Source organism: Haliotis rubra, unplaced genomic scaffold (assembly GCF_003918875.1).
Source record: "Haliotis rubra isolate DU_JTF1 unplaced genomic scaffold, ASM391887v1 Scf232, whole genome shotgun sequence".
NCBI lineage: Eukaryota > Metazoa > Mollusca > Gastropoda > Lepetellida > Haliotidae > Haliotis > Haliotis rubra.
In genome coordinates, this window is record NW_025766359.1 from 665,261 (window position 1) to 809,439 (window position 144,179).

Genomic DNA, 144,179 nt, shown 5'->3' on the forward strand with positions numbered 1-144,179 from the left:
CCCATTTTACCTCGATAATTAATCATGTCATGTAAAAATCTGTTTGTATTCTCAAAACAGTGTCGGCCCATAAGTTTTCACATGCAATACAGCAATTAATACTCCCTTGTTGTTACCTGTGTTAGGTGGTATAAACCTACACACATATTATTTGTCATCATTCACTTGATGGTCAGTTAATGAATTTATAACAGGTATAATTATTGGTAACACACTTAGATTACCCGACAAAGGTTCCCATTTGGCATTTCTTGTGTCTGGAGTAAATATTCAACATTATAAACATCGATCAAAGGATTAACCGATAACATGCTGATTGATTAATTACTTTTATCTTACACAGCGGAATTGTCAAAAAGGTAGTGTTTATGTATGTAGATTTACTAATCTATACTGAATACACTCTGTCGTGTCGGTGTCTGCGTAAAACAACGTCCTTCTTTCAAAGGATTAACCGGCAATACATTGATTGATTGCCAATTATTGGCTAACTAAATTACTGTTTTTAAAGAAAGGCGGACATTATGCAATTAGTTGCCAGGTGTGCTATCTTGGGTGACCAATGAGACTATACACCAATACCTGAAAAGATTTATCACTTTTTCGTATATTAACTGTTAAAAGACACATCATTTGGAACAGTTTTGTGGATATTGATGGATACATTCCTCGAACAAGGTAATGGCCTGATATTGTTCCTATAACTTTAATCTGTTTTAATTTTAATATTTGCATTTTGTTTTTATTCATTTGTCGTAGCATTCAACAGAATCATTGTTTTCGCCGTGAAGTGTAATGAGACAGACAACATGCACTAGGGTGTGTGTGCGAATTATGATTCACATTGGCAAACTATAAAATGTCTAGATATTACAGTTCTGTTATAAATTCACTATAAGTATCAGCAGATCGTCTGCTTTTTATTTAGTTTCAAAATGCATACAAGTGTGATAATAAACTAATTAGGATTATAAGACCAAATATAAAGACGCACATTGACTAGTATCTACATACTGGTGAGTGGACATTAACCATGGGAATGTAGCAAGAAATTTATCGCGCAGTATTGTGACTTCGACCCCCACCTCGCTTCCGTGGAAGAAATCGTTATGTTATAAGTTGTGTCATGCAAAATCCGTTTGGTTATGATTCCAATACATATTTAACTACGAGTAGAAAGTAGTTTTCTAACTTGATGAAAACAAACTATAATCTCATTAATTCTAACAGATTTTTTTATTTTTAAAAATGGCGGCGCCCTGTCGGGAACATCCGCCAGTCTGAGGATAAATGGTATTTAGGTTTGTTTTCACCGAGTTACAAAATCAAAACTACTTTCTACTGGTAGTAAAATATGTATTTTATTGATGGCCAATAGGATTTTGCATGACATAGCGTATAACATAACAATTTCTCTCGTGGCAGCGAGGTGGGTGTGAATATAATACTACTTACAATATTATTGTTACTTCGACCACAAACTCACTTCCGAGGAAGAAATCGTTATGTTACAAGTTGTGTCATAGAAAATCTTTATGGTCATCAATCATATGCATATTTTACTAGAATTAGTAAGTAGTTTTGATTCTTTAACTTCCGTGAAGCGATCTGAACACAAGTAAGATATCGTTTCAGGCTTCCACAACGCTCGCTTCGCACTCACAAACATAACCCATTTAGCACGAACTGCGGGGTCCTGTGGAAATCTGTGCATGGGGACACCATCGCCCGACCCCTAGGAGCAATTCACGAGAAAGCAACGATTCGGCATGTCGTCGTTGATGTCGAGAAATCATCAAAATGATGAGCGTGCTACACATTTTCTATACAACTAACTGAAAATCGTTCCTCATATGACGTCACTGCAGTGCTCTGGCGACAGAGTTACGTAACCTGTCTGTGGTTTCGTTGGCGGGCGAGAGGGAGACAGGCGACTTTTTTGGCCACTTTTAATCGCTCGGTATTAATTAACCACAAGTTTTTAAAGAATAAATTTGGTGTTCCGCATAAGACTAACCACAAATCTTTCATATGTAATGGTTGAAAGAGTAACAAAAAAACAAAGTTTAGTGGTTCTTTAAATTACAATCACAGGACTGCCTTCATGTCTGTCAAGGGAGAGTTAATGCCCTTTATATTACCGTCAGCAGAATCTTCAGAATCACATCGTATCTGTCTTCAATCACCACCAAGATATCCATACTTTTCAACAGGACAACGCACGGGCACACACAACAAGACTTTCCATGCAGTATCTGGCCCAGCAACACATCCAGGGTTTTCATTGGCCAGCACAGTCGCCAGATGTATCCCCCATGGAGCACTTGTGGGACGAAATTGGTCAAAGTCTTTCGCGGCGACAACAGATGCGAAACATTCGGGGACTTGAGGCTGCACTACTGCAGAAGTGGAATGCCATCCTCAAGAACACTATTCGAACGCTTATTGACTCAATGAGGAGACGGTGAACTGCATGTGTCAATGCAAATGGCGGTCACACGGGATATTGACTTTTCGATTTGACCCCACGTGTGTTTGATCCTTTCTGACTGTGGAACATTTCAATGAATGAGCGTCTTTTCTGTGTTGTTGTTTTTGTCAGTCGTCCATCTGTTATTATCCACTCAAAAAATATCAATTCCTTACACGTGCTTTTAATAATCTGAACTTTTATAAGTGGTGCGTTTTCAATGATGTTCAGTATATATAATCGATATAAAATCTCTAACTGTCCTCTGTATCATGTCTTTTCGCAAATATCTGTAGAGGTTTTGATGAGTATACATATAAAGTGGGGGTGGGTGGGTTTCTAACGAGTATATCTAACACACTTACATGCATGTAGAGTCAGGCTCACCTAAAATATGATACAAATGCAGCTGTTTTTATGTTATATTTTTCTTCATATTATCAGTCAGCCTCAAGCAAATTGGTTTTGCTATGTTCCAGCCTCACGATCACATTTAGTGTGACTTTGTATCTTGGCTTACTCCTCAAAAACGTAAAATATGCAATAAAATCCATCACAAACTTCAGGAAACCAAATATGCAAGAAACATTTTTGTATGTTTAAGATTGGTAGAAGTCCGCTAGAATCAAACTTAGATATTAAACTGCACCAAAAAAATGCAATTTAAAACTACAATCGCTTGTTCAAGTGACTCCCCCTTCTGTTTACTGAAAGAAAAAACTCGAGAAAGAAAGATGGATTTTATTCAAACTTGGTACCAAGGTTTATTGACGAGATTTACCGACACCAGTTGAATTTAGTGACCTTGAGGTAATTTTAAAGGTCACAGCGAAGGTGTAACAGTTTTGCACATGCCAAGCTTGGTAGCCGCGAACTCAGGAAAGAATCAATAGATTCTGATCCAATTTTTTATAAAGGTGTATTGGCGGGATTCCCCCTACACCAATTGAAACAAAATATGCAAGAAACATTTGTATGTTGGTAAAAGTCCGCTTGAATCAAACCTAGATATTAAACTGCACAAAAAAGCAATTTGAAACTACAATCGCTTGATCAAGTGACTCCCCCTTCGCATTCACTGAAAGCGCTTGTTTTGGAGACGCTACCCACCTTCTTTCAATTGACGTCATCATAAGAACATAACATATCCTAATGTTTTCACTTATTCATACATGATGTCAAGGGTTCAAACTAAATACTGAATTGTCGCACAAGTCTCAGCTCTCAATATATTGTATATCAGGACGCAATGTTTTTTGAAAAATTAAAATGAAGGTGTCCTTAAAAAACAGTCCCCGTCTAAATATGAGTCAAGCAATCCAAATCTTTGAATGTTGATGGTGACGGGAAGTCATCCAACACTATGCTGAACATATTTTATAATTTATTATGATATTATCTGAGGGCATACCGTTATCCAAGAGGTAGCGCAATAGTGCAGTGGTAAGGCGTCTGCCTATCACGCTGAAGGCCCGGGTTCGAGGAGGCACCTTGGTTCGGGTCCTGAGACGGGCACATTTGCGTAGTATCCTTGGACAAGACACTTAGATCCACATTGTCTCAGTTCACCCAGCTGTAAAATGGGTACCCGTGAAGATGTTCTAGCAATGTGAGTGTTTAGTTCATTGCGCCTAACAGGCAGCATGGCTGTATGATCCCCAGAGAGTTGAAAAAGTATCGGGAAGTACGATAGTGTTCTATGATCGGGGATAGTAATGTACGTAGCGCCGTGAGCAGGCAATGTGCCTGGATATGAGCACCATATAAGCGGACTATTACTATTACTAGATACCAAATGACAGATCGTTTTCTATTTACTGTAAATTTGTAAGAAACATTATACCCCAATATGTTGTGATGACTTATGTCTCGTTAACCACATTACCCACATGAAATTTTGGATATGACTTTGCTAATGATTCCTTCAAAATAAAATGGAAGCTTTTGAAACATTGGACATGGCGAATATAGTTAGACTGACTACTTTTTCAACGCCCCTCGTAACATACTTAAAAGAAAAGAGAACGTCTCAGGAAAAATGCATTTCGATCTCTGAATACTTCTGAGCTATTTAAATACAAAAAGCAAAGGAATAAAGTAAATATCTGAAAAGAATAGCCAAGCAAAACTTTATATCTAATTTTGACAACTATTTATCACCTCAGTCTACTCAGTCAGGTGGTTACTTCTTCATCGGGACCCATTCCCCTCTTGTCACTGATGATTCTGGGATACCTTCAGTTTTTACAGATTTGGATAACGCTCAAACATTAAATGAATATTTTGTATCTGTTTCAAATGTTAATGATGGCGGCAAGACTTTGCCACCTGTTAGCCATCGCTGTGTTAACATTATAACAAATGTCATTGTAACCGACAAGGAGGTATTTGAGATGATTAAGACCTTACCAGCAAACAAATCTAGTGTACCTGAGGACATTAACATGGGAGTGTTTGTACATCTATTGCTGAACCTCTTTGTATGTTGTATGATATATCACTGAGTGGCTGTATTTCCTACAATGTGGAAAGCGGGTAATGTCACTCCTATTTTGAAAGAAGGAGATGCATCCCTCCCAACTAATTACAGACCTATAAGTTCTATCTTTGGGAAAATTCTTGAAAGAATAATGGTAAAGCATGTATACAAACATTTCCATGAACATAACATTTTAAGTAAATTCCAGTCAGGTTTAACTGCTAGTCATTCTACTACATCTCAACATTTGTCATAATATACGCTCAGTCCTAGATAACCACCACCTTTACTGAATGCCAGCTTTTTACAGGGCTTGGCATAAAGGTTTATTGAACAAATTACAAAAGTATGCTGTTCGTGGAAACTAACTATCTATCTGATAGACGACAGTGTGTCTCTTTCAATGGAACATTATGAAAAGAACTAAATGTTACTGCAGGGGTTCCTCAAGAGTTTGTCCTTGGTTAATTTGTGTTCCTTGTATATATCAATGATTTACTTGGAAATTTACAAAATATCACAATAATGTTGGCCAATGACACATCAATCGGTGTTGCGGGAATATGTGCAACATCCATAGAAGCAACTCTCAACTATCATTTATTTAGCCCAATTGAATAAATGGGCAGAAAGGTGGTGAGTTCAGTTTAACCCTAATAAGACTAAATTTATGCTTTTCAACCATGGACATAGGCCAAGTTCCTGACTTGATCTTCAGTAATGAACATTTGGAGTGTGTACATCAACATAAACATCTTAATTAGTGTTAACTTATCGGACAATGCAAAGTGGTCCCATCATGTAACTGCTGTACAAGAAAAGGCCACTAAAATAGTTTCCTCATTACGGGCGCTTATGTATGTCCTACCTAGAAATATTCTATCAAGCATATGTGAAATGTATGCTAGACCTATCTTAGAATATGCTTCTGATGTCTGGGATAATAAATTATTATCCCGCAGATATTTGTGATAAACTTTAAATGGTTCAGCTTGAAGCAGCAAACATTGTAACGGGTCTGCCAATATTCGCTTCAAGAGCTAATTTGTACAGTAAAACTGGTTGGTTACCGTTATAAATTAGACTTAAGCATAATAAACTTTGAACACTTTACAAAACTGTTAACATGCAAACGTCTGATTATCTTATAGACTTATTTCCACCATCTACTGAAACTATTTCTCAATACAATTTGCGCAACAAGTCTAATTTGGCTATTCCAAAGATTCAAACCACAGTTCTTCTTTTATATATGATTGTGCTTTTTATGAAATAATCATTCCTCCACAATAAAATGTACCAATTCATTTCCATTATTTAAATTTAAATTATCTGAAAAAATGACGTTCAGACGTTCATGTAGACCTTAAATGCTGATCTTTTTCGTGTCAATTTATCTGAAAGTAAAGCTTGCCATTGTGGTGCTCTTGTGGACGATGCCAATCATTTCTTTCTAAAATGTCCAAAGTATATGCCAGCTGCCAGTTTGATTTGATACAAGGCTTTGAAATCCTAAAAGTTAGCTTAGATATAAACACCATTCTGTACAGTAGCCTTATTCTCCCCCAAAACATAAAGGAAAATATTTTTAGTCAAGTCCATAAATTCATTGTACGTTGTAAGCGTTTCAATTAATGTGTAATATGTCTTGCCTCTGTTCATCGTCTATTAAATGTATTTTTCCATGTCGGAAGCGGGCTTTAATAAGTTGAATAACATGAGCCCAATCCCTTTCAATACTGAATGGAATACATGCATGTTTAAACAAATAAATTTAAACATAACAAAGGAATGTAATTGAAAACAAAGGGGAGGGGTGGGGATGGGATGGGATGGTTGGTGTGTTTTAACGGTTATATCTAGCATGCTTTAAGACATAGAGGGGGTGTTGGTTCTAACGGTTATATCTAGCAGACCTTAAGACATAGATGGGGTGGTGGTTCTAACGGTTATATCTAGATCTAGCATAGTTTAAGGCATAGAGGGGGTGGGGTGGTTCTAACGGTTATATCTCAAATGCATGTAGAGGGGGAAGGTCTAACGGGTATATCTAACATACAACAATAAAAACTTTCATGTATTTATGACCCACATTTTCGAACCTTTTATCAGCCTCTAAAAAGGAGCTGGCAATAGATTTTTAATGACCTTCGTCCTTCACGCCTGAAAACCCTTTAATATGGTAGAATGATCCTTTGTCATTTATCAAAATAATAGTGAGGTTGTGCATTTTTGTTATAGATTTCTAAAATCTATGGACACTATGGTAACTTTTATCAGACATTATTTGACGACATTTCTCATTGTCGGGATATAGCCGACTTTATAGAAGATAAATTTCAGTGCCCTTGTCATATCATGTTTACAAAACAACTGTCTAAATCTTGGTATTTTCGGAATATCATTTTCGTCATTTAGCTAAGATTTGTCTATTCTTTCTTGGGGTATCGCACTAACAATCTTTATGTCGGCAAAACCCTCAGATTTTTGTTGTGACCTTGCAAATTATCTCAAGGTTATTCAATTTAACTGGTGTCGGTGCATCTCGCCAATATACCTTGGTAGCAAATTTGAACAAAATCCATCATTTCTTCCTTGAGTTATCTCCCTAACAAGCTTATATGATGTATGAAACGCAACGTAAAACAAACACACGCGTATTTACGAGTGATTAGGACTGTTATTACAATTTACGTCAATTTTTATTACAATTTGCGTTTTTATTACAATTTACGTCGTAACACCGCGGCTTTTTATGTTTCGTCACATACATGTTTGGAAAGGGGATAAGAAAAGATTGTCAGTTTAGTGTCTCTAAATAGTAGCCACAGCAAGCACAGAGCAAGTTAGCTGTTCCCTGTCAGTGGATTCTTTCCGAATGAAATTATTGTGTCCGGAAACACTCAATGCTCAATATCAGCCTACCACACGGATCGCAGTTACAGTTAGCGTTTTACTGTGATATAAATGTACACATATGCTATATTTTCTATGCAACTCTAATTCTCTTACTTTTTCAACAATTACATTTAAATTACCAATGATGTAAACAAGCGTTTGCAAATCATGTAATATAAGTGTTATTCTCCTTAATCTTTATAGTCACAGTTTATAAGTGTAATTTTTGTCATATATGCAACGACAATGTTGAAAGTGCAATCATTCGTATGTTTTCAGCATTATGTATTTTAAACCTTGTATAGCCCTGGCCTACCTTTCAAGAGTTTGCTATTTATATCATGTTTATCGATGCGAGGTTATGGAATATCAGACTTTAGAGACATACGATTTGGGTAATGATTGTGTCGCTTTTCTTGTTGCTCATGAGGCTGTGTCGTAATCAACAGGACCGCCACAATAGTCCCGGTTAGAAGTGCTGCCCTGATTTTTTTCTAAATCTAAGCATTCAACAAAACCGACAACATCATTTCCATAATCGTAATAGATATTTGCCTCACTGCGCGCTTTCAAAATCTCGGGAATGAATGACAAACAGTGATGACCCGGATGTCTGGTAAAGTCGAGGTCACCCACCCCCACCGGTGGGACACGCAACAAACTTAGTCCTTGGCCAAAAACGAGAACAGTGAGTATCTTGTATAGTCTAATAACAATAAATGTAGTTCAGTCATCAGAGGAAACAGCAAAGAGCGACAACGGAGATTCTGTGCAACCTTAACGCACTTGAGCCGCTGTGCTGACAAACTGCATGGCTATTAATCCCCTAGTGTAATGGAGGGTGACAAAAACTGGTGTTCAACATGGCCAAGATATGCAGTGTGGATTATAAGGGCGGGTGTATCATCACAGGACCAAAATATGGACTGTACACCAATGAAATATACGCAAACACTGTAGGAAATACATACTATGACCGGATTTACGTATGTTTCCAGATATTTCCTAACTTCGGGCATATATTTCATACAAGCTGTACCTTTGAAACATACGCTCATCGCATATTGTCGTATGCACAAGCACCTCGTTCATGTATGCTATGGACGGATTTTCAGGTATTTCCTAGCATGAATTCAAAAACATAAGCCAGCAAATGCGTGATTATAGAGTGTTCCCAATTCATTTCTTTTAATTAATGTGGGTGATGAAATTTACAAGGGTTCTACATATGGAAATTTCCTTAGGTGGGGAAACATATGTAAATTTTCAAAGTTTCAAATGTTTACACACCCTAGATATGTACGTATTATGCCGGATAGCAAGGCCATGTATTTGAACAGATTTTGCATTTTCAGGTTACCGGTGCTCAAACAAGATGATCACATGTTTCCATTACGTAAAATACCTGGTTCGTGAAGATCCGGGTTAGAATTGATCTTCAGTAACCCAGGCTTGTCGTAAGAGGAGACTAACGGGATTGGGTGGTCAGGCTCGCTGACTTGGTTGACACATGTCATCGTATCCCAATTGCATAGATCAATGCTCCTGCTGTTGATCAATGGATTGTCTCGATTATTTACAGACCGCCGCTGGAATATTGCTAAGTGTGGCGTAAAACTAAACTCAATCACTGAATATTGCTGAGTGTGGCGTAAAACTAAACTCACTCACTCATTCATTTTTCAGATACTTTAACACGCATGAAATCAACGTTCATGTGACCTCATTAATCATATCACCTATGAGTCTGGCAAAAAAAGCAGTATTATGCAAGCTAACACGTCTTATTAAGTTTCATTCACACTTGCCTCTTACAAATTGAGTAAATATAAGGTAGGTTAACAGGGTACTAGTGTAGATGATTTTTGTGTTACATAGCATATATAGACTAACGGTGTTTTTCCTTTCTCAGATAAAATATATCTGATAAACAATATTCTATAGATAAGAACTATTAAACCAAATATGTCAACAATATCTACTCGATTTTCAACTTCATTATGGATACTGACACTTCTTTTTACCATACATCATATCAAACCTGCAGCTGCTTAGTTATCTTACCTAATGAACTAATTGCAGTCACTAGCATTTTCTATTTTCTACCCGAGACATTGAATCAAAATAGGTGTACCGTATATTCCTTCGGGTAACAGAAACTTAAGAAAACATCTAAATGGAATATTGTCTGGATTCTGAATTAAAGAGAGGTTATACCAAGCGTGTGCATGTTTACACTTTCACAACAGTTTGTACACCGGGAATCATTAATACATTCAATTGAACACGTCACAATTTAATTCTGGACTCACAAAAGTCCAGAAACTCTCCGCACTGTGGGCACTTTCTGACAAGTGATTTGGCCAAATTAAACATGCAGTTGTTATGGATATATGCCAAGGATGAAAAAATTTCAACCCATTTTAACTTAATTCGACTAACTTAGAACGATATTAAAAAATCTCGCCCATGGGCGAAAAATATGTTGGCCCATGTGCGAGAATGTTTAATTTCGCTCAGAATTCATGTTTAGGAGGTTATAAATGAATGAGTGTGTGTTTATAAACATCATGACACACATTTCAACCCATTTTAACTTAATTCGACTAACTTAAAACGATATTAAAAAATCTCGCCCATGGGCGAAAAATATGTTGGCCCATTGGCGAGAATATTTACTTTTACTCAAAATACATGTTTTTCCAAGTTTTGAAGGTTGTAAATGAATGAGCGTATGTTTATAAGCATCATGACTTAAATTTCACTTCATTTTGACTTAATTCGGCTAATTTAGAGCGATATTAAAAAATCTGCATTATTTACGGTAACATGGATTACCTAATAGCGCATTGCCGGGAGACCCACATTCACAAGATCACTCAACCATACCCATTGCCGGTTGAGCCAAACCATTTTCAACTCTTGTTTTCTTAAAAGTGGCTTTCCCGGGCTATCAACACACCCCAATCCGACCATCTGTCATTAATTACCTGTCATGAGCTATTAGTTGTATTGAAAGCTCTCGCCTATTGTTTCATTACTTAATTGTTTCACGGATAGGTATGTAGTCACTCCAAATTCACCATATGTGCGTGACTGTCCTCTCCGACGTCCGCGCCCATCTCTCAACCTAGCAATCGCGATCCACTTTCTGCTCACTATCAATCCATCTATAACTTCACCTCTCTCTCCAACCACTGTCTTCTCAGAGGTCCGCGCGCCTCTCTATTCCTTCATTATTTCACACCAAGTCTACCTCCGAACAACTACTGTCTCCTCCGAGGTCCGCGCGCCTCCAGCCACCACCGATCCCCGCCACCACTCAAGCACCAACCATAACAAACTCCACGGTCAAGGCCGCCCATAGCCCCTCAGTCAAGGCCACTCAACCAAGCTTACTTCTGCCTCTCAAGTACTACACTCTCTCAGCCTGCCTTGCCCCCCTCAATGCTCCCATACCACCCCCTCACCCCACCCACCCTAGAAGGACTTACATGGTCCCTTCATACGTTGGCGATTGTGCACAATTTACCCATCATTTAAAAACACAAGTATCCTACTATTATATTATCTAAATTTACTTCAAATGTTTTTGATTGTTTAACTAGCTTTTGAGCCTGACGATATCACACCGATTAATTAACTCATGGGATTATCAGTTAATGCTTTTACTCAAATGGCTTCCTTCTAGCAGCTAATATAAGACACGCTGGTCGTAAGACTGTGACTCAATCTCTTCACGCATTGGCTAGAACATTCGGTTAAATAAAATATGCTAGGAAAACTGACTGATGTAGTGCCGTTGCAGATGAAAGTGTTATGATGACAGAGCACTTTCCGAGTCATGTATTTTACTTGAATGATTACATTAATCTTATAAGTTAGGTTCAAATGTGGTAGTGCTGTTGATGATAATATTGTTATGAGTTGTTAAATAAACTCATTATCAATACTGACCTTTTTTGAGTTATGACTTTTCTTCCTATGACCTTTTTTCCTGCCCAAATCTATGGCTTTTTTTACATGCCTTTTTTTCCTATGACTTTTTTTCCTACAACCGAACAAATTTCCATGTATGCCGGGTGGACGATCGTACACTGCTTGGGTGGTGTTGTACAAATCATCAGGCAGAATATATCATTAATATCCCGCCCCATTGAAAAAAACATGCATCCACCGTGAAGCACTGGTTCAAATCGACTAGTCAGTACCATGTTAGTGAAATATATGACTGAGTTTCAGCTTGTTTTGATGCTATATTTACATGAAGAGAGATTTAAGATAATTTTGCCTAAGGTTATGTATTTATATGGTTTTATAAAAGTCTTGCTATGATGTATATTTTGACCTTCTAGATAACAGTGTCTCCTAAGCCTGTTAAGGCTGGATGTATGTAAAACATTATGTGTTTATTTTATATGTATTTTATATCTTGTTTACATACATGGGACACTTTAATAAACTATGTCTATCTGTCTGTCTGTCTTTAAACATTCGTTAAGATAAATTCTGTGTACTATTGTGATGCGGGGTATAGGGGGATTTTTGCGTCCCGTTTTATCCACCTAGCCGAAGGCGTCAGTGACAGTTTGTTACCGCTTATGATAGGAATTAATTTGAAGTTTTTGTGTATCCAGTTCTTGTGTAATATTTTTGTATTCTGTTATATTATATATGTACTGGTGAGGTATTAATAAAAGCAATGTTTTGCATGCCCAAACCAGATTCTCTGAGAATATATATATGTTTAAACCATATGTTCCAAATTGAAATACAATATGAACATGCACACAATAGCACAATTGAAAGGCACATCTTGCCAAACAAGGTTTTCAAGAGCATATACGCATAAATGTGCACGTCTTGAGAAAGGTCAAAGTTCCTATTCCTATCGCAGTAAACAGGGTTGTTCAATCACACATATAAACACACCAATTTTGCATGACAAATAAGTTAATGCACAAAAGAGAATTTAACACCATTTCGACACCTTATAAAACAAGGTTTATACCCGGACTGTCGACAACAACAAATAATCCGTCCAAATTACTTGTCGACAGTCCGTGGAAAGGGAGATGATGTTCTCCATGAGTGACTTCACGCCCAGTGTTCTCGAAATGAACAAACCAATTGAAACAGAGATATATATAAAGAAGACAATATGTATGTATCATATGTCACACAATATAACATATTTGTATATATATTTCAGAAATCTCACACAATATATATTTGTGTGTGTGTGTATTATAGAAATAAGTGATTTCTGCATGTGTATAAGCAATAAATATACTCATGCCAATAATGGTTGTCACCCCCCTCCCCAACCCAACCCCACACACACCTCACACTCCACCCCACACCCCCTCTCCAATTAAAAAAAATTAAGGGGGTGACAACCATTATTGGCATGAGTATATATGAAAGATGAGTCCAGATATTTCTTCTTGCCAAAACTCCTTAATAACTGCACTAAAGTAATCTGTAATGTTCAGCCAAGATGAAGCAACTCTGACACATGGTCTGTGTAGTTCAAGTCAGTAAGTCTGTTGGCAAGAAGGACCGAATCCTAGCGTCGATGATTCGGTAGCGACGTCTACGGACGGGACCTCTGCTGTCCTCAGATCTGCTGAAGTTTAACTTCAGTAGCTGGCTGTTCTTTTTGCAGCATTTGCACAACCTCAAACACATTCGGATGTGTCTTTATGGCATACTTGTTGATTTTATTGCGCCTATCTTCCAAATTATTGTTAGTTCTATGTCCATCATTTTCAAAATAATTCCAGTTTGGCAGAGTCCATGGACCTTCTACCCAGGTGGTAGTAACGGAATCCAAATGTATCCAAATAAATGGTTTTAACAGCATTCCAATAACCCTTCTACTCCCAATATCACAAAATAATATGTAAGCTCTCTGTTTCTTTCCGGTATTTTTTTGCATGTTAAACTCCAAAATGGTAATCCTTCCAATCACATAACGTATTTTAAAAATAATAGTTTGTTTGCAACCTTAATTCTCTTACAAATTGTTAAAAAGACATTCTCTATAATTAACGTAATTCATTTACTCATGAACGAACATGGTCACTTGCAAACATTCTCTTTCACTAATTAACACCGTCACGGTATGTTGACCACGCGATGTCGACACTCCGGGTTTTTTGTTCTGTCGACGATTAGCAACATCCTATTTTTTATTTGTCGACAGATCGGGCTGACACCTAAAACAATCAATTCGAGATTTCCTTAGAATGTGCGATATTTGGCTGCGCGATATGCGCAGTCAGTCTTTTTAAACAAAACACCCTCACGAGCACCTGTACATCTCACAACTAGCCCAGTGTGATCAATGGATTGAATATATGGAAAGCAAAATACACTTGAAAGTCATGGCTGTTTAACTCCAATACACAAGACCAACGGATGGGACACAACGACTTTTTCGGCGCAAATTGTCGCAGGCGCTTTGCGGAAATTACGTAACTGAACACGGAGATACACTAAACGTCATCGTTCCGTTCCGTGACCTCGTCTTTGCGAGCTACACTGAAATACTCAACAGAATGATGAAATTGGAAATGAGGAAGAAACCAGCTAAATCAACATGTGGATGACAACACAATAACTTGAAAATCTCTCACGAACTCGTATGGCAATGCAATATCTGTTGAGACCATGATAATTTCAACAACGGAGAAAGTTATATGGATATACAACTTCTTTATTATAATGTAAGCGGCGTTTCGGAGGTGTACCCCCAGCAGGCAGCAGTGGGTTACCTGGGATAAGAGGACACACATGAATGAGCGTGCAGGGGGATGGCCTAAAAGGCGGGCCGGGCCGGGCCAAGGCGGGCCAAATCTATTATTGGCTAATAAACCCATTAACAAAAACCATGCCTACAATTAATCAATGCAACATACACTCATGATAATAATGATCAATCGGAAGCCACAAACGCGTACCATAATAACTTTATTACGAGTAAATCGGCTAAAACCCAGGAAGACGAGAAGCCTGTGAACTGGCTGACCGAGGTTACGTATAAAAGTGGAATCGTTAAACGAAACGGGATTTAATACGTATAAATACTTCAGCCAATTCTGATACACATTTCCGTCGGCTCGAAAATGATTTTACATCTATATCCAATCACATACCACCCCATAAATTCACTATTCATCGTATTTAAAGCATGCCCACATTTAAATGATACGATTTCTTCCCCACACTCTCAACATTATCTCGGCATCAATTTTCCGCCCGGCTTAAGCAGCTTAAACGTAACACGCGTATCTTGAAATGTGTTTAATTCCATAGACCGGTATGATATCTACCTAAATAGCGCTTTGTAATGTTATAAAATGCCACATGTAAAGAAAACTGCTCCGTTAAAGTGAAGCCCTTGTCTCACATTTTTCAACATAGCCTCAATCAAAAGTGTTTGGTCTCTGTTCAGCCCGACTTGGCCCGTGATGTCAAAAACAACTTAAACCTCACACATGTATCCTGATTTGTGTTTATATCCATAGATTAGTATTATATCTACTTACATATCACTTCACAGAGTCTAAAAGCGTAGTATTTGAAGCAAGCACCTTGATCAAAGTGAAACCCTATTTTCTATACATTCTCAACAAAGACACAGTATCAAAAGCTTTCGGTCCGGCTTGGCCCGGGCGCTCAAACGCACCTTATACCTCACAGATGTATCTTGAAATGTGTTTAAATCCATAGATTGGTATTATATCTACCTAAATATCACTTTGTAATGTTATCAAATGCTACATGTAAAGATAACTGGTTCGTTAAAGTTAGCCCTTTTCTCTCTCCATTCTCAACATAGCCTCAATCAAAAGTGTTTAGTCTCTGTTCAGCCCGACTTGGCCCGTGATGTCAAAAACACCTTAAACCTCACACATGTATCTTGTAATGTGTTTATATCCATAGATGAGTATTATATCTTCCTACATATCACTTCACAGAGTCTCAAAGCGTAGTATTTGAAATAAAAACGTTGCTGAAAGTGAAGCTCTCTTTTCTACATATTCTAAACAAACAGTATCACAAGCGTTCGGTACGCCTTGGCCCGGGCTCTCAAAAACAACTTAAACCCCACACATGTATTCTGATTTGTGTTTAAATCCATAGGTTAATATTATATCTACCTACATTTCACTTCACAGAGTCTCAAAGCGTAGTATTTGAAGCAAACACGTTGCTCAAAGTGAAGCCCTATTTCTATACATTCTCAACAAAGACACAGTATCAAAAGCTTTCGGTCCGGCTTGGCCCGGGCGCTCAAATGCACCTTATACCTCACAGATGTATCTTGAAATGTGTTTAAATCCATAGATTGGTATTATATCTCCCTAAATATCAATGTGTGATGTTACAAAATGTCACATGTAAAGATAACTGCTCCGTTAAAGTGAAGCCCTTTTCTCTCTCCATTCACAATATAGTCTCAATCAAAAGTGTTTAGTCTCTGTTAAGCCCGACTTGGCCCGTGATGTCAAAAACACCTTAAACCTCACACATGTATCTTGAAATGTGTTTAAATCCATAGATTAGTATTATATCTACCTACATTTCACTTCACAGAGTCTCAAAGCGTAGTATTTGAAGCAAACACCTTGCCCAAAGTGAAGCCCTATTTTCTATACATTCTCAACAAAGACACAGTATCACAAGCGTTCGGTCCGACTTGGCCCGGGCGCTCAAACGCACCTTATACCTCACAGATGTATCTTGAATGTGTTTAAATCTATAGATTAGTATTATATCTACCTAAATATCAATGTGTGATGTTACAAAATGCCACGTGTAAAGATAACTGGTTCATTAAATTGAAGCCCTTTCCTCTCTCCATTCACAATATAGCCTCAATCAAAAGTGTTTAGTCTCTGTTCAGCCCGACTTGGCCCGTGATGTCAAAAACAACTTAAACCTCACACATGTATCTTGAAATGTGTATATATCCATAGATGAGTGTTATATCTACCTAAATATCACTTCACAGAGTCTCAAAGCGTAGTATTTGAAATAAAAACGTTGCTGAAACTGAAGCTCTCTTTTCTACATATTCTCAACAAATAGTATCACAAGCGTTCGGTACGCCTTGGCCCGCGCTCTCAAAAACAACTTAAACCCCACGCATGTATTTTGATTTGTGTTTAAATCCATAGATTAATATTATATCTCCCAAAATATCAATGTGTGATGTTACAAAATGTCACATGTAAAGATAACTGCTCCGTTAAAGTGAAGCCCTTTTCTCTTTCCATTCACAATATAGTCTCAATCAAAAGTGTTTAGTCTCTGTTCAGCCCGACTTGGCCCGTAATGTCAAAAACACCTTAAACCTCACACATGTATCTTGAAATGTGTTTAAATCCATAGACTAGTATTATATCTACCTATATTTCACTTCACAGAGTCTCAAAGCGTAGTATTTGAAGCAAACGCCTTGCTCAAAGTGAAGCCCTATTTTTGTATACATTCTCAACAAAGACACAATATCACAAGCTTTATATCTACCTAAAAACGTCTTTATAGAGTCTCAAATCGTTGTATTTGAAGCAAACACGTTGCTTAAAGTGAAGTCCTATTTTCTATACATACTCAACAAAGACACAGTATCAAAAGCATTCGGTCCAGCTTGGCCCGGGCGCTCAAACGCACCTTATACCTCACAGATGTATCTTGAAATGTGTTAAAATCCATAGATTGGTATTATATCTACCTAAATATCACCTTGTAATGTTATCAAATGCAACATGTAAAGATCAGATGATTTGAAAATAGGCTGCTACTGCCCAGCTCGGCCAGTTAGGCGAGACACTGTGGATTTAATGAAAACATACTTCTCCCACTTCTCTCTCTAATACTTTTATTGTCTGTATGCGTGTTCAGGAAAACAGGATTATCAGAAGAAGAAGAAGAAGAAGAAGAAGAAGAAAACATTTATATTTGTGTGTCACATGTTATATATAAAACATACATAAACTTTAAAACATTCAATAAAATATAACATCCGGCCATATGGCCTATGAGACACAAGGCACTATATTATATCTAAATCAGTATAGTAGTAAATAAAATATCACAGCTTTGTAAGCCACATTGGAGTGTGGTATATATATTTAATTACATGAGTACAAACTGCGTTTACAAATGGTTACCAAGAAGAAAGAGTGTTATAATTTGTGTTTAACATGTTGTACCATAAGACCCTTAATATAACATCTGGCCTGTGAGACACAAGCCACTACATTCTACCTAAAACAGAATAGAATCTCACAATTCTCTAAGCAACAGTGGAGTGTGGTCTATTTAATTACATGACTACAAAGTGCGTTTACGTCTATTAAACATTTTAGTAACTAATGCAGCTAAGGGTTTTATTAATTTAACATTACCTAGCATATATTTGACCTGGTCGGAAGGTGGCAAGAGAGAAAAAAAAGGGTTAATATTTAGTACATTTTCACACAAATCATATCGTAAATCCGAATATAGTGGGCAGCTGACCAAAAAGTGAACTTCGTCCTCAATCGTATTGCCATCACAGCATTTACAAATTCTATCCTCTAAAGGTGTTTTAGGGCGTGTAAATCTACCGACCTCTATTTCAAGGGGTAAGGTGCCACATCGTAACTTGCTAAGTGTACTGCGATGAGATCTAGGCAGAAGTTCAGTGACATATGGTTCAGCTGTTAATAGTTTCTTAAACTTTCTGTAAGTACGGAGTTCTTTCCCGTTAGGTTTCCCTCGGTCGTTCCAAAGTTCTTTATTCCAGTCCTGACAATCTAATGATCGTATCCACAGTGAGGCGTAATAAATTCCATTTTAGACATATTATATAGGTCAACCACGGGGAGATCCAATTTGTTAAGAATATTTACAACAATTTTATTCCAGGATTTTGGAAAAGTATTAGACCATCTGCATACAGCACTAGGTATTCTCGGCTGCTCAGTAGAACACAGCTTACTCCAGAACCGCACAATTTCAATTTTTTGTTTAGAAAATGGAGTTGTCCAACCCATCTCTCCCCGGACCGCTAGATTTGGAGTCTTACTGCCAACGCCCAGGAAGAATCTACAGGCCTTGTTTTGTACTGCATTTATACAATTGAATTGTTTTGTGCCCCATATGGCTGACCCATAGGATAAGATCGGCTGGACAAGGTTATTGTATAAAGTATTAAAGACATTATAAGCCAAACCACCACAAGATCTGAATTTACACATGATAACACCAAGTACTCGACTAGCAGATTTAGCGATTTCTTTAGCTGTAAAGTTCATATCAATGTTTTCCTGCAACCAAACGCCCAGATATTTATACGCACTGGTATAGTCAATAGTAACATCACCAATTTTGAATACAATTTGTGATCTATTGAAACAACAGGGTCGGTAATGAACGACATTAGTTTTCTTCTTATTAATAGTTAAACGCCAACGTTTACACCAGTTATCAACGCAATCGTCTCCTGCTATCAAAGCAATATCATCAGCGTACAGTAGTGTACTCAACATAACTCCGTCAATGTTTACACCACAATTGAGAGCGTTGATTTCTTCTGCTAGGTCATTGATGTAAATAGAAAACAAAGTCGGTGACATTACACAACCCTGCCTAACACCGGAATTTACATTAAATAAATCAGTGAAACAGTTGTTTATACGTACACGGGCGTTAGAGTTATTGTACATAGATTGAACAGCATAAAGGAATTTCCCTTTGATTCCAAGTTTTAACAGTTTAAACCATAGACAATTTCGATCTACCTTATCAAACGCTTTCATTGCATCGATGAAGCACACAAAAGTAGGTTTCCCAGTTAGCTTTCTGTTATTGATTACTGAATATAGACTGTAAATATGTTCTTGAGTACTACGCTTGGATCGGAAGCCATTTTGTTCCTCAACCAATATATCATGTAATTCTAACCACTTTGTAAGTCTAGTATTAAGGATATCTGAGTATATTTTACATGGGACTGAAAGCAGTGAAATACCGCGATAACCCAATGGATCACGTTGGTCACCCTCGGGCTTCTTGATAGGATTTATTAAACTAGTACGCCAAATATCCGGGCACTTATTGTTTTCAAAACAAAATGTAAACAGTCTAAATAAAAGATCAATACATGTTTAACTTTTTAGAGCTTCAGCAGGTATACAGTCTGACAGTGTCATTGCCGTGGATGTGTTTTCATACTTTCGTATGTTCAAATTATATAACCATAACATCTCATACGGCAAGTCAATTTAGCTGATACCCTCTGATATTTATTAAATTACTGATATGTTCAAATCATGTCATGAATAGTTTCAGACGGCTATCTATATCTGTACTAGTATGAATTGATGTTTATACTGTGGAAACTGTATGGAGAACATCCTGTATTCTGAACCACTAAAAAACCCACCTCTTTCAAGCATTTCATGTCATATAATTGGGTGTAATATCTTCTGATATTTATTAAGTTAATTATATGTAAAGCCTGCCATCTGTATCGGTACTAGTATTCATTAATGTTTATACCTGAAACATGTACGGAGAACATCCCATACGCATCATATAACACGAGTGGAAGCATAAATAATTTTATATATATCTATTATATATTATATATACATCTGTGATAAACGTAATGAAGAAACGGTGGAGTAATCAATAACACTTAAGGGCCCTGAACGGTAATTAAGGGCAACAATGGAGTATGTTAATTGAATCACAACACCTAGCTGATTGCAATTAGACAAGAGGCAATGTTCTCCATGGTGAACCTGAGCTGGGCAACACAGCAAGCTAACATCTCATACGGCAAGTCAATTTAGCTGATACCCTCTGATATTTATTAAACTTGGAAACTGGAGATATGTTCAAAATCATGGCAGGACCTTCAAATAGAGGGTAGTAGATTAAGAATACAGCTGAATACAGGTGTAATTAACAGGTGTATTAATTTCATTAGCCCGCACAGAGCCAGATTGAACACTGGGCTTCACTTAAAGCAACGTGTTAGATTCAAATACATGTACAAAGCTTTGAGCCTCAATAAAGAGGTATTTAGGTAGATATAATACCAATCTATGGATTTAAACACATTTCAAGATACATCTGTGAGGTTTAAGGTGCGTTTGAGAGCGCGGGCCAAGCCGGACCGAAAGCTTGTGATACTGTGTCTTTGTTGAGAATGTATAGAAAATAGGACTTCACTTTAAGCAAGGTGTTTGCTTCAAATACAACGATTTGAGACTCTATAAAGACGTTTTTAGGTAGATATAATACAAATCTATAGATATAAACACGTTTCAAGATACATGTGTGAGGTTTAGATTGTTTGACAGCACGGGCCAAGTCGGGCTGAACAGAGACTAAACACTTTTGATTGAGGCTATATTGTGAATGGAGAGAGAGAAAAGGGCTTCACTTTAACGAACCAGTTATCTTTATATGTGGCATTTATAAAATCACGAGGTGATATTTAGGTAGATATAATACTAATCTATGGAATTAAGCACAAATCAGGACATATGTGTTGGGTTTAAGTTGTTTTTGAGAGCCCGGGCCAAGCCGGACCGAAAGCATGACTGTGATACTGTGTGGTTGTTGAGAATGTATAGAAAATAGGGCTTCACTTTCAGCAACGTTTTTGCTTCAAATTCTACGCTTTGAGACTCTGTGAAGTGATATTTAGGTAGATATATAATACTAATCTATGGATATGAACACATTTCAAGATACATGTGTGAGGTTTAAGGTGTTTATGACAGCACGGGACAAGTCGGGCTGAAGAGAGACTAAACACTTTTGATTGAGACTATACACAGCAAAAATAACAGGGTTTCCAGATTTCCGGAAACCTACATGAAACTGGGTAATGCCAGAATCATGTAGATTTCCGCTCACGGAAACTATGATTGTTTGTTTCTGGCAGTTTCCTGTTGCTGAAACTAACACGGTTAGTTTCAGCGACTGAAAACTGTCGGAAACAAACAAGGTTAGTTTCCAGAAATGGAAACTGACAGTAATGTATCATTGTTAGTTTCCATTGCATAAAGCAACTGGAAACCATCATTGATGGTTTCTATTATTGAGAACTTGAATGAAACGATCGTAGAAAAATATATTTGACTCCATATGCATATATCCAGAAACCTACATTAACCTACGTTAAACTGCCTATGTATTATATAGGTTTTAGTTTCGTGATGTCAGTGTTTCTTTACATCAGAATTCAAATAAAAGATATTGTCACATAAAATAAAATTAATTTCAGGAAAACGGAAACCTAATTGAAAGAATATGGAACCTGAAGATTATTTACGTTTTGTTTGGTAAACTTACGGAACACTTAAATTTATAAGAGATTTGATGGTACATTTAAAAGCTATTTAAGCAGTGTAAATCAAATATAGTTTGCAACAACCACAAAAGTAGCGGATGATTTGGCCTATTTTCAATGTACAAATGTACCATGGTTTCCCTTTTGGCTTTTGTGTGAACCATATGTTATCGATTCGTTTGATCAGTTTGTCATAGATACCTGTGGTGAGACAGACTTTGATCACGTCTTTTACCATAGCTATTTCACAGCAAGTCATATGTCTGCAAATTTGGTAGTTGCGAATGAGATTACATTCAGTCATTGAGGACAGCAGTGTTTATCCACAGTTATCTAGAATATATATGATAAACATTAGCCAAGTATATTGTGAATGGAGAGAGAAAAGGGCTTCACTAGTTATCTTTACATGTAGCATTTTGTAACATCACACATTGATATTTAGGTAGATATAATACTAATCTATGGAATTAAACACAAATCAGGACATATGTGTGGGGTTTAATTTGTTTTTGAGAGCCCGGGCCAAACCGGACCGAAAGCATGACTGTGATACTGTGTGGTTGTTGAGAATGTATAGAAAAATATGGCTTCACTTTCAGCAACGTGTTTGCTTCAAATACAACGCTTTGAGACTCTATAAAGACGTACTTAGGTAGATATAACTCTATTCTAGAGATATAGACAGAAATCAGGATACATGTGTGAGGTTTAAGGTGTTTTTGACAGCACGGGCCAAGTCGGGCTGAACAGAGACTAAACACTTTTGATTGAGGCTATATTGTGAATGGAGAGAGGAAAGGGCTTCACTTTAACGAACCAGTTATCTTTACATGTGGCATTTTGTAACATCACACATTGATATTTAGGTAGATATAATACTAATCTATAGATTTAAACACATTCAAGATACATCTGTGAGGTATAAGGTGCGTTTGAGCGGACCGAACGCTTGTGATACTGTGTCTTTGTTGAGAATGTATAGAAAATAGGGCTTCACTTTGAGCAAGGTATTTGCTTCAAATACTACGCTTCTAGACTCTGTGAAGTGATATGTAGGTTGATATAATACTAATCTATGGATTTAAACACATTTCAAGATACATGTGTGAGGTTTAAGTTGTTTTTGACAGCACGGGCCAAGTCGGCCTGAACAGAGACTAAACACTTTTGATTGAGGCTATATTGTGAATGGAGAGAGGAAAGGGCTTCACTTTAATGAACCAGTGTTATCTTTACATGTGGCATTTTGTAACATCATAAATTGATATTTAGGTAGATATAATACTAATCTATGGATATAAACGCATTTCAAGTTACATCTGTGAGGTTTAGTTTGTTTTTGAGAGCACGGGCCAAGTCGGGCCAAACAGAGACCAAACACTTTTGATTGAGACTATGTTGAAAAATGTGAGACAAGGGCTTCACTTTAACGGAGTAGTTATCTTTACATGTGACATTTTGTAACATCACACATTGATATTTAGGTAGATATAATACTAATCTATGGATTTAAACACATTTCAAGATACATGTGTGAGGTTTTAGGTGTTTATGACAGCACGGGCCAAGTTGGGCTGAACAGAGACTAAACACTTTTGATTGAGACTATATTGTGAATGGAGAGAGGAAAGGGCTTCACTTTAATGAACCAGTGTTATCTTTACATGTGGCATTTTGTAACATCATAAATTGATATTTAGGTAGATATAATACTAATCTATGGATATAAACGCATTTCAAGATACATCTGTGAGGTTTAGTTTGTTTTTGAGAGCACGGGCCAAGTCGGGCCAAACAGAGACCAAACACTTTTGATTGAGACTATTTTGAAAAATGTGAGACAAGGGCTTCACTTTAACGGAGTAGTTATCTTTACATGTGACATTTTGTAACATCACACATTGATATTTAGGTAGATATAATACTAATCTATGGATATAAACACATTTCAAGATACACGTGTGAGGTTTAAGTTGTTTTTGACATCACGGGCCAAGTCGGGCCGAACAGAGACTAAACACTTTTGATTGCGGATTTTGTTTTCCGAGGACATTATTTTCCTAAATCGTTGGGAATGGAGAGAGAAAGGGGCTTCACTTTAACTTTACTTTATGTGGTATTTAGGTAGATATAATACTATTTTGTGTTTCATGTGTATTAGTAAATATAAGCATATGCAAACGCGCTGGCTATCGGATTTGGGCTGGTATTGTTTACAATGAAAACACATAAGAATTTTTGTGTTTGTGAATGCATACTTTGTTTGATCCTTTATAACATGTTACAAAAGTTTGTGATTTCAAATATTTCTTTTAATATACATAATCATGTCATATTTGCCGGTTGACATTCGCCCATATCCACGTCTCTTTAACATAAACATCCCGTGCTGATTCAGCCTGAGACAATAAAAGTTAATTAGGGAACCCTTATATCTTAATTAAGGAAAGAAAAGCAGTCAAAACACTGTCACTTCCTGCCCAGGACCCCAGGATGTCACAAGCTAAGGGAAGTAAGCAGCCTTCCCTCATAGACATATCAAGGAAAACACATAACAACAAGACGGTGTCTTTTCTACGGGAATCTCGGTATGTAGACTTTGTTGTTGTGTTGGTCTTTTCCCCATTAACTATACATTTTCAATCAAACTATGCATTTGTGAAGGCGGGAAGTGTATCGACCCAAATGTGCAGGTTTCGTTTTAATATTCTGCAATCCATTTTTAGTATTACCCGGTGGCCAAGCCCGGCCCGACTTTTCTTGGCCCGACTTTTAGGCCATCCCGCGTGCAGGGCAGGTTGCTCCGTGTGTAATATGGTCCAAGGTATTTTGGCTGCCCATAAAATTGACGCTGTGACTTCATTCATTCATTTATTTCAACATACATTATCATCATCATCATCAATCTCATCAACAGTATTATGAAATACAACCATTAGGCAATATTAGCACTACCATCATGATACAAACATACATTATTACAAAATATCACATTATACACAATATCACAAGCATACATCATTATTCATAGTCCCACAAGGTGAGACACACCGTAAGCAAGTAGAGTCTCGACACCATCTTGCAGCAGTCTATCCTCGCGGTCTAGCCGTTCTTCAAGCTGGCGATATTTGTTCTTCTTAGGTGTCACACAACCACCACCCTGCAACTGCATCAATGTTATTTCTGTGTAGTTCTGTTTTGACCTTATCAGATTGATATGTCAACGAGATAAGTGGTGTGTTCAGTTTAAACATAACATCAATCACTGATTTAATCACTCACTCGTATTAGTGTCAGTTGAGGTGAACTGTGTTCACGAGCCCAGCGCAGTGGTAAGGTGAACTGTGTTCACCAGCTCAGGGGTAATTAAAAAGAGTATCACCTGTTGTTTCAAGAGATTAGAATGGTTCAGTTACCTGAAACCTTTAAACAATATCTGCTGGCAAACTGGGACACCCCGTTTCGGCGTAGCTGCTAAAACCGTTATCAAGCAAGTGATGTCTACTGGGTAGTCCCGTAAGTTAGACCTTTGGGTCGAGGTAACGATCCTTGGATGTTTGATGTTGTGACGACAGTGTTAAGGAAATAGGACACTAGCTTTCTACCAAATGTAAAATGTGTTAACTCAGTTCACTCAGGAAACGAAATAAGACACGTGTACCAGAATGTTAGTGAATTTGCCAGTTATGGCAAATGCACAATTAGACTTCAAAGTTTTCTCTACATTTCGTGGTGGAAGATACCTTTGTGTAAACGGTTATATGTTCATAGTGAAAAAGAGGAAAAGGGGAGAATGGATCTCGTGAAAATGCATGCAGAAAGACTGCATACAGATCAACACTCTCAACTGTCTTACGACATAGTTTCTAAAATACCAAGAGACCACAACCACGGACCTGTACATAACGAAGTCAAGGTAAATCTTTTCGGCTGTAGTAAAAATATTGACAATTTTTAAAAAGGTAAAAGCAAACTCAATCTTGCATATGTTGTGTATTCCTCATTGCCTAATGTAAAGACTACATATTAATACTATGGATATTTTAATGTATAGTTTGAACATGTTTTCTTCAAGATATTATGACGGGATTGGCAAAAAAGCATAAATAAGCATGTCAATGCCGCTCCATAACAATAATACAGTTACATAGATAGTGATGTATACTGTGTGCAAATCATAAAGGAAATCCACAAGGGCAATATTAAAAATATTGCATGCAACTTACTCTCTGGTGTCCTCCGATCAGTTAGACGTCCCATTTGTCAGACAGGTTAAATCAACAAAAGTTATGGTTGGTTGCACTCAGGTTCACTGCACTGTTACCTTTATTGGGTAATGGATTGATCCAAAGTTATGTGCATAAGAATATATTAAGCGATATAATTAATAGGGCTGTAATGATGCATCAAACTATCAATGAATTGCAATTATTCCGAAAGCAATTAATCGATGGTAGAAATGAAAAAATATCGATGCATCGATAGTATGTTTGACTATGCAAACTTGCAGCTTCATTGAGTTTATGTTTTAACTGATAACTCGATCTTGGTTTCAAGTTTCTTGTCAGTTATTCATAGGGGGAGCAGAGGAAGCCCAACAGCCAGTCGTATTCAACTCTGAACCTGTGGGAGTAACTCAACTAGTTACATGGGAAATCTATAATCCTGTTTTGATCAAAGTGAACATTATGAACACAAACTGTGAGAAGCCGAAGTCAATAAACATTAGTATTCTGAGCAAAGTATTTCTGCACAACAAGGAACAAACTCATAATTAGTGTTAAAATATACCACTAACCACTAATATGAAAACATCTCGTTAGTCTACGGGATAGGTCTATTACGTCAGTGGGTAAAACTAGGTTGTAATCACAGTCACGCCTGATAGATCCAAAGTTGTCTGATCGCAGTACACTTAGCAAGTTACGATGTGGCACCTTACCTCTTGAAATAGAGGTCGGTAGGTTTACACGCCCCAAAACACCTTTAGACGATAGAATTTGTAAATATTGTGATGGCAATACGATTGAGGACGAAGTTCACTTTTTTGGTCTGCTGTCCACTATATTCAGATTTACGATACGATTTGTGTGAAAATGTATTAAATATTAACCCTTTTTTTTCTCTCTTGCCACCTTCCGACCAGGCCATATATATGCTAGGTAATGTTAAATTAATAAAACCCTTAGCTGCATTAGTTACTAAAATGTTTAATAGACGTAAACGTACTTTGTAGTCATGTAATTAAATATACCACACTCCACTGTTACTTATAGAATTGTGATATTCTATTCTGTTTTAGGTAGAATGTAGTGGCTTGTGTCTCACAGGCCAGATGTTATATTAAGGGTCTTATGGTACAACATGTTAAACACAAATTATAACACTTTCTTCTCGGTAACCATTTGTAAACGCAGTTTGTACTCATGTAATTAAATATATATACCACACTCCATTGTTGCTTACAAAGCTGTGATATTTTATTTACTACTATCTGTTTTAGATATAATATAGTGCCTTGTGTCTCATAGGCCATATGGCCGGATGTTATATTTTATTGAATGTTTTTAAGTTTATGTATGTTTTATATATAACATGTGACACAAAAATAAAAATATTTTCTTCTTCTTCTTCTTCTGATAATTGGCGTACAAATGGGATGTCTAACTGACGAGAGCAAAAACATACATGGAATAAATTTGCAGGTGTTTAAAGCAGCGAACAGGCAATTGGAAACCCCCTTCTTCATCTCGGCTAAATGTGTGTTTAGCAATAATAAATCATAAATAAAAAAACCCAACTTACTTATATATACAGGATGTACAGGAGGACTGCAACAGTCACAATGGATTGACATGACAGTGACGATGAGAGCTATCGGGGTAGCTTTGTATGTTGTAGTACAATATCTTCTTATAAGTTTTCATTACTATCAATGCATCCCACTAATATATGATAACATACATGATAACAACACTCCATGTCCAGCTCGTTAAACAACACAATAACAATACAATTATTATAATAGACTCACTCAGCGGGCCCCAGCCGTTAAAACACCAAAATAATCAATCTAAACAAATAAATGAAATACTAAAAAGCACCAAGAATCTGCACGCCTCAGGTAAAAAGGTAGAGTGCAAAAGTGGCAGAACCGGCAAAATAGTGCCAATCTTACTCTGCTCAATAAATCAGAATGGTCTCAGTGTTAGCATGGCCATATTGTGTGTACTTTGCATGTTTTTTTTATGTGGAATAGCTTCATTTTTCTATTTAAATAGGGGTTTTGGGGGCGTGGGGGGTACTCCCTAAAACTTAAGTGAATTTTGAATGAAAACGGCTACAAACCTGATAATAAATAAAAAGCCGTGATTATGAAGGGAAAAGAAAAAATAATGTAGTTTGATGTAATTAGATGAGAAGAGATGAGGAATAGAACTAAACTGATAGATATAAAGTGGGGATGGTTGTGGGGGGGGGAGAGAATTGTATAGCATAGTGGGAGCTTGATTTGGAAACAGTTAAGCTGTTTATAATTAAATAATGGGCGAAGAAAGAAAAAGGGGTTAGACGGGGGTGGGGTGAGGGAGTGGTATGGGAGCATTGAAGGGGGCAAGGCAGGCTGAGCGAGTGTAGTAATTGAGAGGCAGTAGTAAGCTTGGCCTTGACTGAGGGGCTATGGGCGGCCTTGATCGTGGAGTTTGTTATGGTTGGTCCTTGAGAGGTGGCGGGGGTCGGTGGTGGCTGGAGGCGCGCGGACCTCGGAGGGGACAGTAGTTGTTGGAGGTAGAGTTGGTGTGAAATAATGAAGGAATAGAGAGGCGCGCGAGCACTACCACATTTGAACCTAACTTATAAAATTAATGTAATCATTCAAGTAAAATACATGACATCGGAAAATGCACTGTCACCATAACACTTTCATCTGCAACAGCACGCACCAGTCAGTTGTCCTAGCATATTATTTTTAACCGAATGTTCCAGCCAATGCCGTGAAGAGATTGAGTCACAGTCTTACGGCCAGCGTGTCTTATATTAGCTGCTAGAAGGAAGCCGTTTGAGTAAAAGCATTAACTGATAATCCCATGAGTTCATTAATCGGTGTGATATCGTCAAGCTGAAAGCTAGTTAAACAAACAATACAAAACATTTGAAGTAAATTTAGATAATATAATAGTAGGATACTTGTGTTTTTAAATGATGGGTAAATTTGTGCACAATCGCCAACGTATGAAGGGACCATGTAAGTCCTTCTAGGGTGGGTGGGGTGAGGGGATGGTATGGGAGCATTGAGGGGAGCAAGGCAGGCTGAGAGAGTGTAGTAACTTAGAGGCAGAAGTAAGCTTGGTTGAGTGGCCTTGACTGAGGGGCTATGGGCGGCCTTGACCGTGGAGTTTGTTATGGTTGGTCCTTGAGAGGTGGCGGGGATCGGTGGTGGCTGGAGGCGCGCGGACCTCGGAGGAGACAGTAGTTGTTCGGAGGTAGAGTTGGTGTGAAATAATGTAGGAATAGAGAGGCACGCGGACCTCTGAGAAGACAGTGGTTGGAGAGAGAGGTGAAGTTATAGATGGCTTAATAGTGAGTAGAAAGTGGATCGCGATTGCTAGGTTGAGAGATGGGCGCGGACGTCGGAGAGGACAGTCACGCACATATGGTGAATTTGGAGTGACTACATACCTATCCGTGAAACAATTAAGTAATGAAACAATAGGCGAGAGCTTTCAATACAACTAATAGCTCATGACAGGTAATTAATGACAGATGGTCGGATTGGGATGTGTTGATAGTTATAGCCGGGAAAGCCACTTTTAAGAAAACAAGAGTTGAAAATGGTTTGGCTCAACCGACAATGGGTATGGTTGAGTGCTCGTGTGAATGTGGGAAAAACGTGTATTTTGAGTAAACGTAAATATTCTCGCCAATGGGCCAACATATTTTTCGCGAGATTTTTTAATATCGTTTTAAGTTAGTCGAATTAAGTCAAAATGAGCTGAAATTTGTGTCATTATGTTTATAAACACACACTCATTCATTTATAACCTCCTAAACATGAATTCTGAGCGAAATTAAACATTCTCGCACATGGGCCAACATATTTTTCGCCCATGGGCGAGATTTTTTAATATCGCTCTAAATTAGCTGAATTGAATCAAAATGAGTTGAAATCTGTGTCATGATGCTTATAAACATACACTCATTCATTTACAACCTCCAAAACATGTATTTTGAGTAAAAGTAAATATTCTAGCCCATGGGCCGGCCCATGGGCGAGCGAGTTTAAATTTAAAGATTTCGAAAAATGGCATAAATTCATAACAACTGCATGTTTAATTTGGTCAAATCACTTGTCAGAAAGTGCCCACAGTGCAGAGAGTTTCTGGACTTTTGTGAGTCCAGAATTAAATTGTGACGTGTTAATTTGTAATATATTTATAAAGGAAAGTTAATGAATTTGTTCAGTCAGATACCCCATACAGTTGTGTAATACATTTAGGGGCCTAACGGTTCACGTCTTTGTGAATACACCTGTGTGTGTTTTATTGTAATAAGCCGTGTCTGCCTTGTATGTCATATATACTCTCCAAAAAAAGAAAGGCATCATGAAAATAGCAATTTCATGTAGCAATGAATTAAAACGTGATTCATTTTACAAAAGGTTTTGCTCTGGTTACGCACCATCCGTAAAATACCCGTATTTAACAGCATGATTTTCAATTTCGGCGTGTAGTGTCAACAACATCGTCGACGTCGAGTTCAATGGTGCACCAACGTTCAGGCCTGGAACCTACCGAATTGGCGTAGAATCTTGTTCACTGATGAATCACGATTTCTATTGGAACGACGCGATGGAAGAATGCGGTGTACAGACGTCGACGTGAACGTTTCGCCGACGCTTGCGTTCCCCAGGTGGACAGATTCGGCCGAGGAAGTGTTATGATGTGGGGAGCCGTAGGAGAAGTGATTTGGTGATGATCCAGGGCAACCTGACAGCTCAACGGTACTGTGACGAAATCCTACGCCCATACCTCCTTACAATCATTGATCGCCAGAGGGAGTTGTTTCAACAGGACAATGCCAGGCCCCACACAGCACGTCACACTAGAGACTTCCTCCAGAACCGCAACATCAATGTGCTCCCCTGGCCCTCAAGATCACCGGACTTAAACCCGATCGAACATCTGTGGGATGCCCTGGACAGGCGGGTGCGACGCCGTTACCCGCAGCCCGAGACACTTCAGCAACTCGCACAGGCACTACAGGCAGAGTAGGCTGCGATTGGGCAACACGAGATTCTGAGACTTATTCGTTCGATGCCAAGGCGATGCCGTGCAGTTCTGGATGCCCACGGTGGTCACACGAGGTATTGACTTCAGCGCCACCACACGTCTCCATGTGACACTCAAACTGACTTTCCTCGAGTTGGTGCCAAAGACGGATAAGTCTGCATTCCCGGTGTGCAATTTCGCTATATTTCATTGACTCATAAAGCCTACAAGATGTTTCAAAATAAACATAAAAATACAGTTGAAATTCCTATATGCGTTTCTGTTTTGGGAGAGTATATAAACTGTGTACCGAAGAACAGTTATCTAAAATGTACACACACACAAGCACACACAAGCACACGTACACTAAGATGCAAAGGACCAATAATATCCATCTTACACTTATTTATTACGGTTTATTGTTAAACATGCACAGAATGCTAACTTTATTTGGAGACGAAAAGGCAGTTACTAAAGAAAACAATGTCCAATGCTCATCCATAGACCCGTATATGAACCTTTTAAGCAGACACCATGTTTTATGTCAAGAAAGGCACACATGGTGATAGTGCAGCCCCATAAATTGTAGGTGCTTGGTCTTCGGTATCACTTTGCCTTGTGTTTCTAATGATCTCAGTACATTATGGCGAAGACGGACACTCTAACGAACCCAATGTGACAGTTATATATCCGAAACACTGAAATACATTTTAAATTAATGCCAATATTGTAATACTCTATTTATTCATTACCAATTATTTACGCTTGTATTAAATATATGAAAAACATAACGCTGGTCACAGGAGATTTCAAGGGTACTGAAATCCATGTGCTACCTTTACAGCATTTACGTTTGTTACACATGCTGGAAAACACATGAACATAATGGCCAGATTTACACACCTGTGAAATACATGCAGTGTTGAATTTTCGTATATTTTAACACCACTTTAAACGTGTGTAAATCTGACAGCCAGACGATATTTAGATTTCAAACGTTGTTCAAATGGCCGCCGGATGAAACGTATATTTTCTAACGTAAGTAAAGTCGGGAAATACTGCTCCTTCGTGAGGGGCTTAACTTTGTTCAAAGGAACACAAAGAAAAATAGTTCAAATAAAGTGACGAAAATGTTTGTTATGGAAAACAACATCAACATGAAATTTGGTCACTGGTCTGATCAATGTTTCATCAAAACAAATTGATAAAAGCCATACCTTGAAACATAAGACAGAGCGATATGCGTTTAGAAGGGGGTGGTGTAACAATTGAAACATAACAATGTCAAAAACCCGTTTTCCAAAGCTATACAAATGATTGCTCCAAATGAACAAGGGTTACCGGGTTGTTGTCGACAGTCGTGGGTCCATCTTATCCTGGATATGTTCTGCTGAGAGGAGGTCCGGTGGAACAGACAGCCCTGACAGTTCAGCAATGTCGTGATTCCTCATGAAGCATTACGTGAGTATATGAACTATATGAAATTGTGACATTGAATGAAATCACTGCCTTTGCATTTGCCAAAATTTATAATAGCAGTGTAAAACAGGGATAGATCGGAATATTAAGTACACTTGACAATGGCTGGGGAAATGTCGTGGACGGACTGCAGGAACTTCCATCGTCATATGCGATGTCAAAAGCCGATGTTTCAGTCACCTACGTGATACTGTAATGTCGGCAAACGTGTCTCATTCTTTAGGCGGCGAGGCTAAAACGTTTTTCTATCCACCAGTTATACACTGTTTTGAAACTTTTCACTCAGTCGACATCGGTTCGTGGTTGGGACGAGAAGCTGTTTTCAAGATAGTTTACATATTTTACCAAGATTTTAAAGAGCATCATACCAATCTTGCTCAGAAGTTGTTCGATCAAGGTTACAACATTCAAGGCCTCAGTAAAACTTTTAAGTGTTATGATGGAAATGTGGAAGACACTTCAAAATTTGATGCATGAGTGACAAAAATTATGTCCGATGCAATTTGATTTGTACCATACGTTCCCGAAATATTTCAGGTGAACATCTGACTAGACTTAGCACAGATTTGTCGCCAGTAGGGCTCCTGGTACCCTCACTATTGTATAGTGATTGATAAACACATGCTCCGTCGTCGTATCGCATGGTGACAATCACTGGATTGTCTGGCCCAAACTCGATTGTATAAGAACAACATCGTACAGCTGTAATACACTCATGATATAGGCAAAATTGTACAATCGACTCTGCGTTTAGCTGACATGTCTTATGAACGTGGAAAGGGGTTTTGCCGCTTCTGTCTATTGATCATGTACATTGTGCGTGTACAGCAGTCATTACTAGGCATCATGTCAACAGGTGGAGATCGCTTGAGCACGTTTTATCTGTTCACTCGATAAGTTTCCAGTCAGTGTGGCAGAAACTGCGACGTAATCTTCTGGTTTTGAAGTAAACGTGTGGCAGCCTTTCATATATTGACACATACTTAGTTTAAACGTTTACACACATGGGTGTTAGTGAGGAGTGGAAGCAATCTTCACTGTCTCTTCAAGTTGCCATTGTTCTTATTTACCGCCAGTTGTTGTGTAGACAGCAAAATGTCATCTGCAGATGAAATGTACGTATCATTTGGAAGAGTATGAGCAAATATATAAATATGATCAGCAGCTTCATATATTTCTAAATGCTGTTCATTGAATGACTCAGGTTTAAATACCCTTTTAAATGACCATGTTTAGATTCATCCTATATTTCATATACTGCCCTAAATGTTCGGTTTAAAGGCACTATTTTACACTTTTCGACAATATTTTGGCCTATATTATACAGACCCGTGAAGATCCGGGGTAGAATAGGTCTTCAGCAACCCATGTGCTTGCCATAAAACGGCGACTATCTTGTCGTAAGAGGCGACTAACGGGATCGGGTGGTCAGTTTCGCTGACTTGGTTGACACATGTCATCGGTTCCCAATTGCGCAGATCGATGCTCATGCTGTTGATCACTGGATTGTCTGGTCCAGACTCGATTATTTACAGACCGCCGCCATATAGCTGGAATATTGCTGAGTGCGGCGTAAAACTAAACTCACTCACTCACTCACTATATTATACATGTTGTGACATATGCACTCACTGTAGCTTCCTATTGATGCAATAAAGACTTACTATCCTTTACGACTTTCCTGAAATCTATAACTGAAACTTCGAGGCGAACATTTTCCAAACAGAGAACAATTGCAATATATGGTATGTCAACGATTGCTCCGTACATCGCAAACTGTCGCACGCGGTGTTGTCGGTGTTTGCCCAACTGGTTTCAATCACAAGTTAGTTATAGGATATTCGTAAAGAGCGCTCCAAGGGGACATAACTCCATGGGGTTCGCTTGAAATAATGTTCAGCCGGTAGAGGCAGCGAGAGTCGATTTAATGCAACGTTGCATTAGTTCATTCGAACTTTTTAATTTAATAATGTAATATAAATACGTAATTGTTTTTGGAGTAAATTATATTGTAGCCTCCCTGTGGGCTGATAGTTAGTATTATTGAAAGAAATGTATTATTTACTTTTAGAGAAGTGTGGCGTGAAAGAGTGGTTTTAAGGTCAATTAGGAGATAAACCTACTGTGTGGGAAAATCAAAGGTATATAACGAAATTATAATAGCTCTAAATTTCATTTAAAACCGAACGCGTAGCGTGAGGTTTTAAATTAACAATTTAGAGCTATTATAATTTCGTTATATACCTCTGATTTTCCAACACAGTAGGTTTATCTCCATTCTACCATGACAATTTTATGAACAGTTTCAGGTGGAGCTCTTTCTTTGGTTACGAGTCAATACGTGAAGCGGCCTGGCATTCCAATCTCAAGTGGCATCGCCCGAAACGGGGTGTTTGCTGGCAAACCGTCAATGGCTAACAAACTCCAGATTCAGTAATAACAAATCACGTTTTGTTTTTTCAATGCATCAATCACCAATCATTAACTGATAAGTTGGAAAACATATATCAAATAAGTTTAAAAAGCTTGGTTCACATTTGAAAATTCCACCGTAGACCCTTACCCCACTAGAATAATGGCAGCAACCTCATGGCCTTGACCTTTTCTCGGAAGTCATTGTTTACATTTACGTGCAAATTTGGAAAGATGCGACAGGAGAGCCTCTGACAGTTTGCGCAAGGTTAACCTGATTGTATGACTGAGATAGTCTTTGATATCTAATTACTGGTACTGGTACAAAATTTAAGAGTAGAGGCGCTTTGGCTGTAACGAGAAGTCCGTGTTGTACCGAATTTAGATACTGTTGAATTTTGCGCCCTGTCAACTTCACGATTTCACGCACCTCTACGTCTGCGTGCGACAGCTGTGGTGACTCTTACACACTCATGTGTGTACTTTGTGCTCAAATTCGATTCAACGGATATTATTTTCTACATTTTGGAAAGTGTTTTGTGACCTAGTGGTTTCAAAGTGTAGTGAATTCAAATTGAATCGGATTCGCTGGCATGTTCGCGAGTCTGTTGACAAAGAGCCAGATTTGTGGTGATATTTCCGAAAAAAGGATGGATCAAGACATGAGGGTGTACCTCTGGCATAAACACGGTAAGGTAATTAATTATACTTTAATAGACTACTTTAGATCAAGCAGTGTAATGGATAAGAGGGATCATGACTAAGCTAAATAACTTTTTCAACGATATTATACTTTTAGAAAAAGAATATGTTGGGCTAAACAGAACGGTTTGCAGATTCTGTAATTGTGTTTTACTACCGCTAAATTTGAAACAGTACAAATTTCAAAATATCATTTGTTTGAATTGATAACCCAACTGTTTATTTATGTGGACGGAAGGCATTAAAATTTCTTCGGCGTTCGATGTTAATGCATCCTCCTTTACCGGATCAAGATCAGTGGCGATATTGTTGACGAAAGCTGATAATAAATTTAACACGGAAATTATGTAGCAGTCTATTGCTGGATCTATTCTGACATAACATAGAATCAACGTAAACATATTTTTTTTGCTGAATTTTTATTCGGAAAGCAGACGATGTTTTGATCTTGTTCGACTGAATATTTGTTTCCATGCTTTCGAAGTACTTTTGTATGTATAAACACCTATTGCTGTGATTTACGCAAGTAGTGAGTCGAGCCCGTCATCGCTAAATCCATCTTTAAAGACATGTGTAATTTCCGACAGTAAAATCGCCGTAATTTATCGATGCATCGGTAGGTTGTTTGGTGTCCGCCATGTTGGTGAGCAGACAAAAATAGTGCATTACCGTAAACCATGTATGATTGCGCACGGAAAACAGAGACCTGTATAACGTGATTATATACCTCTGAATGACTTTAATTAACCAATCACAATTCAGTGTTTACTGAAGTCATGGTAGAATGGGTTATAACCATACTGACCGATATTAACTTGTATTTCAATGGTTCAGGACCCATGAAGATCCGGGTTAGAATATTGATCTTCAGTAGCCCATGCTTGTAGTAAGAGGCGACTAACGGGATCGGGTGGTCAGGCTCGCTGACTTGGTTGACACATGTCATCGCATCCCACTTGTGCAGGTCGATGCTCATGCTGTTTATCACTGGTTGTCTGGTCCAGACTGGATTATGTTCAGACCGGCGCCATATAGCTGGAAAATTGCTGTGTGCGGCGTAAAACTAAACGCACTCACTCACTCAGTGGTTCAGGAATATAACTGCATTATATTACGAGCCACGTCCTGTCTCGTGCAGCATCCATGGCAGTAATACAAAAGTGGTAACATATGGCGGAGATAATCATTTCCACACAGTTTCATGTGTAAGCTGAATATTTCATCTGTGCTTGGATTTGAGCTGAAAATCAGGTTTTAACCAAGCAAAGGCACACATATCTATGTATTTGATATGAAATAGCGATATTACTATTTCATATGAAATAGCGATATAAGTATTTGATTTGACTAACGAATAATAAACGTGTATGACACGTTCCCCAAAACGTTTATGTCCATGAGGAATATTATATCTGGAAGCATTTCTTAAATAATCGAATGACTGTAGAGTTGCATTATGTTTCATTATATCAACATAGAAATAATTCCAAGCCCCGACATCCGCCACGCCCATAATACCATAGTTAATTCCAATGAAAATTCAGGGTTTTCATGTAAACTTAAGGCGGACAAATACATCTATTTTTGTGTTTGGGAATTGAATAGGTCCCTATGAAGAATACAGTAAGATGCAAGCGTGCTTATGTTAAGTGATGTTATGACACAATTTCTACGCGTGCAAACTTCCCTCCTCAAATTTAATTGAATATTTTAACATATTGTGGTTTTCTTTCGGTGATTTTCTCGAGTTTCTACAAAAGATTTTTCTGATATTTAAAAACCTCAAATCCACACTTGTATGGTGATATCCGGTTGAACTGTGCATGTATTCTTAAACTAAGGATAGTTCGCATTATAAGTATATGTGTCACAAGTGATGTTTCTATCAATTCCCCGTGCATGATCAGCTAATTAGTGGCGTGCAAATGTCCCCAATTCACCTTTAAACACACTTTACCGGAAGCCAGCAATTAATGTAATAAGACGATTCATAGGATACGTATATACGACGTACTCCAAAACTAGTGTGGATTACGCCATCTCAAGTTTTGGTTGTGGTAAAATGTCAGCAATGATTATGATTTCGGCAAGTGTGTTGCGACCCTTCCTCGGAAGTTGTTTGGTTGGGTTTGGCATACGGGAACTGGTTGGTTATTTCACAAAGTTTCGTGTTAGACGTGTTGATTGCATTTCCAGGTAGACCAACCACTTACAACTACAAACATGGTGTCCCATGCATTTCCCCTTTTTAACTTGTACCAAGTTTCACCGTGAATATATTTTCGGTAAACAATTTGCTTGCCATTGAATGAGTTTGTTGTGTGTCCTGCAAGTGGGTCGAGGCGACCTAGACTTTTCTCGAGCACTTGGAAAGGCATTTGTCAACTGTTGACCATGAGAGATTAGGAGTCTTCATGAGACAATCAAAATTATATCATTATACAAATGTCCATGGCCGTATAATGATGCCGCCATGTCCAAGCAGACCTGTAGCATATACCGCTATTTGACCTTGACGTACAGTAGAGACACTCTATATGAATATGTTTTGGTGACTGTTGTGGTCATCTTATTTACTACGATTCAGCTTCTGTGAGATGTAAACATGAGACGGATGGTCCCTTTAAGAATTGCGATACTCGTGGATCACACATGTGACATGGTGAGCGAATCAGGGCCCTCAAAGCGATCGTGGCGTTACGACAGTCGTAATTCTACGTTAAAGTATGGGAGTTACGATCATCTTAGCGCTACGATCGCTTGGTCTGAGTCTTGTCAACGGGTCGTCCCTGCCGGCATTGCGATACCAGTCTCGTCTTCTGTCCTGTGTTGTCTTCACGAATACATTTTTGTGTGCAGGCCGACCGCCTTGATTGTTATCCCTCACAGTTCATGAACATTACGCTATATGTTTATGGAAAGACTAATGTCTGACGTTCGCAAAACACAAATACCCGCATCTCGCATAGTTAGACATGATATTTCAGAAAAGGCTGAGGAATAGACCGAATGTCAGTTCACATAAAGCTGTTAGCAGAGAGTTCGAGCAGAGTTTATGAGCATAGGTCAGATTATGTTAAGGGAGGGTCACCCATTTTGGTCGGGGAGGTACATCCTCGATAATCTCCAGGGTATACGTTACGATAACTTTCCACTATACCCTGGATGCATCCACGGCTTGGGGCGATGATTTTATTACCTGTGTTCCAAATGCCCGAAAGAAGACACTTAGCAACAGAAGAGGCGGCCCAAGTCATTGGTCTTTTGGACGCCGGTCTTTCTTATAGGGAAGTCACAGAGCCATCAGCAGACTACGTGAACGGCATCAGCAGCGCGGATCAGTCAAGGAGAGAACTAGGAGCGGACGTCCCAGGAAAACTACTTCACACCAGGACCGACAAAAGGGACAGACTGAAATCGTCAAAAACGATAAATTCTGAACTCACAAATGTGACTTGGATGTGGATCTCTGATCAGACTTCACACTCACAATTTGCGTGACCGTAGACAAGCTGTTCGTCCACTTTTGGACGTACATCACAGAAGAAATCGACATGAAATTGCACGTGAATGTGGATAGAGCCTCATTTAGGAAATTTTGTTCACAGACGAATCCAGATTCTGCTTGGACTTTCGTGATGGAAGGAGACGTTTGTAGAGTTCGAAAAATGAACGATTTTGCTGACTGTAATGTGGTTGAACATGGCAGCTTTGGAGGAGGATCAATTATGGTTTGGGTGGCCTCTCACTTGACGGCTCCACAGACCTGTATGTGAGAAGGAATGGCAGTTTGAATGCTTTGAGATATCGGGACGATCCCATCGTCAGGCCATTTGCTGGTACCATTGGCAATGATATTTAATGTATGGCAGTGCTCGACCTCACAGAGCAAAAATCATAAATACATTTACAACATTGTGGTATTGTTATTGGATTACAAATGGAATTGTTGGTAGTTTTTCATTCTGTTCCCAATTCCGAAATGCACTCATTGAAGGTAATACTTGTTGTGGGAGGTAGGGCAATGTGAATCTCAAATGCATTGATAATGTAACTTTAAGGTTGTTTCAAGTCATGTTTTCGTTTGTTGTAACATTTTGTAAATTTTGTTTATGTTATGAATAAGTGAGGTAATATTTTATGCTGCAGTCATCCGGTATATTCTCTATATACCTAACATAATTGTGTATTAGCTAATAAAACTTATGTTGTGGTTCAAGTGAGACATTAGCTGGGAGTACAATGTGAAATGGACAGCTGTGCTGTATTTAGTGTAGGGATGGTGTGTATGTTTACCGATCTGACCTAGCAAATGTGTGGATATACCTGGGTACCACAATAGCCCTCTTGTTATCAGACAGGAATCTAATACTCTGGACAATTACCTGAGAAATGTGCTTACCTGAACTATGTAGCGACTTCATAAATGAAAACAACACAGGCGTCAGCAGTTCATGAAAATACACCTGCAAGTACAATAGGAACATTTTACCTTTTCCTTTATTAGCCTAAGCAATTGTCTGGGCCAGAAGTTCGGAGGGGAGAATACTATAAGGTAGTACAACATAGCCAGTTACTCAGCAGGAACACAAAGACTTGGCTGGCTGTCAGCTTTCGTCACGCTTACCTCGATTGAAAATGGTACCTGAGAATCAAATGGAAATGGGAGGTGTGCTTGTTTGACACAGCTCGACAGCAAATATACAATTTGTTTAGGGATAATTTACCTGGATATGTACAGAGATTGTGTGTAGGGGTCATTTTAACCAGGTGGGAATTCCAAGTTGGATTTACCTGTGGCATTACACGAGGCCTATTACTGTTTGGACGAAAGAAGAAACAGCTTTTGAAGGTGGAGGCAGGTGGTATGGTAGTTTTGCTAGTTTTGTAACCAACAATTCTATCCATTTTCAGCGTGAGGTGAGGTGAAATTGGGTTTAACGTCGTACTTCAGAATATTTCGCTCATATGACGACGTGCATGCGTGTGTATGTGCGGCTGCTTGTACCAGCCCAGACTGAAGCTGGTTTTATAGTGCTAGCCCACTGAGATACCATGCCGCAGTGAAGCATGAATACCCCACTCGGACACAAGTAGTATATACAGTGGGGGTACGGGATCACTTTTGCCAAAGGCCTCTGTAAAGCTTTATTTCATAGATAAAGGCTTTTATCAGGCCCCGATCTCTACACTCACCCCCCACCCCCAGTCAATATACCACTTTTGAATCCCCCAACCAACTTCCTGGCCACTATGGCCTTGAATCGCTACTTGGGTGGCAACATGGTGCCGTGATGTATGACCAATAATTTCTTCTCTGACGAACCCCCTCGGTGGCCCGAACCAACTTCCTGGTCACTATGACCGCTAACCAACACCTACATTATGTTGACCTCGACGAAAAAGTTTAATGTGAATCGCCTATGAGCTCTTTGGTCTTCGTAATGAAGGCTTGCCGGGCTTGTTGTACCGCTTGTTCTATGTACTTTTTTTTCTCGTCTTCGCTGATGGTAGTCGTACGAGACTTGGACCGGATCTCTTGCTCCTCCTCGGAGACTTTACTGTCAGTGAGTGCGTTGGAGATGTGGCCGCTTACTGTGTTCAGCTTTGCTTCAGCCAGAACCCTGGCCTTGTCGTGCTTCAACGCTTTACGATGCAGTCTGCGGGATGCAAACTTAAACACCAACCCCGCCAACCCTGACACCCCAGCTGTTATTTCGATGCCTAGGGCTATGGGTGCGGCTACGATGGTGGCGAACAACCCGACACCTACTGCCCCTAGCCCCAAGCTGGTTGTCATAAGGGCGGTATCAACCCAATCCACGACATTGAAAGCTCTACGGTACTTCTTGCATAATGCTGTCCGTCTGTCGCAGTCTTGTTCTAGTTGCCGTTTTATGTCGCATAACTGTCTCAAGCGGAACCCGTCTACGGTTTCCAGGGTCTTCGCTACTTCCTCTACGACTGGGTACAGCCCCATCCTGTGTATATAATATATTCTATGAAATATCTTTTAATTGTGTGCCATTTAATCCTTGCACAGTGTATTTGAGGCTTATAAGGCGTAGATCATCGTACAGGGAAATAGGTGAGAGGCTAATAGATAACTCTGCGTCCACATGAACCCCATAGAGGCTTACTGAGGGGACTATAGAACCCGTTAAGGAGTCCGGTTGTATGACGATACAGCAACGTTGGTGCCTGAGTAGGTGCCTAAGTTGTAGTCCTGTATCATCAAAAAGTGCCCCGAGATAGACTTCTATGGCGAGTGTGGAGCCTGGTTTCATAGTCATAAGATCCAATTGGGAATCGGGTACGTCAAACCTTAACTCTGAATGGTGTGGGGCTAACATTTTACCCGTGTGATCCGGTATTAGCCGAGTACTTAGGCCACGATCCGGAATGAAAGCCCCGAGCAAGATACCGTTGTTCCTAATTTCGGAGATATACCCATCTTTGTTGAACGAGATATAAGGTGTGCTGAGGGTCATGTTGATCAACCAATTTGGCTCTTTAAAGTCGTCTGACAGAGGCACCCTTATGTACATGTTGTTGTAAAAGCGTAGGACGTACAAGGCGCCATCCCTGCCGGGCAGATCGAACCCCTCCGTGTCTCCTAGGTCGCTAAGCGTGATGTTGGGACGATGACTGGTCATTGCTATATTACTATTATGAGATAGATTCCAACTTTCTTTCTTATAGTAGTTCAGGGTGCACCTCACCCCCATGAGGTGTATGTTGTCAGGTAGGAAGATCTTGGTGAGTGATATCGTGTCTTCCATGGTCACGGTGACCCCCTGCAGACTGGTGTGGGAGTCGACCCCCACCCTTACGTAAACAGTGCAAACGTTATACTGGTGTTGTTTCACCCACCGAAGTTAGATCCCCTTCACGACTTCGACTTTGCGCTGCGATGGTTCACCTAGGTAGACTTGGATGACCAGCGTGGAGTTCGCCGGTAGACTCTCCAGGATGTTGACCATGCCTTTGAATTCAGATACCACCTGCAACCCCACGTTTTGCGTCCGGGGCTTGCTTGACAACATGTTGGCTGCCATACTGGAGAGTGGGCTGATGACTATGCTACGACTCTGCATCAGGATGTAAGCCACGAGCAGGGTTCCATTGTTCACGACTTTGTTCAGGTAGTTGTCTTTGTTTTCCATGAACACGTAGGGGCAGCCGAGCCTAATGGTGAGAAACCAGAGGGTAGCAACACCCACTTGTCATCGTCGGCGAAGACGAGGGCATACGGCTTGTTTCGGGTGACGGTCGTGCCCTCGACGTCTTCTAGGTCGAACAGTTAGCCGCCGAACGATGGGTATACTGACCATCTATCATCACCGATGCGGACTAGGTCGTACCGAGTGTTGAGGGCCGCTCCTGAGGTATCGACTATATCACCTAGGGTTCTACCGCTGGAGGGGACTTCAACGCGTTTGTAAATGCGGTTTTTTAAGCTGTAAGGCATACAGTCTACTCTCTACTCCGGGGTCGTCGAACCCGTGTGTGTCCCCGAGGTCGGAGATCCCTACATTGACGCATCTCTTCAACCTTCCGGGCCCTTGTGCGCTAGTCATTTTATGTGAAGTGTTATGCTGAGGTATCCTATATTCACAGGATTATGCTTTATATCTAACACTGATATTACCAACTCCAGGATGGTGGCCCGAGTTAACCTCTTGTACTGCCGCGATGAAAACGACTCAGTTCTGCCATCGTTGTACTTCTCCGTCTTCAACGGTACGGCTCTCAGCAGCGTTGAAGGGCCATCGGCTTGAATGTTGTCCGTCGTGCTCAGCTGATCGAGATGAATGCACATCTCGTGGTACGGGACTAGCTCGGGTAACTTCGTACCCGTGACACTGGTTGTTGGTTTTATCTCGTCTGGCGGCAGCCGGAGTGTCCTCGCCAATGGTCGGCCGAGCCTCAAGGGGTTTATTCCATTGTTGGTTAACATAAATGTGCCGTTTGAGTCATTCATCTTGAGTTCGGCTCCCACGGGCTCGAAGTCTTCATCGCTTAGCGAGCACACGCTGTAGTAGCCGTCGGTTATGTGGTTGCTGACGCCACTGATGAACAGCTTGTTGTTGCTGTCGTTGATGTTGGTCCACCGCGGCAGGTAGGTGATATCGCAGAGTGCGACTTCGAGGTGACCCGACGTGTTATCGCTCGCATGCAGCGGCTGAACGACATCACCGCTCGTTATGCCTGGAAATGTCACGTACATATGAGAGTATATGTACCATGATATAATACTTTTAAAATGTACACCCTGGGAGTGTTTTACCCTAAGATGGACATAGACTTCACGAACATGAAGATCGTGGTCGACGTGGCTGGGTTGTACTTTGGAGCCCAGTTTATCGATGTGTTCGAACGGGTATAGGCTTTCGGTGACGAACGTCAAGGCAGTCCACGCTTGGTTCAACAACCCTATGCAGTTCTGGCAGAATCAACTCAACTTCGCCGTGTGGTGCACTACCAGGTCAGGCGTATCCTCAAAGAGATCAGCGCCCCGCTTCCACAGGACAAGGCGTTGGATGCATCAAACAATCGGCACGATCGGCGGGCTTACGAACGGATTTGTGGTGAATTCGAAATCGATCGGAAAACGGATTGGCGTATACCGGTAGGAGTTATTCACGGGTTGGGTATTCCATACAGTGATGGACTCTTCGTAAAAGCATTACGAAAAGATACAGTGGTAAACTTTATGAAGCACAATATGTTTAGTTCGGGTAATTTCTTCCATGCATTCTCCAACCTCGTTCCTAAACCCATACACAGTAGGCCAAAACCGGTGAAAGAAGCCAGCGATGATCTACTGAAACGAGGTTTACTGCGGCCAGAAGTTGCTCTGTCGATTAACGAATGGCGAGATGACTGTATGGACTTTACAGGCGACGTTGGTTTCACCATCCAAAATGTCGAGCAACCCTCCTCCGTTGAAGACAATTGGAAAGTATATATGTTGGACACGTCGAAAGGGTTCACTCGCGCCGGCACCGAACGCTTGAACGACTCGATTTGAACGTACGTATGGGCGCTGTTTGGTGCGCAGGCACAAACGCGTTCGGTAAGGGGACTGCTTACGACGCACAGAAACAGTTCTTGGCCAACGTCGATGATGCTATTGCTAGACCGGTCGATCTGCCGAGTGCCATCCGGCGCTACCAAGACGTGTTCGAAATACCCCCTGTCTAAAGTCGACTATGTGTTCGACGTGGGCCTGTACATGGCCCCGAGCGACATGCAACTGAGAATCAATAAAGTGGTGGGATACAACAACGAAATAGTCATAGCCACAGCCGACCAGAAGTTGGGTGTCAATACAGGCATCAATGTGAGGCACGTACCACAGCCCACTGCCCGTGAAACGGGCATAGTCATACCACCCTCGGAGCCCAGGGTTCGCCCGCACCCCCACAGCCAGTTCCGCCTGACCGGGTGGCTGAGAACAAGGAACACCTCGATAGTAAAACCACTCTGGTGTTCGCTGGGATCGCTGTCGGCCTCATTTTGGTCATTTGGCTATATACACCAGCCCGGCCACGGCGACAATGGCTGCCACAGGTTTTGACCGAGCAACGTGGCAGTTTTAGCCAGCGTACTCAGCAGCCACGAGACGATGCTACCCAGGATGCGAGCAGGGCTTCGGCATACTTACCCCCGAGTTTAGCCAGGGCCTCCCCGCACGCGGCTGATCTGGGACTGAATCTGGTCTCGGAAGGAGGACGCCGCTTCCAGCCGGGTCGACCTTTCCTCTTCCTGGTTCGACAATCGTTCCTCGATGGTGGCTTTCAGAGACTCGTCATCTACCTGACTGAGTTTGGTCTTTTCACGGGCGATGTGTTCATTGATCGCGTCCAGTTTGGCCGTGTTGTCCACGAGTGACCCACGAATGGTTTGCATGGCCTTGTCCAGCCTTCACAGTTCCCGAATGGTAAGCTCGAGCCTGGTTAAGGGTTTGTTATGGTACGTGTCCAACAGTTGTTCAATGGCACGTTGGGGCTCATCGTTGAGTTCGGCCCTGGTAGCTTGCAGATCTTGGACGACCTTCGGGGGAAGCTTAGGCCAATCATCTTTGAGGCCTAGTTCACTGCGGATACCCCCATGGCGACTGATGAGTGTCAATAAGGCAAGCGGTTCTCTCGTGCGCGCGTTCATGAGATTGATCCCCGGGGTTAGCCTTCAATCGCAGCGTGCCATTCTCGTCGAGGGTGAACCTGGAATAGTCTCATCCCAATGGCTCGACGTTGTGTTTACGCCTCAACTCGTCGTAGTATTTGTCGACAGTCTGCTTCAGGAGTCGGTTGCTTTGTGAGAACGAGGTTTCCTCCTCTCCGAACGAGTGGGCACTATCATCCCACAAGTCATCCATCTGGATGTTATCGTAACCACCTTCAGCCATTGTATTTAATTATGTATATAACAATGTCATACGGTAGGAAGCTAGACCCTTTCCGGAGATCAAGGGAGCCTCTAGGCGCCAGAGCCGTGCGCCAGTCAGTGACCATCACCAACAATCCCAGCAAGATAGACCAGAACCAAACGCTGCTTGTTCGATTCCCCAACCTGGGCGAGAATGACCTCATCGTGCCCGGCACGGTTCGACTGGTGTTCAACCTCATGTTGACCTCCGGCAACGACAAACGTGAGCTCGTGCGGAACGTAGGTCGGACCATCGTCAAGAAGACCACCATCAAGATCAGCGGCAACGACTTCACTGCAAACCAGCTAGACAAGATCCCGGTGGGTGAAAAGGCCATTGCTGAAGCGTATGGAACAGGTTCTGCGTGCCGCTCGACTTCGAGTTGCTCACGGGGCACGCGCCGTTTTTACCAGGCCGCGCTGGGTAATAGACTTGAATACGAGCTCATGTTCAACGACTACAGCAAAGTCGTGCGCACGCCGAACGGTGATGAGGCCAGTTACACCATCGACAACATCTCTCTGGAGTTTGACATGGTCACTAGCCCGGATCTGGCCAGGCAGGTTCGAAACCATTACTCGGGCCAGGTGGCCATCCTGTACGATCGCATACTGTGGCATAGAAAGATCAATCGGGACAAGAGCGACACGCTGTGGAACATCAACCTGAACGTGCCGGCGCGGTTGATGAAAGACATCTTGATCGTTCCTGTGGAGGATTACGAGCCGTTCCGAAGGGACAGCGAGAAGTTTTTCAACCCCGAGATCACGAAGGTGGAAGTGACCATCGAGGGCGTGCCCAACCAGCTGTTCAGCGCTGGTATGAGGGCATACCAGCAGTGGGATGAGATAACGAAGCTACCGACCCGGCACCCACACGTCATCAAGGACCTGGATCTATCCTCCGTGCAGATCGGGGAATACCTGACCACCAAGTACGCGCTATGGTTGGACATGCGATCCACGGACGACGACCGGTTGCACGGCAGTGGACGCCACATCGACAACGGCAGTGAGGGGATAACCATCCAGATTACCAAGAAGGCTCAACCCGCTGGCAAGTTGAAGTTATATCTGTACGTGATTATGGATGCGCAGCTTAATATAGACAATGGGAGATTCGTGCAAGCCATCTATTGATCTACCCCGCGACCCGCACTGCGCCATAGTGTGCGGGCAGACTGGTTGTGGGAAGACCGTTTTCGTGCTGGATATGCTGGAGGGGTACTACCGGGACACCTTCGACAACATCGTTATCATGTGCCCTACTCTGCATATGAACAGGACGTACACGGAAAGACCTTGGGTGATGACGGACCCGGACGTGCACAGAGTCGACCGGGAACACGCCTGCAGGACTGGCTGAAGGCTTACCATAAGAAATTCAATGGGGAGTCGACGCTGTTCATCCTGGACGACTGCAGCGCTAACAAGGAGATAACAAAAAAGAGAGACATGCTATCGTACCTAGCCTTCTCCGGCCGGCACGCAAAGCACAGCGTCTGGGTGCTGACGCAGAAGTTCAACTCGGTGCTGAAAGACCTCAGGGAACAGACGCGATGGGTAGCCTTATTCCACTGCAAGGACAGGGATTCGTTCGAGGAATGCTTGAGGAGAACGATGTGATGAGCAAACTAGAACGGGAACGGGTGAAGAGGCAGCTAGCCGAGACGAAGCATGCTAAGCTCGTGCTCAAGACCGACCAACCCGTGGCTTACCAAGTGCTAAGCAATGCTGAGTAATGCTTAGCAATGGCTTAGCAATTAAAAGTTACAGTTCTATATGGCAGCTTGTGAAGTGCTCATCGTGTGCAACCTAACCTTCATCGCGCTGTGTTTCGCGTGCATCGGTTATTATATCATTAAAGTTAAGAATCGCTTGTTACATTTTAGGATGGAGTGCAACGAACTGCTCGAACAACTGTTGGTGGAGGGTGATAAGCGGCCTGATGACGACAAGCGGGAGAAGCTGGTGGCGCTGGCGGTCGGCGGCAAAGCCAAACAATACTTTGGGGACTACGCTCCCGATAAGATCCAGAAACTACCCGCCGATGAGGTCGATAAGGTATACGCGAGATACGAGTCCCGGCTCGGGGACGAGATGACGAAGACTATAGGCTCGACCATGACGCAGATCTACACCGGTTTGGCGTCGTACCTCCTCCCCATTCCCCCCGGAACGCCGGCTTTACCTGTTGGAGGACCTCGAGAAGGACCCCTTTATCGAACACGCTTTGAGCGCCATCAGCTGCCTGCTGTACCACAAATACGGCATGTTCTTAGCCCCGGTGACGGCGGCGATCATCACGGCGAAGCATTGTCAATTTAAAGAGGGGAATAATAATAGTAATAGTATACAAGATGGATGCTGCCCAGACAACCCCGTTGCCAACACAGGAGGAGATACCGACACAGGAGGCCTTGACACAAGTCACTAAGCAGAAGAACCATAAGAGAGTCGCCGCCGGTAGAAAAGGGGGCCTAGCCAAGCGCCATAGTAACTATACTCTATGGATACGCGCAGCTGCTGCGGCTGCTCTCATTATTCATGCTATATAATACATCCCCAAAGCCAACCCCACCCTCACCCCACAACCCCAATTAGAGGTCAACCCCATATTATGTTGTAATTAAATATATGTTTCTATATCATATACATCATGTCTGAGGGGAAAACGTTCGTTAACGAAGCATACCACGCCACCGTGGTCGCCGGCCTAGCCGTAGGATATGCTCGGTTGACCAAGATGGTCCTCAAACAACCGACTATCAAGCTCGACTTCGACCTGCAGGATATGGGCATGCTCATCATGAACCTGGGTATGGCGATGGCCACCAAGGACATCCTCGTGAAGCAAGGGATCATACCGGGGAATATTTTGAAGTAAATATAGGTATATATAGGATGGCTACGATCGCTATGATGGTCGGGGGGGCTTTAGTCAACGCCCTGGCATTTTCCGGGAGCAATTACCTGTTCTCGAAACTACGGGAGTCGAACGCGGCCGAGGTAGAACGGAACGAAAACGGCACGACATAGCCGTGGAGAAACTGCAAGCCGCGCAAGCCGAGTACGCGAAGAAACGTATGCAGAGACTCGATTACATTAACGAACGACTCGAGCGTGAGAACCATGCCGTTCGAACGTTCAAGGACGTCGACGACGCTGCGAAAGAATACTACCTGCTGACCGGCAAACAGCTCGAACCACTCGATGAACCCACACTCTCCCAGTACTACGCACCCAGCCCGGGGCAAAAGGACCGAGAACTGGCCTTCGTCGTGATAGGCCTAGCAGCGACTGCATTGATCGCAAAGCAATTAAACTAGGTACACATATGAGTATACGATGAGACCTGCCCCGTATCGATGTCAGTACGTGCTTATGGGAAGACCGAGACCTGCGGTAGGAGATGCAGGACCGAGGGGTACTGCTGTTTCCACAGGAGGTGTTTCATGAACTACACGTGCTCCGTGTGCGGCATCGGGGTTAAATGCCACTACTGCCTATGTAAAGCCCACGGGGCAAACGTAGTCCGGCACCAGCTTATCTACGAGAGGAAGAAGGACTACATAAACGAACGTAGGCGCCTCCTCAGGATGGAAGTGTAAGGCCGGAGGCCCAATTAAAGACTGTGTACACCTAGGTATAATGATGCCACCCGAGAGCCTGCGTTCGTGCGTTCGTGCGTACCATAACCCCGAAAGGTTACCTGAAAAGCTGGCGGATGAACAAAGCTGAAAGCATACCCATCACCGCCATCTATGCTCTGATCACCGGTATACTCGAAGAGGAACTGAATGACCTGGGACAATTCCAATTTCGGTTCACACTGAGAGTGGCATGGGCTAAGGGGGGCGTCAGGTATACTTTCCCCATCACAGGTGGGGCGAAAGATCGCGACTCAACCTGAGCTAGAAAAGTACCTCAACACCTCATTACGAAGCATACAAGAATACCTGGACCGCTTCCCCCCAGGTCTATCAGAGCGGGTTGAGAGCAGAATCAAAACGGTCTACCTAAGTATAGCAGATTACGACGCTGAAGTCGACCTACTGGCGCCAGCCCTCCACCTGCTCGTGGCAAAGTTGCACTAGCCTCCTTTATTTTTTGGTTAAGGTTGGAGGAGTTACCTCCCTTGCCGGTGACCTAATTAGAGATTGTTTACACCTGGGTATAACAATGCCTACTGTCCGAGAGCTCAGGCAGATTGCGAGAGAACGAGGATTGAGGAAACCCCAGCTGTTTAGCTTACTAGACATACAACCCCCTCCAACGGTGAAACAACTCAAACTCCAAGCCAGAGAGCTGGGTCTGGTGGGTTATTCCCGCCTGGGGAAAGCCAGGCTAGTCGCACTTTTGCACGCCCCCATACAACGACCTCCCACGGTGAAACAACTCAAACTCCAAGCGAAAGAGCTGGGGCTGGCGGGTTATTCCCGTATGAGGAAACCCGAGCTCGTCGAACTGTTGCATCAGCACAGAGTCGTCGATCTACAGTTTGTGCGCACTAAACGCGCTGTAGGTAACTACCTGAGAGGCTGGCGGATGCATGTAGACAAAAATATAGACATCGGCGACGTCAAGCCTCTGATCGCTGACAAAGTCAATGAAGAACTGAACGACCTGGGAAGTCTCAAGTTTCAAATCACGGTGAAGATGTCGCTTGATAATCTGCAGACGGACGGTGCCATTGAGTACGTTCAGCCTTACTTCCGAGGTAAGCAAGAAGTCGCAACTCAACCCGAGACGGTAGTCGAGTCCTTCGACACATCGCTTTCAACAAATACGAGAGTACCTGGAATGCTACACGCACAGGGGGTCCGGGTGGGCCGTGGACAAAATCGATAAGGTCTATCTAGACATAGCTAACTTTGTACCGTTCAGAGGCGGATCGTACCTAGACTTACCCCCCTACTACAAGAAGAAACAAGCCATGGTCAACGTCAAGAACAGAGGGGACGATTGCATGAGGGTAGCTATCAGGTCCGCCTTGTTTCCGACCGACGTTAATTCGAACAGACCTTTGAGCTATCCCCAAGACGACGGGCTCAACTGGGACGGTATAGACGAACCCACCCCATATCCCAGGTCACCAGAATCGAGAAGCAGAACCCCATAGCCATCAACGTCTTTGGGCACGAAGGCAACAAAACGATCGTGCACAGGATCAGCCCAATGGAGGGTCGCCGCGTGATCAATATATTCATGATCCAGCGAGGTGGCAAGTGCCACTACGCGTGGATAAAACACTTCAGCAGGCTGTTGTACGACCAATCGGCACACAGAGCAAAGAGTCACTTCTGCGAACGGTGCCTGCACGGCTTCACCCGGCCCGACCTGCTGGAATCACACCGGGAGGATTGCCTAGGCGTGGGGCAGACGGCCATACGAATCGACATGCCCAAGGAAGGCGACAATATCCTAAAATTCGACAACCACAAGAACCAGATGTCCGTACCTTACATCATCTATGCCGACTTTGAAGCCTTGGTCAAAACCGTTGACATCGGGCCGACCCCCAACATGCACAAAACGCAGGAGCACGAGACCTGTGGGTTCAGATACGTGGTCGTCCGATGCGATGGGAAAACGAAGGCTCCCGTCCCGACGCGGCTGAAAAGTTTCTAAAGTGCTTGCAGCACAAAGAGAAAACCATCAGGAAGAGGTTGTACACCGTCGTTCCCATGCGTATGACCCAAGCCGACCGGCGAGCTCACGGCTGCAGCACTCACTGCCACGTGTGCGACGGCCCGCTGAACAGTGATTCGGTGAGAGATCACTGCCACATCACCGGTGAGAATGAGGCGCCGCTCACAGCGCGTGCAACCTCAAGCTCAGAATCAACCCCAAAACAATCAACATCCCCGTGGTCTTCCACAACTTGAGAGGGTACGACTCTCACTTGATCATGCAGGCCATCGCGAGGGTCGACGGCAACCTGACGTGCATCCCCAACAACATGGAGAGATACATCTCCTTCTCCCTGAACGGCCTGAGGTTCATAGACTCAGTTCAGTTCCTGCTGTCATCTCTCGACAGTTTGGTCAAGGCCAACGATACCTTCCCCATCACCGATCGATACACCGACGCCGAGACTCGGCCCCTGCTGATGAGGAAGGGTGTTTACCCCTACGAGTACATGGACAGCTGGGCCAAGTTCGCCGAGACCCGACTACCCCCCATCGACCGATTTTACAGCAACTTGACCGACTCGGCCATCACCCAGGACGATTACGACCACGCCCAGAATGTGTGGGAGAAACTGGGCTGCAGGAACCTGGGTGATTACCACGACCTGTACTTGAGAACGGACGTACTCCTGCTGGCTGACGTGTTCGAGACGTTCAGAAAGACGTGTTTCAAGCAGTATCAACTCGGCCCGCATGGTACTACACCAGCCCCGGTCTCTCTTGGGATGCCTTGCTGAAAAAGACCGGAGTCAAGCTGGAACTCCTCACCGATTACAACATGCACCTGTTCATCGAGAAAGGATTGCGAGGTGGGATTTCCATGGCTGCCAAACGCTACGCAAAAGCCAACAATAAGTATGTGAAGGGCTATGACTCTAGTAAGCCCACCACCCACACCCTCTACCTCGATGCCAACAACCTGTATGAGCCAGTATCTACCCACCGGGGGTTCGAGTGGGTGCCTGAGATAGACGTCATGAGCATACCACCGGATTCGGGGCAGGTTACATACTCGAAGTGGACTTGGAGTATCCAGCAGCATTACACAAGTCACACAACGGCTACCCCTGGCTCCAGAACGTTTGATGGTGGACCCGGACTGGATGTCTGACTACCAACGGAACTTGCTGGGGGTAATAAGCCGGCCAACGTTGAAAAACTCGTACCCAACTTGATGACCAAACCCAAGTACATCGTTCACTATCGCAACCTGCAGCTGTACCTGTCGCTGGGTATGAGGCTGACTAAAATTCATAGGGTGCTCAAGTTCGACCAAAGCCCCTGGATGGAGCCTTACATCAGAATGAACACGGACCTGCGAAAGCTGGCCACCAGTGACTTCGAGAAGAACCTCTACAAGCTCATGAACAACTCGGTGTTCGGTAAGACGATGGAGAACCTGAGGAAACGCGTGACCATGAAGCTGGTCTGGTCGAAAGAGGAAGACAAGCTCAGGCATTCAACCGGAGCAAGATATTCACGGACGATCTGGTGGCCCTGCACATGAGGAAGAGCCACATCAAGTTCAACCCGGCCCGTCTACGACTCGGATGAGTAACCTCGACCTCTCCAAGGACCTGAAGTATGACTTCTACTACAACGAGGTCAAGAAGCAGTACGGCGACAGTTGCGAGGTGCTTTACACGGACACGGACTCCCTGCTGATGGAGATTCGAAACGAAGACGTGTACGAGGACATGAAGAAGCACATCCACAGATACGACACCAGTGACTACCCCAAGGGCCATGTCATGCCATGCACCTTCAAGCATCAGATGTCCACGCTGGAGCACGAAGGACACGGTTAATGGACTGACGATAAACAAGACGTCCCTGTCGCCTCGGTGGATAGCCGATGAAGGATCAACACGACGGACATGAGAAAATTGAACAAAAGACATAGCCGTATGTATACGATGGCAAGGAACCAGAGAAAGTTTGAGGCTATTTACTACAGCCCGCGTGGGTAATGGAAAGGATCGAGCGCCATACATAAGCTTGCCAAAATGGCGAGAGTATCCCCGGATGAGGTCAAAGCGTGGTTGGGGAAACAAGCCCTGTGGCAGATCTACCTACCGGCACCACGTTACGTGCCTAGAAGAAAGTTCGGCATTGACGTACGCAATAGCATCCACCAGGCCAACCTCCTGTTCCTACCCCACGACAAGAGGTACAAGTATGCCCTGACCATAGTGGACGTGGCCAGCCACTACAAAGAAGCCGAGCCCTTAACCGTGAAAGACACAGCCCAGGTAGCCCGCGGATTCGAGCGCATATACAAGCACAGTCCGCTGACATGGCCCACAGAGCTGCAAGTCGATCCCGGACGTGAGTTCATGGGTGCCATGTTAAACTGCTAACAAAGCACGGCGTCCAGGCCAGGCGTGGCGCGGCCGGAGCTCATCACAGCCAAGCCATAGTCGAGGGATTCAATAGGACTTTGGCCGAGCTCTTATTCGGGCACCAGTATGCCAGAGAGATGGCCAACCCAGGGAGACGATCGACGGAATGGGTAGCGCGGCTACCTCAAGTGGTGTCGGCCATCAACCACGAAACCACTTGTCTCACCGGCAAGAAACCGGCCGACGCTATCAAACTGAAATCCGTGACGGCAGAAACCGGCTGCACCATCGCGTGGGAAGGAGAAACAGATACCCGACCGGGTTCTTGTGAGATACCTCTACCAGCTGGGGGAACACGAAGGAGACACTCGGAAACGGGCCACCGACATGACATGGTCGGTCAAACCCTATAGCATAGATAAAGTGGACATCAAAGCCGCCGAGCCGAACTTGTACTACTTGAAAGACAGGCCACCGAGGGGGTTCGTCAGAGAGGAATTATTGATCATACCTCACGGCACCATGTTGCCACCCAAGTAGCGATTCAAGGCCATAGTGACCAGGAAGTTGGTTGGGGGATTCAAAAGTGGTATATACACTGGGGGGGGGAAGAGATCGGGGCCTGATAAAGGCTTTATCTATGAAATAAAGCTTTACAGAGGCCTTTGGCAAAAGTGATCTCGTACCCCCAGTGTATATACTACTGGGACTTAAATTCGTTGACAAAATACCCAAAGGGAATTAGACAAAGTTTATAAAAATATACACTGTGATTTTTATATGCATAATAAGTTTCATATCGTTCAGTAAAATTTGGTTTCCGAGCCAAGGTACCTGTACCACCAATGACATCTGTACTTTTCTGATCTCTATCTTCATTTTTTAAATTATTTTCATGTCAGTAAGGCTCATCAGCATATTACTCAAAATGGAGTTTTAACAACACAATTTTATGAAAGGTGGAAATAATCCCATGGCATTTAACATTTTTTACCGAGTATATATGGTAAAATATAATTGCCATTCTCAACGTTACCAATCTACATTTGTCAGAGTATTGTAGTCATTCCTGGAACGTTTTTTATGGCATCAAATCACAATTCATTTAGGATACTGGACAATGTTGGGTTCATGTACCAATATGCTTTTTGGGAGAACAGAATAAAATTTGGGTCACTGAGTTACTTGCAGCTGAAGGAATGTATGCCACTGTACCATCAACGTCGCTTATAGCATCAAACCCTGGACTAGGCTCAGATAGGATAGCACAGTTGCGAAACAGAGATTAGAACTTAATCTTAAAATATACGGAACAAGTAAATCGACTAAGGTTGAGCATGTTCATCACAATGAAAAGAGAGGGTCGGTGGGGTAGCCTAGTGGTTAAAGCGTTCGCTCGTCACGCCGAAGACCAGGGTTCGATTCCCCACATGGGTCCAATGTGTGAAGCCTATTTCTGGTGTCCCCTGCCGTGATATTGCTGGAACATTGCTAAAAGCAAAACTCACTCACATATCAAGACATTTTAACTTATAGGAATCTCTTGTGGTGGTCGGAAAGAGTTTGTTTGACGTTAAATGAAGACTTATTTGCTTAAGTATTTAGTCTGGCATTGTAGGTATTCCTTTTGTTGGTTTTAGAAACTTAGTTCATACTGCCCTGGAATGTGTCTATTTGGGATCTACTCTGTAAAACGTGTTTAATCCTTGTCCGATAATTTAGACACGTTTCAATCCTAAACTTGTTTTAAATTGTCAGGATTTAAACGTTTTAAACTAAGTGCATCACATTGATACAACATTTATCAAGTACATATTGTGTCTAAATTTGTTCGTTTTGGACAATTTAATTAATTTTCTTTTTATTAAATGCGATTATGTGATTGATCATTAGATACTATAACACAAGGAACGCATTTTATTTGAAGTTATCTATATAACGTCACATGAAGCCTGGTCGTTTCTTGTATTTTATGTATATCCATGCCAGACGCACTGCGAAATATACATTTATAATATTGAGATTATTACTGGTATTGATGGTAATGAGCATTTAGCAATCAGTAATACTGAATCAACAACATAAAAAACAGTTTACGTACGTTTCACCATGTTGAAAAGAAGAGTTAATGTTCCTTTTTCAGAAATATTAAGCTACAGAGTCGTGCAAAAGGTATTCGAACACTTGACGTAATTTCCATAGACTTGCATCTTGATTTAGTATAGCATAAATAATTAAATAATTTTCATGAATTTAATTTTCGTAAGATCCAATTGAAATTTTGCACATTTGTGAGGAATCATCTTACCTACAATCAAATAATGTCTGTTTAATTTTACGTTGCATATTTATCGAATGGCAACAATTTAATCAACATATGTACAGTGCCGTGAACCCCTTTAACATGCCGGCCTTTGGGATTGTGCATTGGGGAACCATACGTAAGTTGATAAATGTGATGTCATTAGTTAAATAGTGGTCGGAAAATGGATCTGAAATTATGTGCGCAGAGCAGAGATGATTTCAAATTTGCCTGTCAATTTTTACAAAGATCCATCCCAAACTCACTTCATGAAAATTATTTATACTACACTGAAATAACATGTAAGTCTATGGAACTTACGTCAAGTGTCTGAGTACTTTTTTGCACGTGTCTGTAGATGCACTTTTTCCAGGCGCGGACTTGAAATGCTGTCCCGAATTTTGCATTAAAACCATAGCATTCACCAGGCCGGAATTATATATTTTTCACCCCCTCATTTATTTCTAGAAAATACGAATACTAACATTACTAGGAGATTAGGGGTTAAAATGCGCTTCCCATCTTTTACGAGTCACATTCCCTATGTACCACAGGGCCATCAGACGTGCGAGTAATCTGTCTGTTGGCTTTGTTTCGCCAGTTATGTATATCCAGTCTATAGTGCGGTGCGGTGCGGTGCGGTGCGGTGCGGTGCGGTGCGGTGCGGTGCGGTGACTGAGTGATTCTTGTTCAACAGCGCATCAGCAGTCGTGTTCTCCCAGACATAAAAGTTCCATATTTATGTAAGTAAAGGGAAGATGGGTGTCCTGTCTTTTATTCAGTATTATATTCTCCAATTATCCATGGGGTAGTGATAACAAGGAAGAAAAGAACGGAGGTGTCTGTGCAAGGTGTTAATAAGGTGACCAGACCTCCAGATAAGCTACGTAAACTACACATTTGAAAACAAGCACAAATCCTTCAACTCTGAGTTACTTGCACAGAGATACGCATGAAGAAATGAGTAACCGGAAACTAAAAAACACTGTGGATATGTACCCAATAATACTGTAGCAGTAAGCAGGTTCCGAACACAAATATGTGTACAGATCTTTTGTTATTTAACCGAATGCAGGACTTCAAGAACTCAACTGCGCTGAATAATGCACGGATTATGTTAATGATGTCGTCGGTTAAACAAACCCCCAATAAACCGGGAAAGAGTGAGAATGTATTGATGGCCGAAGCAAACGCTTAACGGCTATTCACGTTGGCCTAAAAGAACTGACAATGGGTTGAAGTGAAGTGATTAAGTTGGTGACCTAATGGTAACGCGTCCGCTTGCACAACAATGTTTTGCCTTGCAAGGCCCTTATATCTGGAATCTAACTGAGGTCATATGAGCCTTGATGTCAAAGGCTTCATAGAAATATAAAAACGTGAACATTCTTTAGTATTGCAATATTAACATATGGAAACTGCTCAAATACATATCCTTGGTATCCAGAATGATACACACGTTTCTAAGGCTTAAAAACATTTGAAAATGAACAAATGTACAAATGCTTCCCCACGTATTCTTATTTTCAACCATAGTACACGTAGAAAATATTCGAAAATTTCAGTACCGATTACAATTGAAAGGAATATATTGGAAATACTCGATGATCACACATATACTAAAGTGTCAACTTTTTAATTCATGCATACATGGAAAAAGATGCCTGTGCATAATTATGGCAATATACGCTGAGCATATGTATCAAAGGTGCTGCTTCAAGTGAAATAAGCGCCCAGTTAGGAAGTATCAGGTAAGTCCGGCCACGTGTTCATTCTTCAAAAAAGGAAACGCATAAGCCATTTTAGATGAATTTATTGCGTTAGCTTAAGAGCAATTATTTTATGTGATTTTAATGGTAAATATGTGAGCATTCACACGTATATATACAAAGTGTTGGCGTCAAAGTCAGTTCTTTGTATGGGCACCATCGGCAGCCATTACTGCTCAGCACCGTCTCGACACAGACTGAAAATGTCGACGCAGTCGCTCTTGCGGAATTGTTCTCCACTCTTCCTGCAATGCGATGGCCAGTTGCAGAAGTGTCTGAAGCGTGTTTTGACGTTGACGTACACGTCCATTGAGTTCATCCCATAGGTGTTCTATCGGGTTTACATCTGGTGATCGGGAAGGCCATGGCAAGACATTGACATTAGAATCGGCAAGGTAGCAGACCGTGACGCGTGCTGCCTGTGAAGTAGCGTTGTCATGCTGGAACAACTCGGAATCCATAATCGGAAGCATGTGACGTGCCGATTTGCTGTCAAATTCCCTAGAACCACCACAAAAGCAGATCTCTCTGTGCTGGATATTACTGACTCTAATAACTAAATGCTGATGTTAATACCGACACTAATACCTAATATTCATATTTTTATGGATATACAACTTCTTTATTCTATGAAAGGCGACGCTTCGACATAGATTCAAATATCAGTGACTGCCACAATATCATTACACACTATTCAAAATATAATTTGAAAGAAGAATGGAAATCACTTTATGTATTTTTGGAATATGTACGGGTTTATCATGCATAAACTGATTGTATGGATGAATGGTAGACATTTGTTGCAGATTTCAACAATGGTTACATGCTTATCTGATAAATATACAATAGATATTAAAATGGTATTTGTTTTAAATGGAACAGAAGAAAATATCTTTTAGACACTGAAGTGCATGTTAGAAACATGATCAGTGATACTTAACCACTGCATTTGTTCATCATATACATCAAAAACGTTATGTTCATACTAAATGCCAGCCTCTCACAATGGCTTTATTGACAGTGTTGTAAACATAAATTGATCTACATTTACTGACCATGTGTCTCCACAATGACCAGATGAATGTAACTGTCTTTAAACCTAGATGTTTATGTTTAGTTGTTGTAAACTGATTTTGCTAATTCTCACACAAACATATCAATAATGTCATTCTTTATTCTCCTCTGCAATGCACACTGCTATAGTATTTGATATTCTTGTATGATCGTGCATACACAGATATTTAATTAGAATTTGTCAACAGTATTTGATTTAAAACTAGTTTCTATAGCATATTAATTCTTAATAAACAGACTTAATGCTACAGTTGTAACTGAGTATTGAATGTAAATCAGGATATATAGCTAGAGCTGGATGGTATTTGTAAGGGAAAATGAATTATCAACATCTGTTCATAATTGCATTTGCATCTATGTATGTATTTACATATCCTCTGGGGTAATGAGTATAATTATTTATTGTTTGGTAAGACAAATATCTTTAATTTTTAATTCATTTAAGAGCTTTATTTGAAATCTATTCAGCAACTGCTTCGATTAAAATGCATGGTAATTATTTATTTAAGTATATTGTCGGAATTTTGAACACATGAAACACATGAGGATCAAAATGTTTCTCCTCTTCACACCATGCATTACTACATACATATATATATATAACAAACACATAAACAGGCTTTTGTCATTTGCTCGGTCGCTGTGTCGACTTACATCTGTTTATAAACATACATTATATACACCAGTTCACCAGAGTGCAAAAACTTCATTAAAAGTAAATTGCTCTGAAACCGTGTCCTCCAAACGAAGCCAACAGTTCCTTTTCTGGGGTGTTTACTGAACAGCTAGTGGTTCTCAAAAACCTTTTATTGTATACCATAGAATATACACATGTCCTTATATTTTCCTGACTTCAGCCAAATCAAAATATCAGAATACAGAATTATTATACACAATTATTATAAAGGCTCATCAGCCTACTCCAGCACTGAATGTACATCTAATCCTTAAATATTGCACGTACTATGTGACATATGTAATATTTATTGTTCTCCCGTATTATAGTGGCTCGCCAGCCTGCTCCGCCACGGAATATCCATTATGTGATACGATTACGTTATGTGATTATAAAAGCTCGAAAGCCAATCCTTAACGGAATATATATTTATATTTGCAACATCTTTCATATAAATGTATTATAGACGCCAGCCTGACTTCCACTACTGGATATCATTTACACAATAATATTACAACGATACAAAAAACTGATAAACCGAAAACTGGTCAACACCCATGCCAATGTTCCTGTCATTGTGCTGATAAAGCGAGAGAGAGAGAGAGAGAGAGGAGCCTCTCTCGATGCTATATAATTCATAATGTCTTAAGTGAATATATTGTCTCTTTCAATATATTGCAAAACCTTTACTGCTATGTATGAAGATAAATTCCAGGGAAAAAATGCCCAAAGAATATAAATAATGTACACGTTTATGACTGTTATATACTTCATTGTGAATTTTTTATAGTTGTTGATTATGTTAAACTAGAAACGTTGGATGATGATGAGATGCAGTTAGTTTTACTTGGGGCGGATTTACTCTTCTGATGCTATTGACTATATTATATTTGAATATATAATGTTATTTTGTTTCTTTATCTGGAACATAGGATCCTCTTTGGTGTACACTGAACTGTTCCTCAAACAAACGACCCCAGGTACGTTTCTATATACAGAAATGTACCCTAGCCAAAATCAGAATACAGAAACGTACCTGGGGTACACATCTCAGTTGGCGCATTTGGCATAGATAGCACTTGCTAAAAGATATCAATATTCATATACAGCCATATGAATAAGTGACGGATGGGTCTCTGGTCATATTACAAACCAAATTGCGTACGTGTGTGTAGTGAATCACCACAAGCATAGTGCTGGCCGCCACATGCAGTTTGTATTGCTTACTAATTAATTGGAAGCCATGTGCATGGTAAGTCATGTTGACGACTTGTATATTATTCCTAGCATGTTGCACATCAGTTTCATCGCTGTTAGTTATTTTGAACTATATACACTGAAAATCGTTTTTCAATAGATATAGGTCGTTGACTGATTTCCTGCAGCCGTGGTTTATTCTGTTTTTCATTCGGGAAGTTTACACTAGCTGCTAACTTTCTCCCCTCGGTCACTTGTCTGTCCTGAGTGAGTGAGTGAGTGAGTGAGTTTAACGCCATTTTGAAAATGATTTCAATTATATCACGGCTTGTCAGAATGATTTTGGAGGAAAGCTCGAACACTTCTTCAGGTTCTCACAGCGATAATGGTTTGCCTACATATGACCTGTAGTTTAGATGATTATAGCTCAATTCAATTAATTTAGAATATAATTTCAGATGTTCTGTTTGCAAATGGTTACGGCAATTTCTATAATGGTATGTTGCAGTGGTGAGCTGCATATGGAGTCATTTCCTTTAGTCTGTTTATTTATCCTGGTACAATGTGTATTAATGCAAACTTGTTCTCGTCACTCTATTGCTGGAATAATGCCGATGTGACGTAAAGCCCAACTCAGCTCAACTCAACTCAACTTGTTTATCCTAAAAACTCCATCCAGCGCTGAACATCTGCGTTAACCTCCGAATATTAGTGCGCGCCACTGTTGGGAGCTCCTCTGTATCGTCATGTCCTCAAATATCGCTACCTTCAAGACGCTCCAAGAGTTTCTCCTCATTGATTTTCTTTGGGGAAGTAGGTCTATTGCCGGACATCGCCTTGTTTGCTCTTTGTTTTGTCATTTCTCTGTATGTGTTAATATATTATTAAAATAATCATCATCGCACCACCTATTTTGATTACAAATATTATTTATTTGTTTAGCAAATCGTTTATTGAATTCAATACATCATCCGTTTATCCATTCCATCTACATCAATGAATCATGAATCTGCCTCATCATATCCTCGATCAGTTTTTGAAAACATACATTTTATTGATTATATGAATGAATAATAAATAAAGATATTTTTAATTAATACCATGAACATAATTTTGATGAACATCAGTTGATGATGTCAGTAACTCCGTAATATATGTGCAGTTAGCTTGCCATACGTACGCCCAGTCTGCCTGTTCACCATACGCCTCGTGTCTGGCATATACAGCAAAACCCAGCATAGCTACGAGGTCATGCCACGCTCCGCATCACATCTTCTTATTGGTTGTACTCTTGGCACGCTATTTGTCATTGTCCATGTGTGTCCACGCCTTGTTATTGGTTGTACTCTTGGCACGCTATTTGTCATTGTCCATGTGTGTCCATGCCTTGTTATTGGTTGTACTCTTGGCACGCTATTTGTCATTGTCCATGTGTGTCCATGCCTTGTTATTGGTTGTACTCTTGGCACGCTATTTGTCATGGTCCATGTGTGTCTATGCCTTGTTATTGGTTGTACACCTGGCACGCCATTTGTCATTGTCCATGTGTGTCCATGCCTTGTTATTGGTTGTACTCTTGGCACGCTATTTGTCATTGTCCATGTGTGTCTATGCCTTGTTATTGGTTGTACTCTTGGCACGCTATTTGTCATTGTCCATGTGTGTCTATGCCTTGTTATTGGTTGTACTCTTGGCACGCTATTTGTCATTGTCCATGTGTGTTCTATGCCTTGTTATTGGTTGTACTCTTGGCACGCTATTTGTCATTGTCCATGTGTGTCCTATGCCTTGTTATTGGTTGTACTCTTGGCACGCTATTTGTCATTGTCCATGTGTGTCCATGCCTTGTTATTGGTTGTACTCTTGGCACGCTATTTGTCATTGTCCATGTGTGTCTATGCCTTGTTATTGGTTGTACTCTTGGCACGCTATTTGTCATTGTCCATGTGTGTCCATACCTTGTTCTTGGTTGTACTCTTGACACGCTATTTTTCATTGTCCATGTGTGTCTATGCCTTGTTATTGGTTGTACTCTTGGCACGCTATTTGTCATTGTCCACGTGTGTCCACGCCTTGTTATTGGTTGTACTCTTGGCTCGCTATTTGTCATGGTCCATGTGTGTCCACGCCTTGTTATTGGTTGTAATCATGGCACGCTATTTGTCATGGTCCATGTGTGTCTATGCCTTGTTATTGGTTGTACTCTTGGCTCGCTATTTGTCATTGTCCATGTGTGTCTATGCCTTGTTATTGGTTGTAATCATGGCACGCTAGTTGTCATTGTCCATGTGTGTCTATTCCTTGTTATTGGTTGTACTCTTGGCACGCTAGTTGTCATTGTCCATGTGTGTCTATGCCTTGTTATTGTGAATGAATAGTTCATCGTTCTTTAAGCTGGTACCTTTGTTGGTTGGCACTGTGCACGTGAAGTATTTTTCACTTCTAACTGATTTGGGTACAGTAGCTTGGCAGGACGGAGCAGATTTTGGGTGACGGATTCTCAAACAGATAAAACCATTATTCGGAGTTTGAAACCGAAGTATCCAAATTTCGATTTGGTAACATTTCCATTGCTTGGATTATTAACGTCTTTGTATACATTAATTATTTTTGTTTCATTTTCATATAGCTGTGAACATAAATTCACCTAAAGAACAAACAAATTACGTCGTGAAGTTATTAACACACTCACCAAAATGTGAAAACATTCGATTTTGCAGTTTAAAATATATTTTCAAGTAAGTAGATCATTTGTGTTCCTGCTGCAAAAACTTGATAATTTTTTATCTAAACAGTATATGTTTGAAAAGTATCAGGATTACGTTAACTGAATCATTATTTCTGTGACAAACTCCGAGAACAATATGTTGTCTTGAGAGCATGAGTAGTGCATCTATTTTATCAATGAGCCAACTGTGCAGGTGTTGCTTAATGGGTATTAGCTTGCTACACTTTCTCTAGACCAGCAGCTACATTTATCATGGTCAACGTACCACATCTTATAAAGTCTACTGTTTGTGGGTGAATGTGAGTCTATATTGAAACCATTGTTGCCCTGAGTCGTACATGATTATAACATTGCAAAAAAATCTCAATGTAAATCATTTCTGGTGTTAATTAAATTAATATGAACTTGTAAGTACAATATATATTGTTTTTACATACAATACGTGAATGTAATAAGATGTAATCATGTCTTGAGAAGTTAACAAACATGAACACGATCTCGGAAACGTGATAATAATACAAAGTCCTCGATCGTTTACGATCTGACTATTACAAGTCTCATTGGCCACCTGGCAAGAAATTGCATGATGTCCGCCATTCTTTAAAAGGGTAATTTAGTTAGTCAATAATGAGCAATCATTCTAGGATGTTGTTTTCACACAGGCACTTTACCACAAGGTGTATTCAGTATAGATTATTAAATCTACATGCATAAGCACCACCTTTTGGGCTTAAATCATAAAGTCTTAATTCATCTTGATCGCTTGCATTTTAATGTTTTCTAAGTCATTAAAAGCACAGAACATTCACATGACGAATCCCTTTTAATTCAAAGTGGGAATAATATTTTGTTTTTGTTATACCAAATATTTTGTGAAATCGTATAGTCAATATATCTTTTCCCGTTCTCTAACTAGTTGTTAAACCCTACACTGCAGATAACATTTATTAGGTGTTCACAGTTGTATTCAAATATATTGGGAGAACCGAGTTTCGTTAGGTTTTCGGAATATAATCCTTTTGAGTAGTACTAGAGTCGGGGTTCGGCATCAGGTGCGGCTTTGAGGCTTATTTGTGGGAATTAAAGCTCCCAGCCCCCCTTAAAAAATAGCGAGAACCATCGTTCGATGTGCAGGTTCAAATAAAAAAATAGCAAAAGCCCTCTGTGGCCACAACCCACGGAGAGAGAAATTGGTGTTTTGACCAGAGACCTGCCTGGTCCCTGGTCTGATGATGTTTGTGGTGCGCTGGTATTTCTCCCGTGGGGTTGTGGTCGACTGCACTATCATATTCAGCGCTCTTAAAACTACCTACGGGCATCATGTTTGTATTTTGTGAGACATGCATTCGAGGTGAAAAAGCCACCAAACGTGCACGAAGTATTGAAGCGGAAGTGGAATGACGGGTTTCAGACATCCTTTGCGCTACTATAGACGGAGCCTGGTTTAAGAGGATGATGCAATCTCAGGATAGACCCGTTAAACCGAGCACTCGGCTATCAGGTCCTCTGTGCCTCAGTCGTACGACTGCTGGGTACAATCAAGGTCCAGAGATACGCAACTCTGTGACCGAAGTTCGAAGCCTACCGTTCGAAAAAAAAAACACGGAGCTCTCATGGGAGAGCGCAGTCGACCACAACCCCACGGGAGAAATACCAGCGCACCACAAACATCATCAGACAAGGGACCAGGCGAGTCTCTGGTCAAAACACCAATTTCTCTCTCCGTGGGTTGTGGCCACAGAGGGCTTTTGCTATGTTTTTATTCGAATTTGCACATCGAAGGGTGGTTCTCGCTATTTTTTAAGGGGGGCTGGGAGGCTTAATTCCCACAAATAAGCCTCAAAGCCGCATCTGTTGCAGAACCCCCACTTTAGTACTACTTTTGATATCTTTGTATAGAATCTACTAATATCATCAGAGAATGTTTGTGTGCTTTTATCACTTCTTCAGATCTGAATTAGTATAATTAGATATCAGTCTTCGATATTACATATTTTGAGGTTCGTTTCACTTTATTTGGTGATGATACTCACAGGTATTGCATGTGTACAGATGTGTGATGATACTCACAGATATTCCATGTGTACAGATGTGTGATGATACTCACAGCTACTCCATGTGTACAGATGTGTGATGATACTGTTATTGCATGTGAACAGATGTGATGATACAGTTATTGCATGTGTACAAATGTGTGATGATACTCACAGCTATTGCATGTGTACAGATGTGTGATGATACAGTTATTGCATGTGTACAGATGTGATGATACAGTTATTGCATGTGTACAGATGTGTGATGATACAGTTAGTGCATGTGTACAGATGTGATGATACAGTTATTGCATGTGTACAGATGTGTGATGATACTCACAGCTGTTCCATGTGTACAGATGTGTGAAGATACAGCTATTGCATGTGTACAGCTGTGTGATTATACTGTTATTGCATGTGAACAGATGTGATGACACAGTTATTGCATGTGTACAGATGTGTGATGATACTCACAGCTATTCCATGTGTACAGATGTGTGATAGTACAGTTATTGCATGTGTACAGCTGTGTGATTATACTGTTATTGCATGTGTACAAATGTGTGATGATACAGCTGTTGCAGGTGTACAGATGTGTGATGATACAGCTATTCCATGTGTACAGATGTGTGATGATACAGTTATTCCATGTGTACAGTTTTGTGATAATAGTCACAGCTATTGCACGTGTACAGATGTGTGATGATATAGTTATTGCATGTGTACAGATGTGTGATGATACTCACATATATTCCATGTGTACAGATGTGTGATGATACTCACAGCTACTCCATGTGTACAGATGTGTGATGATACTGTTATTGCATGTGAACAGATGTGATGATACAGTTATTGCATGTGTACAAATGTGTGATGATACTCACAGCTATTGCATGTGTACCGATGTGTGATGATACAGTTATTGCATGTGTACAGATGTGATGATACAGTTATTGCATGTGTACAGATGTGTGATGATACAGTTAGTGCATGTGTACAGATGTGATGATACAGTTATTGCATGTGTACAGATGTGTGATGATACTCACAGCTATTCCATGTGTACAGATGTGTGAAGATACAGCTATTGCATGTGTACAGCTGTGTGATTATACTGTTATTGCATGTGAACAGATGTGATGATACAGTTATTGCATGTGTACAGATGTGTGATGATACTCACAGCTATTCCATGTGTACAGATGTGTGATGATACAGTTATTGCATGTGTACAGATGTGTGATTATACTGTTATTGCATGTGTACAAATGTGTGATGATACAGCTGTTGCAGGTGTACAGATGTGTGATGATACAGCTATTCCATGTGTACAGATGTGTGATGAAACAGTTATTCCATGTGTACAGTTTTGTGATGATACAGCTATTCCATGTGTACAGCTGTGTGAAGATACAGCTATTCCATGTTTACAGATATGTGATGATACAGCTATTGCATGTGTACAGATGGGTGATGATACATTTATTACATGTGTACAGATGTGTGATGATACAGTTATTGCATGTGAACAGATGTGTGATGATACAGTTATTGCATGTGTACAAATGTGTGATGATCCAGCTATTGCATGTGTTCAGATGTGTGATGATACAGCTATTCCATGTGTACAGATGGGTGATGATACAGTTATTGGATGTGTACAGATGTGTGATGATACAGCTATTCCATGTGTACAGATGTGTGATGATACAGTTATTGCATGTATACAGATGTGTGATGATACTCACATCTATTGCATGTGTACAAATGTGTGATGATACAGTTATTGCATGTGTACAGCTGTGTGATGATTCAGCTATTCTACGTGTGCAGATTTGTGATGATACAGTTGTTGCATGTGTACAGATGGGATGATACTCAGCTATTGCATGTGTACAAATGTGTGATGATACAGTTATTGCATGTGCACAGCTATGTGATGATACAGCTATTCCATGTGTACAGATGTGTGATGATACTCACAGTTATTGAATGTGTACAAATGTGTGATGACACAGTTATTGCATGTGTACAGATGTGTGATGATACAGTTATTGCATATGTACAGATGTGTGATGATACTCACAGCTATTGCATGTGTACAGATGTGTGATGATACGGTTATTGCATTTGTACAGATGTGTGATGATACAGCTATTCCATGTGTATAGGTGTGTGATGATACTCACAGTTATTGCATGTGTACAAATGTGTGATGATACAGTTATTGCATGTGTACAAATGTGTGATGATACTCACAGCTATTCCATGTGTATAGATGTGTGATGATACAGCTATTGCATTTGTACAGATGTGTGAAGATGCTCACAGTTATTGCATGTGTACAAATGTGTGATGATACAGTTATTGCATGTGTACAAATGTGTGATGATACTCGCAGCTATTGCATGTGTACAGATGTGTGATGATACAGTTATTGCATGTGTACAGATGTGTGATGATACTCACAGCTATTGCATGTGTACAGATGTGTGATGATAGTCACAGCTATTGCATGTGTACAGATGTGGGATGATACTCACAGCTATTTGATGTGTACAGATGTTTGATAATAGTCACAGCTATTGCATGTGTACAGATGTGTGATGATACAGCTATTGCATGTGTACAGATGTGTAATGATACAGTTATTGCATGTGTACAGATGTGTGATGATACAGTTATTGCATGAGTACAGATGTGTGATGATACTCACAGCTATTGCATGTGTACGGATATGTGATGATACAGTTATTGCATGTGCACAGATGTGTGATGATACAGTTATTGCATGTTTACAGATGTGTGATAATAGTCACGTCTCTTGCATATATTCAGATGTGTGATACTATGTACAGATGTGTGTTAATATTCTAGTCTTTTGCATGTGAACAGATGTGTGATAATATATACATCTCTTGCATATGTTCAGGTGTGTTATAACATATACTTCTCTTGCATATGTACAGATGTGTTAATATTCTCGTCTCCCATTGCATATGTACAGATGTGTGTTTATATCCTCGTCTCTTGCATATGTACAGATGTGTGATAATATGTATATCTCTTGCATATGTACAGATGTGTGATAATACGTATGCCTCATGCATGTTCAAAATATTCACTTCGACTCCCACGTCCAAAAACTAGTTGCACTGTTTGTCAGCAACTGTTATGACATTGTCAAAGCTGCACCTAATATGAAACCAGACCTGCCACGTATTGTTTTGACGTGTAGCAAAGAAACATATGTTTTTCATAATGTTTCCGTTCGGCGTTTCCCATGCACGGTTTTAGCAAAGGTTCCCAGGGGTCCCGCTGATGCGAATTGTACTGACACAATCCTCACGAAAGTCTTCACAACTCATCTTTGTAGCGTACAAAGTATGACCAGTCACAATGCGCCCTCTCTGATGGATTAATTCTGACTGCAGGTGGCAATGCACAGTGAAATCGTAAATTGTGTCTACGCTTGGTATATTTCATAGGAATATGCGACTACCTCCCATGGAAGATACTCATGTACTCGGCTATCACACAAAGGCTCAACAAGCTATTGCCTAATGCCTCCTGGAATTCCTGTGGATAAATATGTAAGTTCGGAGCCTACTAAAATCTATTCTATGATATTGTGATAACAAAATAAGTTGAAAACTGTTGTTATGAAACGTGACAACATCCAAAAGTACAATGGTGTTGACCTTGCCACAGGATCAGGTTGACTGACGGTGGACCAAGTCCTTCATACTTTATTCAGTTCTTTGTTGATTAATTATTCATAAAACAATGTTGCAATTACCATTAAAACTGTTTGTCATACGTTGTACTGACGTACAACACTCTCCCTCTTCGCAGGAATAAATTCGAACATACTGAGATTTTTACTACACAGGACCTAAAGCCGGGCTGGCGCCATTGAAACAAACGTAAATGCAGTAGGATCGTAAATCTTACGATCGGATTTGCGTACGTTTCCCGATAGTTTGGTTATCATACCCTGCCCACTGGTGGTACTGATCACAAACACATGCAAAGCCTGGTCAACTGTTCACCAGAAACAAATTGGGAACGTATGGTCCAAGTCAAAACAGGGAATTGCATGGGACATAACTTTTGTGACTGATGCATCAAATTTTGAAATGTCTGCCAAAAAACCTTTTGAAAGGAGGTATACTACCTGTCTGTTTGAATGATATTCTTGAGAGTGGGAGGGGTGTATGAAGTGTGTGACTTTTCCCCTCCTCGGGGAATTATTCTTGTAAATTTGACTGGTATATTTAAGAAAGAACAAATAAATATTCTTGCAGAAATATTATTCATTTTACATGAAAATAACATATATCGTATATTATTATTATTCCGCCGAATCACGTACGCACGAGTGCACACAGCTAGGTATAAACTAATGTTAACAGTGGGCCAAATAGTTCACATCCACGTAAAGTTCAGCAAGTGTCGGCCGAGAAAACCACAGAGACGAAAACGTAAGAAGCACAATTAAAAAACATATGTTACGGATATTATGTTTATGCAGACATGTTGCGTTTCTGACACATTTTCTTCTAAACGTACATTCAATGTCTACACAATGAAATGTATCCCATACCGATTGTCATGTGTAATATAATGCCTTTCTCAAACGCCTGGCATTGTCACTGTACGTGCAGTCGAAATGGGACATAAATATTACATGCTGCTATATGTGCTTATTTTGTATAATTTATGATCAATACTGTATGGTGCGTGCGTGTACAAGTATCGTGCTCAACTCACCGACCAGTGGACTCCAAGCAGACCATCTTTCCACTGTAACCAGGTGGCGAATCTTCATTGCAGGAATGTTCAAGGGTAGATTTGGTATTGCTAAAACGTCTTACACCATAACATGCCTGACGTAATGGGTTATTATCATGATCATGGTTTTAGCCTTTGTTTTCCTTGCTCTAAATGGAAATGATTTTACAATATGTATTACCATTCCTAGATTGTGCATGTGTTCAGTTGATAATATTAAGGAGCATGCTCCCTCTATCGCTACTGTCTGTTATGACGTTCTGCATGCCATGTACAGACATGAACTGACAATATCATTTGCACATAACACCCTTCAAATTGAAACTAAACTATTTATTATTTCAGTCTAATAATCTATTTCATCACATTACATTAAATGTCAACTACATTGTAATTTGCTCCAATATCTCTGATCACAATGTTAATTGTTGTTAAATGTTAACTTCAATTTTGTATGTGTTAGATTGTGATTTGACGCTTGGGACTTGTAAATCCCAAAATAAACAGAACCTTAGCTTGGTTCAAGTAAACACGTTATGACATATATATTAATGATTGCGTAGAGATTCCGGAGCCAGCACCGTTATCCCACCTTTGGTAACCAATAATACAGTACCTGAAGCATTTTCACACTTTGACAAGTCTGACAGCTGAAGCTCTGAAAGGTTATTTACGTCAGTGTCCAATGTTAACACCATTTGTTAAACTAACTGATCATCCATTGGACTATACCATTATCGAAAAATCGTGAAATAACAGATCTCATAAAGACCCTAGCGGTAAATAAAACCAGCGGTCCCGACAATTTGAATCACATATTACTAAAATAATATATCAATATCCAAAGCCAATCCTCAACGTGCATTATTCAATTGATCTTTAGAACAAAGCATCTTCCAATCACAGTGGAAACTAGCGAATTGTGTGTAAAGCCATTGTACGAAAAGGGAGAGAAATCCTACCCTTCCAACTACAGGCCTCTTTCACTTTAATCTTGTCTTGAGAAATTACTTGAGGGTCTTGTTTTCATACTTAAGCAAACTGTACACATGCAATACTGAAACAAACTGTTTCCAAACATCAATCGGGATTCATGCCAAACAATTGTACTGCACATCAACAGATCGTATTTTTTTATCTACATGTAATTTGCAATTCTCTTGATGATCACAAATACTTTTGTATGGTATTCTGTGCTATTTCGAAGGTATTTGACAGGTTACGGCACAAAGACGTATTACATAAGTTAGAATATTATGTTATTACTTGTAAATTATTAGCGTGGTGTGCAGACTCTTTCAGTGATGTCACAACCCCTAGTGTACAGTACACAACCCTGTGCACTTAAAAGAACCCACGAAGCCCTTGGTATATGACAGATGGTGGCCACATGAATACGTGCAAACACCTAGTTGCGGGTACAGCAACGTGCAATGAACTTGGACAAAGTATTGTGACTATGTGTCCCAGTCCACCCAGCTGTGAATGGGTACCTCGTAAGGGTGAGAAAGCCGTGAAACTCAGTGCGCCTAGTGGTTGCAAGAGTTGTATGCTCCCTGAGGAGTTGAGATTGATAATACGATGTGCCGTTGAGATTGACATCCAGTGATCGACGGAAATACCAGCGCTTTGAGCATGTTCTAGTCACGTGGATATGTGCGCTTCATAAATATCATGTAATAATAACATAATTGAACAAAGGTCCCCGAACAAAATGTCGAACAGGTAGCAAACTACAAACACCTAGGTGTCACTATATCTCAAGACACACAATTGATTAATATCAACTATTGCTCCAAATATGGTTTCAGCTAATCGTAAACTTTAAAACAAAACAAATCGATGCAATTTGTCAATAGCTGATATGACATTTGTAATGCCTGATCGTGAATACTCCTCCTAGGTATGAGGCAATTGTTCTGCCTTCAATGAAATTATGCTTGAATTAATACAGTTGGAGACTGCAAGAATCGTTTTTGGTGTAACCACTTTTGCCTTAAGAGAGAGTTTGCATTTCGAAACACTCTGGCTACCAATAAAAGCAAGATGAAAATTTAATAAAACTTACGACTGTACACAAAATAATGCGTAACGAATATCCATCATACATATGTTAAGAAGTGTTCCTCTGTACCTGAATTTAAAACAAAATCCTTGAGTTTTTCGACGTCCGAATTATTTCAGTTATAGAACACGCAAAATTACCATTATACACACACGACTTAGTCAAAGAAGCAACAGTTTGAATGATGATTTATCATAGTTAATTAATCTGACACTACTTCTTGCTCACGTGGTTCCGTATGCGTAAAATGATTTTCTGTATTATTTGGAATGCAAGAAATACACCTAAATACGTAAATCTTTGTTCATCAACATTCTGAACATGGAGTTCAACCCAACTTGGAAACAACGCACTGTTTAGAGGCTGCGTAACTACCCGGAATACGAAAACGCTTGCGCGCTACCCATCTTTGTGCGCGACGTCCTTATTTCGGGCCGATTCTGATACAAGTAAACCGTAATGATCGCCAACGCTGGGGACAATTGCACTAGTGCTGGAACCAGATACAATGTAATAGGGTTGTGTTCACCGTTTTACGCCTACCAACCGACGAGTGCCGACGGAGGAGTGCGGGCGTGCTGTCGTCACCTTTCCTCAAAGGATGTTCTTGGAAGGAGCCTTTGTGCCTTGAGACGTCAGCCCCAGATTGTTCAAAAGCTGGACGTCACGTTGGTACAGAAATGGCGCAGGTTCCCTACTGCTGTGTTCGCATGTGTAAGGCAGACAGTGAGCCTTGAGAGAGGGGGACAAACGCGTACTGAACAAGTTCCAATACAATGAAAGATAAGTGAAAGACTTCTTCTATGATGAGTAAAGCAAGATTCATTAGAATGCCAATCTATATGCGACATGAAATTGATAAATATAGGAATACATTAAAAGAAAATAAGCACGTGCCATAGTCAGCAGGAGTACATACAGTGGCATATTTCTTGTGCATAGAATCCTACCTATAGTATAAAGGTGAATCGGAAAAAGAAAATTAACTAAAAGAATCAGTTCAAACATCACTTTAAATATTCTTATGGCGAGGCACAGCTTACAAATTCACTTATAATTTCACTTACACGTGGTACAACACACACACACGCGCGCGCGCGCGCGCGTGCATGCACACACATATCACCAGACAGGGGTGGAGCTGTCTTAGGTTTCAGTTTCTGTAGAAACTGGGGAACTAACACTGAATTAAGTATGTCAAAACATTCAATTAGACATATATACTTAGTGCTTACTTCACTATACTCTCTGACGTGGAAGCTACAGGAGTTGTTGCTGATAATATAATGCAGTTATATTACCAAATCATTGAAATAAATGCTATTTTCTATCGATGTGAAAATTAACTATTTATAACGCGCATTTAGGTGAAAATGAAATGCAGCATAAATCTAAACCTGGTCATATACGATTTCAAGGGTATATAAACCAACGTCATCAATGAAAAACATGTACAATAATTTCACACGTTATAAATATACGAAAAAGTACATTTCAAAAGTTGGTTACATGAGCCTCGGACGATACGTTTTATTCTTCAGTTGCTTATATTTTGGAAATACTGTTCCTTCGTAGAGTGCTTATTCAAGATTAAAAACTGCTAAATGTTTTATTACGTGACAACCCGTGAAGGTCCGGGTTAGAATGAACCTTCAGTCGTAAGAGGCGACTAACAGGATCGGGTGGTCAGGCTCGCTGGCTTGGTTGACACATGTCATCGGTTCCCAATTGCGCAGATCGATGCTCATGATGTTGATCACTGGATTGTCTGGTCCAGACTCGATTATTTACAGACCGCCGCTATATAGCTGGAATATTGCTGAGTGCGACGTGAAACTAAACTCACTCTCTCATTATTTATTACGTGACTCATTTCTATTCATCCAATCTTGAAATTTAGAACCACAGACATAACTTAGCAATTGAAACTAGCCGTTGGTCTCATATCCCAGGGGCCGGTTTATTGTTACCTTAACTTTATTATAGATCAAGTTATATTATACTTTTTCCCATGTGACATAAACCCACCTGTAACTTGTAAAGCTTACGGTTAGCTACCTGTTTTGCCATTCTTCCAAGCTCAAATCTTTTATCCCTCCCCCGTCAACTGGACGCCATTAGTTCACTTATAATAGCCTTGTTGGTATTTGAAGAAAACATGGTGGATATACTCATCATTTGGCTTGGGCTTCTGACTCTCAGCTGTATTAGTGGGTGCATTACTATGTTATTTAGATATTCGGGTTCCGGGTGAAGTATATTCAAACCGGAGTACACGCAGGCGTGTAGCAAGCCAAAATCTTCGATAGGTTGCAAAGTTATATATTTAGATAGTTTCAAGGAGATCTTCAGCAAAAATCATGTGTAAGCCCATGCTTGTTTTTATAAAAGTAGCCTGACACAGGGCAGTGACCGGAGGATACCCAGATCACGTTTTGCTCCTGCATTTATGTTTCCATAATCATACTAAGCCCTTTAGTGAAATGCTTGCGAGGCGTATGAAGCATTACCTGTATCACTGACCCCGCGATGTGCATAGCCTCCAGTACAGATAAAATAAACAATTGCACCGATAAGCTCACTTATTTATTTAAGTCATACGCATAATCATTCCATGCTTTAAAATAGCGTACAACTTAACGAGGCGTCGAACGTAGTAACGACAGAGATTTAGTTTGAGCTTTCCAGAAACTTTGAAGTCGAACATGAACCACCTAAACTACCACCCTTATCCGAGAAATAACACCAAATGGGGAGTTAAAATGCCGCACATTGCAGGTTGTTGAAAAACGTTCACTGCACACTGTCTTCGAGGCACAAGTATTCAAGCAAAAATAGTGGACACAAAAATGAATGCCCTGTGAACAGTTCTGTTCATCACTGTTCGGCGACAATGAGACCTCAACCATGCTCTGTTCTCCATGGTTTCGGCCACCTCGGTTCAGCCTTCGTCTCAAGCTGCACCATCAGTTGAACAGGCCTTGATTCCTTTTTGGAATGATATGTGTAAACTGAACACCATGACATCTACAAGGCTGATGTCATCAAGCTGTCTCTCATTTTCCAGCTTTAACAACTGTGTATTCAATTTGCATCTTGTGCCAACGTTCCATGGTCTTGAACGCGACCTCGTTTTCTGATTGGATGATAATGACTTGACATTTGTCTGGTCGCTCGTGTTACACTAAACGATGTTATTCATTACGTACGGTTGAGAATAGTGTCTTGTGTTAATAGCTAAATATGCAGACTGTAAAGTTGTTCTTGTTGTCTTATTTATTCATAAGAATTGAAACGCCTGTGGATCATTGTACACTTGAACGTACTACCCAAGCACATTTATAATTGACGTGAAGTGAGAGTATCTTTTTCAGGTGTGGAATAGTTCATCTCATGTTAGTCACTTTTCGTGACTTAAGAAAACAGGATGATCAAAGCCTGGTGCATGTTTTTGCAACAGGACAACTCCACCAGTAATGTCACTGGTGCCTAGGGGTAATGTGAAACGTTTTCAACAGTTGGCGGTTGGAGAACAGAAGAATTTATCAGAATGGCTTTAATTTTCTCACATGCAGAGTGACAGTGATGAAAGCAGGAATTAATGGTGACACTATATATCAATGTACGATCGGCAGATTTGCTGTAATATCTTTGATGACAACCTGGGAGAACCCTAGAGCATACTTGAACCAGAACGGCGTGACTTTTTGTCTGAAGTCACCCGAGATGAGACTTACTTGGCGCAGCAGTCTGCTGAAAATGCCAACTCCCCTTAATTAGGTCAAACGTGCTGACGTGTTTGGCATCGCTGATTCTATTCATGGCTTCATCGATCCTTGGTGGTGGGTATTCTTGGTGTACACCTAAGGCACAGAACGTTTGGTCGGTGAAGTATGTTAACTGCACCTTACATATAACCTCTACTCGTCACCCTCCGATGACCGGACGCTCAGCTTCAGCTCTTTGTCAAGCCGCTCATTAGGCCGGTGAGCATCACTGACAAGAGCATTTGTTGTCTGTAAGTTATATTATCCCGTCTTTTTCATTCTTATGCTCGTATTGTGTGCTGGTATGACATGTGTTTTATGATATATGCAAACTTATTCACCTGTTGAAAGTTTTAAGTAACTCTGATTTTCATGCAATAGCGGTACTATCTTGTATCTGGTAGATATTTCTGATATATTTATGGCCATGTTTCACATTGTAAGTTACATATCTGGCTGGACTCGTTTAATGGCACTTTTAGTGGCTTAGATACAGTCCTTATGGTGATATATTCAGAACTGATTCAGTAGTCAGTAGGCTTGTTGTGCTTTTCCTCTGAAGAAAGCACAATATCTGTTCATTGAAGTGGAATGGCAAGCCTAGAGTGGTTGTCTTCGCCGAGGTACGGACTTCCTGTTTGAGTAGCCTATAGCTGCAAGGTGAAGTTACCACCGGGAATCGCTGAACTGGGTGGTCGGGTCAAACGTATTTTCGTCACGGGGCAATTTGGGGCCAGTTCTGACTTAATCCAGGTGTTACTATGTTAAACAGATTTGCTGTTATATGTTCAGTAAACCTTTTCAGTAATCCAAGAATATCTAATTTTCTCATTATTATCAAGCCTAAACCAAGTTTCTTTTTATTGTGAAACGAGAAGGACTGTCTCCTGTGTAGTCAGGGAGTCAAGTCGTTCCTTTTTAGACCAAGAGACTGTTTTGGAAATATTGCCTACTGCTCCCTATCTAGAATGGCGAGGACATTCACTCATTAGAGCATACAGAATAATTATGTATCACCGCCCACGTGTTTATTGTTTACTGATTGTCTTGTCAGCGTGTGGATTTTGTCATCTATACATCACAGCTGACTCTCACGTTTGATAGTTGAAAAGACTTCATGTTCGTTCATTGCTTATGTACCAGGGATTATTGTTACAACGACTCAGATACTATACTAAAGGCTGCCCCTCGTTGAAGATATTTAATCACCCGTGTATGTTAAGGATCGATAAAGGTCTGGGTCTGACCACTTCCGATCATCGGCATGCGCGAGACTTTCGTTAATTATTGATGGTGACGTGACGGTTTATGCATTCAGCGATTGTGAAGAACCTCTCGACTGTGTTTTTCACAAACCGCGCCCGTTCACAACAGCGTTCATGAAGGTAATAAACTGCATGTTTTGGAGTGCGCAAATCGTTGTTCATGGCACATTTATTCAACAGAAAAGGCAATGACGATATGTCATATTTTAATTTTACATTTTAGTTTCTGATAGTAAGAACATAGAAGAAGAAGTTTATTCGTATTCAAGGCCTCGTGGGCAAAAGTATAAAATTATGTATACATAATTTTAGTGCGCGTGGACATCGAAGTGATTATTGCCACATAATACAAATTACATTGGTAGATTTCGTTTAAAAAAGAATGCAAGATTTTTTAAGCATTCGAAATTTTGCAAAGACATGAACAAATTGAACTTTTAACGTGTGGGATGGGTATAAAAATAACTTGGTAACCAAAGTTTTCTGCTTTCATCATAGTATGGACAAACCGATAAAAAGTGAAACTCATCTTGGATGAATTTTAATTACATTTTGTAAACTTCAGTAATTCAGTATTTGCATTTTTATCATGTCGATATTGCTGTACATTAGGTTTATGACTCATGCATCTAAATTTACACTGAGTATGTAGTAGGTCTCTATTCGGAGTAAGTTTAAAAATGTACAGCTCTGGTTCAAGAACAGTCTGGTAAGCACAATACTTATGTTGGAATGATTATGAGATTAATTTACTCTGATGTATTTGATACTGAAAATCTTTACATCTCTGTTTGAAACATTGCATAAAACACGGTATTTCTCCACAATCTTGGGAGATCCATATATATGAAAATCTAGCCCCCATTAACAAGATAGGAACATGCGACACCCAACTAACACCACCATGGTCGTCATATGACTTAAGTATTAAATTAGAGTGTAGAGAATGTATCACCGCCCACGTGTTTATTGTTTTACTGATTGTCTTGTCAGAGTGTGGCATTTGTCATCTATACATCACAGCTGACTCTCACGTCTGATAGTTGAAAAGACTTCATGTTCGTTCATTGCTTATTTACCAGGGATTATTGTTACAACGACTAAAGGCTGCCCCTCGTTGAAGATATTTAATCACCCGTGTATTTTAAGGATCGATAAAGGTATGGGTCTGACCACGCGCATGCGCGAGACTTTCGTTAATTATTGATGGTGACTTGACGGTTTAAGTATTCAACAATTGTGAAGAACCTCTCGACTGTGTTTTGTTTTAAACATATTTTATTCATTCAAGAAAAGGATTGGGCACAAGTCATCCAACTTAGAAAAGCCCTCTCCAGATAATTAAACAATTCATTTTACAACAAAGTACACAAGTGACAGACATAGGCCAGGATATGTACAACAGATGTTAACCGAGAAAGCGTTTTGTTTGAGAGATATAGATATGTACATATTTGAAAACATTCTGGTTTTCAGTGATTGAGAGACCTTCATTGCCATGTAAGATAAGATTAATATCAATCAGTGTTCTATGTTTGACAATATGTTCTAAAGATTTTAACAGTTTATGTCTTTGAATAGTATACAATGGACATTCAAGGAAGTAATGAAAAACATTTTCACATCTATGGCCTCATTGACATGTTGCGTAATTTTTTGCATTTATTCTATATAAATCATAATTAAGTGTACTCGTCATATATCTTAATCTAGTGTGCATAACATTGAACTTCCTTATTCCATATGAATAATATAAAGGTGCGCATTTTTCCTTCACGTGGATATAAGATTTAAACGAGGCAACAGAGTCGCAATTTCTAATAGCTAAGGGAATATTATTCCACAATTGAACTTAGTTGATGGAATAAAAGATAACGTTGAGTACCTCAGTCTTGTATATGCATATGGTTGACTAAAGTTATTGGAGTTTCTGAACTCATAACTTGTCTGGTTGCCTACTACAGGTGGAAGTAAATCTTGAAGAAAAACTGGTGTCAGACCTTTTTGAATTTTATAAAATAATGTAAATTGCGTCTTCTCCTTCTCTCAGAAAGTAAATCCCATCCCGTTGCATAATACAATGAACTGGAAGATGCATATCTTGGAAGACCAGTAACTATGCGCGCTGCTTCAAGTTGAAGTTTTTCTAATCTATTAGCTTGTTCAATTAAACATCCATCCCATACCTCCCATACTCAAAGTATGGCCTTATAAATACAGTATATATTTTCGCTAGTGTTGTGCTATTTAGTAGGAACCTTAATTTCCGAAATGCTCAAATCATTTTAGATATCTTTTTAATAATGTTTTCAATATGATGATGCCAATTCCCGTTAGACGTGAAGATTAAACCCAGATGTTTATGAAAATCGATTGTTTTTATATTGCAGTTATCAAAGTTCAAATTAATGTCTTTTCGGCCATCTTTCAAAGTAAATAATATAGCTTCAGTTTTTTCCGGATTGTAAGAAATTAACCAGACCTTTGCCCAATCGCTTAATATTTCTAGATTTTCATTCATGGCTCTTTCCATCACTTGTTTGTCCTTTGATAAAGTTCCCAGTGTAGTATCGTCAGCGAAAAGCCGAGTTATACAATGTAGCTTATCAGCTATCTCATGTACATACACAATAAAAAGAAATGGGCCTAAAACTGATCCCTGGGGAACTCCTGCTTTCAACACCATAGGCTTGGATAACGACCCATTAACAAAGACTGATTGATTGCGATCAGTTACATAACTATTAAACCAATCAAGGAGTTTTCCACTGACTCCGTACATCTCTAATTTAAGCATAAGCCCTCTGTGCCAAACTCTGTCAAAGGCCTTTGATACATCGCAAAAGACCATACAATAGTATTCTTTGTTATCGAGTGATGTACAAATTTGATCATAAATTTCTACAAGTTGATGAACAGTAGAATGACATCCCCGGAAGCCACACTGATATTTGTAAAAACAAATCGTTTGACACAAAGAAATTATAAACATGCTTAAACAACTTCCCATCACAACTAATAAGTGAAATTGGGCGATAGGTTGATACAACCGAATGGTCACCTTTCTTGAATAAGGGCATAACATTTGCATACTCCCATTGGCTAGGATACACACACAAATTTAGTGACATGTTAAATACTATGCACAGGACTGGACTTATGGAATTAACAGTTTTTCTGAGTAAGTGGTGACTAATCTGGTCTGGCCCAGCAGCTTTCTTAAGAGGTAGACATTTAATGATATCTGAATCCTTATTAACTTCGATTTTAATGTTTTCCAATACCGCATCGGTACGCTTGTCAAAATGTGGTAAGCAAGTTGTATCTGCACCATTTAAATTAGATATAGACTCAAAATATTCATTTAACATATTAGTTTTATCAAAATCTGAAAAAGCTGGTGGACAACCTTCATCTGCATTTCTTTTCAAAGCGGGAATGAAGGGGGCAGAACCTGACGTCTTGATCAAACTGCGGAACATTTTCCAATATGATGATCTATTTTCACCATAAAGTTCGAATACAAATTTGAATAAAAATGTTCTATTGCATAACATTTCATATTAACTTTATTACGCTGTTTTTTGTATTTCATAACATCAGTTTCCTTCCGTGTTCTCCTAGCTTTTTTCCTCAGTCGACCCCGCTTCCTACTTTCACGTCGAATATTTGAATCATACCATGGTTTGTCATTAGATCTTATCATCACAATTCTAGAAGGAATACGTTGTTTGGTATAATCGTTAAAACGTTCATAAAATACACAGCAAGCATCTTCAACATTAGAACAGTCAGTATTACTTTCAGGCCTGTAAACTGTGCAAATGAATAATGGTTTTTGTGGAAGAAATATTTTAACCCATACAGATTCATCATACATATTTTCAAGATTTGAAAGTCTGTCAAAAGATAAATGTCGAGATATATACATCATAACACCACCCCCAAAAGCATTTCTATCTCTACGTATCGGGTCATGAAACTTTTCCCAGGCCACTGTTTCATTATATATGCTTGAGTCTAAATGAGTCTCCGTGAAACAAACAACATCGTATTCAGATAAAAAATCCGACAAATAACATTGCTTGTTACGAATACTTCTAGCATTCAAGTGAACAATTGACAGTAAGTTGTCTGCCTGAACAATATGTCCTGGGTTAGACTCTAGGTCACCAGCAAGCTAAAGTAACAATAGAAAAATCAGGATGATATTGACATTTGTAGCCTGTGATTGAAGCAGACATAAATACAAAAACAAGCAACAATCTTTCAATTCCAACAATAGTAAATTACACACAGTTTCTGCTTCAACACATAGGAACCTGACTAGTACATTTTTGTCAGCAAGTAAGCTACTGGTTTTCGAACATTTCTTATTGCTACTAGAACACGTGAAACAGTTGAATGACCCGATCGCCGCACGGTGTTGCGTTATGTCATTACCCATACGGCTTGTTGATTTCATGTTGGTAGATACACGTGCGGATACCAAATCGTGTTATCTGCAGACATGACAATGAATTTGATTATATATCATAGGTTGGCAATGCAGGATTTCTCAATTGTTCTAAAGAGGAAGAAAGAAAAATGGATATATACAGTGATTCAGTTTTGGATACATGTGTACTCGGAAATGTAACTTGAGAGTTGTAAACTTTAAAGGTGAGATTAAGAATAGTATATACACAATTTAATACAAACATTAACAAGAAGAAAGACAGAATGTGTTGTGTGTTTATATGGTACATACAATTAATAAATAAACATATATTTACATACTTACATATTTGAATACCTTTAACATATAAGCCAAGCATGAATGTGAAACACATTTAAGTCACTATTGACGCCTATATTTGTCGAGGTCAGATTCTCTTTGAAAGATACGAATGAGTCCTTCCAACTGTTCACAGATATACACCATACTGCCATCGTATGTCCAAGTGGAATAGATCCTCTGCTCCTTCTTCAGGATCACAAACCGCGCCCGTTCACAACAGCGTTCATGAAGGTAATAAACTGCATGTTTTGGAGTGCGCAAATCGTGACGATATGTCATATTTTTATTTTACATTTTAGTTTCTGATAGTAAGGAACATAGAAGAAGAAGTTTATTCGTATTCAAGGCCTCGTGGGCAAAAGTATAAAATTATATATACATACTTTCAGTGTTCAAATAACGTGTTTTGGAGTGCGCAAATCATCCGTTCATGGCACATTTATTCAACAGAAACGGGAAGTGAAGATATTTTTGTTTTACATTGTAGTTTCTATTAATAAGGAACATAGTTTCCTATCTTAACTTTAATCATGTATATATTTTACTGAACCAGATACGTGTAGACACACTCGAACAAATCACCGTGTTTTCGTTTATTATTTATCTGAAGCGTCATGGGCACACTGTATCGTTTGTAGATGTTGATGTTTGTCAACTTCAGCAAAACTCGAGCTGTGGCCGGAAACAAGGGATGAAGATTGCAAATTGTTCCTATCAAACCTGTTTCCCATGAGTCATTTACCACCAGCCTACAGTTCAGGATTTTCTACAAATCACCACAGCTTCACTTCACATCACTCTCAAAAACCAAACAAAGAGGCACACGGGCATATTGATTCAAATATACACTGAAGCATTGAATCAAATGTCCTCCGCCCAATAATCCCATATACAAAATAAGTGAAAGTAATGTAATCATGAGTTGTTTTATGTTTTAACTGATTATTATACCGAAATAGTGACCATATGCTACTGCAAACACAATCCCTGGGCTCCGTAAAATATCCAACCAAACCGCAAGACGATCATAATCACCGCTGATCGTTCACAGTTGTGCATACAACTTGTCCGTGTAGTTGCTAATACCTAATTCAGCTTTATATTTTAATTGTTTATATTCATTTATCATAACGTAAGTCCCAAATCTTTCAAAGTACATTTAAACTTACCAACTTTTTTAAAACGTAGTATTTTGGTGACTTTACGTTTGGCCAACTTTTTCTACAATCGTCAGCTGCTGAAGGGATGTTGTAAATCCATGCAGGTAGCAAAGGTACTGTAAGTCCCCACGGTCCCTAGTGTGGTGATCAGCCTTCAGTAGCTGGTGATCTATAGCCTGGTTTTATATTGTATTGTTGTCTATAGTGATATATTTTTATGTTAGCGTACTAGTTTTAAATTAAGAGCTGTCATATTCTAGTAGTTTTACTGTCCTTCGATGACAGGTTTTTATTTTCCCAATTTATTGTTTTCTATATTGATATAAATTACATTGTCCTCGTCCCGATATGGCTGAAATATTGCCGATGTGGCGTTAAATATTAATTCACTCACTCATTTATCATAACATGTATCGTTTTATACAATAATATTTCATCTTTGTGTACATTTTACAGAACTTAGTCCCTCATAACTCCTTATAGGAGGGGAACATGAAGTAAGAAACGGATTCGGGATTGGGGATTCGAATCTCGAATCTGAATTTTTTTTCAGATTCGGAATTTTTGCACATTGGACACTCGGCATTCGGTATTTTGAACTCATATATTTCATCCCCCTTCTAAAGTACTAGGTGCTCGTTGTATACCTGGGTAACTACAGTTTCCGATATTTCAACCTCAAATCTGAGTTTTCTCAACATTCGCGTTTCTGGATTTGAATCCCGAATCTGAATATTTTTTTAAGATTCGGAATTTGAATCTGAATATTTTTTCCATATTCGGGATTCGAATCCCAAATCTGAATTTTTTTCACATTTGGGATTTTTGCACATTCGACACTCGGCATTCGGTATTTGATCTCTTATATTTCATCCCCCTTCTAAAGTACTAGGTGCTCGTTGTATACCTGGGTAACTACAGTTTCCGATATTTCAACCTCAAATCTGAGTTTTCTTGGGTTTCTGGATTTGAATCCCGAATCTGAATATCTTTTTCACATTCGGGATTCGAATCCCAAATCTGAATATTTTTTCACATTCGGGATTCGAATGATGAATCTGAATTTTTTTTTCATATTCGGGATTCGAATGATGAATCTGAATTTTTTTTTCATATTCGGGATTCGAATCCCGAATCTGCATTTTGTTCACGTTCAGTTTTTTCTTGTGCACATTCGGCATTCGCCATTGGGCATTCGGTATTTGGTATTTGAACTCTTATCATGCATTTCATTAACACATTTGGAGAGTGAGTGAGTGAGTTTAGGTTTACGCCGCACTCAGCAATATTCAAGCTATATGGCGGCGGTTGGTAAATAATCGAGTCTGGACCAGACAAGCGAGTGATCAATAGCATGAGCATCGATATGCGCAATGGGGAACCGATGACACGTGTCAACCAAGCCAGCGAGCCTTACCACCCGATCCCGTTAGTCGCCTATACCAACAAGCATGGTTTACCGAAGGCCAATTCTAACCCGCACCTTCGCGGGTATTAACACACTTGGAACTCGGAACTTTACCGTCCTTGTAACTATACTCTTTGCACCTTCACTTGTCAAAATTTGGAATTCGAATTCCCCAATATTGTACATGTAAGCAAAATAAAACCTCAAAAACGATATTTCTTCATTCAGCAGAAACGTCCAATAAGTCGCTCATCCTACATTATAGAACCAGTCACAGGAACCAATGAATGAATGCATGATGAATGAACGAAGGGATGAAGTTTGGCATTTATCCAACTAACCATAGTATTTCTAAATACGGGTTTGTGGAGACTAATGTATGTTTGAAAAAACTTGCATTTTTATCACTAAAGTTAGGTGGTGACATGTGAAGCTACTGCAGCATCAGTGAGGTTGTGTGATGTAATGAAACCTGCAAACTACGATGCGAACAAAGATAATGTTGTACACTATCCAAAGAATGGTTAGCTACAGCGAAAATGGATACTGGGGCACTATTCAGACCGATGAACAATCCATCTGTTGTCTCAACCCACCTATGAATATCTCATATTGTAATTACGATGTATATTGAAACAGCACGTTTTTCTAACCCCCCTACTCCTATTCACCTGAGAACCTGTCCCTTTTGCGGAAAGGTCGAAAATGAAATACATTTCTTGTGTGAATGTGACTTTTATTATAATCTTACATACGACTTATTTACCCTCTCTCTCAGTTTGTATAATGTACCCATGAAGATATATATAATTTATTCATTAATGTAAAGAGTCTTCAAAACTTTGAATTTAATATATTGTTGGCTAATACTATATCTAAAATGTTTCATGGGTGTACTTTACATACAGTTGGGTAATTCTTAACATTTTATTAGTATTTTTTATGTTTAAATGTATTTGCTGATATGTGTATATGTTTGCATGCATGTTTGAGTATGTTCGTATGTATGTATGTATCCCGAATATGAAAAAAAAATATTCAGATTTATCATTCGAATCCCGAATGTGAAAAAATATTCAGATTCGGGATTCGAATCTCAATTGTGAAAAAAATATTCAGAATCGGGATGCAAATCCTGAAACCCGAATGTTGAGAAAACTCAGATTTGAGGTTGAAATATCGGAAACCCGAATGTTGAGAAAACTCAGATTTGAGGTTGAAATATCGGAAAACCGAATGTTGAGAACACTCAGATTTGAGGTTGAAATATCGGAAACTGTAGTTACCCAGGTATACAACGAGCACCTAGTACTTTAGAAGGGGGATGAAATATAAGAGTTCAAATACCGAATGCCGAGTGTCGAATGTGCAAAAAATACCGAATATGGAAAAAATATTCAGATTCGGGATTGGAATCCCGAAAATGAACAAAAAATTCAGATTCATCATTCGAATCCCAAATGTGAAAAAATATTCAGATTCGGAATTCGAATCCCAAACGTGAAAAAAATATTCAGATTCGGGATTCGAATCCCCAATCCCGAATCCGTTTCTAACTTCATGTTCCCTTATAGGAGTGGCTCAACTTTTATTTTTTTGGGTACTGAATCTATTTTATTTTGAGGTGAAACTTTAATAAACAATCTGTCTGTCTGTCCGCTAATCAGTAGCGACAGGTTATGTTTCCAACGCTGCAGCCCGCTGCGTTACCCAGATATGTTCCTGGCAGCAAACTCGGATACTCTGCCAGTGTTACTGTCATGAAAGCTAAATCACCAAGGACAAAGGGGGTGACAGCGCGGTACTCGGGATGCAAGGGTGACATAACATAGGGGAGGTCGGCATAATAGTCATGTTTTTCCAGGATCATGTCAATGACAGTGGTGTCAAAAGGGACAGAAACTTTAATGATATGTATTTTATTGAATATACCAAAAGCGACAAGGTGAGGTTTGTGGATCTGGATGCCTCTGAGGCTGTACATGGAACTTTTCTGAAGAACGTTATTATTATCATTTTCCAGGACGCCCTCTATATTCTGGGTGGTACCATGGATGGATGTCTGAGTCAAAATGTTATTAAAAAATCACAAGACAAGGAGAATCTGTGTTTTTCCAATGTTGGTTCCTCATTGCCAAGCAGTTCAAGGTCATACATGAAAAGGCGACGAGTAAGAGGTGTTGGGGATCTGTGCTAAGAGGTCCAGGATCATGTTCTTCCTCCCCGTTGAGGAAAGGTCCGACTGTATTTGATAGCAAAGTAAAGAAGTAAAAGAGGTTATGGTGGCCAATTCTGCCTCTTCAAGGCTCATTATTTGATTCAACAACTGGCATCCCTTTCTGACTTTATTCTCACTCCAGAAGACATCATGTAAAGACTCAGACTGTGTATTCAGTATTCACACACTTGGCGAGAAGCCAATAACCTAAGACTAGTTTTGAAATATTTGATTCAATATTTAATTTATGTATAGTAATATTGGATACAAGAACACGATACAGAAATCTAAGGGACCACGGAGGTTGAAATTTGGTATTTTACTGACATCGACTATGACACAATATATGAACGGCGAGATGTGATAGAGTTTTGACAAACGTGCTGTGTTTTCCATCTGGAGCCAGCTGGCGTACTCCACTAAATATTCATATAATTACATTTAACAGTTTAACCGACACTCTGTTTATTCCAATCGCCAGCCAGGCCGTAAAGATCATTGCCGAACAAGGCTTGACACAAGGCAGTAGATACCATGTGACAATTGTTATATATAATTATTTGTTGTATTTTGTTTTATAATTGTTAACAACCATTAACGCTCATAAAATATATAGATGTTAAATTTTTGCTTCCAGATCAGTCTTTTGGCATAGAGGGCTCCGCTGTGAGAAGATAGTTTTCAGTTGCAGAATCACTTCTGGGTCTGACTCCGTACTTCATTCAAGTTGCATGGTAGGTAACAGTTTGTAGAAGGCTTCCTGTACATGTTGTTGCCTGTTGCCTTTCAAATTGAAACAGTATAGTATCCAAGAAATCTATATTCGAAATAATTCAATGATACGAAAACTTACAGAAGTGTTATCCGATTCACAAATTAAGTAAAATGTCATTGGGAATCAGTAGTAACACTAAAGACCAGCACATCGTGTTCTTATACAACGCCATTCCCTTCAAAACATCTACAATCTGATCAAACTTGACCTTTTCTCTAATGAACAGACACTGTGAATAACCTTCTAGGCTGTCCGTGATGGCAACACAACGTCTCCTCGTGGACACGAGAACCTATCGGTAAACTTAAAGCATCGGTCAACGAATAACTGCCCAAGTTCTCGCAATGGAACGGGAAGGGGAGTCTATGCAGTAGCCCTGTCAGGTTGAAATGTCAGTCCAAGACCATTTAGCTGCATTAATGGCGAACAGACCTGGTCCCGGTACTGTAAGATTCCTCTGGACCATGGTCATAATCAACTGATATCGACCGTTGGCACAAAATGCTCCTATATCCATTACCCTTTCTCCTTCCAAATCGGTCAACATCCACCAACACAACACAACGGGGCGGTGGGGTAGCCGGGTGGTTAAAGCGTTCGTTCGTCACGCTGAAGACTCGGGTTCGATTCCCCACATGGGTACAATGTGTGAAGCCCATTTCTGGTGTCCCCCGCCGTGATATTGCTAAAGGCGGTGTAAAACTAAACTCACTCACTAACACAACACTGTACGTGACGTTAACCCCTCCTCCGGCACACACCTGTACCCTGCCATCGCCACTGGTTGTATCTGCGGACCCATCGAAAACGCTGAGCAGGGTATAACTGTGTTAGCAAATGTCCTGTACATGGTCGACTAGATGACAGGCAGACGATTCAATCTGGTCCGTGTTGACACTAGTGGTGTCTGCCAGTGGAGGTGATGTATTTTTTATTTGAACGTCATATTTGTTTGACATCATTCACGGTGCCCCAGGCCCTGGGCCATCTGCAGCTTTTCCCGTCTGTAGCACATGAGTCATCAGACTGTGTATTGACAGACGACTAGGGCACAAGGCTTGTGCAACTGTTGCAACTCATTAAACTTTCACATGTCATGATCACGTTGCTGATACTCGTTTTTTTACATAAAACCCCTGTACGTGCGATAAAGAGAAAAGAAAACATACTGAATAATAGGCCTTCAGTTTGTGACAGGAGGATCATTGAGGTGAGAATGGGATTCCTATGCAGTGCACTTTGTGACAGACCTAAGAATCCTACACCTGAACATTGGATAACGTAAGCCTTGTAGACTGTGGCAGATCTATTAAAGTGCGAGTGTTTGGGGAATCAGCTCGCTTGGCAAGAGGTACCACCATACCAACCCACACACAACACAAGACCTGAGTGAATAAACCACGATTTTATTACACATCCACGGAATGATTTGTGACTGTCTGTCGTATTTCATGCCTATTCCAGCAATCATACGAGGGCTATCAAAAAGATTTAAGCCTAGAATAACTGTGTGATATTGAAGATATTGTATCATTCACATAAACGTAATATTGACATGCACGTGTCGCTAGTTTCCAGCTTGAGTACAGAGCAGTCATAACGCTTTTGGTCCCAGAGGGCCACCCGGCGAAGGACATTGAAGAGCGATTGACAGCATTACGAGTCCTGAGTCCCATGGGGTTGCGATCAATGGAATTATTCAGTGTCCTTAATACAAGTAACATGTTATTTTGTGATTACAGAGATGGCTCACGAAAGATGGCGTCATCATCTGGACTATGTCATCGTCTTGCTTGGCTTTGCAGTTGGATCTGGGACATTTGTGAAGTTCCCATACCTTTGTATGCGTAATGGCGGAGGTAAACTGTGAACGACTTTGTGAATAGTGTAATCTTTTGTATAAGTCATCATTTGATTACACATATATATCTCATGCTTGATGGTCGCTCATTTCTTACCTTTCTCCTACAATTTATCTATCCATCTCTCTTCATTCTCCCACTCTTGTCGTATTCTTACCTGTCAACAATCTGCTTTGGAACGTAGACACACAGTTAAAGATCTGGTCCGCAAATCGTGTAACTGTGACATTTTTAGGAAGAATACCTTGAACCTTATTCATAGAAAGAAAGTGGTCGTGTAGTGAGTACTTGAATTTCAGGATCATCAGCCTTGGCACTAACTAGTTGCGTTCGAGAGAGTACCGGTCCAAAACCAGGAAAATGCAACATATTTCTATTTTGTCACAATGCTCAATATTTTCTGTAGGTGCATTCCTGATCCCGTTCGTAATGTTTACTATTATCGGAACCATTCCCTGTGTGTTTCTGGAGATGGTCATCGGACAATACTCGCAGAGTGGACCTGTCAACGTTTGGAACCTGTGTCCACCGTTTAAAGGTAACATGTTCTTGTGGTATGGTTGTAACAAAAGTACTTTCTAAATAAATATATACCGGCGAGTTGTGAAGCAAGTACAGAATTAACATATCCAACTGACTTGATGTGTGTATGTTTTCATGCCTGTGAGTATTGTATGGAAACAGCTGCAAACACATGCCATCCTGAGCGTGAAACCAAACTGATGGAACTGACTGAAGTAGTTGTGTGTGCATCTAATGTTTTGGCTGCAGGTATTGGTGTGGGAACAGTGATCATCATGTTTCTCTACACGGCGTCCTACAGCGTCATCTTTGCGTGGTTTGCCTACTATTTCTACAACTCCTTTTCACCGTCCCTTCCGTGGGGGCACTGTGGCAACCCGTGGAATACGGAAACGTGTATATCTCATACCAGTGATGACAACAGCACTTTAACTGAGGACACAGAAATGCTGACCAATTCTACCCGTGTCATGTATGATGCAGACCCCACTAATATTACCTCTGTCGCCGGGATGACTGCTACAGAGGAGTTCTGGAGGTAATTACAGTTTGGTTTTTACGCCGCTTTTAGCAATATTCCAGCAACATCACGGCGGGGGACACCAGAAATGGGCTTCACACATTGTGCCCATGTGGGGATTCGAACCCAGGTAATCGGCGTGACGAGCCAACGCTTTAACCATTAGGCTACCACACCACCCCTGAGGTAATTACAGGAATAATCTAATGATTATACAACTAAATTAAAAACGAGGCACATAATATTACATGACTTTCCATGATATGGTCCAATGGCATGATAGGAGATCTGATTTCTATTTTTGGAGAGAATACAATGTCTACTGGCTGTTATAATGTAGAAGGTATTCATATCTTTTTCAAACGGATGACCAAGTTTCTGTGTCGGCGTTTCCAGGTAACCGATGGTGTCACAAGTAAACTTATTTGAAACCGTCAGCTTTAAATGTTAGTGTTTCATTTTAGATAATTTATAGATGCCTAATAAAGGCTAATATACGCAAATAATAAACGCATGATATTATTTTGTCTCTTTCATAAGATTACAAGTGCTACAAGTTACGGATGGATTAGAGACAATCGGCGGGCTACGATGGCCAATAGCTGTCTGCCTTCTCATTACCTACGTCACGTTATTCCTGTGTGTATTCAAGGGAATCAGGGTCTCTGGCAAGGTACTGTCAATGAAAGCATAATGATATTGTTCATAATACTAGTTCACACGTTGCTGACATAATACCTGTAGAAGCAACGTAAAGGATACGTTAATCAAGCTGGTGATTCCTGAATGTAAAAAGTCGTTGAATGACTATGTCACCCTCCAGCAGCAAGACTTAAATGGTTCAATGATGTCATTTCAGCTGGTATACGTCACCGTGGCGGTGCCATACATGCTCATGTTCGTCTTCCTCGTCCGTGGTTGTCTACTTCCCGGATCTGCTGAGGGAATTTATTATTACGTCTACCCACGGTTTGAGAAACTTCTTGAACCCAAGGTAAGAGTTTAATTGCTGCAAAACTAAAATTCTCATAAATATTTATTTCAAAGATAAAATCTGAAGAAACACCATTGAATTTGATTCAACCTATTTCTGCCGTGGCTGTTAAGCGAATAACTTTGGGGTTGACCTCAAGTCTCTACAACACGACGTATGCTGTACTCTTCTTTATTCAGATATGGATTGAGGCTTGCAGCTTCGCCTTATATTCCTTGGGTATTGGATTCGGATGTGTCATCACGCTGTCCGGGCACAGTAGGTTCAACAATAACTGCTTTAAGTACGTAAACCCATATATGTGTGCAAGGTTTTTTATTTTTTAATTTCGACAGTATATTCTTTTTAACTATCAACAAAATAAACCAGTTATTTTCGGCATCATTATAGTCATCATTACGTATGATACAGTAACATCATGATACATATCCATCTTCTGATAACAACTCACTTTCTCAAATCTTTTCTCTTCTTCAGAGATGCTATCCAGGTAACACTGATCGATATGATAAGCACGATCCTGTTTGGATTTGCTTTCTTCGCGGTTATTGGGCATGTTGCTTACAAAAGGGGTATGTCTGTCGCGGATTTTGAATCATCAGGTGAGACTTACATTGACATATATATCTTCACGGGTTTCGCCTCCCTCGTTATACGTCCACGGAATGCGATGGTTTCGTAATGCAATGACCATGCACCGACAACGAGGTCTGCCTCAGCTGAAGCGGTCGTAATATGACGACACTCATTCTGGCAACACTCGACTGTTTCCATGCTGCATAAATTAAAGAAATACATACAGGGCTTTGGTGCTGGCTGATTTCTAAATTGAGACGAGGAGGTCAAGCCAGCAGGACTATAATGAATAGCAACAATTTGTAACAACCACTGTCAATCCGGTCGCGGTCTTTACTAGCACTTCAGTCATTTGCTGTTACTGACAATTTGACCATATTTGTAACAGCTTTCTACCACCACATATATACTTGTATATTATATGAGACCACATCTATCCATAACACTAAAGCTCACAGATACACCCTCTGTTGAGGTGTCATTGTACACATCCTTAATGAATATTGTCTTTGTATTTTCAGGATTCAACCTGATTTTCATTGTCTTCCCACAAATCCTGACTTACCTCCCGTTGCCCCAGGTGTGGGCGGTCTTCACCTTCCTGATGCTCATGACACTGGAGATTGATTCACTGGTGATTTTCTGTTCAGTAGCTTACCATATGTTTTACATGTGATGTTCATTCCTGACAATATCAATCACTGGATTGTGTGATCCAATCGTGAAACGTTACATGCTGCCGTCATATAGGTGCAGTACTATGTATATGTCAACAGTTGCTAGCTCCGTGTAGGTGAGACCATGGTGTGAAACGTTACATGCTGCCGTCATATAGGTGAGCTTTAACCATGTCGCTCTAGAATCCCTATTGTGACGTCACATTACAATGACGTCATACTGTAACTGCTACAATCTAAAGGCATTCTTGTTTTATATATATAACTGATATATATATATATATATATATATATATATATGTGTGTATATATATATATATATATATATTGACACACACACACACACCGATGACATCAGGAACTAACCGCTTTTTTCTGACGTCATCCAATCAGGTTATATTATATTGGCAGGTTCCCGCATTTGAAATCGTCGTGGCTGCAGCAGGAGACCAGTTTCGAGGACTAGCGGAACGTCGGTGGCTTGTCACTGCAGCGATCATTGTACTCAACTTTCTCTACTCGCTGCTGTACATTACACAGGTAAGACGTAGTATATTTTCATTGCCTGAGATTGAAATATGTGTCTATATAACTTATTAATACAAATGAAGGTGCCAGCAAGCATTTGTAAATTAATACGAACCGCCTAAGTGAACCCAATATCAACATTTAGCACAATCGTGATATATTTGCCTTGATGTGAATGCATATGCAAATTCAGAACTCCAAATAACAATTAAAACATTCAAGCGACTCCGAACTAATTATTATTGTTAACCTTCAATCTATCGTTCCTACATTTCAGGGTGGAATATACATTTTGACGCTCGTGGACTGGTTTACATATTTTCCCTCTATTGCGATTTTTGTCATTATGGAATGCCTTGTTGTTGGCTGGTGTTATGGTAAGTTCTGATACGGGAGAGCCAAAGCACAAAGAAGTGACCTCTGATTCTGAACGAGAAAAGAACTTTATTCGTCTAAACACACATTCAGACGCCATATGGATTGGCTAACAAGGTCCAGTTTGACATCACACTTGACATTTTTCTGACTCACAATGACATTTAGAAAGTGCTCAAATGTAACAAATGTTATATTTGGGATTACACTTTCTCAGTAACACGATACAAACTTTCGTGGGACGTTTTCTTTGTAGTTTCATATTGGTAATGCCTCACATCAATGGTGACGTTGTTTCAACAAGTTATTCTTGAAAGAGAATTAAAGCAATATCTGAAGTTGCCTAACTGTTGTTCTGACAGAGGATTGTGTTTACATAGGGTCTATTGCCCACGTGAAATACGTAAGCGGTAGTCATGACGGTAAAATTCCCTCTGATGTGCACTTTGTGATACGGCTACAACCTATATTGTCCCAAGCGTCTCACATCCAGCACCAGTACTTCTCAGTTCTTCAGGAGGGCTCGCCCCCTGTCCCAAGGGCCCCCGTCATAACCTACGATGAGCACATACGTAGACGACGTCAGTAAGTTCTCCTGGTGTGATTGGCACAACCTTCTTCAACATTCATGCTAAATAAACTTACACTGCAGTTAAATGCACACAAGCCATAAACGTCAGATAGTTATTTACTTTATGATAACAAGTGCAAGGTATTTGTCAGATCTCTGTGTGACCATTGTACGTTTCAGGCACAGAAAGGCTTCAAGAGGACATCAATTCCATGTGGGGAAAGTCTGTTCCCCGTGTCATGATTATCTCTATCAAGTTCATCTGCCCTCTGCTTCTGCTGGTTTGCTTCACAACAATTTCTTAATTAAATATATTTCATTAAATACGACAATTGCAGCTTTATGCCAAGTGCTCTCCGGTGTAAACATAATTCATTACAAATATACTCAACCAAGTTAACAATTTGACACTTGACAATTGAATCCTGTAATGGAAGTAGTGTTTGCATTATTATGAAATAGATGTGTGTCATACTACTATCATTCAGGTAACAATACAGGCCGTTATAAATGGATTACAGCAACATTCTACTGGAAACATAGTGAAAGCCCAAGCGAACTTCACATTGATTTAACTGTTGAAACACTAGAAGTCCACAATAAGTGTGACCTACTGGGACGGAAGTCGTCGCAATTGTTCAACGAGTGATTGTCCGTTTTACAAGGTCTGGGTTTGATTCATCTACAGTAGCACTCGTCTTCCCAGCTCGTCTTAGATGTGTTTGATCGGTTTCAAGTCGTGGAAACAAGAAGGTTGCGCTTTAGAATTGCAATAGCGGTGTCGAAATGACAATTCACAATCCAGGAGATGTATCTGCATTTATGATTTGCTCACTATGTTTGCAGGTAATCTTCATCTATTCCTTGTACTCCTATCGGCCACCCAGGTATGGGGACTACGACTTTCCTCCCTGGGCAACGGCAATTGGCTGGATGGTGTCTATTGGCTCCCTTGTGCCACTCCCTATCATTTTCTGCCTAACAGTCTTGAGGTCAAGTGGAAGTACCCTCAAAATGGTAAACGGTTGAATCGCACACATTTAAAGGTCCATAAATCTGAACATTTAAAACTTTCTTGAGATGTAAGAATAGCATCAGCAAGCAATCATATTTGCAGAATAGCATAGTACGAACCTCGAAGGATTCCGACCATTTTATAGCTTAGTCAACACTACATCCAAAAGTAGTAAGTGCTACTGAGTCAACCATTTGTTTTCTTATCCGGCCCGATAAACAACAAAATAGATCTTTTGTATGTTGTCAAAGTTCACAAAGTATTAAGTGTATCATTGTGCATTGATACAATAAACGACGTTCCAGAAACTGAAACATGCCTTGGTTCCCAATACGTCCTGGATACAGAGGACGTCAAGTGACTGCACCACAGATGAAGTCCTTCAGCCCATGGCGCCCGAACACGAGGCAAATCTTCCATCAGAACCGACGCTGAATGCGTGATCTAGGGTCATCGACACTTTGAACACAGTTTCAGTTATCTCACGACGGGTGAAATCCTCAAGTGATGCAAATTGAACAGGAACGATTTTTATGGACAGACAACTGCTTTATTGCAATGGCTGTGACGTTTCGGTGTAGATGCTTACACATCACTTGCTTGATAATGGTGTTAGCATCAACACCGAAACGTCGCATTCGTTGCAATAAGGACATTGTCTATCCATTAACATTCGTATCTGTTCTTCATACCAGCTTCTAAATGCTTCTCCGTGCAGTGATGCAAATTGTTTTACAGTCTCTGTAGAGAACCGAGTTCGTTGTTGTTAAAATCTTTCATTTGTCAAGCTTGTACACGTGACTAACTTTGTTGAAGTGAAAGCATATGTCCCTATTGTTTACACAGAAAACAGTTTGTGAAAATGCTGGGCGTCATAAGTGATAGTATCTAAGTGACATTTCCGACTAAGGCAAGAGGTTAGCATTTTTATATTCTTGTTGATCTGATATCATTATAAATTGAGCACATGACTCGGTTTTCCACACCAAAGGAAAGTAAGAGAATTTGGTCGAAAAGATCCGTTGACCTTTAGTATATCAATGATCTCATGTTGTTTAATATCGGTAAAAATACCAGTTCCTTGTACTTCACCAATGATCTCACCCTGTGTACACATATGCTTTGTCATATGTAAACCTTTGCACACAAAATACTGAAAACTAAAAAAAAATCATAATGACTTGAACTTTTAAATAGTCAACCTTCTCTTGATGCCGAGCTTCCCTTTTCGCGAACACCTGGTATCATCACTACTTAGCAGTGACCCATTAACACATTCTCTTGATACAGTCGAAATCGTACAGGGATCATGCTCAGACAAGATATTTCTTAAGATGATAGCGATGATTCAGTCACTTTTATTACCACTTTGTTTGTACACTGAGCACTAAATTGCACTGACATACCAGGAGCATACATGCAATCAGGAGATCCAGCATCTGGGATTAGCAACGAAGAACATAAAATTAAGGCAGAATGAAAACCAACGACTTTGCGTTCTTGCGCCTGCGGAACCAATTTCCTCCTTCAACCGGAGGATCGATTTCCATGATAACATACAATTTACTTCGTCAGTTAGTTTGTTTGTGATCCTTGTCTCAACACTGATTCCATATTGCTATATGTCCTTTTTCACTAACGTTTCTACTAACTTTTTGTGAACAGTGTTTCATACAGTAGGACAATTACAACATCCTTGTACTCCTTTATAGAATATTACGCAATAATAAAAGACTATGATGGAATGTAGTCATTTTCTTAATACCCGATACACTGATTGAGATCAAATATACCTCTACGCTCCGCGTGGAGGACATACTGTAGTTTTACTCTAAGCCTGGATGACGAAATGCTTGACTGTGTACTTCTACCCTCCACCGTAGAGGACGAAATGCCTGACAGTGTACCTCAACACACCACGTGGACGAAATGCCTGACAGTGTACTTCTACACACAACGTAGACGAAATGCCTGACAGTGTACTTCTACACAGCACGTGTACGAAATGCCTGGAAGTGTACTTCTACACACCACGTGGACGAAATGCATAAAAGTGTCTTCTACACACCACGTAGACGAAGTGCCTGACAGTGTACTTCTAACCTCCACGTGGACGAAATGCCCGGCAGTGTCCTTCTACACACCACGTGGACGAAATGCCTGACAGTGTACTTCTACCCTCCACGTGGACGAAATGCCTAACAGTGTACTTCTACACACCATGTGTACAAAATGCCTCACAGTGTACTTCTACCCTCCATGTAGAGGACGAAATGCATGAAAGTGTACTTCTACCCTCCACGTGCACGAAATGCCTGACAGTGTACTTCTACACACCATGTGTACGCAATGCCTGACAGTGTACTTCTACCCTCCATGTAGAGGACGAAATGCCTGACCGTGTACTTCTACACACCACGTGGACGAAATGCCTGACAGTGTACTTCTACCCTCCACGTGGACGAAATGCCTGACAGCGTACTTCTACCCTCCATGTAGAGGACGAAATTCCTGACAGTGTACTTCTACACACCACGTGGTCGAAATGCCTGACATTGTACTTCTGCCCTCCGCGTAGAGGACGAAATGCCTTACAGTGTACTTCTACACACCACGTGGACGAAATGCCTGACAGTGTACTTCTACCCTCCATGTAGAGGACGAAATGCCTGACAGTGTATTTCTACACTCCGCGTAGAGGACGAAATGCATGAGAGTGTACTTCTACACACCACGTGGACGAAATGCCTGACAGTGTACTTCTACCCTCCATGTAGAGGACGAAATGCCTGACCGTGTACTTCTGCCCTCCGCGTAGAGGACGAAATGCCTGACAGTGTACTTCTACACACCACGTGGACGAAATGCCTGACAGTGTACTTCTACCCTCCATGTAGAGGACGAAATGCCTGACAGTGTATTTCTACACTCCGCGTAGAGGACGAAATGCATGAGAGTGTACTTCTACACACCACGTGGACGAAATGCCTGACAGTGTATTTCTACCCTCCAGGTGGACGAAACGCCTGACCGTGTACTTCTGCCCTCCGCGTAGAGGACGAAATGCCTGACAGTGTACTTCTACACACCACGTGGTCGAAATGCCTGACATTGTACTTCTGCCCTCCGCGTAGAGGACGAAATGCATGAGAGTGTACTTCTACACACCACGTGGTCGAAATGCCTGACATTGTACTTCTACACACTACGTCTACGAAATGCCTGACAGTGTACTTTTACCCTCCACGTAGAGGACGAAATGCATGAGAGTGTACTTCTACTCACCATGTGGACGAAATGCATAAAAGTGTCTTCTACACACCACGTGGACGAAATGCCTGACAGTGTACTTCTACACACCACGTGGACGACGAAATGCCTGACAGTGTACTTCTACACACAACGTATATGAAATGGCTGACAGTTTACTTCTACACACCACGTGGACGAAATGCCTCACAGTGTACTTTTACCCTCCACGCAGAGGACGAAATGCCTGACAGTGTACTTCTACACACCACGTGGACGAAATGGCTGACAGTGTACTTCTTCACACCACGTGGTTGAAATGCCTGACAGTGTACTTCTACAAACAACGTATACGAAATGCCTGAAAGTGTACTTCTACACACCACGTGGACGAAATGCATGAAGTGTCTTCTACTCTCCACGTAGAGGACGAAATGCATGACAGTGTACTTCTACTCTCCACGTGGACGAAATGCCTGACAGTGTACTTCTACACACCACGTGGACGAAACGCCTGACAGTGTACTTCTTCACACCACGTGGACGAAATGCATGAAAGTCGTCTTCTACTCTCCACGTAGAGGACGAAATGCCTGACAGTGTACTTCTACCCTCCACGTAAAGGACGAAATGCCTGAGAGTGTACTTCTACACACAACGTGGACGAAATGCATGAAAGTGTCTTCTACACACCACGTGGACGAAATGCCTGACAGTGTACTTCTACACACCATGTAGAGGACGAAATGCCTGACCGTGTACTTCTGCCCTCCGCGTAGAGGACGAAATGCCTGACAGTGTACTTCTACACACCACGTGGACGAAATGCCTGACAGTGTACTTCTACCCTCCATGTAGAGGACGAAATGCCTGACCATCTACACTCCGCGTAGAGGACGAAATGCCTGACAGTGTACTTCTACCCTGCCACGTAGAGGACGAAATGCCTGACAGTGTACTTCTACACACCACGTGGACGAAATGCCTGACAGTGTACTTCTACCCTCCACGTGTACTTCTGCCCTAGAGGACGAAATGCCTGACAGTGTACTTCTACACACCACGTGGACGAAATGCCTGACGAAATGTGTGTACTTCTACCCTCCACGTAGAGGACGAAATGCCTGACAGTGTACTTCTACACACCACGTGGACGAAATGCCTGACAGTGTACTTCTACACACCACGTGGACGAAATGCCTGACAGTGTACTTCTACACACCACGTGTACTTCTACACACCACGGACGAAATGCATGAAGAGTGTGAAACTTCTACTCTCCACGTAGAGGACGAAATGCCTGACAGTGTACTTTTACTCTCCACGTGGAGGACGAAATGCTTGACAGTGTACTTCTACACACCACGTGGAGGACGAAATGCATGAAAGTGTACTTCTACCCTCCACGTAGAGGACGAAATGCCTGACAGTGTACTTTCTAACCTCCACGTGGAGGACGAAATGCCTGACAGTGTACTTCTACCCTCCACGTGGGACGAAATGCCTGACAGTGTACTTCTACACTCCACGTGGAGGACGAAATGCCTGACAGTGTACTTCTACCCTCTACACGTGGAGAGGACGAAATGCCTGACAGTGTACTTCTACACACCACGTGGACGAAATGCCTGACAGTGTACTTCTACCCTCCACGTGGACGAAATGCATGAACGTGTACTTCTACACACCACGTGGACGAAATGCCTGACAGTGTACTTCTACCCTCCACGTGGAGGACGAAATGCCTGACAGTGTACTTCTACCCTCCACGTAGAGGACGAAATGCATGAAAGTGTACTTCTACCCTCCACGTGGACGAAATGCCTGACAGTGTACTTCTACACACCATGTGGACGAAATGCCTGACAGTGTACTTCTACCCTCCACGTAGAGGACGAAATGCATGAAAGTGTACTTCTACCCTCCACGTGGACGAAATGCCTGACAGTGTACTTCTACACACCATGTGGACGAAATGCCTGACAGTGTTCTTCTACCCTCCACGTAGAGGACGAAATGCCTGACAGTGTACTTCTACACACCACGTGGACGAAATGCCTGACAGTGTACTTCTACCCTCCACGTAGAGGACGAAATGCCTGACAGTGTACTTCTACACACCACGTGGAGGACGAAATGCCTGACAGTGTACTTCTACTCTCCACGAGGACGAAATGCCTGAAAGTGTACTTCTACCTCCTCCACGTGGACGAAATGCCTGACAGTGTACTTCTACCTCCACCACGTGGACGAAATGCCTGACAGTGTACTTCTACACACCACGTGGACGAAATGCATGAAAGTGTACTTCTACTCTACACCACGTGGACGAAATGCATGAGTGTACTTCTACTCACCACGTCCACGATGGACGAAATGCCTGACAGTGTACTTCTACCCTCCACGTGACGACAGGAAATGCCTGACAGTGTAGGACGACCACGTGTCTTTTCTGACACCACGTGTATGAAAGTGTACTTCTACCCTCCACGTGGAGGACGAAATGCCTGAAAGTGTACTTCTACCCTCCACGTAGAGGACGAAATGCCTGACAGTGTACTTCTACACACCACGTGGACGAAATGCCTGACAGTGTACTTCTACACACCACGTGGACGAAATGCCTGACAGTGTACTTCTACCCTCCACGTAGAGGACGAAATGCCTGACAGTGTACTTCTACACTCCACGTGGACGAAATGCCTGACAGTGTACTTCTACCCTCCACGTAGAGGACGAAATGCCTGACAGTGTACTTCTACCCTCCACGTGGACGAAATGCCTGACAGTGTACTTCTACCCTCCACGTGGAGGACGAAATGCCTGACAGTGTACTTCTACCCTCCACGTGGACGAAATGCATGAAAGTGTACTTCTACTCTCCACGTGGAGGACGAAATGCCTGACAGTGTACTTCTACCCTCCACGTGGAGGACGAAAGTGTACTTCTACTGAAAGTGTACTTCTACACGTGTACGTAGACCACGTGGACGAAATGCCTGACAGTGTACTTCTACACACCACGTGGACGAAATGCCTGACAGTGTACTTCTACCCTCCACGTAAAGGACGAAATGCCTGACAGTGTACTTCTACACACAACGTGGACGAAATGCATGAAAGTGTCTTCTACACACCACGTGGACGAAATGCCTGACAGTGTACTTCTACACACCACGTGGACGAAATGCCTGAAAGTGTACTTCTACCCTCCACGTAGAGGACGAAATGCCTGACAGTGTACTTCTACCCTCCACGTGGAGGACGAAATGCCTGACAGTGTACTTCTACCCTCCACGTGGAGGACGAAATGCCTGACATGTGTACTTCTACCCTCCACGTGGAGGACGAAATGCCTGACAGTGTATTTCTACCCTCCACGTAGAGGACGAAATGCCTGACAGTGTACTTCTACACCTCCACGTAGAGGACGAAATGCATGACAGTGTACTTCTACCCTCCACGTGGACGAAATGCCTGACAGTGTACTTCTACACACCATGTGGAAACTGAAAGTGTACTTCTACACCACGTGGTCGAGGCCGAAATGCCTGACAGTGTACTTCTACACACCACGTGGACGAAATGCCTGACAGTGTACTTCTACCCTCCATGTAGAGGACGAAATGCCTGAAAGTGTACTTCTACCTCCACGTGGACGAAATGCCTGACAGTGTACTTCTACCCTCCACGTGGAGGACGAAATGCATGAAAGTGTACTTCTACCCTCCACGTGGACGAAATGCCTGACAGTGTACTTCTACACACCACGTGGACGAAATGCCTGACAGTGTACTTCTACACACCACGTGGACGAAATGCATGAAAGTGTACTTCTACTCTCCACGTAGAGGACGAAATGCCTGACAGTGTACTTCTACTCTCCACGTGGAGGACGAAATGCCTGACAGTGTACTTCTACTCTCCACGTGGAGGACGAAATGCATGAAAGTGTACTTCTACCCTCCACGTAGAGGACGAAATGCATGACAGTGTACTTCTACTCTCCACGTGGAGGACGAAATGCCTGACAGTGTACTTCTACCCTCCACGTGGAGGACGAAATGTCTGACAGTGTACTTCTACACTCCACGTAGAGGACGAAATGCCTGACAGTGTACTTCTACACAACACGTGGACGAAATGCCTGACAGTGTACTTCTACCCTCCACGTGGACGAAATGCCTGACAGTGTACTTCTACACACCACGTTGACGAAATGCCTGACAGTGTACTTCTACCCTCCACGTAGAGGGACGAAATGCCTGACAGTGTACTTCTACTACACCACGTGGAGGACGAATGCCTGACAGTGTACTTCTACACTCCACGTGGACGAAATGCCTGACAGTGTACTTCTACCCTCCACGTAGAAGGACGAAATGCCTGACAGTGTACTTCTACACACACCACGTGGACGAAATGCCTGACAGTGTACTTCTACCCTCCACGTGGACGAAATGCCTGACAGTGTACTTCTACCACCCTCCGTGGACGAAATGCCTGACAGTGTACTTCTACACTCCACGTGGACGAAATGCCTGACAGTGTACTTCTACCCTCCACGTGGAGGACGAAATGCCTGACAGTGTACTTCTACACACCACGTGGACGAAAAATGCTGATACAGTGTACTTCTACCCACCACGTGGACGAAATGCCGACAGTGTACTTCTACCCTCCACGTAGAGGACGAAATGCCTGACAGTGTACTTCTACACACAACGTGGACGAAATGCCTGACAGTGTACTTCTACCCTCCACGTAGAGGACGAAATGCCTGACAGTGTACTTCTACACACCACGTGGACGAAATGCCTGACAGTGTACTTCTACCCTCCACGTAGGAGGGACGAAATGCCTGACAGTGTACTTCTACCCTCCACGTACAGGACGAAATCCCTGACAGTGTACTTCTACACACCACGTGGACGAAATGCATAAAGCGTCTTCTACACACCACGTGGACGAAATGGCTGACAGTGTACTTCTACACATCACGTGGACGAAATGCCTGACAGTGTACTTCTACCCACCACGTGGACGAAATGCCTGACAGTGTACTTCTACCCACCACGTGGACGAAATGCCTGACAGTGTACTTCTACCCTCCACGTAGAGGACGACATGCCTGTCAGTGTACTTCTACAGAGCACGTGGACGAAATCACTGACAATGTACTTCTACACACCACGTGGACGAAATGCCTGACAATGTACTTCTACACCACGTGGACGAAATGCATGAATGCCTTATACATACGACGTGGACGAAATCCCTGACAGTGTACTTCTACACACCACGTTGACGAAATGCCTGACAGTGCACTTCTACCCTCCACGTGGAGGACGAAATGCATGAAAGCGTTATTCTACTCTGCACGTAGAGGACGAAATGCCTGACAGTGTACTTTTACTCTCCACGTAGAGGACGAAATCCGTGACAGTGTACTTCTACTCACCACGTGGACGAAATGCATAAAAGTGTCTTCTACACACCACGTGGCCGAAATGGCTGACAGTGTACTTCTACACTCATCGTGGACGAAATGCCTGACAGTTTACTTCTACCCACCACGTGGGTGAAATGCCTGACAGTGTACTTCTACATACCACGTGGACGAAATGCCTGACAGTGTACTTCTACCCTCCGCGTAGAGGACGAAATGCCTGACAGTGTACTTCTACACACTACGTGGACGAAATGCATAAAGTGTCTTCTACACACCACGTGGACGAAATGCCTGACAGTGTACTTCTACACACAACGTTGACGAAATGCATGAAAGTGTCTTCTACATACCACGTGGACGAAATCCCTGACAATGTACTTCTACACACTACATGGACGAAATGCCTGACAGTGTACTTCTACCGTCCACGTAAAGGACGAAATGCCTGACAGTGTACCTCTACACTCCACGTGGAGGACAAAATGCCTGACAGTGTACTTCTAACCTCACGTGGAGGACGAAATGCCTGACAGTGTACTTCTACACACCACGTGGACGAAATGCATAAAAGTGTCTTCTACACACCACGTGGACGAAATGCCTAAAAGTGTACTTTTACTCTCCACGTGGAGCACGAAATCCCCAACAGTGTACTTCTAACCTCCACGTGGAGGACGAAATGCCTGACAGGGTACTTTTACCCTCCACGTAGAGGACGACATGCCTGTCAGTGTACTTCTACAGACCACGTGGACGAAATGCCTGACAATGTACTTCTACACACCACATGGACGAAATGCCTGACAGTGTACTTCTACCCTCCACGTAAAGGACGAAATGCCTGACAGTGTACTTCTACACACCACGTGGACGAAATACATGAAAGTGTCTTCTACATACCACGTGGACGAAATGCCTGACAGTGTACTTCTACACACCACGTGGACGAAATGCCTGACAGTGTACTTCTACACACCACGTGGACGAAATGCCTGACATTGTACTTCTACACACCACGTGGACGAAATGCATAAAAGTGTCTTCTACACACCACGTGGACGAAATGCCTTACAGTGTACTTTTACTCTCCACGTGGAGGACGAAATGCTTAACAGTGTACTTCTAACCTCCACGTGGAGGACGAAATGCCTGACAGTGTACTTTTACCCTCCACGTGGATGACGAAATGCCTGATAGTGTACTTGTACTCTCCACGTGCAGGACGAAATGCCTGACAGTGTACTTCTACCCTCCACGTAGAGGACGAAATGCCTGACAGTGCACTTTTACTCCCCACGTGGAGGACGAACTTCTACCCTCCACGTGGAGGACGAAGTGCATGACAGTGTATTTCTGCCCTCCACGTGGAGGACGAAATGCCTAACAGTGTACTTCTAACCTCACGTGGAGGACGAAATGCCTGACAGTGTACTTCTACACACCACGTGGACGAAATGCATAAAAGTGTCTTCTACACACCACGTGGACGAAATGCCTTACAGTGTACTTTTACTCTCCACGTGGAGGACGAAATGCTTGACATTGTACTTCTACCCTCCGCGTAGAGGCCGAAATCCCTGACAGTGTACTTATACACACCACGTGGACGAAATGCATAAAAGTGTCTTCTACACACCACGTGGACGAAATGGCTGGCAGTGTACTTCTTCACAGCACGTGGACGAAATGCCTGACACTGTACTTCTACCCTCCACGTAGAGGACGACATGCCTGCCAGTGTACTTCTACAGAGCACGTGGACGAAATGCCTGACAATGTACTTCTACACACTACATGGACGAAATGCCTGACAGTGTACTTCTACCGTCCACGTAAAGGACGAAATGCCTGACAGTGTACTTTTACTCTCCACGTGGAGGACGAAATGCCTGACAGTGTACTTCTACCCTCCACGTAGAGGACGAAATGCCTGACAGTGCACTTCTACTCCCCACGTGGAGGACGAACTTCTACCCGCCACGTGGAGGACGAAGTGCCTGACAGTGTATTTTTACCCTCCACGTGGAGGACGAAATGCCTAACAGTGTACTTCTAACCTTCACGTGGAGGACGAAATGCCTGACAGTGTACTTTTACCCTCCACGTGGATGACGAAATGCCTGACAGTGTACTTCTACTCTCCACGTGGAGGACGGAATGCCTGACAGTTTACTTTTACCCTGCACGTGGAGGACGAAATGCATGAAAGTGTACTTCTACAGAGCACGTGGACGAAATGCCTGACGGTGTATTTCTACCCTCCACGTGGAGGACGAAATGCCTAACAGTGAGTAGTATGGTAGCAGCACATATCCGAGGTGACGTAACGTGACGCAACCCCGAAAATATGCTGCTACACTGACGTCATACACGTATGACGTCACGACGATAGGTCTCGTGACGTCACGACCTACAAACGAAGGTAGTGACGTCACTTGATGGTGACGCAACATGGAAAATATACTACCACACTGACGTCATACACGTATGACGTGTCACGACGATAGGTCTCGTGACGTCACGACCTACAAACGAAGGTAGTGACGTCACGTGATGGTGACGCAACCTGGCAAATATACTGTCACACTGACGTCACGCCCTACAACGACGGTATTGACGTCACGTGGTCATTGAACTGTCACAAATAAGGGTAATGGTCGTCTAGTACGTGTTCGTACATGTACGTGTGTGTGTGTGTGTGTGTGCGCGCGCGCATGTGACATCTACTAATGACGTCACACAGACCAAAATGATAACCATAAGAATCCATCCGTCAAGCTAAATTCTCAATTGCTCTCAGACGCGTTTTACCTCTTAAATGCACCATTAGCGTGCCAATAATATTTGAGTTTTGAAGGAGGCTAGGGAATCTCGTGCTGTCTATGTAAAGCTCTCTACAATACTAGACCGCAAGAAACACCTAGACACTCTTAATCACACGACCACCCCGTCTGTGTAAAGCTCTCTACAATGCAAGACGGTAAGACGGTAATATTCTACATGAAACAAAATGTGAGGTAGAAAACGGCAAAGCAGCAAGAGTGGTACCGAGTGTTACGTTCTTTACCTCGTATCGTAAACCCAAAGCGGGAATGAATAATAATTTTGAAGGAGGTCTGTAAATGTCGTACTGCCAATGTAAAGCTCTCTACAATACTAGGCAGCAAAACAAATGTAACAAGACACTCAAAAATAACACACCCTCCAGTTTATGTAAAGCTCTCTACAATACAACACGGGAAGGCGGTTATATTCTACCAAATACAACAAAGAAGATATTGGGTCGGACAGTCTATGTAAAGCTCTCTACAATACTAGACCGCGCGAGCACCGTATCCCTCGTTGTTTAAACCACCCCAAAATATACCCACGAGGTAGACAACGTCAACACTTTTATATAAAACACAACAGAGACTAGTAAAAACAACATTTCACAAATTTTATTCGTAAATATGCACATCTACATTTCTACCCACAAAGCAACTCAGATTACAAAACAGTTCTCATGTCAGTATCAAACCTGACGGGGCACGTGATTTTGAGAAATGCGTACGACGGGCTGAACCTGTTGTGTTCAAAGTCTATGTCGTCTTCTGCACACCATTTCCATAGTCTTAATCCACACCATGCACATACGACCTTGTCCGCCACGCCCGTATAAAAGAATCCTCTCCGGGCTAGCTGTCTTCCCTTTTGAACCATTTGTTCTGGCCAGTCCTGGAAAGAAACCATCCTGAGCTGAGCATTGCTTCGTAACAGTAATTCTGGCTTAAATCCGTCAGTAGCCTCCTAGGTTCCCCCATGTGTCTCCGCGTGTACCCGCAACTGTCTATCACCGTTTCTCCTCCATTCTCCCTGTTGCGAAACGGTAATTTTGAATCCACATCATCATCGCTGAAACGTTGGATACCATATTTCCCGTCCACAGACAAGGTGTCTTCGTTTCCAGAGTCCTTTGATGGCGATACTTCTCCCTTCTTATTGAAGAAAAGTTTACATCTTTCTCCATCGCTCTGGTCATTATACGAATCGGGAACGTAGCAGCAGGACATCGTTGTACGGAGCACTCAAAATATACAACCTCGCTCTCGGGCAGACGGCTTCCAACTACTTACTGCGTGCTGGGGTGCGTGATACTCTTGACACCATCAGCGGTTACGTGCGAAAAGAATAGGGGGGTGTGACCTAAGGGCGCATCGTCCTGCCATTGGACGGTAAGGGGTCAAATCCCGGCCCTGGACATAATTATACCTATTACATCAAACACAGTCATTATCGCTGCGAGTACCTGTCAGCGTAAGCGCTAAAAGCCGGGCTTGACACCTCCTTGTATGGTTGCCTAGTAAGACCGGTTTTGCGACGAGATGACGGCGTGGGAAAAAAATCGACAACATTCCTACAGCTCTATCAATAACCTATTTTTCCCCCTCGTCAAAATCCATAGCTCTTAAAGTTCTCGAGTATATTCTTCTTGGCATTATCATACCATCTGAAAACCATGGAATCGTTTGCAAGCGTGTTACTTTTACTGAAATGACTAACTATATCGTGGTTAGAAATACCTCGAGATCGCCAGCTACCGAAATATAAACAATGGTGACCGCAAGCTACTGACGATAGACTTTGCACACGAACTCTGTTGTAGGAATAATGCAAACGACCGTATTTTGTCACAAAATCGTGAAATTCGGGCCATATTCGCGTGTAATCTATACCGTACGAGTCGTGCATGTGTAATCTACCGGGTGCCTCTACGCTTAAAGCGAGCCAGTGACTTCCCGGTTCGCTTTTTCTGTCCGTGTTGCAAATAAACAATATAGGATATTTCAGTCTCTTCATCCCGACTATTTTATTACCACACACCTCTTCCAAAGTATCTCTGCTACTTATGCCGCCATAGTTGTTTTTAAGGAAAGGCTCATTATGACCAAACCATTCCAAATCTCGACCGTACAACATTTTAGAAGGATATGTAACTCGTCCCTCGTCTACGTCAGTGTATAGCGGCATTTCTAAAGTGGTCAAATTCTATTACGCTGTCCAGCTCTCTATAACACACTAACGTCAGAGCTCAGGGGTGTTGGCTGCGAAAATTTCAATTCTATGCCGACCTTACCAGAGCTCTTCGGATACATCGTGTGACATGTCAGCACCTAAATCGTGCGTTAAATCGAACACAAACAATGTAGTGCCGTCTAAAAACTCTTTGAGAGTTACTGTGTGCGTGGAATTTCTCCCCAAACCCCTGTATTTCTAAACAGCTCTAGGTATGTCTGATACATCCGTGTAGAGTCGGGTTCGAAATTGACGGTATGGCATCTTTGCCTACCTCCTGACCGTTTACTTTAACGGCTATTTCCGTCAATCCAAAAAGGCTGGAAATTAAAAGGATTTTTGTCAGAAACCCCGCAAAGGATTCGTTGTCAACGAGAGACGAGTACTATTCTTTTAGGAATGTGACCCATTATTAAATGTTCGGAATTATATTCTCTCAGGCCTTGGGAATGTCGTGTGCCGTAGTTTTCACCTGGGCTATGGGATATTTCACGGTACTTCCACGCGTCAAACCTCTAATATGGCTATCACATCCTTATAAAAATACGATAAGCTGTTTTCAAAGTATGACACTCTGTTCCAAAAAGTATGACGCACCCTTATAAAATACGATAAGCTGTTTTCAAAGTATGACCAACCGTATCAGAAGTAGGGTAGACCATTCCAAAAATATCACCGACCCTTATAAAAATACGATACAGTGTTTTCAAACTATGACACACTACACCTAAGCCGTGTTTACCTGCCTTTTTCTTAGCGTGTCTGATTGCTAGAAATGAGGTCAAGATGTTCCACTCCCGATGGTTACACAGCAGTAAAAAGTGGTTTATTAAAGTGTCGCATGTTGTGGTTGACACTAGTCGGCTATAGAGAGTTGGACAGTATTTAATACAATGTGATCATTTTAGCAGTACTGCTATACACTATTGCAGATGACGGGCAGTTTACCTCTCCATCCAAAATACTGTAAGGGGCGAGATTTGCAATGGTTTGGCAATACTGTCCCCTTTTCTTAAAACCGTCTGTGGTGGCATTGCTTTACGACCGCAGTTGAAAGGATTATCGCGTCAACGCACACCATGGAAGACATCGACAGAGAGAAATGGTGTATAAGATAGTAGATGTAATTTTCGCGACTTCATGTGAGTTTATTGGGGAAAACTGGTGAGACGACGGCGGCTGTGTATTAGAGACGATTAGGGCGATTAACCCTGTTGACGATGTACGTAGAGGCTATTTTCGAGACGGTATGTAAGTATAGAATTTGTAAATATTGTGATGGCAATACGATTGAGGACGAAGTTCACTTTTTGGTCAGCTGTCCACTATATTCAGATTTACGATACGATTTGTGGGAAAAATGTACTAAATATTAACTCTTTTTTTCTCTCTTGCCACCTTCCGACCAGGCCATATATATGCTAGGTAATGTTAAATTAATAAAACCCTTAGCTGCATTAGTTACTAAAATGTTTAATAGACGTAAATGCACTTTGTAGTCATGTAATTAAATATACCACACTCAACTGTTACTTATAGAATTGTGATATTCTATTCTGTTTTAGGTAGAATGTAGTGGCTTGTGTCTCACATGCCAGATGTTATATTAAGAGTCTTATGGTACAACATGTTAAACACAAATTATAACACTTTCTTCTCGGTAACCATTTGTAAACGTAGTTTGTGGTCATGTACTTAAATATATATACCACACTCCATTGTTGCTTACAAAGCTGTGATATTTTATTTACTACTATCTGTTTTAGATATAATATAGTGCCTTGTGTCTCATAGGCCATATGGCCGGATGTTATATTTTATTGAATGTTTTTAAGTTTATGTATGTTTTATATATAACATGTGACAAAAAAATAAAAATATTTTCTTCTTCTTCTTCTGTAAGTCTATGTGAAGGGAAAAATTGTGTAGAGTCGACGGGGTGGACACTCACGACTGTGCATAATAGGGGACGATTAGAGCAGTTAGGCCGATTAACGATGTACGTAAGGGGTTATTTTCGAAGGAGAGGGTGTAGAGACGAAGGGGTGGACACTAGCGGCTGTGTATAATAGGGGACGATTGGAGCAGCTAGACCGATTAACGATGTACGTAAGGGGTTAGGGGACGATTGCAGCAGCTAGACTGATTTTCGAAGGAGAGGGTGTAGAGACGACGGGGTGGACACTCGCGGTTGTGTATAACAGGGACGATTAGAGCAGCTAGACCGATTAACGACGCACGTAGGGGATTATTTTCGAAGGAGAAGGGTGTAGAGACGACGGGGTGGACACTCACGATTGTGTATAATAGGGGACGATTAGAGCAGTTAGGCCGATTAACGATGTACGTAGGGGTTATTTTCGAAGGCTTCGGCACACGCGGTGGTCGAAACGATTGCGTAATAAGGGTGGTTAGACCCATCAGCAGGAATATGCGATAAACCGAGGACATATGGTGCGTAAGATAATAGAGGCGATTTTCGTCTTCCTGCTGCGCGTGTCGGACGTGTATGGTCATGTCTACAACGCGGACACGCTCAATTACCCTTCGGGACCTTTGGGGTGCATATCACTCTCAAACCATACCGTCAACAGCTATCCGTACAGTTTGGACGTAATGAGCCTTTTCTTAAAAACAACTATGGCGGTAAAGTAGCAGAGATACTTTGGTAGAGGTGTGTGGTAATAAAATAGACTGTAGTGGGGTGAAGAGATTGGAATATCCTATACTGTTTATTTGCAACACGGACAGAAAAAGCGAACCGGGTAGATTACACATGCACGACTCGTACGGTATAGATTACACACGAATATGGCCCGAATTTCACGATTTTGAGGCAAGATACGGTCGTTTGCATTATTCCTACAAAAGAGTTCGTGTACAAAACCTGTCGTCGGTAGCTTGCGATCGCCATTTCAGTAAAAGTATTACGCTTCCATGGTTTCCAGATGGCATGATAATACCAAGAAGAGTATACTCAGGAACTTTAAGAGCCATGGATTTTGACGAGGGAAAAATTAGGTTATTGATAGAGCTGTAGGAATGTTCTCGATTTTTTCCCATGCCGCCGACTCGAAGCAAACCGATTTTACTAGCCAAACATACAAAGAGGTGTTAAGCGTGGCTTTTAGCGTTTACGCAGCTAGGTACCCACGGTGATAACGCCTGTGTTTGATGTAATAGGTATAATTATGTCCAGGACCGGGATTTGACCCCTTACCGTCCAATGGCAGGACGAGGCGCCCTTAGGTCACGCCCCCTATTCTTTTCGCACGTAACCGCTGATGGTGACAAGAGTATCACGAGCACCGACACGCAGTAGCTAGTTAGAAGCCGTCTGCCCGAGAGTGAGGCTGTATATTTTGAGTGCTCCGTACAACGATGTCCTGCTGCTACGTTCCCGAATCGTATAATGAGCAGAGGGATGGAGAAAGATGTAAACTTTTCTTCAATAAGAAGGGAAAAGTATCGCACTCTGGAAACGAAGACACCTTGTCTGTGGACGGGAAATATGGTCTCCCAACTGTTTTGTGAGTAGAAATATAGTTGTGCATATTTACGAATAAAATTTGTGAAATGTTGTTTTTACTAGTCTCTGTTGTGTTTTATATAAAAGTGTTGACGTTGTCTACCTCGTGGGTATATTTTGGGGTGGTTTAAACAACGAGGGATACGGTGCTCGCGCGGTCTAGTATTGTAGAGAGCTTTACATAGACTGTCCGACCCAATATCTTCTTTGTTGTATTTGGTAGAATATAACCGCCTTCCCGTGTTGTATTGTAGAGAGCTTTACATAAACTGGAGGGTGTGTTATTTTTGAGTGTCTTGTTACATTTGTTTTGCTGCCTAGTATTGTAGAGAGCTTTACATTGGCAGTACGACATTTACAGACCTCCTTCAAAATTATTATTCATTCCCGCTTTGGGTTTACGATACGAGGTAAAGAACGTAACACTCGGTACCACTCTTGCTGCTTTGCCGTTTTCTACCTCACATCTTGTTTCATGTAGAATATCACCGTCTTACCGTCCTGTATTGTAGAGAGCTTTACACAGACGGGGTGGTCGTGTGATTAAGAGTGTCTAGGTGTTTCTTGCGGTCTAGTATTGTAGAGAGCTTTACATAGACAGCACGAGATTCCCTAGCCTCCTTCAAAAACTCAAATATTATTGGCACGCTAATGGTGCATTTATGAGGTAAAAACGCGTCTGAGAGCAATTGAGAATTTAGCTTGACGGATGGATTCTTATGGTGGCCATTTTTGTTAGTGTGTCGTCATTAGTAGATGTCAAATGCGCGCGCATACACACACACACACACACACACACACACACACGTACATGCACGAACACGTACTAGACGACCATTACCCTTATTTGTGACGGCTAAATGACCATATGACGTCAATACCGTCGTTGTAGGGCGTGACGTCAGTGTGACAGTATATTTTAGAGGTTGCGTCACCATCAAGTGACGTCACTACCTTCGTTTGTAGATCGTGACGTCACGAGACCTATCGTCGTGACACGTCATACGTGTATGACGTCAGTGTGGTAGTATATTTTCCAGGTTGCGTCACCATCAAGTGACGTCACTACCTTCGTTTGTAGGTCGTGACGTCACGAGACCTATCGTCGTGACGTCATACGTGTATGACGTCAGTGTAGCAGCATATTTTCGGGGTTGCGTCACGTTACGTCACCTCGGATATGTGCTGCTACCATACTACTCAGTGTACTTCTAACCTCCACGTGGAGGACGAAATGCCTGACAGTGTACTTTTACCCTCCACGTGGATGACGAAATGCCTGACAGTGTACTTCTACTCTCCACGTGGAGGACGGAATGCCTGACAGTGTACTTTTACCCTGCACGTGGAGGACGAAATGCATGAAAGTGTACTTCTACACACCAGGTGGACGAAATGCATAAAAGTGTCTTCTACACACCACGTGGACGAAATGGCTGGTAGTGTACTTCTACACATCACGTGGACGAAATGCCTGACAGTGTACTTCTACCCTCCACGTAGAGGACGACATGCCTGTCAGTGTACTTGTACAGAGCACATGGACGAAATGCCTGACAATGTACTTCTACACACCACGTGGACGAAATGCCTGACAGTGTACTTCTACCCTCCACGTAAAGGACGAAATGCCTGACAGTGTACTTCTACACACCACGTGGACGAAATACATGAAAGTGTCTTCTACATACCACGTGGACGAAATGCCTGACAATGTACTTCTACACTCCACGTGGAGGACGAAATGCATGAAAGTGTACTTCTACCCTCCACGTGGAGGACGAACTTCTACCCTCCACGTGGAGGACAAAATGCCTGACAGTGTACTTCTACCCTCCACGTGGAGGACGAAATGCCTAACAGTGTACTTCTAACCTCCACGTGGAGAACGAAATGCCTGACCGTGTGCTTTTACCCTCCACTTGGAGGACGAAATGCCTGACAGTGTACTTTTACCCTGCACGTGGAGGACGAAATGCATGAAAGTGTACTTCTACAGAGCACGTGGACGAAATGCCTGACAGTGTACTTCTACCCTCCACATGGAGGACGAAATGCCTGACAGTGTACTTGTACCCTCCACGTGGAGGACTAGATGTGTGTACTTCTGCTCTCCACGTGGAGGACGAGATGCACGTGTTTGTTCTGTCTTCATGGCGGAAGGCAAGCTTGTACTTCTACCCCCATTACCCCAAACACCTGACACTGACTTGAACGCCGTTTGTAGTGTGCATGTACTCATAAATGTGAGGAATAAGTTGACGTTTCATAATGACAACACTATAATGATGAGTAGTGCATATGGTATAGTAACAACATAATCGAGAGCCAACGTTACATATGGTACAAATTAAACAAGCATTACGTACGGTACTTACGATCATAAATACACGAATAGTTCTTTAAATAGGCTGTATTGGTTGCATGATCACTCTAAATAATTTGGAGGAACTTTGCGTACCTATTGGGGGTAACACAAATCCCTGTTTCATGAAGACCTTGTGTATGGAGGGCACACAAAGGGGATCCACAGCCGCACGGAAATATGCACAAAGACCAAAATAAAAAGTGCAGTTACTTCACTGAACATTTCTCAGATAAAGACAAACGTTATGGATGAACAGCATCTTTATTCAGGTAATGCGACGTACAGATTATTGTATTTTTGTCAAACGGGTTGTATCGAAACGTCGCATCACTGTTAAAAGAAGTTATTCATCCATAAAGTTTGTTCTTATCTGACTCTCCAACTTCTAACAGTGTCACTCAAAGAAGTGAATATTTCTCACAACACATGGTCCAGATGAAAGCAGTCAGTATGACCAGCAGACAACGTTAAGTTAATCCAACTGAACAAGTTATATTTTCTATATTAACGATGACGTCTTCATCTCTGGGAACATTAATCGCAACACCAGCCCTATGTGCGTGTGTGCTGATTGGAGCATTTGACAAAAGGCGTGTCACACTTTCTTTTCAATAATCAACTCAAATAATATTCATATGACCATATTTCCATCTGTATACATGAATATATCCATAGTGAAATATATTCATCGTGTGTAGCGTCGACATTTATCTCTGTGTACGTGCTGTGAATATGGTGCTGCTGATCATTACATATTTCACAGGTTTTTGTCTTTAAAAAAATGATGAACACGATGCCAGACTTCTATGCAAACTATTACTCCAGACTGTGTTAAGTCCTCTCTCCATCAGCTAACACAACGTGATTGTATTTACTAATGGTATGTCTTCATTCCCTGGCATAATTGTTTCGAATCTTTGTTTTACTAATGTTTATTAAAAATAAATCTGGATCGTCTCCACTCTCCAAAATATGAACAGAGTATGTAGGAGGACAGTGGAACTAGAAGTTGACGTTTCATAATGACAACACCATAATGATTATTCGTGCATATGGTATAGTAACAACATAATCGAGAGCAACAACATAATCGAGAGCAAACGTTACATATGATACAAATTGAACGGCGTGTCACACTTTCTTTTCGATTATCAACTCAAATAAATTCATATGACTTATACGTTTTGTGAAATGTGCAACCGAATCCTTCCGATGTCAGACTCAAAATCATTTGTGGTTTCTGCATCATTATGTACATCTCTGAAAGGCGAGTATTTCTCAACGTATTTCTGTTCTAGTGGTCTAACAATATGTTTACCTCTGGACTATTAATTTCTCAGTCCGCCTCCAGCGCTAGACCAGCCCAAAGTGTTAGCTATCGCTTTAACACAAAGTCCAAATTCTAGTCCTTGTTCTAGTCTGCTGACATTTGTCCTAGCCCCTCGAACTTGTTCTGATATTTACGCCACTCCTCTTATTTTGACCATGAACTAGCCATAACCATTACTCCCAGCCCCAGACCTATTCGAAACCCTACAATAGTATTTCCCTTCAAACAATGAGCTCCAACCTCAGACCAATCTCTTCTTTGCTTCCATACTTCATTTTACTCCTTCGGGCTTCAGGAAGCCTAAAGACAAGATACGATCCAATATCCACTCAGGAAGATTCCACAGAGGTCTGAATATGTATTTACAGTCGTAGCCAACGAGATAGCGTAAGCGAGGGAACATGGCTGTAATGGCGTGAGTGTAGGCGTCCACCACGAGATCTGTCTTTTGGAAATCCAGGTGTCCCATCATCACTTCAATCCTGGAATTCACTAGGAAGACAGAAACAAATATTGAACTTTTGTCAAATGAATTGGAACGCCTGAAAATATTGGGTTTTTCGGAATCTAAAGATCACCATTTGTTTCTTCAATCAATATATGAGTACTTGTAAAATCAAAGTGGAAAAACATGCGGGCGAGAAAGTGTCGATGCTGATAATATACCCTCCCTTATAGAAACGTATTTGCCATTATAATGCTGGTTTGTGTACATGGGACGAATACACAGCCTCGACGACAACACCGACCTGACGCTTCCCGTGGTGCAATAACATTCGATTCTGGAATCTACGAAACTGTTGCCGTGTACGGGTGACGGGTCATGCTTTCTGCTTCAGTCTCGTGATGAAAGAGAAACCTTTTGCCTAGAAATGTGTCGCCCAGGTTGACTGATAGGGTGGTGAGAGTGTCATGTTTTGGGGAGCCATATGCTACGCGCAGAAATCCAACTTTGTGTGCCTTTAGAGCAATATAACTGCTATTCGGTACAGAGACAGAATTGTAAGGATTCACATTGTTTCGATCTCTGACCGACAGAGGGAGTTGTTCCAGCAAAATAATGCCCAATGTTGTTTTCATTTTTTTCATCAATGAATTGTACTACGAAATTGCTAATAATGGAAAACATGGCATTTGAATGTCCCCGGATATGACTGAAATACTGATGCTACTTTTTGCTGACGATGTCATTTTCGTTTCAGACACTAATGTAGGATTATAAAATCAATTGTAATATTTTGGGACGTTACACAATAGAATTGAAGTTATCGGTTAATTACGACAAAACAAATATTGTTTTTTTCAAGAGGGGTAGATCCTTATCCGCAAATGAAAAGTGGTAAATGGGATACATCTTAAGATGAATAGTCATTATAAATATATTGGTCTTTTGTTTACCCTTACAATGAGCTTTTCTAAAAGCATTGCAGATTTAGCATCAAGAGCAAAGAAAGCCTTATTCGACATTATGTTTCACATACAATTACCTCCCCTAAAATGTTTTTCAAACTCTTTCAAATAAAACCAGTAATGTTATATTTGAGGATATCAAAAATATGGTTGTTTAGAAAAGCTTCACCTCTTAGCATATAAAAGATATTTATCAGTTGAGTTATTAACACCAAACTGTATGGTTTACAGCGAATGTGGGAGACACCCATTATATATAAATTCTCAGATTAGATGCTTGAAGTATTGGATAAAGCTTAATTATTGGTATGCATGAAAATAGACTCCAAAACTGGCTTATAATATGCTTTTACATTTAGACAACATCGGCAAAATCTCACGGGCAACCTTTTGTTCTCTCATGGTTATGGTTGTATTTTGATGAACCAAACCATTGGAAATATAAATCTCTTTTAATATAATTTTAAAAACCAAACTGTTGTTATTTTCTATCAGGATTAACTTTAATGATGCATGAAGGCACAAAAATGTCCTTAGAAATGAACAGGAGAATTTGTCCGCTATATAAATCCGCAGTTGAGAATAAAATCCATTTTATGCTAGTTTGTCCATCCTACTCCATTCTCAGAAGCAAATACATTCCACACCCGTTTTTGTCAAACCCACCTGCTCTAACCTTTATATTTTTAATGTATTCTCAAAATGATTCATGGTGGCCACAACAAATATTGACCACAACGCCAAACAGGGAAACGACGCCGTCACTTAATGAAGTTCGAGCTATACATGTTAACAGGCATTTGATCATTTATACTGTGAATCTGGCTGCAACCGATCCAGAATTAGATATGTTGTCTCAAGTTGAAGTTACCGAACACACACACGGGAAAGGACGCAGTGTTCTGAATAAATGTAGGTGCATGTATTGAAAGCTTTTATTTTGAAAAACCATGTGGACATCTTAGTAATTGAGTTTAATGGTTGCAGGCCACACTCACAGTTCATTGTCGATTCCATTATAGGGTTCATATTATGAAGACCATTTTGTGACTAAAATGCTGGAAATGAACTAATTATACAATATCTCACACACTGACTGCATACTTTTCTGGACGTATTCGCTCCCGTAGTACTGCTGTACCTCTGGGTCCGCCTGGTTGAAGCTGTCCCGGACCGATCGCTTTATGGTATCAATGTTTACAATCTCTGTCTTGAAGTACCCGGGTTCCAACAAATGAACGCTAATACCCTGTTTTAAAACCTCTCGTCTGAAAGAATAGAACTAAAAATTATAAAAAGTCAACAATTGGTGAACAATGATGACACGATATGATCTCATTAGTTGACAGAACAAAGGGAATACATCAACAGTTAACATGGTTTGGTCCTGTCCAGGATATGGCGGAGGTCTTTAAATAATAGAGTGTAGACCAGACAAACAGGTGATTGGTATGGCGAACATAGGTCTATGCAAGTGGAGATACAATGACATGCATGAACCACGTCAGCGAGATTGACCATAGTCATGATGCAGTCAGTCTCCAGGTATGACAAGCATGGGTTGCTGAAAACCAATTATGACCCGGGTATTCAAGGGTCCGATAATTATACAACGATCCCAGTTTGTGAAATGGAATCAACTTTGGCAGCAAGCTCAAGATAATGCACAGACAGTGTTGAATCTGTAGTTTAACATCATACAAATTTTGAAACCCCTGTGTGGACGCCAGCTGTGGAAGGATATCTTATGTAGAGAAGACTATTCATACAACATAACCTCAGTCGTAAATCAATACAAACCGCAGACAGTCTGTAAATCCTTCAATCCCATATTTAGACACGACATACGTTGCATGAGCAGCTGCTGTTCTTCCTACCATGCTAGAAATGTTGACCACACGACCTTTTCCTCTGCGCACAAGCGGCAAGAATATTTTTGTGACGTCGATGACACCGTACAGATTGACGGACAGACAACGCTCATAGTCCGTCCTGTTCAGCCACTCTATCTGACCTACGGCGCCTGATATTCCTGCGTTGTTAACTACTGCCCACAAACCTGCCAATATAACAGCGATACAAAGGGAAATGCAAAGGGTGCAGTAACGAAGAACAGGGAAAATAATTCGAAAGATATCGCAGTTTACCGTGAAAGTACATGTTCCTGTTCTTTCAGTTTTCCAACCTTTACCTAATTATCGTTTGTTTTATAACGAATTTATCCAGATTTATAACCACATCCGTTAGGTTTTCATCACTAAGCTGCTAGGGACGTACTGTAACCCGAAGTCACCAACATGTTAACAATCACACAGTATCATAAACAGTCCCGCTACAGGTCATAAAAACTAGAACAATTATATAGGCATGAATAACTACCAGCAAAGAGAGCCAAGTTCCCCATACCTCGGCATACAGCTGGTTTTCCATTCTCGAGCGTTCTGTGACATCAGTAACTTTATGTGCAACGAATGGTGCCATAGCTCCATCATCCTCATCACAAGCACACAAGCATACAATCTCTCTCTCTGTCTCTCTCTGTCTCTCTCTCTGTGTCTTTCTCTCTTTGTCTCTCTCTGTCTCTCTGTCTCTCCCTCTCTCTCTGTCTCTCTGTCTCTCTCTCTCTCTATCTCTCTCTCTATCTCTCTCACTCTCTCTCGCTCGCAAAGCACACATGCTGAAATAATTATCAATATAAATTAAGACTAAGTTTTTACATTAAAGTTCAACGCCATGATGTTTGACTATGTAACGAGGGTACGAATTACCTTTATTTGACGGAAGTTGTTTTTCTACTGTTGCACGCGCTTTCACAATACTGTCAGGTTTAGTCACATCCAAGGACAACGTCTTCAGTCGGGCAGACGACACTTTCCTCAGTTCGTCTGCTCCTCTTTCAGAGAAACACGCTGCAAACACGTTGAAGCCGAGGGAGTCCAGTCGTTTGGCCAGTAGGTTCCCAAAGCCGGTGTCGCAGCCGGTGATGAACACGTAACGCTCCCCATATTTGCCGACAGTTGGAAGTCTCATCAGCTCCTTCAGGAGAAGAAAAGCCACCACCGCAGCTACAGCGTACAGCCACACCATCTTGAAAACCTGGTGTGATGAGAGAGATAAAAACATTTATCCAGCCTCATGTAAGAATGTCGAGTTTTGATTGGTTCACGTGACTCTGATAAAATACCATTTACACCCGTCACGATCCGCGAGCAGGGAGTACAAAAGTAATATTATCCCGCCACGCCAAGCCTTTAGTAACGTGCGCTGCATTGAGGTCAATCGATCAGCTGTTGTCAACATGGCAGCAAGGAAACGTTTTGCCACAACAACTGAGAATGAAATTGAAGCAAAACATTCGGCTAGATAAATGCGTTATCACATCGTGTCTCGGGAAAAACGGGGTTTTATCAGTCCCGAGTAAGGTTGTATTCCCCGAGCCGGAGGCTTACTCGGGACTGATAAAACCCCGTATTTCCCGAGACACGATGTGGTAACTTATAATGTCATGATATGCTTAGTTAAACGCATCATTAGTCACAACAAACAGACTAGGCATGAGGCTCACCTCATCAGTGAACTGTGAGTGCTTTCCTTGTCAATGGTAAAACACAGATCCGTCCGTGGATATACAGTAAAACATGTGTGTGCACAATGATCGAGTTCAGTCGGTATTGCTTGACTTTGAACGCCTTTCAAAGCATTTTGTACCGCATCCGTGGTCTAGTTTATGTAGTGTCTACCCTGAAGGGTTGTTCTTGGCCCTGTCATATCAAAAGACACTGAGGGTTGGTGTTTGTTGATACAAAACTCGACGTAAAATGAATATCCAAGGTCGGCTCTGAATCAGTACAGGTATAATGTGTCTGAGTTGGCTATCCATGTTACCCTGTGGTGTGTGGTCTCAGGCAGATGGCACTGTAGCATCAACATTAGTTTGGCTTGTTCTTCGGTCAAAACATGTGCCACCTGATGATGGTTTCTTTTTCTTCAGTCAAATCAGAAGCAGATAATCAAATACCTTTAGGTCCCATTATAACGATCACCAGCCATTTCTCATAAGTAAAACGATGTCATGCCTGTACTGTAAGAGGACGGATATGTTATGCAACCTACAGTGTATGTATTAACTGACGGTGAATATTTTCAAAATAACCTGTTTGGTATATCATTTAATGGAACCAATGAATGATTACACTAAACGAACTATGCATGTAAAGTACCTGTAATTGTCATACATTTTGCACTGAAATGCATTCATTCCTAAGTACGCCTGTACGCTGGATTAGTGTGCACACAGATGCAGCAATCATTGCATTCAGTATCAGTACAGGGGAAAGTCCAGTAACACTCAACGGCTGGTTTTTTTCCTAACAGTGTACTTCAGTGAGCGAACAAACAAATATAAACTGTCATACCATTTTATGTACCAATTCATCCCCAAGTGAACATGGACACATAATGGAACCATTTACTCGACGTAATCAACTCATAGCAAACACACTGTATCAGGGGTGTCAAGTCCCCACCCCCCACCCTCAAATGATTTTACCCGGATACATTCCCTCACTTACCGAATATTTTGAAGTAATACGTGGCCTTGGTAACTTGGTGCATGTACGACGACGTCAGAGATATTGCTGGGTAAAACTCGGCATTTCCTTCAACTGGATCGACAGAGTGGACTTCGTCCCCGACCTCGACTTATCAGGCCACCGATTCACGCGCACAATCTACTCTCTCTCCCTCTAGACGCCTTCATCAGATACATTTATATCTGATGTGAATGCTATGACGGTGCATTACATTCAGTTCTACACAGTTTTGAATAAATACCTATATGCAATTTGTATATGCCTTATTATACACACAACAATTATATACGATGTTTACATACAGATCGAGTGCTGTAACGTATCTGTAAAATACGGTGACTGGAAAAAAAGTCACAGTCAAAATGTCACAGGAAAATAAACACAATAACCAATTTTATTAAATTTATGACATACTGGACTCTCTGTACATATCAACCAGATTTTGTTCTTACGACTTGCATGCTTACCGTACGTGTGTCCTTCAAATACTATTTTCAAACCGCCTTTGTCGTTCTTAATAAAATCAATGATGGGAAAGTAATTGTGGTGATGGTGTTTTGAAAACATTTGAAAGACAACTTTATCAACAAAACACGGTGTACTCGCTCTAACACTCAGTGAGAATCAGAAGCCAAATCTCATGACACAAAAAGATCAAAAGTAATTCTTGTGATCATTGTGTTTTGAAACATAGGAAACACCACTTAATTTACAAAACACAGTGTTCTCGCTCTAACACTCAGTCAGAATCAGAAGCCAAGTTTCATGTCTTCTTACCAGGTAAATAAACAGACAATCATCACACAAAATGATCATAGCTAACTGTGGTCAAAGTGCTTTTATAACATTTGAGAAGCCACCCAGTAATTACTATATTAACAAAACATAATCAGTGAGTGAGTGAGTTTAGTTTATACGCCGCACTCAGCAATATTCCAGCTATATGGCGGCGGTCTGTAAATAGTCGAGTCTGGACCATTCCATGCGTCACAGCTTACTGTTATTTTGACGGTTGTGTTTTGTATTTTACAACAAGCATGGGTTACTGAAGATCAATACTAACCTGGATCTTCACGGGTCAAAACATAATCAAAGTAATATACTAAGAAATAGATTTAATTAAGAAATAGTTAAATAGCGTTTTTGGCAATTTTACCACCCACTAATATGTATTATTATATTGTGACTGTTTTTCCCGTGACTTTATTTCCATGACTTTTCATCCTTGACTCTTCTCCTGTGGTTTTCCTTCCTACATACTAAAATACATTTATCTGTTCATGGGCACCTAAAGCTTGTTACACGCATGTTAAATAGATACCCTGAAAACCAGGTTCATTCCACTTTTATCCACGTATTGAGCTTGGGACATCCACTTGTGGATATGATATCTGTTATGGTTTTCATTCACAGTTTGATCTTAGAATGTAGTGACATTCTTATTCAGTATGTAACAATGTTCCAAGTGTAGTACACTCTTCCTATTGACATTAAGGAGGGGCAGCGGTATGCTGTATATTTAGACTTGTACTAGATGTGGACTGAAAGATTTGTAACGTGAACTGAGTCCATAATCATCTGCCTTACAGAGTAGTAAGGAATCTTTTTCTTAGGTATATGGGTTAACGCTTGCCTCTCATCTCACATATTATCTCAAGCTACAAGATGACCAACATTGTGTATGATGATCATTATACCCTGGATACTCATTACTGTTAATGTTACTATCACTTTATAACTATATTCACTGCTAGTGATTAGTGTATACTGAACCGCAAAAGAAACGTCAAAAAACCGGAGGATTGAGAATTATGGACATTTATACACATTTTCGGAAATCACATTTAGAGTTCACACAAACAAAATCACCAAAATTATTACCGTTAAGATACCTGAAAGTCAGTATCGTGTGTGGCCTCCATGGGCATCGATGGCGGCGTTGCATCGTCTGTACATTGAATGACTTAGCTGGTTGATCAAGGCCATAGGCACTTGGGTCCATACTCTGAGAAATGCCCGATCGTGTCTAGCAGCAGTTGTTGGCCTTGGGTGGGGGTCATTCAGTCTTCTATGAATCTCGTCCCAAAGGTGTTCTATTGGACTTAAATCCGAACTGAGTGCAGGCCATTCTAGGGTTGTGAATTCCAATGGTCTTAGAAAGTCCAATGTTGCCCTGGCAGTGTGGGTACGAGCGTTGTCTAGCCTGAAGATGTGATTTCTGTGACGTCCACAATCTGGTACAACTTTGGATTTTATGACTTGGTCAATTGAGCGAGCAGCTGTCAAGCCATTTCCTAGTCCTGAACAGGGATTCTGGAACACCACGGCGCCAACTCTCTGGTTCAGACCGATTGCACCCGACACCCTGAAGGTCGTCCACTGCGTCGGCGGTCTTGAATGTTGTTAGTCGCTTGATACCCCCCCTGCAGTCGGTAGATTTTCCTAAAATGATTGGCTACCCTCCGTGCAATCTGGCCAACTTGCAATCGTCCCAAGGCTTGGTTCCTCTGATCTCTCGTAAGTCGTGGCATGGCGATTGTGTCAAAACAATGATTTCAGGCCAGTTTGAGACACGCTTTCATTGGTAGGGTTGTCACGATATGCACGTGCATTTTAATTTTTATGAATGTCATACGGAACCTTTTACCACGTCTGCCTTTTTAGATTCGTTTGGTCGATATGCCTTTTCATCAGGAAACACTGATGTTGGTAATAACTTTCAAAACGGTACAATCATAATAAAAACACTACCTTGTGAGAACAAAATGTTGCATTTGGTTTTGAAAGGTGGCGTTTCTTTTGCTCTACCTTTGAATTGTTACTGCCACACCTTTTTGCACTACCATAATGATATTTTGTTTTGTATTTTGATTTGTATTGATTTGTGAGCTTAGTCAGTCCGAAATTTGGGGAACTAAATATTTTCACTGTATAGAAAAGGTTCATGCATCATATTTTAAACACTTTCATAAATTTGGGAAAGTATGCTTTAAAAAAGGCTGTATTAGGGGAAACTGGTCGTTGCAATATATTTGTACTCACCAAATTAAGAGTAATAAAATTTTGGCTGAAATTATTAAAAATGGATTCTTATAGGTACCCTTGGCAAAGTTATATTTCCCTAAAGCTGCAAGATGATATTGGCAAGTTTAATTGGGCATCAGAGGTTAGACGGTTACTTTTTTCGACTGGATTTTCTCATGTGTGGATTTCACAAACGGTTGGAAATGAATGTAATTTTTGAGGCAACGTCTTCAGGACATTTTCTTCCAAGAATGGTCTATGTCTATAAATAATTCAAGTTTTTTAGAACACTATTCTTCTCATAAATCTTTGTTAGAACCGGAGTTTTATATTATGAATCTACAAGACAAATCGTTAATACGGGTGTTGTGTAAATTTAGAATTGGCTTTCATGATTTTAGAATTCACTATTTACGCAAACCCAATAGAGCTTTCAATGATGTAAGTGAATCTATCTGTAAAAATTGTAATACAGGTAATATTGAAAGTGAATTACATGTATTATTTGTGTGTACCAAGTATTCAGATTTACGAATTTAGTATTTATCATTTATATCAGCACCTGTAAGAGATAACCAAATATTGTCAAGTCTGTTAAATTCTAAGAATATTGGTATTATCAAATCTATTGCAATTTATTTAAAACATGTCTTCAATGCAAGACATGTCACCAACACCACGTGCACTTTATTGTACCAAGTGTATTTGTACTATAGGCCTTTAGGCCCGAAATACTGAATTAAAAAAAAAAAGGAAAATGAATAATTACAAAACTGAGCTGCAAGCTCAGTACCTGCTCCCTCGACCGTGACGGACACGGGGACTGGGCTGCTGTCCACCTTGGCAGAATTTCTTCAATCTAAACAGTGGGACATTAAGAAGGGTGGATGCCCATAGGATGCCAAAATTTGAAAATATCCCCGGTAGTTCTTGTCTGATTGTAATAAAGTATCCCAGCAGTGTTGGCTTTTCGGATTTTCTAATGCCTGGATGTTATGGTGACTGATCCAATTTAATCCTATTTCTGTGTTTTTTAAATCGATATTTAATCATAACATGTAAAATATGATGTCTATTACCTGCGATATTAAAAACCAACATTTGATTTATTTGAATCCGTAAACTAAACAACCCCACTTTGCCATTGCTAGAAAAATCAGAAACTTTACTTTGGTAAAAAGGTTCATACACTTTTTAACTTAAATGTATTTCTTATGTAACAATGAAGTTCCTCAAAACAGTTTCGGCCCATACGTTTTTCAGGCAATTAAAATTGCATCCAATACAGCGATTACAACTCCTTTGCTGTGACCCATGTTTGGTGGTATAAACCTACACATGTTATTTGTCATCATTCACTTGATGGTCAGTTAATGAATTTATAACAGGTGTAATTAGTGGTAACACCACTTAGATTACCCGACAAGGGTTCCCATTTGGCATTTCTCGTGTCTGAAGTAAATACTCAACATTATGAATTAAGGTCTGATGTGGGAAATGTGTTAGTAATATGGAAGAGCAAGAGGAATCATCAGCTGAGTTACAAAAACAACATCGATCAAAGGATTAAACGATAACACGTTGATTGATTAATAACTTTTATCTTGCACAGCGAATTTGTCAAAAGATAGTGTTTATGAAAGACAACGTCCTACCTTGAAAGGATTAACCGCCTATACCTTGATTGATTGCTCATTATTGGCTAACTAAATTACGTTTTTAAAGAATGGCGAACATCATGCAATTAGTTGCCAGGTCATTGTGTGACCAATGAGACTATACACCAATGTGAAATACCTGAAACGATATATCACTTTTTCGCTTATTAGACTGTTAAAAGACACATGGCATGGAGCAGGATTCTTTGTCAGCTGCAGATGAATGGCATGTCCTTCCTCCATTTGGATATGGATGTATACATTCCTCGAACAAGGTAATAGCCTGGCATTGTTGCTATAACTTTAGTCTGTTTTAATATTTGCATTTTGTTTTTATTCATTAGCCTTCAACAGAACAATTTTTTTCGCCGTGAAGTGTGATGAGACAGACAAAATGCACTAGGTCGCACTTAGGGCGAAATATGATTCACGTTGGCAATCTATAAAATGTTATAAATTCACTACAAGTATAAGCAGACCGTGTGCCTTTTATTAAGTTTCAAAATGCATACAAATATGATAATACTAATTAGGATTATAAGACAAAATATAAAGACGTACATTGACTTCGTTATTTTTCATTCCTAACATTTTTACTACTGGCAGATGGTTAAACTTCAAAATGTTTTCATTTGTTATCATAATAATGAAGACGTAATATTATCGATTGAAAAGGATTTCATCTTTGTTGATGAATCTATACTTATATTATCTGCAGCAAAGGTCACGAAGCAGTCAAGAATTCTGGGATATCATCCGAGTCTCACGGGAGAAAAACAATAACAAAAGCAACAACCAGTCCACGGAAACTGCGCTGGATCAGCGCCCCTTTATGTTTATTTCTGCTCCTTATGGTCTTTCCTAGTCTGCCATTTTTGCTTTCAGATTTAGATATATCATGATTACACGCAATATTAAGTATCCTCTTTCCGTGATAGCTTTATCAGTACAGAGTTCACCTACTGGTACTGACTTTCTGTCTATCTAAATCAAAATGTTTTTAAAATGTACCACCAACAAAATCCTACTTTTTTTGGAAAGAGACACGACATGTATTTCGCTTCGATTGTTTAACAGGTTCATTATTATGAAGCAGTCAGCAGTCAGAGCCACGTACGTCTATATCCAGTAAGGGATCGTTCATAATTTATGGCTAGGGTGAGGGGTGGTGGTGATAATATTAAGAGAGGAGGGGAGGTAGGGGTTCAACAGTTTTGTACATAACATATACATAAATTATACTGAAAAATTATGGGAAGGGGGCGGGGGTAATTGATTTTGTACATGACAAGCAGGGGGTCACTTATTTTATACATAACTTGGGGGAAGGGGATTCACATTGTACATGCTTCTCCAATAAAATAAAAATCATCACCCTCAACCCCAGCTATAAATTATGTACGGTCCCTAATATAAGTGACATGGCAAAAATGAACTGGACCCCTCTCGATGTCGTTATTATGTTGAGTGTGCGGACGTATGAGAAGACAACCTATTTATATTGACCTCACAGTTATTACCTGGATAGAGGTGTTCCCCCTAGGATTCAGACAGTCCAGAGTAACTTAATAGAAAAGGCCACTTCATATTCATAATATAAATCATCTAAGGGCATAGTGGTGAGGATCACTGAAAAATAACAAAATTGATATGTCACCCACAGTCTTATAATTTGAATTCTCAGGTTCATTTATTACTCTTCTCTCAATTTAATTTAAGATTATAATTAAAAAAGTATCTTAAGACGTTGATCTGTTATCACATTCGTTAACAAATTCACAAAATACAGCATCAACAAGAGAGAGTATTCTTATTTTCTGGACAAGTATCTGGTCACAACTTTGTTCATGTCAATGTCCGAAGCAGCTGGGGCATTCATTAGCAGTTCTAGATCTGGATGCTGACTCTGTTCCTGTGATCAAATTTGAGTCTTGAGGCTGGTCAGGGTCTTCAGAATGGTTGATGGTGAACTTGTGTCAAGCTCCCCAGAAAACAGTTCCTTTACATGGGTTCAAATGAGACCGATGAATGATTAAATATCTCGAAATAGGGATAAGTGCACAAAACATAAATAAGACACATGGTCCTATCATGTAGTATTGTGCTATTTTCACACTTCACACCGAAGGGTGACAAACGGCTGGTGGAACAGCATCAGCACACATTCAAGTGCAACTCAGCACAGCCAGGTGAGATGACCCCAGCTGGTCAGGCGCTGTTACATCAGCCATTTGTCACCCCCGGTGTGAAGCGTGAAAATAGCACAATATTACCTGATAATTTCTTAAACAACCTTTTCCGTGATCGATCATAAAACGTCACATTTCAGATCCTGTTGGGTGCAGAGGTTTCAGGATCATGTGTCGTATTCCAATTTCGAGTTATTTAAGCATTCGTCGTTCTCATTTGAACCCAAATGGACTAGAGGCTCTACTCAAGCTGTGGCTGGTCCACATCAAGTCCAATGTGGTCTGACAGCTGTGTTATCTGAAAAGAAAAATACACATGCAAAGTACAAGACATTACTTTGGGCTGGAGGCCTCTAATACTGTAATAAAAATCTTGAAAAACACATGCATACATGTAATTATATTAAATAATATAAATGTACTAATTACTTGTTTAAAGTGAAATGATATTCTGAATTAACACTGGCATTGTGTTAAGTCTTGTATTAAAATAAATTTTATTCCAGATAAAAATATACCATTTCAAATAGAATACTGCTCATAGGTAAATACTCAAACAAATCCCTTGATCGTGATCCTCGGAGACACAAAAAAGAAACTTCTGAAATGTGATACCTCAGCATTCCCATGGAAAGTCAGCAAAGAAGCATCTCCAGCCTTCCTCTGATCCAGTGCTGATAGATTTGTGATGACTGGTGTGACCTGTAGTCTCTCTTCCATGTTCTGTATGAGGCGGTCCAACACATGTCCTTTGAAGACTTGATATCTGTCCGTCTGCTTCCAGTCTTCTCCAGGTCGAACCGGTCAGCAAGGTGTTCAGTGCAACTAAGATATGGGCCTGGCTTGTCTTTGAATTTTCTCAAAGATTCAGTGGCTCCAAAACACTCCAATCCCGTCTCTCGAACAACCGTCTCTTGGTTAATCCAGATAACAGAGAATAGTGTACAGTGTCTCATAAGACTTGAACTGCCTGTAGAGTGGTACTCTGCTTATTACCAGCTCTCTAATTATTTCCATTGCCTACATCATTATCTATGTCAGCAAGGATTGATTGGTGTCACTGCCTTAATGCATGAACAGCTCTTTCATTACTGAGCCACCAGGTATGGACAGCCTTCTCAATTATAATTCGGTTCATCTGACATGTCGTCGCCTTCCGCTTCCTTACTTAACAGCTGCATCCTTTTTTGAAGCTTATGGTTCTCACAGTGCTTTAATGTTACTACTTGAACAGTCCCATCAGCAGCACTTTCAATGAGTGCTACAGACCTGGACACTGAATTAAAAGCACGCTGAAGTCTGAATCTGTCATAGATGATGAAGGAGCAAGCATACACTCCGAAACGTCGTGTTATTCACAATAAAGAAGTTGACATCCATAAATCTTTCTTTTCTTATAATAGATTGTGTTTTAAAGAACCTTTTTTTGATTGGACAGTAAAAGGTAGAGGATATTCCATTTTGGACGGATAATACATGGGAACCAAGCTGTAGCATTGTATATGGATTAAGAAAATGGTTATTCCATTCATAAAGTGATATTAATATCATGTAAATACGCCAGTTTCGTGCAAGCGTGTTTTCATTATGTGTTCGTGAACATGGTCGGAATAAACTTTTTACAGTGAATGTTGTTCTGCTATTGTTTTAAACTCGGTTAAATGTTTTTTACATACTGCGTCTGATGCAGCAGGAACGGATACGTGCAACTGGCATGTTTGAAGATGGAATAAGAACATAGTGGCACGAACTCTTAACGTTATAACGTCTAACTATAGAAACAGCAATACTGCCAGGATACAAGTCAGATCACTCAGCTATTTCATTGTCATTTTCCAATATTCACAGTAAGGAAAGGGGCTACTTTTGTCATTTGGAAAACAGAAATTATACAAGTAAAACTATCAATTCTCTTTTTAATGCAAAGGAAGAACTTTTGACTGATGGAAAAGATATTCTCAAAGAACAAAAACATTTCTATCATAAGCTATATGCTGGAATTGATATTGATTGTGAAGCACTAGAAATCTTAGACACCATCAACACTCCTTCACTTGATAGCTCTTTTGCAAAAGATCTTGACAAACCAATTGAAATAAAGGAACTGTCTGAAACAGTTAAGGCTATGAAAAATAATAGGAGCCTAGGCCTAGATGGTTTTCCTGTGGAATTTTTTTAATGGTTTTGGACAGACCTCAAGTATTGGGTTTACAGATACGTTCAAGAAGTTTTTGATAAAAATCTTTTACTATTAACAGAGGAGTCATAACTTGTATACCAAAACAAGATAAAGACAGAATATACATGAAAAACTGGCGACCTATCTCTCTCTTAAATACCTTGTGCAAAATTATAAGCTCCTGCATTGCAAACAGTCTGAAAAAGACATTAGATATACTGATGCATTCTGATCGGACAGGATTTATACCAGGCAGATGCATAAGTGATAATGTTAGACTGGTGTATGATATCATGTATGAACTGAAAAAGAAAAAGAAACCAGGCCTCCTGATTCTGATCGATTTCGAGAAAGCTTTCCATACTGTCTCAAACAATTTATTATAAACGTTCTAAGTAAATTTGGCTTTGGGCCCAATATGATAAAGTGGATAAACATACTGATGCAGAACGCGTCCTCATGTGTTATCCACAACGGCTATCTCTCCTCTTGTTTACCTAATGAACGGGGTTGTAGACAGGGGGACCAAGTATCGCCATACCTTTTTATTTTTGTTGCAAAAATCCTAGGTACTATAATAAGAGACAATAAAGTTATCAAAGGTATTAAACTCACTAAGGAAGAATATAGATTGGGACAATATACTGATGATACTCAATTATATTTAGACGGATCTGAATATAGCCTTAAAATAGCTCTAGAAACTTTACATAAATTCTATAAAATGTCAGGGCTTAAGATAAACATTGAAAAAAAACTAAATCTATTTGGATAGGTTCAATGATTGGTAGTGAAGTGAACAGTGAAATTATGTGCAGAAAATAGCCTAGACTGACATGAAGGTGACTTTAACATCCTTGGTATATATTTCAACCCCAATTTGGAGGATTTATGGGTAATCAATACTAGAAAAAGACTAGAAACAATTAATAGAATTCTGGCAGCTGGAAAAGGAGAAAATTAACCTTGCACGGGAAAATTACAGTCTTGAAAACACTAGCAATATCAACTTTAGTACATTTTTTGTGTGTTACCATCACCCCCAAAGGAATTTCTTAATCAACTAAACAATAGTGTATATAATTTCATGTGGAATGGCAAGAAGGATAAAAATGAAGAGAACAACTATATGTAGAAACTATGAAGAAGGTGCATTAAGAATGATAGATATCAAATCCTTTATAAATGCACTAAAGTTATCCTGTTCCAGAAGGTATGTAAAGAAAACGTCAACTCACAATCCCAGTTTATTTCCACTCAACAAAATGTTTCTTCTTGATGCACATATTCACAGTCATGCAAAGATTGATAACCCATTTTGGAGTGATGTTTTATCTATTTGGAGTAAATATTATAAACAACAACATAAGATAAATACTTGTCAACCAGAAGAAATCTTGGCTGAACCTTTGTGGTTGAACCACCAATTTAGAAATAGTAATTTCTTGATTGAAGATTGGTTTAACAGAGGTATTCATACAATAAGAGATATATGGGGTGAACATGTTTCTTGTCTTTCAATGAAATACAAAAGCTCCACTGCATAAATGGAACAGTTTTAGAGTACAATACAATCATCTTGAATATTCCCAAATCTTGGAAAAATACTCTTTTATCTGATCCCGTAAGTACACAAAACCTCTCACTAAACTCAAGTCTTCAAGACCTACTTTCTCAAATGAAGGGATGTAGAATTTTCTATGACAAACTTATAGCAAATGATACCCTATCTACAGTTTGTCAGAAATGACAGAACGAACTAAATATAGATATTTCAAGGAACATCGTGTTTAAAAAATACAGAAACTGCACAAGGATGTAAAGATGTAAGATTTTCAGTATAGATTTTTAAACAGAGCAATTGATACTAGAAAAGAGTTGGTGCAAATGAAGATAACTTAAACAAATATTTGCTCTTTTTGTCAATCTGAACCAGAAAGCCTCCAACATGTATTCATAAAATGTAATCTTGTACAGGAAGTTTGCAGAAAGGTTGAACACTTTATTAATCCCACACATTGTGATGTTCCCATTTCTGATCAAGACATTCTCTTTTGCAACAGTTCAGCTCGTCTACTAGCAACACACATTATCCTGTTGGCCAAAGAAAATATTCATTCTTCAAGTACAAAACAGAATGAACTATCCATTGACTGTCTTGCTAATATCGTCAAGGATGTGTACAAAGTAGAAAGAATTATTGCTTGTAAGAACAATGCTTTGCCTAAAGTTAATTCCAAATGGAAACCTCTGAGGTGAGGTGAGGTGAAATTGGGTTTTACGTCGCGCTTGAGAATATTTCGCTCATATGACGACGTGGAAACCTCTGAACAATGTATTACAGATATAATTATACACCTGACATCTCCATCATTTTATGAGCGCGTCCTGTGTAAGCTTTGAAAAACAATGATAAGATATATGTATCTACACCTGCCGAAGTGAAATGAATAAAAATAATGTGAAAAAAACCCGAAACTCTTTAGAAATCAGTAAAAAGCAGATTACAATAGCGAGATCGACAGACAAAAAACGTTGAAGACAAACCAAGATCGACAACTTGCGCACAAGACTGTTGTATAAGAACGATGTTTTGAAACCGAGGTCAAATTGTCACTAAAATTGGAAATGGGTCTCGCATAGCTTCGTCACTTCATCCAATGACAATACATGGACAGACACAATAGTTTCGTTTTCGCAGCATAACCAAATAATAGTTTGAACAAAAGCAACTTTATATAATCAGATATGTTTACCATTGGCAATTTCATGATACTGTATATAGCATTTCTTTTTTAGCATCCAGACAATGAGGCACATTTACAATTCTTATATCAGTTTGTAATTCTTATGCTTGTAAACTGAAATATACGTGAACGAAAATCATGCAAATACATATAAATTAACAGAGGCTGGTGAAATATTTACATTCTTTCAACTGTTTCATTAGGTGAGTCATGAGATATCATGCCGTACTGTTCATGTACCGTCATCACGTTTTACTCAATATATTACGTATATAATGGTAAATGTTCTGGTATGTTCTACAATGCACCCTCTGGCACCACAAATTTGGCCGTGAGGACCCGATCAGAGATCCACTCAGGCAGATTCCACAGGGGTCTGAAAACGTACTTGCAGTCGTTTCCCACCAGGTAGCGAGTGCGGGGGAACATGGCGGTGATGGCATGTGTGAAGGCGTCCACAACCAGATGCGTCTTGGGGGACGCCACTTTCTCCAGCATCTCGGTAATCATGGCTTTCACTGGATATGAAAGAAAACAGTTTGAAACATATATTGTATTGTAATTGCGAAACAATTGGGATTGTATTAAGCTGAAATGGTTGGGAGTATCCCTTAACTCCCTAACACCCACCAAAATGGTTGCAATTTAACGTTTTATTATCATGGACTGTAATTCTAACTAGGACAAGAACGGTGTCAAAGATGATGAGCAACACCTTTTACCACCAGGGCACGAAGGCACACAATCAGCCGAGGGAAATACTGTGCGTACCATAACCGTAGATCATGAAACGCTTGGCTTAATAGTGACCTGCTCTCACCTTGAATGACCAGTAGACAATACAACGTCTTTTCTTCTGCTAAAACAGGACATTCCGATTCGTTATTTGATATCGAGAAGCTGTATTTATAGTCTTACTTTTCGGGACGAATTCGCTTCCATAGTAACGCTGTACTTCTCGGTCTGCCTGATTGAAACATGTCTGGAAGGACTTGGTGATGGCGTCCACATTCGCTATATCTGTTTTGAAGTAGCCAGGCTCCAGTAGATGGACACTAACGCCCTGCTTTAAAACCTCACGTCTGAAATTAAGAAAACAAAACATGACTTGTGTGTGTGCATCTTAGTTGGACACATCTAAAAATCTCTGAGTTTCCAATCCGCCACATTTTGAAGTTGAAACTGAATTGTTAAAGTAGTAGAACTTTCCCCAAACGGTTTTACTGTTAACGAAGTTTTTTGACATGCATCGTGTCAGAACTACTGCCAGAACAATTTTTGAGTGCTTTAATCTAATGTGGCGACGTACTTGCTTCACGATGCTTCTGAGACTTATACCTTTCTCTGTGCTCCTGATTATTCAGCAACTAGATCCGGTTATTGTTTCACAACATTGGATCCACGACAGAGATATTGGAAATGTGAATGACTACACCACGGACGAAGGACAGCTTACAACAAACACCAGGCTCCATCACGGAATATATACACATGGAACTGAATTAAGCACCCCCTAATCTATTTCGTCATACTGATGATATGTCAATGATGCCATTGTTTAGTAGCACATTTCAGATAATGAAAAACAGGGTTTCGGTTTGAAAGGGTTGCCAAATTGCAGCCCACATGCATGTGAAGCATGCTTCCCATCCATATCACGAAAAGCAGTATCTCAGCCTGGCCGTTCAAAGCTTTAAAACTTGTGAATAAATAACATGGATGAAATAACATGGGGAGAAGACTTTCTTTGGGACCGAGAAGGCAGATAGTGGGAATACATGCAGCTGACGTTAGCTTGGTTAATGTCACTCTATCATCAGTACATTTACGTGGAAACACCAACAAATAGACCCTGTCAAGGGCAACCACAATAACACCACTCCAACGGAAGATAGCGATCTGACCCGATACGTGAATCGTGAACCCTTCGCCACGACCATTCGTTTGAAGCAACTCTGGGTGCCCAACACATGTTTGTCAACCGAGACTGTGCATAACCGTCAAATAAAGCATCATGAAAATATGCGATGTTTTGAATAATATTTATGGACAAAAAATTCTCTTATGAGTTTTAAGATGCCAAGTGGTGCACACCGTCGGTCAGCGATGGACTAGAAGAGTTAGTGTTTCAAGACCTGGCGACAACACGAACAACGTAATATAAATCTGACTGTTCATTTTAGGTTTTCAGATTTGTGAACGTTATGTATTATTTTATCAAAGCAGATAAATCCTAATGAAGCACACTAAAGTGTATGAATAGTTTCTTGAGTTTGGCAAAACCCTAATATCCCGATGCTGACAGGAGCATGTCAGTGTTTACATATATAAATATACCCATGTCCACTGAACACAATACTCTAATTATCATATTATTTTATCATACTAAACTGAGGGGCAAAAGAAACGTCCCCGATCATTTTTGTATCATAAAATGATACAAACACGTGCAATTCAATGTTGAAATGTTTGATATAATTTTTGAACATATTATGCAGACTGTCATTACAGAACAATTGAAACAATTTGCTGTAAGTAGAGTTTTTGTGACGTTTTTCACAGGAGGTTCAAATGTCCGGTTTTCGATCATGACAACACATGCACATCAGTACTGACAGAGTGTCTTTGAGTGTCCAACTCCTCAGTAGCGAGTGTGTCCACCTCTTGCAGCGATACATGCTGCCACACGACGTCGTGCAGAGTGCACAAGACGTCTGATCACGTGATGTGGGATGCGACGCCATTCTTCCTGTAGAGCTTGAGCCAAAGCGTTTCTTGTCTGTGGGGGATGTTGACGTTGCTTAACCTGACGGCCGAGATGATCCCATAGGTGCTCAATAGGTGATAAATCGGGGGATCTTGCTGGCCAAGGAATGACGTTTACGTTGTTGTTGTTCAGGAAGTTCCGGGTAACAACAGCAGTGTGGGGAGTAGCGTTATCCTGCTGAAACAACACGCCTCGATTCTGCTGGAGGAAGGGTAACACGACAGGTCGTAAAACAACATCAATGTATCGACGGGCATTCAGGTTTCCCTCTATCACCAACAAGTCAGTCTTCCTCTCGCCACAAATTCCCCCCCCCCCCACACCATCACACTACCGCCGCCAAACGTCTCAACTTCCTGAACGCAACAACGTGCTGTGCGTTCGTTCCGACGTCTGTAGACTCGTACCCGACCATCAGCTTTGTTCAACTGGAAGCGGCTCTCGTCACTGAAGAGTACCCGGCGCCAGTTCCGCGGCTGCCACTGCCGAACTCTACGTGCCCAAGCCAATCGAGGACGTCGATGTTCACGCGTTAACGTCACGCCCCGGAATGGTCTGTAGGCTCTGATACCGAATCGGCGGAGTCGTCTGGATATGGTCCTTCTACTGACTGGATGGGTAAGGCTGGTTGTTGCTGATGACGTCACAGTCAGGAATCTGTTGCGCAAGTGAAGCACCCGTAAATGGCGGTCTTCCTGAGGGGTGGTTACGGGTGGTCTCCCTGTCCTAGGCCTGTCTGCAGTCCGACCTGTTGTTCTCAAGCGTGTCATCAGTCTGGTGATGGTTTTCTTGCTGCAACCCATGATTCTTGCAACGTGACTGTGAGAAGCACCCAGCTGCAACATCCAAATAGCTCGTTCTCTCTGTTCTGCCGTGAGTCGAGGCATGTTCTTTGTGTCCAACGTATTGAAGTGATGAATTCGAACAGTCGAGCATAATTTTTATACTGTACTTTCATACGGGTATGTTTCCACAGAAGCATGCAAAAAACGTGAATAAAAGCAATTTTCATGCTTACAAAAAACTCCACGTGGATTTCCTTGCTGTGAGACGTGGGGATGCGTTCGGGAGATGTGTTCCTAAATAAATTTCCGTCATAACGAAAACAGAAGAAATGTTTTTTACAATTTTACTTTGGGGACGTTTCTTTTGCCCCTCAGTTTACTAATCATCATATTATTTCAACTTTCACATTTCAAACTAAACCAGTCGATTTCTTGTAAGTATACACACCTGAGGCAATCTGTGAAACCTTCAACACCATATTTGGACACAACATAGGGGGCAGAAGCGGCAGCTATCCTTCCCATCATGCTTGATATATTGACCACACGACCACGACATCTGCGCACAAGGGGTAGGAAGGTTTTCGTGACATCAATGACACCGTACAGATTGACGGACAGACAACGTTCATAATCCGCTCTTGTCAGCCACTCTATCTGACCTATGGCGCCTGATATTCCTGCGTTGTTCACAATTGCCCATAAACCTGTGCCAAAAGAAACGGTGTTTTTAAGTCTGCGCCTGTGATGAAAACGGACAACTGACAGCATGGCCTAGTGGCAAGCACATCATGCCAAAGGTTTGATTTCCCAAATGTCTATAAAGTGTGAAGGCGATGTTTGGTTTGAAAAGCGCATCAGTTTACATTTGCACATGCACATAATTTATTACATGATGAAAACACACATACACACACACACGTGCACGCGCGCGCACACATTATCCGGTATCCTGTTTGTTGAAAATGCAGTGTAAAAAACAATGTATATGTGTGACCAATGACCTGGCTGAATCAAATGTGCCATCTGACACACCTAGAAATGCACAGTTTGTTGCAATTTCGTATTTCGAACTGATACATGTTCAACTGTCTTTAGGTAACTACCTTTATTTGACGGAAGTTGTTTTTCTACTGTTGCACGCGCCTTCACAATACTGTCAGGTTTAGTCACATCCAAGGACAACGTCTTCAGTCGGGCAGACGACACTTTCCTCAGTTCATCTGCTCCTCTTTCAGAGAAACACGCTGCAAACACGTTGAAGCCGAGGGAGTCCAGTCGTTTGGCCAGTAGGTTCCCAAAGCCGGTGTCGCAGCCGGTGATGAAGACGTAACGTTCCCCATATTTGCCGACAGTTGGAAGTCTCATCAGCTCCTTCAGGAGAAAAAAAGCCACCACCGCAGCTACAGCGTACAGCCACACCATCTTGAATACCTGGTGTGATGAGAGAGAAAAGAAATGCATAGCTGTTCATAAAGTTAAACAAAAAGCTAATCAAAAACCATAAACGTATAATACTTGAAGAACTTCCAGGAACCTTTGAATAATTTCTTGCTCCTATTGTTTCATTAGTGCATAATTCTCGATTCGATTTTTACTACACTGAACATTTCTCAATAGCAAGATCTGTCTGGTCCTTGTCAGAAATATTTTTTTCAATTTGATTGTGGCAATTCAGTACTGCATTGTTTCCGTTCAAGGTTCACCTCAGTCTGTACACTATTCAGCCTTTAAACTCTTACAACTTACACACAGTGATCATCTGAAAATTCAGATGTTGACATTCCAACTGGAATTCTAAAATGGCATTTAATTACTATGTTTGTCAAGGCTTATATAGCTATGATCCATTACATTTACTCCTGATGACGATTAGGTACATAAGTGTGTAGGATTTAGTGAGTGACATATGCAGTAGTGGACATCATTATTAAACATACCGAGGGCGACTAACAGCTAAACTAAACTATATCAAAAACATTGCGAAAGCACGTATCAACCAAACTGTTGCCCAAACACATCGAAATAGATCATCGTGTTGAATAGAATGATATCGTGATCATAGGTAACACATTCCCGAATAGAATTTGTAGGACTTAACACAAAGCTGTTGCTTCGACTGTAATTTATCACAACGCCTGATCAAGCTTAATGTGTTGTTGGATCATAAAACTTACCCCGTACTGAACGGTTGCTGCTCTAATACGGTACTCACCATAATGGTGGTGTTAAACATTTAACTTACGTGAACATACCAGTGTAAATACTTTTAGACCTTAAATACATCAGTACATACATATTGTTGTAGAGATATGAATAATCTTCTGACATATACCACCATATCCTCCAATCGCGCAAATAATCTTTGTCGCTATAAGCTAAAAACCCAACAATGATTACTCCCTTGCACTGTACTGCTTAACGAGCACAAACATGAGTTCACACGCACAAACGTAAATGGACATGCAGCAGGCAAATACTTACCAACGTTCAATAGTATCTGTATTTTAGATATGTGTAATATGCATCTGTCGTCGGTTGGTGTTAGACACCAATACTTTATGCTGATGCGAGTCTCGGCTGGCGTGTTTCCTTGGTCGATGTGTAAGGATCAACTTTGTCCTCTTCCGTGTGTTGGGTTATCAGGGACTGGTTATTGAGCCCGGTGTTCTATGTGTTGTTATTCATGTGCATTGCACAGTTTGCCACTAGGAATACTAAGTACAATTCAGCTCAGTATTTGGTATATTAAACAGTATTTACTCATCTATGCATTAGTTTGGCTCTGCAAAATTTGTGATAATTAATGAAATAGACGATATATTGCGGGTTGGGTACTAGTTGTATGTCACCTAAATTACAGGAAAGCATGACAAGCTGACTGGATGATGTTTGGATGTTTGATTGAGTTCATCACTTTGATGATGAACTGGGTTTCGACTTTGTCATAGTGAAGTTGATTTACAGCTGTTCAATTAGCATCCAATCAGCCTGTTTACAATTTGTTGATCTTACCCTCCGGATGATCCAATCCAACTGTGTGCAACTTGCTAAATTACCTGTCGCTGTTATTGTTAACCTGCTACTTGTCACGGTATACTATGCACGTATACGTCTATTCACCTGGTTGTAGTAACTTTTATCTTGATAACGATGTTTAAAAAAAATGCATGGAAACGGCCCTCTATGCATCAACAAGAAAGTGGTATCTGTAAACTCGGACTTTAGAATGCCCGATCAAAGAAGCATTGTGTTACGATTGGCATCGTGTTCTCAAAGCAGATTAACCTTTTTTTTTAACATATATAATTTCCTATATCTCGGTTTCTCACTACAGTGACTGAGACATATGTTATTATCATTACATCAAACAATGAACGTGCAGACGTCGCTTCAAGCCTTTAAGACCCACATTAGATAGCAGGCTACGGCAGATTTGAACATTCTTCTCAAACTATTATGGGCGAAACCGCATTATCAGTGGTTCGAGTAGCGAAGGGAGATAACTCTAGATGCCGACTGGAGGTATGCTGTTTAGTTTCTTATATAAAAAACGCATGATGCTGAGAAAGTGATAACCCGCGTCATTCATTACTCAAATCATCATTAAAACTATACAGTTTAGCGAGTGATTTCCATCTATATGAATAGTAGCATCTTGCTTTACGATTGTTAGACGTGTTTGTCAATATTACTAAATTGTGGATTACTTACTAGCTGGTTGTTATATTGTGACGGATGGTGATCCACATTTTATTCCAATGATAATGAATCCACGAGTAACATCTGATGTTGAAGTAACCGATATATGAGACAGGAAAGGTGGGCAATTTCATTATCTTTCTTTGTAAGCAACAAAATTTTCTACATACGGTATCAGCAACCAAACTGTATATATTACACTGAAAACAGAAATGCATTACTACTACTACCTGTTACGTCCTGGCAAGAGTTTACGGTTATGACCGTGGCTCTGGTACAAATTTTATTTAATCCATGTGAGGTAGCTGTACATATTTTGTATTTATACAATCATTGACTGGGGGAAATTAACACAGTTGCGCTTTGGAGTATAAAAACTAAAATATACACACAAACCCGTAGTTTTGAAATGTGTATTTTTTAAAATATTAACTTTACAAATTATACATTTTTGAAAATCCCCTTTCCTTTCTTGTGTACGGGAGCAGAACAAAAGCCACATGGACAAAAGCCCACCCGGACAAAAGCCACCCGGACACAAGCCACCTGGACACAAGCCACCTTGGACAAATACCACACGGGACAAATGCCACCAAGGACAAAAGTCACCCCGTTACTTTATCATTGCAGAGAGGACAATAACCACCCTTATTGACTTTAATGACATTTTTATTTAAATTTTATAAAGTGTTTAAGTTAAACAGAATTTGCCTTTGTTAGAAAAGGTTGACTTTGATACAAATGTTGATTTTTGTTATTATGAATTATGTTGACTTTGATGAATAATTTGGATTTCATAGTAATGTTTACTTTATAAAAATGTGGATATAAATGGATTTTAAAATGTGATTTAAGAAATAATTTGGCCTTGAATTGGTGAGAAGCCTGTGAGTTAATGTAACTTCAACAACCGAATCCTTATCTTTTCAACGACAAGGAATCTCGACCTCTTCGCACGTTCCCAACACTGGTTTGCTGGTGGAAGATTAAAGACAGCCCGTCAACTCTATTACCAGCTTTTCACCATCCGTTGTTTGACCAGCAATGCTGTGATTCCTTGCGTGTATGCTCTCACACTCAAGAGACAGGAAGCGACATACAGGGACGTGTTCCCCAAGGCGAAGGAACTTGGAACAGACTTTGCCCCAAGGCACGCTGATGCTAGACTTTGAGAAAGCCATATATGGAATGCCGTGACTCTGAATTTCCAGGAATCGAGGTGAAGGGATGTTTTCACCACCCCAGTCAAAACATCTGCCGGCGGATCCAGAGTGCAGGACTTCAGGCAGCATCGACCGAGCTGCAGATGGAGTCCAGGATCATACTAGACCTGGCGTTCATCCCTGAAGACCAAGTGGTCGATGTCTTCGAAACCCTGGCCGACCGTCTGTCCGAGACACTACAACCTGTCCTGGACTACTTTGAGGACAGTTACATCGGTCGCCCACCGAGGACGACGACCACCAATGTTTTCAGTGTCAAGCTGGAACCAGCACCAGAGGACTTTGGACAACATACCAATGATGAACACTAGCCTGGAAGGGTGGAACAGGAGATAACTCACAAGCATGGCAGGTTGTCATCCCAGCATCTGGCGTTTCTGAAATGTGTTGAGGGTGGAGCAAGCTCTGGAAGAGCAGGTGATTACCCAGGTGTTAGCCGGGCAGACCATCAAAAGTCACTGGAGGCAATATCGGGCTTGCCAGCAGCGTCTCTAGGTCATTGCTGCAGTCTTCAGAAGCAGGCATTAATGGAATACCTGAGGAGTGTAGCTCATAACATCAGACTTTGAATGTGAAATTGTATAGCATTGAACTGGGATGATATATTGAAGAATATTGTTATGAACTAGTGCTCATGTTTGAAACATGCAACATCTTTTATATAGTATTTCATGGCGTATTTAGTGCTCAATAGTGCGACTAGTGCCAATGTTGGAAATTAAAAAA

The 144,179-nt window shown here is 40.9% G+C and overlaps 3 protein-coding genes across 7 annotated transcripts; 1 reads left to right on the forward strand and 2 right to left on the reverse strand.

The window, feature by feature from the left end:
- The first annotated feature begins 8,454 nt into the window (after positions 1-8,454).
- Positions 8,455-97,936, forward strand: LOC124278161 (sodium-dependent dopamine transporter-like). 3 transcript variants are annotated; one of them, XM_046713895.1, is made up of 16 exons: positions 32,669-32,942; positions 83,127-83,224; positions 88,417-88,513; positions 90,297-90,413; positions 90,823-90,954; positions 91,188-91,476; positions 91,999-92,131; positions 92,318-92,452; positions 92,632-92,735; positions 92,930-93,054; positions 93,550-93,662; positions 94,117-94,245; positions 94,511-94,610; positions 95,360-95,460; positions 96,026-96,196; positions 96,500-97,936. In XM_046713895.1, the coding sequence occupies exons 4-16, from the start codon at positions 90,299-90,301 to the stop codon at positions 96,635-96,637; spliced, it is 1,785 nt and encodes a 594-aa protein (XP_046569851.1). In that variant the 5' UTR covers positions 32,669-32,942; positions 83,127-83,224; positions 88,417-88,513; positions 90,297-90,298; the 3' UTR covers positions 96,638-97,936. The 3 variants fall into 3 exon arrangements, with proteins under 3 accessions (XP_046569852.1, XP_046569851.1, XP_046569850.1); XM_046713896.1 differs by lacking the exons at positions 32,669-32,942; positions 83,127-83,224 and adding an exon at positions 8,455-8,535; XM_046713894.1 differs by lacking the exon at positions 83,127-83,224.
- Positions 97,937-116,644: 18,708 nt separating this feature from the next.
- On the reverse strand, positions 116,645-123,279 carry LOC124278162 (retinol dehydrogenase 7-like). Of its 2 annotated transcripts, none has more exons than XM_046713898.1 (5): positions 123,159-123,279; positions 121,356-121,683; positions 120,388-120,646; positions 119,692-119,855; positions 116,645-117,669 (listed from the first exon to the last, which is right to left on the reverse strand). In XM_046713898.1, exons 2-5 carry the CDS (start codon positions 121,672-121,674, stop codon positions 117,449-117,451), a joined length of 963 nt encoding a protein of 320 aa, XP_046569854.1. In that variant the 5' UTR covers positions 121,675-121,683; positions 123,159-123,279; the 3' UTR covers positions 116,645-117,448. The 2 variants fall into 2 exon arrangements, with proteins under 2 accessions (XP_046569854.1, XP_046569853.1); XM_046713897.1 differs by having other exon boundaries at positions 119,677-119,855.
- Positions 123,280-133,463: 10,184 nt separating this feature from the next.
- LOC124278167 (retinol dehydrogenase 7-like) lies at positions 133,464-141,666 on the reverse strand. 2 transcript variants are annotated; one of them, XM_046713904.1, is made up of 5 exons: positions 141,544-141,666; positions 139,635-139,962; positions 138,977-139,235; positions 135,895-136,058; positions 133,464-135,494 (listed from the first exon to the last, which is right to left on the reverse strand). In XM_046713904.1, the coding sequence occupies exons 2-5, from the start codon at positions 139,951-139,953 to the stop codon at positions 135,274-135,276; spliced, it is 963 nt and encodes a 320-aa protein (XP_046569860.1). In that variant the 5' UTR covers positions 139,954-139,962; positions 141,544-141,666; the 3' UTR covers positions 133,464-135,273. The 2 variants fall into 2 exon arrangements, with proteins under 2 accessions (XP_046569860.1, XP_046569859.1); XM_046713903.1 differs by lacking the exon at positions 141,544-141,666 and adding an exon at positions 141,013-141,175.
- Between the last annotated feature and the right edge of the window lie 2,513 nt (positions 141,667-144,179).

Bases quoted from the DNA above. Each gene is read 5' to 3' on its own strand.
- LOC124278162 (XM_046713897.1), bottom strand. From the start codon at position 121,674: ATGGTGTGGCTGTACGCTGTAGCTGCGGTGGTGGCTTTTCTTCTCCTG. The intron at 120,647-121,355 runs GTAATTCGTACC...TTATATTGGCAG, and splicing joins ACAACTTCCGTCAAATAAAG to GTTTGTGGGCAGTAGTTAAC. The intron at 119,856-120,387 runs GTTTGTATTGAT...CTATTCTTTCAG, and splicing joins GGATTTACAGACTGTCTGCG to ACGAGAGGTTTTAAAACAGG.
- LOC124278161 (XM_046713896.1), top strand. From the start codon at position 90,299: ATGGCTCACGAAAGATGGCGTCATCATCTGGACTATGTCATCGTCTTG. The intron at 90,955-91,187 runs GTAACATGTTCT...TTTTGGCTGCAG, and splicing joins CCTGTGTCCACCGTTTAAAG to GTATTGGTGTGGGAACAGTG. The intron at 94,246-94,510 runs GTAAGACGTAGT...CCTACATTTCAG, and splicing joins CGCTGCTGTACATTACACAG to GGTGGAATATACATTTTGAC.
- LOC124278167 (XM_046713904.1), bottom strand. From the start codon at position 139,953: ATGGTGTGGCTGTACGCTGTAGCTGCGGTGGTGGCTTTTTTTCTCCTG. The intron at 139,236-139,634 runs GTAGTTACCTAA...CTTTTGGCACAG, and splicing joins ACAACTTCCGTCAAATAAAG to GTTTATGGGCAATTGTGAAC. The intron at 136,059-138,976 runs GTGTGTATACTT...TCTTAATTTCAG, and splicing joins GGTTTCACAGATTGCCTCAG to ACGTGAGGTTTTAAAGCAGG.